At 65.8% G+C, this 131659-nt stretch overlaps 8 protein-coding genes across 19 annotated transcripts; 5 read left to right on the top strand and 3 right to left on the bottom strand.

Annotated features, from left to right (window-relative positions):
* Positions 1–258: 258 nt before the first annotated feature.
* PABPN1L (PABPN1 like, cytoplasmic) lies at positions 259–2985 on the top strand. Its single transcript, XM_042969741.1, has 7 exons — positions 259–507; positions 834–972; positions 1274–1341; positions 1763–1869; positions 2005–2092; positions 2600–2742; positions 2946–2985. The coding sequence occupies exons 1-7, from the start codon at positions 259–261 to the stop codon at positions 2983–2985; spliced, it is 834 nt and encodes a 277-aa protein (XP_042825675.1).
* A 3694-nt stretch (positions 2986–6679) lies between these two features.
* On the bottom strand, positions 6680–10887 carry TRAPPC2L (trafficking protein particle complex subunit 2L). Of its 2 annotated transcripts, none has more exons than XM_042967937.1 (5): positions 10799–10887; positions 9172–9321; positions 7901–7988; positions 7683–7762; positions 6680–6888 (listed from the first exon to the last, which is right to left on the bottom strand). In XM_042967937.1, exons 2-5 carry the CDS (start codon positions 9285–9287, stop codon positions 6843–6845), a joined length of 330 nt encoding a protein of 109 aa, XP_042823871.1. In that variant the 5' UTR covers positions 9288–9321; positions 10799–10887; the 3' UTR covers positions 6680–6842. The 2 variants fall into 2 exon arrangements, with proteins under 2 accessions (XP_042823871.1, NP_001277508.1); NM_001290579.1 differs by having other exon boundaries at positions 6682–6888; positions 9172–9344; positions 10799–10863.
* A 12-nt stretch (positions 10888–10899) lies between these two features.
* GALNS (galactosamine (N-acetyl)-6-sulfatase) lies at positions 10900–36029 on the top strand. Of its 2 annotated transcripts, none has more exons than XM_042968112.1 (14): positions 10900–11100; positions 15463–15586; positions 15901–15975; positions 16843–16945; positions 19487–19630; positions 20531–20597; positions 20682–20809; positions 21132–21271; positions 23006–23109; positions 26154–26290; positions 26961–27063; positions 31125–31246; positions 32939–33056; positions 35209–36029. In XM_042968112.1, the coding sequence occupies exons 1-14, from the start codon at positions 10981–10983 to the stop codon at positions 35293–35295; spliced, it is 1572 nt and encodes a 523-aa protein (XP_042824046.1). In that variant the 5' UTR covers positions 10900–10980; the 3' UTR covers positions 35296–36029. The 2 variants fall into 2 exon arrangements, with proteins under 2 accessions (XP_042824046.1, XP_042824045.1); XM_042968111.1 differs by lacking the exon at positions 35209–36029 and adding an exon at positions 34385–35202.
* A 509-nt stretch (positions 36030–36538) lies between these two features.
* Positions 36539–39020, top strand: APRT (adenine phosphoribosyltransferase). The gene is made up of 5 exons (XM_042968113.1): positions 36539–36625; positions 36757–36863; positions 37941–38074; positions 38305–38383; positions 38630–39020. The coding sequence occupies exons 1-5, from the start codon at positions 36546–36548 to the stop codon at positions 38770–38772; spliced, it is 543 nt and encodes a 180-aa protein (XP_042824047.1). The 5' UTR covers positions 36539–36545; the 3' UTR covers positions 38773–39020.
* A 429-nt stretch (positions 39021–39449) lies between these two features.
* CDT1 (chromatin licensing and DNA replication factor 1) lies at positions 39450–43909 on the bottom strand. The gene is made up of 10 exons (XM_042969142.1): positions 43585–43909; positions 42931–43026; positions 42698–42852; positions 41978–42175; positions 41734–41879; positions 41467–41567; positions 40847–41035; positions 40472–40600; positions 40198–40399; positions 39450–39781 (listed from the first exon to the last, which is right to left on the bottom strand). The coding sequence occupies exons 1-10, from the start codon at positions 43813–43815 to the stop codon at positions 39618–39620; spliced, it is 1611 nt and encodes a 536-aa protein (XP_042825076.1). The 5' UTR covers positions 43816–43909; the 3' UTR covers positions 39450–39617.
* A 14825-nt stretch (positions 43910–58734) lies between these two features.
* Positions 58735–112944, top strand: PIEZO1 (piezo type mechanosensitive ion channel component 1). 6 transcript variants are annotated; one of them, XM_042970588.1, is made up of 52 exons: positions 58735–59056; positions 84860–84955; positions 89529–89651; positions 90529–90571; positions 90704–90842; positions 93504–93672; positions 93784–93997; positions 94316–94487; positions 94597–94710; positions 94793–94934; positions 95272–95400; positions 95605–95705; positions 95982–96242; positions 96749–96860; positions 97001–97179; positions 97261–97409; positions 97502–97684; positions 98035–98141; positions 98243–98403; positions 98563–98739; positions 99014–99139; positions 99258–99458; positions 99915–100119; positions 102446–102550; positions 103114–103267; positions 103400–103643; positions 103745–103841; positions 103931–104102; positions 104522–104611; positions 104686–104780; positions 105053–105124; positions 105596–105696; positions 106193–106289; positions 106369–106425; positions 106515–106687; positions 106772–106878; positions 107036–107227; positions 107317–107575; positions 107647–107835; positions 107970–108246; positions 108522–108618; positions 108706–108853; positions 108932–109146; positions 109239–109397; positions 109476–109623; positions 111010–111198; positions 111336–111428; positions 111514–111686; positions 111760–111882; positions 112012–112091; positions 112183–112372; positions 112454–112944. In XM_042970588.1, the coding sequence occupies exons 1-52, from the start codon at positions 58993–58995 to the stop codon at positions 112701–112703; spliced, it is 7713 nt and encodes a 2570-aa protein (XP_042826522.1). In that variant the 5' UTR covers positions 58735–58992; the 3' UTR covers positions 112704–112944. The 6 variants fall into 6 exon arrangements, with proteins under 6 accessions (XP_042826522.1, XP_042826523.1, XP_042826520.1 ...); XM_042970589.1 differs by lacking the exon at positions 95272–95400 and having other exon boundaries at positions 94793–94886; XM_042970586.1 differs by having other exon boundaries at positions 94793–94886; positions 95272–95705.
* A 7-nt stretch (positions 112945–112951) lies between these two features.
* On the bottom strand, positions 112952–120566 carry CTU2 (cytosolic thiouridylase subunit 2). 2 transcript variants are annotated; one of them, XM_042970590.1, is made up of 15 exons: positions 120423–120566; positions 119731–119814; positions 117359–117437; positions 117124–117183; positions 116000–116060; positions 115386–115495; positions 114966–115261; positions 114762–114897; positions 114473–114604; positions 113912–114003; positions 113715–113809; positions 113502–113631; positions 113323–113389; positions 113167–113225; positions 112952–113045 (listed from the first exon to the last, which is right to left on the bottom strand). In XM_042970590.1, exons 1-15 carry the CDS (start codon positions 120485–120487, stop codon positions 112976–112978), a joined length of 1536 nt encoding a protein of 511 aa, XP_042826524.1. In that variant the 5' UTR covers positions 120488–120566; the 3' UTR covers positions 112952–112975. The 2 variants fall into 2 exon arrangements, with proteins under 2 accessions (XP_042826524.1, XP_042826526.1); XM_042970592.1 differs by lacking the exons at positions 116000–116060; positions 117124–117183; positions 117359–117437; positions 119731–119814; positions 120423–120566 and adding an exon at positions 115870–115992.
* An 88-nt stretch (positions 120567–120654) lies between these two features.
* On the top strand, positions 120655–130296 carry RNF166 (ring finger protein 166). 4 transcript variants are annotated; one of them, XM_042970593.1, is made up of 7 exons: positions 120655–120916; positions 121963–122088; positions 125909–126065; positions 127428–127540; positions 127869–127983; positions 128068–128175; positions 129264–130296. In XM_042970593.1, exons 1-7 carry the CDS (start codon positions 120762–120764, stop codon positions 129327–129329), a joined length of 840 nt encoding a protein of 279 aa, XP_042826527.1. In that variant the 5' UTR covers positions 120655–120761; the 3' UTR covers positions 129330–130296. The 4 variants fall into 4 exon arrangements, with proteins under 4 accessions (XP_042826527.1, XP_042826528.1, XP_042826530.1 ...); XM_042970594.1 differs by lacking the exon at positions 121963–122088; XM_042970596.1 differs by lacking the exons at positions 120655–120916; positions 121963–122088 and adding an exon at positions 125645–125728.
* The last annotated feature ends 1363 nt before the right edge of the window (positions 130297–131659 follow it).

The raw sequence follows: 131659 nt of genomic DNA, 5'->3' as shown, positions 1-131659 counted from the left end.
GCAGGTGCAGTGAGCGTGGCAAGCCCTTGCAGGCGGAGCCCTCTTCTCTCCCCCACGGGGGGCATCGGCCCGGGTGAGGGAGAAGGGGCTGGCCCAGAAGCGGGGGCTGCAAGTTCAGCCCTGCGGGAAGCCTTTTAAGCGCTCTAGTGGGAGCAGCTGGCCCGGTGAGGGGCTTAAAACCCTGGGCGGGTGAGGGCAGGTGCTAGCGTGGAGGTGAGCGGCCAGGGAGGCCTCGTCCGCCTGCCCCTCGACCCGCCCATGTGGCCCTTCCTCAGCCACGCTCTCTTCCCACCCCCGACCCAGGCCTGGCTGCAAAGGGCTTCCTCGGACCCTGAGGCCCAGGGCTGGGGGGCCTGGGGCAGGGCCGAGAAGCCCCCTCTGGAGCCAGAGGGTGGGGACAGGAAGGAGGGGGAGCCGGGGGAAGCGGAGAATGACCCCGAAGATGCAGGCTTCCCCCTGTCTCTCTTGGAGGGGGAGGAGCTGGCCGAGTACCCGGAACCCGACCAGGTAACACCCACGTGGAGCCCAGCGGAGCCTGGCCAGGACCTGGATTCAAGGGGACCCACGGCTGCAGCTCGGGCCTCTCCCGGGCCACTGTCCCCCTGCCTAGAAGAGGGTAGGGGGGCTGCCCACCCCTGCAAGGCTGGGTAGGATGGCAGGGCCCGAGTCCACATGGCCTTCCCGGTCCCGTTCCAGGACCCCTCCCCCCGCAGCCCGTCCCTGAGGAGCCAGGGACCCTGAGGCCGGGCACGGTCAGGCCCGCTCCCCCCTGCCCCCAAGAGGAGCCCAGGGGCCACCCTGCCTCTGGGCTCAGTGTGGGGTCCTGCTGGCAGGAGCTGGAGGCCATCAAAGTGAAGCTGTGGGCCATGGAACAGGCCCAAGGACCGGAGCCGCCTGGGGCGCAGGGCCAGGCGGGACGGGAGGAGGGCGCCGGGGCCACACCGGCCAGGCAGCTGCTGAGCCCCGAGGCAGGTAGGAGCCAGGGGGCCGGCCAGCCCCTCCCCTGGCGGTGGGCCACCAGTCGTCGGGCACACGCTCTGAGCCCCTCCTCTCTGTAGTCTGGGCGGGCTGTGCTACAGGCCTAGTGCCAGCTCACGGCGAGGGTCTGAGGGTCTCTGCGTCGGGCCGGGCAGCGGCCCTGCCGGAACAGTCCCAAGGGGTGACCCTCTTCCCACAAGCAGTGAGGAATGAGCCACAAATGTGAGGCGCCTGCCGGGAGCGCCCCCTCTTGCCGGCAGGGAGAGCCGCTGTCCTGAGGCCCCCCTCTCTGTAGGTTGCACCTGCCCCGGGCCCCCCACGGAGCAGCTGGAGTCCGACCACAGATCCGTCTATGTGGGGAATGTGAGTCAGGGAGGGGGCAACATGGGGCCTCTTGGGGTTTGCCACCTCCTCCTGGCCGTGGGGTTAAAGGAAGGGACACAGGTCCAGGAGGAGAGAAGCCAGAGGGCTGCCCCCCAGAGGGAACCTGGGCCCTGTGTCCTCACATCCTGCTTTCCCAGCATGACCTGGGAGTCAGGGTTTCCACCTGAAATCTCCGCTCGGCCAATCATTGGCAACAGATTCCACTTTTAAAAGCCACGTGCTCTCTGGACTGGCCAAATAAACCCGGGGGTTCGCCCAACACACGGGGGGCGTACGTCTCTGTCTCCGGTCCATCCCCAACAGGGGTGGGGGACAGAGACCTCCGCTACCAAGAAAACGTGCTGTGGGAGACCCCAGGAGGGTGAGGCCTCCCCACACCAGGGGCCCGTACCTGTGGCAGGTGGACTATGGGGGCACAGCTGAGGAGCTCGAAGCCTACTTCAACTCCTGCGGGGAGGTTCACCGGGTCACCATCCTATGCGACAAGTTCTCCGGACACCCCAAGGGGTCAGTGCCAGGCAGGCCATGGGGGTGGGGGAGGGGGCTCAGGGAGGAGGCCCCCGGAGGGGCCGGGCGCCCTGGGGTCCTGGGGAGCCTGGGTACCTCGGGGTGGCCCTCACCCGCCATGCCCACCCACCCCAGCTACGCCTACGTAGAGTTTGCTGCCGAGAGCTCAGCCCAGGCCGCGGTGGCGTTGGACAAGAGCATCTTCCGAGGCCGAGTCATCAAGGTGCGTCCCCTAAAACTCTGCTGTGAGCTTCTTCACTTTAACCCGTTAATCCCCGAGGAACCAGGAAAACGCAAGCACAGGGAAGCCAAGACGACCCTTCTCCAATCCCCAAGTGTCTCTGGGCCTATCGGCCTGGCCGCAGGGGCGGCGGTTGCTTCCGGACTGGATGTGGCATTGGGAGGCTCCCTTCCCCAGCTGGACCTTTGCGAGATGCTGGGCTGACGGGCACGTCACCTGACCACGTCTGTGGCTGGACAGTTCAGGTCTAAGTGGTGATTTTGAGAAGGTTGGCAGGGAACAGGTTAGCTGTGGGTTTGGAATTACCGCCGCAAGGGCTGGCGGGCGCTGGGGGCCTGTGCACACCTGCCTGTGAGCCTCCAGCAGAGAAATCCGGGGTTTCCTGGAGGCAGCGTCAGCCCCGGGCTCTGGCCTGGGCTGGATTCAGGCCGCGCGGCGGAGAAGGGTCCAAGGACAGGGGTCTCAGAGGGACTCAGACTTTGGTTTCAGGTGCTGCCCAAAAGGACCAACTTGCCGGGGATCAGCTCTACCGACCGCGGGGGCTTCCGAGGACAGCCAGGCGCCAGAGGAGGACCCTTCCCCCGCAGCAGCCTCCAGGGCGGGGCCCGCTTCAGACCTCGGGGGCGGAACCGGTGGGCGGGGGCCGCGGGCGGGGGGCGGGGCCCGGGAGGGGCCCGCGGGCGAGGCGGGGCCGGTGGGCGGGGCCCGGGGAAGGGGACCTGTGGGCCGGACCGGGATGCGGTCAGTGGGCGGGGCCGAGAGGAGCCGGCGGGCGGGGCCTGGGAGGAGAAGCCGTGGCGGGGGGCCGAGCTCACCTCCGCCTCTCTCTCTGCAGGGGCCGTGGACGGTTTTCACCTTGGTATTCACCGTATTGAAGGGAGGATCCGGTTTTGAGAGTGGGGCTGGGGTGGGTCAAGAGTAAAGGGCCGCGCTCTGGGCGGGGCCGTTTATTCAGCGCAGAGTAACTGCTCTGTCCCCTTCACGGTCCAGGGCCTCCCACCGCGGCCCAGACCCCGCAGCCGGAGCCAAAACCGTCTCTCGCACGAAGCAGGGCACGGGGGTGGGGGCTGCGGCTGGCGCGGAGGGCTACTCGGGGCTTTGGAAGGCGCTGGGCAGAGCCTCCGGCAGGCGGCGCTGAGTCAGCTCGGGGCTAAGTCGTTTTAAAGAAAAGTAGAAACGTGTCTTAATGGCAAGGAGTAAATTAAATTTGAATAATTTTTAAAAGCACACAACAGGCCTTGCCTTTATTCGCCTCCTCGGGCGCAGGTGCAGGTCTGACCGCCAAAGGCGGGGGATGGGTCCGAGGCCGGGCTCTATCCCACTTCACCGCCCCGTACCCTGCCCCGTGCCATCCGGGAGCTGGAGCCACCAGGCCCGGTGGCCTGCAGGGCGCGCCCCCCGCAGTAGGTGGCAGGCATCCGTGAGGCGCCGAGGGCGGGCGCGCACGTTGGAGGCCGGGCACAGGCCCGGCCCTGCTCAGAGGTCGGGGAAGCGGAAGGGGTTTCCCGCGCGGGGCGCTCTGACTGTGGCCCCTCTGTGCAGACACACCCGGGCCGCTCGGGAGGGCGCCGCATGTTCTCTACCCCTTGCGGGGCTGGGAGAGCAAACACACTTGGTTCTGCCGCTGCCAAAGAACCCCTCCCTGGGCTTTTCTAAAGGGACTCGGCCCCTTGCCGTGCTTGACCTATCAATCCCTTAAGCCAGGAACAGAGCTGCTCGGTGCTCGGCCCGCAGTTGGGGGCGGGACAGGCCCCCTCTCGGCTCTCCACCCACATTTGTCTCTGGCTGCCTTAGGCCAGGTTCGCACTACCCCTGTGATCTGGGGTCAAATCTGACCCTTGAGTGGGGTGAATAATGTGCCCCTAAAAAAACATGTCCACATCCTAATTTCCAGAACCTATGAACGTGACCTCATTTGGAAAAAGGGTCATTGCAGGTGTGATAAAGTGAAAGCTGCCCACGTCATTCTAGATCACCTGGGTGGGCCCTCGGTCCAAGGAGCCACACACAGACCTGGTGTGGAGACAGCCGCAGAGGTTGGAGTGTGGTGCTGTACAAGCTGAGGAACCCCAGGAATCGCTGGTGGCCGTCAGAAGCTGGAGGCATGGGCCAGACCCTCCCTCAGCACCTCCGGGAGGAATCGGCCCTGATGACACCAGATCCGACTCTGGCCTCTGGAACTGGGAGGGGGTACATTTCTCTGTTCTCTACCCCAACCCCCCCGCCCCCCCCCGGCCCCTCCCCTCCCCCATGAGAAGGTAGGTAGGAGGGGCTGAATGTCAGGCCAGGGCCACACCGGCCCAGGAGTCTGTGCGGCCTGGGCCACTTGCGGTCAGGAGGCATCCCCCCCCCCCCCCCGGTGCCCTGGGCAGAGAAGTTTACGTAGCAAGGGCAGATGACACCAGCCCCCACCTGCTGGGCACCCAGGGGCCGTCCCTCTCCTCGGCCAGGGGCATCTGCCGCCGTCCTGACGCGCTCCATCATGCACGCGGCGGTCTTCTAGCCACAGCTGATCCCTTCCGTGTGGCCACTCTGAGGAGAGAGCGGGCCTCGGAGCCCCTCGTTTCCCATGGGTTTTAGGCCCAAGCAGACCATGGTGGAAGGAGGGGGGAGAGCACTCCTGTCGTGGCTACTTAGGCAGTGAGGGCTCCAAGCAGTGAGCCACTGAGCAGACTCGCGTGGCTGTGCCCGGAAGACGCGGAGAGGCACAGGCTCCCTCTGCCCCCGTCTGGTCTGGGGCAGAACGAAGGACAGAGACAAATCACCTGAACGGTGGCTAAGGGCCGACTGGGAGCTGCACCTGATGGGGCCCAGCTCTAGGGCAGCGGGACAGGCAGGCAGGTGGCCCACAAGGAGGCTAGCCTCAAGGTACAGAGATGCAGAAAGACGGTATGAAACCACCCCAAGACCGTTCTATTGGCAGCACAAGGGCTAACACGATACTTCTGACCCTTGCTTTTCTCAGACTTCAAGTGGGGATGCTGCCTCACAACGTGCACAAAAACTCCTGAATGTAAAGTGGGTACAGGGGTTGGTCTGGCTGCACCTACGAAAAAACTCAAATAGCAGTAGCTTCAACAAGATCGTTTATTTTCCTCTACGAAATGCTGACTATAAGTAATCCAGGGCCATGTCAATAAAGACCATGTTCCTTCTAGCTTTCTGCTCTCCATCCTTAGGAGATGCATCTTTTCTTCATGCGCTCAAGATGGCTGCCTCAGCTCCAGCCATCACGTCCGAGTTCCAGGCAGGAAGAAGGGAAAGGATGAAGGAAGGGTACTCCATCTGCTAGCTGAATCCCCCTTCAAAGTATCCTTCCTGCAAGTCCCTCCCAACACCACCCACTCACATTCCACAACTACCTGTCCTGGAATGCTACAGACAGTAGGAAATCTCTTCTGTCCGGTCAACTGTACCCAGTAACACTGAGGCTTGGTTCGTAAGGAGGCAAGCCAGCTACCTGCAGGCTCTACCACAGCCGCTACGCAGGCAGGAGCAACTACCTCCAAAAGCTCAGAGCCAGCGGCTGCTTGTGGCTGCTTCTCCGGCCTCCTCCCCATCCCCTGGTTCCACCTGCAGCGGAAGGTGCTGGGCCGGCACTTGTGTTTTTAAGACATACCCGTTGACTTTTTTCCCTCTACTTCTGTAATTTGAAAAAACCAGTCCCGCGTTCCTTAGAAGGGAAGGCTCACCTCCGGGTCCCATCCCGGTGCTAATGGCCTCCACCATTCCCCAGGGGGTCCGGGTGGCCCTGCTCCTCGTCAGACCCCTTCTCCAGAGAGACTGAGGAGGGAGGGAGGGAGGGAGGGAGGGATCACGGCTGGCCCGGGGCACCCGGCTCGAAGCCAGGGCACTGACGACAGCACAGAGCAGACCGTGCGGTGGGGCTCAGACCCCGCGGGTCCTTGTTGCCAGATGACGAGGGTGCCAGGGCCGGGGCCGCCTGATCCCGGATGGCAATGTCCCCTCGGTCACAGTCAACTAGTTAGGACTGCCATCTGGACTTGACAGAGCAGGCTTCTGGGGAAGCACGTGGCAGAAATCCGATCACATCGGTTGCTCCTCAAGCATACCCCCCCTCCCCCCGGCTTGCTCAGGGGCCTGCGGAGGCAGCAGGTGACCAGGGGCTCCGCCAACCGTTAGGGACCGCCACACGCTCCCCCAGGGGGAGGCTCAGGGACTGGCTCACTCAGTGCTCAGAAAGCAGGCGGCAGTTGACGAGCTGAGAGCAGCTCCCTCCTGAGGCCAGGCACGAGTCCAGAAAGACGAAGCCAGGGGAGGACGTGTGGGCTCTCCGGGAGCCCCTCTAGAGCTGGCCCTGGGCACCGGAGGCCTGCCCCCACAGACCGCCCCACCCGGTCAGCCAGCGGAGGCCGGCCTCGAGTCGCTCCCGTCTCTGCTGCCCCACAGCTGCAGCCCCCGCAGGGCCCCAAGGTCCGTGGGCTCCCTCACCCGCTCTCCCCGCCCCTCGTCCCGGCTCCGGTCCCTGACCTCTGCGCCAGCCTCCAAAGTGCCGCGCTACACACTCTTCCGTCCGAGCCTCTGCTGACACAAGGAAAACACCAAACGTGATCTCAGAAGACCTTTAGTCTCCGCGCACCGTGCCCGAGGCCTTGCCCCTGCCCCCAGCAGCAGGGACGCTCAGGAACAGGCACGGGATAATAAACATCCATGCGGACGATGGCTTATGTACACAGCGCTTGTCTTCAAGCAACGGCCGCTGAGTTCTCGCTCAACACACTTGTATCATCATAGACGTCACCATGCTGTCAAAGGCCCTGCAAAGAAACATAGACCGATTCGGAGAAGCGGACCGGGCTCTGCACCCCCGGACCGGAGGAGTCCTCCAAAGTCCAGTGAACGCGGCCTCGAGGCCAGGCGATGAGAACCGAAGTCTCCCACCTCCTCCTGCCTCACGGCCCTGCCCTGGCTGGGGCTCCAGGAAGGGGTGCGGGGCTGCGGTGTGGGTTCACGGGGCCACGGTACAGCAAGGACGGCTAACGGCGGTCCCTGTCCCGCAGAGCCCGGGAGACACAGTGTCGGGGCTGAGGGGAGGCACCACGGGAAGGGCCCGGCTTGGGTCTCTGCAGGGTCCTCTCGCCTGACGGCTCCGAGGAGCCCCCCAGGAACCGTGTCTAGGAACGCAGGGAATTCCCAGGGGCGGATCTGGAACGTGTGCATGTGAATGCTTCTTTATAAAGCATCTTTGTGACGTGCTAATGTCCCATCTGCATCGACCTGAGACCTGTGTGGCTCATACCTGCGACCCAATCTCCTAACCGTCCCAGTTTGACATCGAAGACCAAGTCTTTGTGTGTGGGTTCCGCGGAGGTGCCCCAGGACTTACGGGGCATACGCGGGAAACCAAGAGGGCAGGGTGTGTGCCCTGGCCTGCTCCCCCATCCTCTTCTCACATGTCGGAATCCACGTGGGGATTACTGGAAAACCAGGTTCTGCTGCGTCAGAACCACTCCTCGGAGGAACGAGGCCCGTGGCTGAAATCGACCTTCCCTCCCGCACGTTCAGAATCGCAGCTTTTCGCAAGGCACGGTCCACACGGCAGTCAGCTCACCTGGACTGAATGCGGTCCCCAGGGTTGTAGAAAGGGTTGCACATCACATCTGTGTAGGAATTGTGCAGCTTCCGGAACATCTGAGAAGGAATCAGAGGGGTGTTAGTTCACGCGCACACGCCGCGGCTGCCGCAATTCTGGCTTCTCGGCGTTTGAACACAAAGCGAGACAGAGAAAACGCACGAGCCCAGGAACGTCCTGAGACGCTGCGCACTTACACTGCGGATCTCGTTGTCTCGCAGCGCCGTGTTGGAGGAGTCCACCACCATGACGAACTTCACCTTGGAGTTGGTCACGTAGCCGTATCTGCACGGCTGGTCAGGGAACACTCTTTCTTTTTTTGTATTTTTTTTAACATTTATTTATTTTTGAGACAGAGAGAGAGAGCATGAACAGGGGAGGGTCAGAGAAAGAGGGAGACGCAGGATCTGAAACAGGCTCCAGGCTCTGAGCCGTCAGCACCGAGCCCGACGCGGGGCTCGAACCCACGGACCGCGAGATCATGACCTGAGCCGAAGTCGGACGCTCAACCGACTGAGCCACCCAGGCGCCCCGGGGAACACTCTTTCAATACGGAGACTCTGTGACGGCACGAAAAACGGCACCACCGTGGACGGCGTGTGAGCAGAGGGCCAGCTGTGCGCGTCCCTCGGCTCCGAAGCCACTTTGGCAAAATAGAACAACCTTGCATCAGGAAGGACCCTGGACCGGACCTGCCCCACAACACCGGGAAAGGACCACACGGACCATGCCGGGGGGACTGCACACTTCCCTGGGGCAGCTTCTGGTGTTTACAGGAGAAGGACAGGCAGCTAAGTCTTCTCCCGATCGGAGCTCCGGGGGGGGCCCCCTGCCCACACCCTGGGGCACCTCAACTTCGTTCTCCATCACTTCCTGGCCCAGCAGCGCTAACTGCCAGTGCAGAAGCCCAAGAACCAGGCAGACCCTGCCTAAGGCACCCTCACCGCGACGGGCCACTTCCCCTGGTGGGACGGTGGCTCCCGGGCAGATGTCATCGAGGGCAAGCTACAGCACTGCTCGTGGAACGACCTCTGAACTCCACGGATGTCATGCCGTTTGTCCCCAGGGACTGGTCGAAACTTTACGGTGACTCGTGGGGCTGGGCCTGGTGACGAGTCTAGAATTGCTGTCCTTGCTCAGGAGCACTGGCCCCACTGAGACGGCACGGGAGGCAGTCCCCACAGGCGCTAAGTAAGAGGGCTCCTGGTGCTTCTGCCAACCGGACAAAGGGCAGGTGCAGACTGCCACTCAGTTCCAGGGAATCCATGCCCAGCTCTTCCCACGTGACCCTCCTCATTAACGTAAAAAAGGGTGTGAAGTCCCAATTAGCCTCAAGCTGCCCTAATTCTCTGCTGGTTGAGAGCTCTCGCTTTCTTCAGGGAGGCGGAATCTCTGGATGCGAAGCCGAAGCCGAAGCCCCGTAGGGAGACCGCCCACGGGACCAGCCCCCGCCAGGTGTGAAGGATACACCTTGTAGTCCTCTGTGGGGTACAGCAGGCCCAGGTAGAGCTCCCTCTGGTCCACCAAGGCCTTCCCCATCGCGGAGATCTTCTCATCCACCACGTCCAGGGACGTGTGTACCATGTAGTGGAACTTCAGCTCATTCTCTGTGGGGGCGCTGCGGATGTAAAGAGGGTAATTCTGCAAGAAAGGATGTCGGCAACTGAGGTGACGGGGGTCCGCCCCGTGTGCACAGACCACGAGGACACGGCCACGGAGCACACGGACGACAAGAACCAATGAGTCACGGGAACATACTCTCATTCTCTAAAACCCATCGCGCAACCCTCCGAGCTGCCGTGGGCACTGCCTTCGAGGAACCCAGGCTAATCTGAGGTTTCCCTGTTGCCTGCATGGGGCATCATCAGCGGGGGGCAGGGGCAGAAGAACTGGGTTTGAGCACAGCCCGACTACAAGCCCTGGCACCTGGAGAAGTCGCTGGCCTTCTGTGTGGGGCCCCGTCCTGGAGTGTGCCGTCCTCCCAGCCCACAATACTAGCTGTTTCCCGATTCGTCCTCACTGCTACCTCTCCACCCGGGCAGAGGCACTCAGGTGCCCTCTCGCTAAACGCTGTCGAGGCTCAGCTCAAACCTTCCTTCATCTCTGCACGACCAATTCTTACCATTCCAACCCCAGGGGTTAATCGGATCTTCCACGGGCTCCCACATGCCACAATTCACGGATTCTGTCCTGCTCTTGGTGCCGCACAGATATAATAAACACAATGCTCTCTCTACCCTAACGGGACTAACTAACATCTAGCGAGAAACAGTCAACAAACCCACCAGCAAATAACACGCTATGTACTAAGACAAGGCCGCCCTTGAAAAGCTTCCCTAAGGATCACCTCCTAAGCCTGGTCTTCTGGAAACACAGAAGAATACAATATAAAACCACGTGGACGGCCGTTCAGCCGTCTGAGGATTCAGAAACAGCCTTCTGGAGGAAAGGAGATCTAAGGTGACCAATGTACGAAGATGGCAATGGGAAAGAGGGAGGAGCGTTCCAAGCGCAAAGGCCCAGAGGTGAGAAAGCTGCAGGTAATTCCGTTGGGTCGGAGTGGTTCGGGGAGAGGGGCATGAGGCGACTAGATTATTCTGACGTTCTCCGAAGGCAACAAGCCGCCACTGGCGAGATTTCCGGCAGGGGCGTGACGCGGTCCGGTTAGCTTTAAAACAGCACCGTGGCTGCAGTGCGGAGAGAAGGCTGCTGGCGGTCGGGCGGGCGAAGATGCGGCCGAGCGCGAGCGCCCCGCGCAGCAGGATGTGCAGGATGGGCAGCTAGGCTCGGGAGCGAGAGTCAACGGAGCCCGCGGACTGACGGGCGGACGGAAGCGGGGGTCCGGGGCCGTGCCCGCCCCGGGGCTGACACTCCAGCCGCAGCGGACGCGGGTCTCGGCGGCACCTGTCCCCGCACCGCCCCCACCACACCGGGGCGCGGCGAAGCCCCCCAGGCCCGTGCTCGCGGAGCCCTCTGGGCAGGGAGGGGGCGAGGGCGGGGCCCGGACAGGGGTCCCGCAGCCGCGTCCCCGCAGGCAGCCTCTCGGCGGGCGCCCGCCCGGGGCAGGAGCGGGACAGGCCCGCCCGCATACGCACCTCCTTGGCGATCACCGCCACGCACACCGCCATCTTGGAGGCCCGGTCGGGCGTGTCACGTGACCCGGCCGCCAGTCACGCGCTCTCCCTGGCCCCGCCCCGCCGCCCGGCCGGAAAAGCTGCCCGCGCGCCGGTCGGTTCCTGCCGCTGGCCGGGACTCGACGGCGCCGGGCGCGGTTGCTATGGCGTCGGTTGCCGCGGCGACGACCTGGCGGCTGGTGCTGCTGCTGCTGAGCATCGCGGGGCTCGGGGCCGCGGACGGCCGGCGGCCCCCCAACATCCTGCTCCTGCTTATGGACGACGTGAGTGCACCCACCGATCAGGCTCCGGGGGAGGACCCGGAGTGGGAGGGGCCGTGGGGGAGTGGGGGGAGGGCCGTGGTGGCGAGAGACCGTGCGAGTGTCGTGGGGGAGGTGATGGGGGGGCCATGAGGGAGAGAAGGGCCGTGGGGGAAAGGCCCGTGGGCTGGGGAGGGCCATAGGTGGGATAGGCCGAGGGGGAGTGTGTGTGTGGGGGGGGGAGGACCGTGGGGGGAGGGCCATAGGTGGGGGAGGCCGAGGGGGAGTGTGGGGGGGGGGGAGGAGGACCGTGGGGGGAGGGCCATAGGTGGGGGAGGCCGAGGGGGAGTGTGGAGGGAAGGGCCGTCGGGGGTAAGACTGTGGCTAGGCCGAGGGAGAGTGGGGGGGGAGGGCCGTGGGGGAGGTGGGAGGGGTCTGGGGAGAGGTCGTAGAGGTGGGAAGGGCCAAGGGCCCTTGAGGGGAGGACCGTAGGTGGGGCAGACAATGGGTGGGGAAGGTGGGCGGGGGGCTGTGGGGGAGGAGGTAGCTGCCCCAGGGCAGGAGGTGGGGCTATAGGTGAGGCTGTAGGTGGGGGAGGCCCTGTGGCACCCACCGGGGTGGGATTAGAACCTGGTCCTGTCATCGGTAGTCTTACTGCAGTAAAGCCGAATTGAAGTGGCCAAGTCCAGGCCGGCCAGGGGACGACTTCTTCTCCGCCCTCCCGCTCTGGAAGGACAGAAGGGCAGCCCAGACCGGCTCTCAGCACCCCCCTCACATCCTGCTGCCATCTCCCCCTCCCCCAGCGCCTAGGGTGTCGGGGGCAGGGAAGGGGTGTAGAGCTGACCCGGGCCCCTGTCCTGAGAGTCACTTTCTCTGTGTTTGGCCTGCCGGGTGTGCCCTGCCTGGGGCCGCTCCCGGCTTGCAGACACTTGTGGCCGCAGGTCAGGCGTTTGTGGGTTTGAGAGCTTGAGAGCGGAGGATGTTAGGTGCTGGGTGTGTGTGCGGCCCCAGGGGCGTGGTCACACGGGCCACTCTGGGGGGCCGGCCCTGCAGGGGTTCGCAGGATTTTTGGCAGCAGGCTGAGCTGTCGGTGCGTCCCCTTGTGACTTTGTCACCTTGCTCTATCTGCAGAAGCTGGGAGTGGAGACTCTGAACTTAGAGTGGGTTGTCAGGGAAAAGCGGGAGCACAGAGGGCAGGCCCAGGGTGCTCGACAGCGCTCAGGCCCCGTCCCTCTTGTGACTTGCGCTCCTCAAACCCTCGGAAGGACTCCGCTTCGGTGTGAGTCGGCCGGCAGCTGTGGCCCTTGGAGAGCTTCAGGACGGCCGCGGAGAGGCCGAGGCCAGGCTGGTGTGGGGAGCGTTCAGCCTGGCCCTGACCTCCAGGGAAGGCCAGGGGGTGGAGTTTGAGTTCCATCCCTGACGACAGTGACTTAATCGGTCACGGCCTGTAGCGAACCCTCCGCGAAAACCCCGAGCAGTGGCAGCTGAGGGGTTCCAGGCCGGTACCTCCATGGAGGTGCCGGGAGCGTGGCCTGACCAGGGGGCAAGCAGGCTTCTGCCCACCCAGGCTCCCCTTGGGCTGTTCCGTCCATCCCATCTGGTGTTCCCGGGTCACACCCTTTAGGACAAACTGGTCTCGGGAAATACGACGCGTTCCTGGGCTCTGTGAGACGTGGCAGCCAGTCCTTGGGTTCCGTCAGAAGTACAGAGGCCTGGAACACGCAGCTGGTGTCTGCGGTGGGGCCAGCCTGTGGCACTGAGCCCCTGACCCGTGGGGTCTGATGCCAGCTCCTGGGAGATGGGGCAGGACTGGGTGGTTGGCACCCAGGAACTGAAGAAGCAGTTGGTGTGGAGAACTCCCAGAGTTAGTGTCAGAAGTGTTTCGAGTAGGGGCGCCCGGGGCGCTCAGTCGGTTGAGTGTCCAGCTGGTGGTTTCGGCTCAGGTCATGATCTCACAGTTCGTGAGTTGGAGCCCCGCGTCGGGCTCTGTGCTGACAGTGCAGAGCCTGCTTGGGATTCTCTCTCTCTGCCCCTCCCGTGTGCGTGTGTGCACCCTCTCTCTCACTCTCGCTCTCTCTCTCTCTCTCTCTCTCAAAGTAAATAAAATTGAAAAATAAAGTTGTTCGAGTAAAAATTGGAGTTTCCCCAAAAGGCAGACAGAGACCCTCACGGGACCTTTGGACCAGGGCCATGGGCCTCACGCAGCTGCCGGGAAACATTCAGGTTTGAGAGATTTAGCTCAAGAAAATGAGCGTAAAGTCTCTTAAAACTTTTCCCTATTAAAATCGTGATTTCTTTTTATTAAAAAAAAAATAAAATAAAATAAGAGTTCTTCAGCAGTCCTGAAGAAAGATCCCAGACGCTTCTGTGGTTCTGCCCTCCGGGGACACTGAACGTGCCGGTCTTTAGTGTGTGAACTTGCTCAGGGGACGGCTGCTCCCGAAGCAGGTTGTGGCCTCTCGGGAGACCCCGTCCCGATGGCTGTGACGGGAACTCCGCTTCCTGGGGAACAACAAGTCTTGCACACGTGCCCTCTGTGTCTGCCTGCGTGTGCCAGCCGCTCAGAGCCGGGCCCCCCGGAGGCTGGTGTGAGCAGGCCCCTTGGGCTGGCCACACTCTCCTGAAGGCTCACCCTTTCGGATTCCTGCCCTCCCCTTCTGTCCCCGGGCAGTACCCGCTCTCTTCGCCCGCGCCCGTAGCGTTTTATGTCGTAGTGTTTTGAAATGATCGTGTTTTGGGGACGCTGGGTCGAAATCCATTAACTTCTGTTTCGTTCTGCCTTTTCGAGGGGCTGCTGGAGGGCCCAGACATGCACGGGTGACTGTGTTTTGTCGAAAGCGTGGCTTCAGGCCCAAGAGGTCCCAAGTGGTGGTGCGTGACCGGCACCGCGGTGCTTTGGCTTGAGGGGACTACGTGGGGAGCCCCCCACCCCCCGGACACCCGCCGTGGGGCAACAGGAAACCGTCACAGCCGGCCGGGAGGGTCAGGGCTGGGCCTCTCTCGTGCAGGTTCCTCCTTGTGGCCTTGGGGTTGCTTGGCAGCCAGAAGTCCTCCAGACTTCTGGGCGGCCAACATTGGTTACTTGGGACCTGCTGATGATAATGACACGACACGCACTCGGAGTGACTCAGGCGAGGATAGCAGTTCTGGCTCTCCCAACCGGATAGGCCCAGCCGCTGTGGCTTCAGGCCAGCAGGATCCAGAAGCACGCCCCCACCCCGCCCCCAGCCGTGTCTCCAGGCCCGGTTGCAGGGTGCGCTGCCTTGATGGCTCAGGTGGCTTGCCTGGGTCAGCCTCGCTGGGGAGGCCCAGTGCAGGGAGCGGGATGGGGGCAGGCGTGACGGGGCCTCCTCGGCTCTCCCGGGTGGCACCCGGCAAGGGCCAGGACCACGGACGGACGTCTGTGTCGGTGTCCCTCAGCGTGTGCCTGCAAGCGGGCAGGTCCCGGGCAGGCAGGCGCGCGCCCCAGGAGTTTAGAAGATGTTGGGAACGACCGCAGGGTCGGAGAGATCGAGCCCGGCGTCGGGCTCCATGCTAACATCGTGGAGCCTGCTTGGGAGCCTCTCTCTCCCCGTTGCTGTTCCTCCCCCAGTAGTGCCCATGTTTATGTGCACGCACTTTCTCCTTCTGTCTAAGTAAGTAAATAAATAAAAAGAGTTATCTTTTCTGTCCGAGTCCTGGAGGCCAGAGGGAAATTGGGGTGGCAGCAGGACTGGCTCCCCCGAGCCTCGGGAGGAGCCTCTCCTGCCTGTCCTCCGGCTCCGGTGGCCCCTGGCCTTCCCGGCTTGTGCCCTCGGCCCTCAGCCTCTCTCCTCTCACGGTTTCCCCGTGTCCGCATCTCCTGCCTGGACAGGAGTCGTTGAGTTTGGGGCCCGTCTCCCCCCAGCGATTCCACATCTTAGCGGACGACACCCGCGTTTCCAAATAGGAGGCGTGCACGGGGTCCGAGTGGACCTGACGTTCGAGCCGGGACCGCGTGGATGGGCCGCGTTCTGTACGTGCACTTGGCACGTGACAGGCTCTGGGGCCGTCGTGAATCGCGCCGCCGTGGACGTTCGCGTCATTCGTGTGGTTGCGTGTGGCGCCAGCTGGCCGTTCCCCGGGTAGACCCGGGCGTGGGGCCACGCCGTGGCGAGCTTGGTGGGGAGCCTGGCCGCTTCTTCCTCGGCCTGGCTTTGCGCAGCAGGCTCGGGGGCTCTCGCTTCTCGTTGCGCCTACATGTGTGTTTTGAGCCGCCGGCCCCGCGAGCGGGAGGCCGCCGGGCGCTGGGGTGTGGTCGGTGAGCTCTGCGGCTGTGGGGCGCGGCGACGGCAGCTCCGGCTTTCCCGTCGCGACTCCCCCGAGAAGGAAGGAGGTGGTTCCACCTCTCCGTGCCCTCTCCTGCAGATGGGGTGGGGCGACCTGGGCGTGAACGGAGAACCTTCCAGAGAGACCCCAAATTTGGACCGGATGGCCGCAGAGGGGACGCTCTTCCCAAACTTCTACTCAGCCAACCCGCTGTGCTCGCCGTGTAAGTCGGGGCTGGGCCGCTGGCACGAGGCGGGGGCGGGCACCCGGGCGGCCCTGGCTCCGCTGCTCCCGCCTTTCTTCCGAGCGGAGCGCCACAAGGGCTGGCAGGCGGGTGCGGCCTTTCCCCCTGGGGCCCGGGCCCCGTGCCGTCACGGGGTTGGGAGGTAGAAGCCGCCCGTGGCCTCCTGGGACGGCCGCTCGGGCTGCAGAGACGGCCTAACGTGCGGCCCCGGGAGGAGCAGGAGGGCCGGAGGGGCCGGCCGTGGGGCTCGCGTGGGACTCGGGCTCGCCACGGTTTCTGTTCTCCCCGCGCAGCCAGGGCGGCTCTGCTCACCGGACGCCTGCCCATCCGCAGCGGCTTCTACACCACCAACGGGCGGGCCAGAAACGGTACGCTACCCACCGACGGCGTCTGCGGGCGCGGGGGGCCCGGGGAGGAGGGCCGGGGCTGGTCACCGTGGTCACATGTGACCTTGCGTCTGCGGAGTGGTGCCCGTCACCTGGGCTGGGAGGTGCCGTTCGGGTTGTAGCACGTCGTTTGAAACAGACCGTTGTGGTGCTTCCGCTCAGGATAGTGCGTTTTGGGGGCGCCTGGGGGACTCAGGCGGTTGAGCGTCCGACTTCGGCTAAGGTCACGGTCTCACAGTCCGTGAGTTCGAGCCCCACGTCGCGCTCTGTGCCGACAGGTCGGAGCCCGGAGCCTGCTTGGGATTGTGTGTCTCCCCCTCTCTGCCCCTGCACCGCTCGCACGTGCACGCTCTCCTTTTCTCTCTCTCTCAAAAATAAACAGTAGCAAGAGAAATTTAAGACTGCATTGTTTTTGAGTTTACCTATTCATTCTGAGAGAGAGGGGGCGCACGCACGTGCAAGCGGGGGAGGGGCAGAGAGGGAGACTCCCAAGCCGGCTCCGTGCTGTCAGCGCAGAGCCCAGCACAGGGCTTGAACCCCCAAACTGTGAGATCGTGACCTGAGCCGAAACCAAAAGTCGACACTTAGCCGACTTGAGCCCCCCAGGCGCCCCCAAAACCGTGCGTTTGAAGAGGAAGGTGGGGGGTAGTGGGCGGTCTTCTCAGGGACTCGGTGGAGGGCCCGCCCGGTCTCTTTCCGGCTGCAGCTGTGACGAGGACGGCCGGGCCCAGCACCCCTCCCTGCTCCTCGTACCCGGGCGACTTGGACGGTCGTGCTGCGGGGATCTCGGGGGGCCCTGGGGAAACGGGCATAGAGAGCCCGGGGAGCACACGCCGTATTGCCCTGCAGCCTACACGCCCCAGGAGATCGTGGGCGGCATCCCGGACGACGAGCTCCTCCTGCCCGAGCTGCTGAAGGGGGCCGGCTACGTCAGCAAGATTGTGGGCAAGTGGTGAGTGCTGACCCTGCTCTGGAGCGTGCCCCACGCCTGGGATGCTGGCGAGACGCTTCCGGGAGGCGGGTCCTCGGGTGGGAGCGGGAGTCCGCTGTCCCGCTCCCACGTCACCTTCCCGGCCGCACACCCTGCCCCCTGCTCGTCTCCCCGGGGTGCCTGTCAGTGCGGCTCGTCCGGCACGGGTGACACCGTGTCGGCAAGCACAGGTGCTCTGTGTGTGGGTGGTGTGACGAGGCAGCGGGAGGTGACGGGCAGCCCCTCGGTGTGGGACCCCGGAGGCTCGCGTTGCTGTGCGTGTTCGTGCCAGAAGCAGGTTAAACGGCTTCTTACTGCCCGGGGTCCCTGGGTGCGCAGCCCCGGAGGGTAGGTGTGGAGGCCAGGTGTTCTCTCCTTCCTTTCCCGAGTTCCGGGGCTCTTGGGAAAGAGCAAGCCCGCTTCCTACCGGGAGCCTCTCCGGTTTTCCAGTCCTCGTGGCCCCCCCGCTGCACCGGGGCCCCTCTGGCACTTGCTGGCACTGCTCTGCCCGGGACGGGCGCCTCGTCTGTGCCCCTTGGGGGGGGGGGTGCCGGGTGCAAAACACGGTGGTCACGTCGACGGGGGGTCCACGGAACCCGGAAGAGTAAGGGTCGGAAACGCAGGAGCTCCAGAAGCTGCCTAAGGAACGCGTTCTCGCTCCCGAGTCCAACCGGGAGCAGAGCTCCCAGCAGGTGGCGGTGGCGGGGCAGAACCGGTGGGGCCCCGTCGCCCGCACGGCCCCTGGTGGTGCCGGGGAGACTGGCAGAGGGCGGGAGCGAGGCCTGCGGGACCGAGTCTGGGCGGCGCCCAGCCCGGCAGCTCTACCCCGCGTCCCGCAGGCCTCCCGGGCGGGGGCCCGTCACAGGGCCACACTGGGTATTGGCGGCCGTGGCCGGACTTCCCTGACCTTCCTCCCGGCGCCCCTCGTCCAAATTCCTCGGCTTGACCAAGTGCCGGGGTGGGTGCGGCCAGGACTCGAGCGAGAGGCTGCTTGGGCCGCCCTGGGCCCAGGGGGCCGCGAGCGCTGCCACCACAGGCTGAGCGTGGTCGCCGGACGGCTCCCCGTGGGCAGGACCTCGGGCGGGTGTTGCCGTCAGGCAGAGGCCGCGCGAGCCGGCGCAGGCGGGCAGGCAGGGGTGCCGCGGGCGGCCGCTGTGGCCTGCTCCCCGCTGGGGCTGGAGGGCGCTGTTAAGTAACGGGGCGCTGTAGCGGTGCGCCCCGGGAGGACGGGAGGCGCCGGGAGGGAGCGCGGAGCCGGCGCTTAGGTTTCTGCCAACAGAGAGGTCCCGGCAGAGAGGCGTGAGGTCGGCGCCCGCTGTGTGGCGTTCCGGAGGCAGAGTGTTCTAGAGCTAGCCGTGGGAGCCGGGCCCCGAGACCCACGTTTCCTGGCATCTTCTTAGACTCCGTTGCCGGGCACCTCGGCTCTGGCCCTGTGTGGCTGCCCTCCCCCAGCGCACCGCACCCTCCTCGAGCGGGTGACCGAGCCGTGTAGCGAGCTCACGGTGCCCTGGGATCCGCACGAGCCACCGCGGCCCTTCGGGGCAGGGGGAGGGCTCCCCGGGGGCAGCAGAGGAAGGACCCTCTGTTGCAGGGACGCTGTGCGCGAGCTCGCGTGGTCACGAGAGCATATGTGACCCCCTTCCCCGGTGGGGTCGCCTTGCTCCCCAAGAGCACGTGGCCAGGGTGCACCACACGCGTCTAGCCATGCTCAGGCACTGCCGGCCCCTCCGGTGGGCACCTCCCGTTGGCAGGAGAGCCTGACATTCGGTGCCCCAAGAGGGAGGGTTGTCAGGGATGAGCGTGTGGGGCGGGGTCGCCTCCTCCTGATGCCTACAGTCCAGAGCCTGGTCCGGGGAGAAACTCGGCCGTTGTCCCCCTGTGGGCACACCCACCCGCATTTGGGGCCAGGGCGCTGGCTCAGTGAGCAGCCCCGGCGGGTCCTGGCCCTGCCCCAGTGTGTGATGAGGTCAGGTCCCGGCAGTCAGTTCACCCAGGGCCTGCCGGGCCCGGTAACCGGGAGAAGAGGCTCTCGATCGATGACCGTATCCCGAGAGGTTGGTAATTACTGGGACACTGCCTTCCTCACACGCTCGGGGAGGCTGAACCTACAGACCTGTCCCGACAAGTAGGAAAAGGCTGGAAGAAGCTGGAGTGTGGAGGCGGGGCTGCGGTTGGAGTTCTGGGTGGTTCCGGGTGGGCGTGAGGTGTCCCACCCTGCGTCTTCCCAGAGCCCTTCCTGGCATCCTGGAGCCATGCGCGGGCACGCTGCTGTGCCTGGCACCGTCTGTGGCCAGCGCCTTCTGCCGTTGCCTGTTGTGGGGGGTGGGCCTGGCGCCCTCCTGGAGGAAGAGGTCCTGGTGTGTCTGGGGCTTAGCGCAGAGCCCCCGTGGCCTCCCAGTGGGCACGGGAGCCGCACCTGTTTCCCGAAACGTTCCGTGAAGGCAAGGAGTTGTCGTCTGTGGTCAGAACTCTGGGGCACCGCTGCGCAGGGGTCCCTGAAGCGTCCTGGGTTCCTGTTTCTAGGCATCTGGGCCACAGGCCTCAGTTCCACCCCCTGAAGCACGGATTCGACGAATGGTTTGGATCCCCCAACTGTCACTTTGGACCTTATGACAACAGGGCCAGGCCCAACATCCCTGTGTACAGGGACTGGGAGATGGTCGGCAGGTAACGGGTCCCTCCCCCCCGACCCCGAGGACGGTGGCGCCCGGCCCCTGCCCGCCCCCCATGCTGCCGTGGGGGCAGGACGGAGGTTCTGGGACCACCCGCTTGCCAGCGTGCCCGGGCTCTGCTCTGTCACCTGGCGGTTCTGCCCGGGGCTGAGGGACTCGGGGCCTGGGGTTGCTGCCTGAGCCACACCTGCAGGGGCTTAACCCGGAACAGGTTAGAACCGTGACGGCGACCAGAGCGCCTCCCCCCGAGCAGGTGCGTTCGCCCCGCAGCCGCATCGGTGTCCGAGGCTTGGTTCGAGCCCGTCGGGCGCGCTGTCTGCCTGCCCCGGATTGGCCCGCGGCCGCGTGCCGGGGCACCATGGGGCTCGGCCCTTCCCTGAGAGCCTGCCGGGGGCGCTCTGCTCCAGGAACCCCTGGTCTGGCCTGTCAGGCCCTGGTCTGTCTTGGGTTTCACGTGGCTTCATTTTCCTTCCTTTTTCATTCTGTCGTGTTTTGGGTGGAAATTCTCGTTGCGTATCGTGGGCCAGAAAGCTAGGTCACGTCCTTGCCCCTTTAGTGGCCGTGTATCGAGACAGTCGCGTGGCTCAGAGCGCACAGCTCGGCGGTTTCCGGCACGTCCTTGGTGCCGTGCAGACACGGCCCCCGTGAGCTGCCAGCGGCCCCGGGTGACCATTGACCCTCCTCTGCTGTCCTCTCCCCCTCCGACTTTCTCTCAGATGGGGGCCGCCGGGAGCCTCGTCCTTGAGCCGCCGTGGCCTCAGGAGCAGTGCCAGAATCCGCTCTCGTTTGACGCATCTTTGTTTTGAATGAGGCCCGTGACCGCCTGTGCGGTCGTGGAGGAGGAGGCTTCCCTGGGCTGAAGTCTGGTTCTCGTCTGGGTCTGTGTCCTTGTCAGATACTATGAGGAGTTTCCAATTGACGTGAAGACCGGAGAAGCCAACCTCACCCAGCTGTACTTGCAGGTAATAGGAGCCCGGGCTGGGCAGGCTCCGGGGTGGGGGGCGGGCCGGCCTCCAGGGCACAGGAAGGTGGTGTGTTTTCCTCAGGAAGCCCTGGATTTCGTTAAGAGGCAGCAGGCAGCTCAGCGCCCCTTCTTTCTCTACTGGGCCATCGACGCCACTCACGCGCCTGTGTATGCTTCTAGGCCTTTCTTGGGCACCAGCCAGCGAGGGCGGTGAGTCCTTGGTCATAGAGACACAGACCCCCCCCCCGCTGGAGGGTTCGTCTGTGCTTGATTACCTCCAGGGACGGGGCACTCGGTACCGTTGCGTCTTTAATTAGCGTTCACAGAGACTGAAGCTCTGTGCTTCTTTGACGCCGTCCCTCGGCCCGGGTTTCGTGGAAGGAGGGTTGCAGTGGTCTGGTTGGCTCTGTCCTGGGGTGCCTCTGAGATCTGGAGTTCTCTTCCCCCTCTTCTCTGAATTCAGCGAGTCTGTTGTGTTGTCCGTCCCGGAAGTCAGGGCCTCGCTGCTTGCTGATGCCCTCTTTCCCCGTAGGTACGGGGATGCTGTCCGGGAGATCGACGACAGTGTCGGGAAAATCCTGGGGCTTCTCCAGAACCTGAGGATCGCGGAAAACACGTTTGTCTTCTTCACATCTGACAACGGTGCCGCCCTCGTTTCTGCTCCTAAACAAGGTCAGTGTTCTCACACCGTCTCCCGCACGGCATGTCTGAGACTCTGTCAGGGACCCCTCCTGGGGGCCCTCGTCCAGTGGGAACCGACGGGACAAGGCCCGAGAGCCACACTTGGCCTGGGCCTAGTCACACAGGAGACCGGCAGGGGCCACCCGCCACGTCTCACGGCGCCCCCTCCACCCCTGAAAGGCTGGGGCATCTCCAGGCCTCAGGGGAGGTGGTGTCTAGGAGGGCAGGGGTGAGCCCCCTGCCCCGGAGTGCTGGCTTGGCTCAGTGAGGGGGCCTCCTTGGGGCTGTGGCCCCTGGGGCTGCTCAGCGAGCTCTCGGGCTGCTCCGTCTCGTAGAGCAAGGATGTTCCACCCTGGTGTCCTGTAAGGGTCTCCGCCCCCCCCCCCATCGTGCCACGTCTCTTCGTCCCATTTTCCTTTAAAACACCGGAGCCTCAGTAGGGCCCTGAGTCACTCAGGGGGCTCTGGAAGGAAGGCTGCAGGGATCGGGAAGCCCTCCGGGGACAAGCCTGGGTGGGGAGGTGCTGAGGGACCCTGTAGCTGGTGTCCATGGGGCAGACAGGTGCAGGCTGAGAAGGAATCGTGTTTCGGTGACGGCAGTGGTTGAGGGTCCGGCCTGGCTGGTCTGGGGCCCCAGGCGGGCCACGTGGTGCCATCCATGGCCCCTGGAGGGGCTCCATCCTTGGGCAGGCTCCCCTCGTACAGCTGATGGTCCCAGAGGTGGGGGCAGGGTGCCAGCCCCCACCCGGCTCGGCATCCCGGAGAGCCTCCCTGCCGGCCGCCCTCGCTGTGACCAGCAGCCTCCCGGGCCCGTCTTTGTGCCCGAATTACAGAATGGTTCACGTGCGTATTTATACGAGCGCAAATCTTTGTACTCCTCGCACAGCTCAAGGAGCAGGACTGGGTGAGCCGTGGACCCTCGTGGGCACTCTGAGCCCCCGTGACCCCCGTGAGCCCCCCAGACACAGCACATCCCGTCTTCCTCGCCGTCCCGGGATCCACACGCCTGTGCGCGCAGTGCCTGCATTCCCTCCACAGCTGCTCTCCCCAGACCTGCCTGCACCAACGGGGTGGGGTTCGGGTCTGGCGTAGGAGCAAGCCCCAGGGGTTACTGCCCCGTTTTACTTTCCCCCATCTCAGGGGGGACCAGGGTTGAGGGAGCCCCGGGCAGCTCGTGCTGGCAGCCGCGGTCCTCCACGTGTCCTGCTGGGGACCTTCCTTTGTGCTCTGGGGCTGGCCGGCCGCTGACGCTTCCCGCAGGTGCAGTTCAGGGGCCACCTGCTCAGAGGGGGACTTCTCAGATGAACCCCCCACGGGACTCGGGGTCGTGCGTCTTAACTAGACCCCAGCCCCACACACAGGGGTGCTAAGAAGCCCCACGCCTGGCAGGTGACCGTAAACCCCAGTAACCTGCTCTCGGGGAACACGTTTCGTGGCCCTTGGTCACAACACTGCTCACGTTCCGAATCTGAGCGGTCGCTCAGCACCGGGGACACGATGTTCCGCTTTGAGGCGTTCTGACCTCGAACTTGAGCTGTGAAGTCTGCGCCGGTCCCGTGTGGAGGTGCCTGCGTGTTTCGGCAGCATCGCCCCGAGGGGCCGGGAGGATGGGGGGAGGGGGTGGGCCGTGGCAGGGAGACGCCGCCTGAAGGCGAGCGCCCAGCAGGCCGTGTGCCACCCTGGGGACCCGGGGAGGCGTCTGATGGGCGACCCCCTGTCTCCCCAGGTGGTAGCAACGGCCCTTTCCTGTGCGGGAAGCAGACCACGTTTGAAGGTGGGGTGAGGGAGCCTGCGATCGCGTGGTGGCCCGGGCGGATCCCTGCTGGCCAGGTGAGTCAGAGCGGCCACCCCCCAGGCCTCCGCGGCGGCGAGACTCCCGGCGCCTCCCAAGGCTGAGGTGGCTGGAGGAGGGCGAGCGGGGCGGGCGGCGGCGGCTGCCGTCGGCAAACGTGGCCGGCCTGAGTGACACCGAGCGAAGCAGACTTTATCAGAGCCTTAGCGTGCTAACGGGTGTCGCGCATACCTGGAGGGCTCAGGGCACGCCGAGTTTCTAAGACCCACACCTGGCCGCGGAAGCTTCTCCCCAGAGCGCGTCTCCCGGGCCACTGGTTCCGCGGGCCCTCCGAGAGACGGCAGCCGCTGGGCGGTGTGTGCGGCGTGCAAGGGCAGACCGCAGCCTGGTGGCCTGGCCCCTCGTGGCCGGGCCGGTGTGCGTCCTGCCGTCCCCGCTGGCAGCCTCTTCTCCTCGGAGCACCCGCTCCGTTCCTCCTTCAGCTGAGAACCACGCGCAGCGCCCTCTGTCCCCGGGCGTTTCAGTTCAGACTCCTGGTCCCGGGGGCGTCCAGGCTGACCTGTACACGCACGTCGCCGTGTCTTACCTGGCCTTCCTCCTCTTTTGACGAGCCCCAGCGCTGGTTTCGGGTCCGCCCTCACAGCAATACCACGAGGCCTCCCGTGACACCTGTGGCTTCTGTCACACTTGCCAGGCTTAGTGGCCTACACGACAGCCTCGTCCCTCGGGCGGGGGGTCGGGAGACCAGCACGGGCCTCGCGGGCCGGCATCGGTGTCACGGGCCCCGTTTCCTTCTGGAGGCTCCCGGGAGGACCCGTTTCCTCAACTTTCCCGGCTTCTAGAGGCATCCACGGCCCCTCCCTCCGTCGCCCAAGCCAGCAATGGCCCGGCGAGTGTCCCCTCGTCACGTTGACTCTGGCCCTCCCGCCCCCGTCCACCGTTAGGACCCTGTGGTGACACTGGCCTTCCCTGGGGGTCCAAGGTCAGCCCCTGTTTTCAGGTCGGCTGCTTGGCAGCCTTGGTTCCCCTCTGCCCCGTAAGGAAGCGTGTTCACGGGATCTGGGGATTGGGGTGTGGACGTGGTGGGGGGTGAGTGGTGTCCTGCCTGTTCACATCACCACCACTGCCACCGTCATCACCATCGCCGTCATCGTTACTGTCACCGTCCTCCTCCTCATCACCACCCCTTCCGTGCCACACGTTAGCACACTGTGGCCGAGAAGAGGAAGTCACTTGTCAGGATCTCCCAGCTAGGAGGTGGCAGAACTGGGAGCAGACCCCTGGTGTGGGGCACGAAGCCCACCCTCCGTGGCTCCCCACAGCCACTCCTCCTCGGGACAGTGTCCACGGGGATCCCTGTCCCAAGGGGAGGCTCCAGCCTTTGGGATCACCCTCCACCCCTCGCGTGCCTGGCTTCTCACCCGTCTGGGCCCTGCTCCCCGGAGGAGAGTGTACCTAACAGAGCCGTGTGGCCCTCCCTGCACTGGCCCGTGGCACGTGTTGGAATTGAAGCGGACAGCTTGCGGTGACGCCCTGTCGTTTGTGCCCGCGGTTGCAGCTACTCGGCCCCCCTTTCGCATCGGGTAGCACGACTTGACGAGTTACAGCCTTTTTTTCCGGAGTGAAGTCTCGGGAGTGCTGGGAGAAGCGTCCGTGACTTCCAGCCACGTGCCCGCAACAGACCTTCTGCGTTTTCTCAAAGACGTCCTGTGCACGTTGAGAGTTTCTGTTTTTCAAAAGAGCTTCTCTGTGTGCTCCCGGCTGTCCCGTGCTCCTAAGGACGTCAGACACCCCGTCTTTCCCATCGTGCCACCCGCACGGCACCCTCTTCCCCGTTTTCCGCAGACGGTTAAGATACCTGGGTTTCTTTCTTTTCCTTTGTTGTGTCCTAAAAGAAGCGGCCAAGGAGAGAAGCCACGGGAACGAGATAAGGCCGGCGGCCCTCTCCTCCCTTCTGCAGGGAGGCTCACAGGCCTCGCACCAAACCTTCACAGCTCGCACCCAACGCTGACCGTCCTGCTCCCCCCGCACTGGGCAGCGGCACCAGGGACGCGAGCAGCCGCGGGCTGTGTGCTCAGTTTCCACACGGAGTTGCTCGTGGCAATGTCACGTGATAGCCCTGAGGTGACAGTCCCCCGGGGCGCGGGAGGCGGTGGCTAAAGTCCCGCCAACAGCGTGTGCACGGGGGATGCCTGCCTCGCCAGACCTGCCAGCAGACCCCCCGGGTCTCCCCACGGACCCAGCCGTCACCCCCAGATTGGGCTTGAGGAGAGGGGGGCCACCGATGGGAAAGCCCCGGGAGACTCCAGAAGAGGCAGAGCCACGTCCGTGGAGACCAGCAGGCGCCCCGATTCTGAGGACGCACCTCTCCTCGGGCCCGTCCTGCTGCTTGTGTGGAGTTAGACCGTTCGTTCAGGGCCAGCGTAGTCTCTGCAAGAAAGGTTGCCGTCCCGTCCGCTCGCCCTCCCGTCAGCCCTGGCCAGGCGCCCTCCTCCCTGCTGCTCTGGGCCTCGGGGGTCTCTTTTCCACTTGTGCTCAGACCTGATCTGGGAAGTTCCCAGTGGTTCAGTGTTGAGATAACGGTGACGGCCTCGAGAGGGCAGACGGCGCCCTGCTGGACCTGCTGGCCTCTCCCCAGACCGTCTTTTCGCTTCTGTCTGGTTCTCGTTCGTAGCCGCTGCAGCTGTGAGGGCTCGGGATGGGCCTGGAACAGGGCCTCGGCCCGCTCCAGGGTCACGTGGGCCAGCTTGAGCCCCCGTTGGGGCCTAATCTCCCAAAGCCACTCTCCCAACGAGAGGGCCCCTCCCTCCTTTGCAGGGTCCCGAGGGGCGAGAGTGTGGCAGCCACGCGTGAACCCGCCCGACCCCCAAGGACGTGAGGGGTTCCGGGAGGGGCTGAAAAGGCGGGACCCGCGGCGAGGTGCTGGGCCGGGGCGTGTGGCCGTGCGAGTGCGCACCAAGCGTGGAAGGCCGCTGTCTGCGTGCGTGCTCCGTAGGGTTGTGACCGCGTGCCCCTTGCTGCCCCTGGCGCCGTCTGGTCGGGGCAGGGCATCCTGAGCACGCCTGTGCCACGTCCCTTTCAGGTGAGCCACCAGCTGGGCAGCCTCATGGACCTCTTCACCACCGGCCTGTCCCTCGCAGGCCTGGCACCGCCCAGCGACAGGGCGATCGACGGCCTGGACCTCCTCCCTGCCGTGCTACGGGGCCGGCTGACAGACAGGTGGGTTCCAGCCGGGCGCTGCCCCCCAGCTCCAGGTTCCGCACAAAGCAGGACTCCGTGCCTCGCTGGCTCTCGGCAGAGGGAGGATGTGAGGGCACCGGTGGGACTTGCTGTCTGGTGGACGGGACGCGTCCTGGCGCGGGAGCCCCGGTCCTCCTGAGACCGTTCCTAGCACCCAGGGTGCCGGGGCGTTTTCCACGTCGGCTCTCGGGGCGGAGGGCCCTCGTTCCTGCCTGTGATGGCTGGCACTTGTGCCTCAGGCCGTGGGAGGGAGGAGAGACTGTTCTCCCCAAGTCTCCGGGCACCCGGACCCCTGGAACCCGGTCCCGTCCTGCGCCCCACGTCTGTCGGGTCCTTCGTGTCCAGGCTCAGCTTCTCTGCAACTCGACACTGGCCCTAGAGCTCGCGTCTTTCTGGGGAGGGGCCGCCAGACGTCCTGGTCCCGGCAGGCTGTCTGCCCCAAGACGAGGGCCAGAGTCTCTCCCAGGGCCCGGAACCGAGGCGGCCGACCTTGGGGGCTCACCCCCAGCAGCCTTGTGGACCTGCTCCCCCGTGTGCCCGGTTTGAGCTCAGCACGGTGGTTTCTGTAAAATTTCGATATAACTGCACACCTCCAAGTTTCTCGTGTCACCCGACCTCCTGTCCCCACCCCACCCCCCTCGCCGAACAGGCCGATATTCTATTACCGTGGCGACACGCTGATGGCGGTCACCCTCGGCCAGTACAAGGCCCACTTCTGGACCTGGACCAATTCCTGGGAGGAGTTCAGACAGGTAAGGGGGTTTAGGGCGGCCGTGGGCTCCGCTTTCCACACCACCTTGTCCTGGGAGGACACCTCGGGACCAAGCGGGCCGGCTGCTGGCCAGCCCCAGAGGCCTCGCCGTGGGCCCGCCGTTAGCAGGGCTGGCGGTGACATGGCGTGGCAATAAGGACAGCTCCTCGGGAGCCCGGACTCCCCTCCTTGGCCACCCTACCCTCTCTGAGGCCTCCCAGAGCCCGGGGGAAAGAGTCCTCAGAACGGGCTAAGTAAGCCTCGGGTCGGAGGGCTCGGACCCAGGTGAACCGCGTCGCCTTCCCCTGGCACCCCCGGCACTTCCCGTCTTGTCCCCTCCCCCCGCCTGTCCAGGTGCCCGGTGGCCCCCCTGAACGGGCCGCCGTAGCGTCTGTGTCCCCGCGTCTGCCCCGACGGCGTGCGGGCGGCTGCCTGGTCCTGCCCCTCCTGGGCCTCAGCCCCCACCTCTTCCAGGCACTTGGGGTGCTGCCCCCGCCCCTCGGAGCGTCTGGATCTCAGGCACAAGAACGGCTTTCCTTTTGGAAGGAAAAGGGCACGAGTTAGCGACACACCCGAATACGAGGGCGCTGTGTGCAAGTCGGGGCGCGGTTGCGGACGTAAGGGCTCTGGTGCCCGGCTGATGAGGCAGATGGCCGTGGCTGTGGGGCCACCACGCGCAGCCAGACAGCCAGAGCCCAGGACGGCGTGTGCCTCCTCCCGGGTGGCCCGGGGCCTGGCCAAAGTCCCCGACTGGCCTTCAGAAGCGAGGATCGGCACCAGGTGAGCTCAGCTGGACTGAGCGAGCCAGGGCTTCTCTTCTGGACTCTGACCCCGGGGGTGAGCCCAGAGGAGTGTCCTCGGGCCTCCAGACTCACTGTGGTAGCAGAACGCTGTTGGCACAGGGCATAACAGAGCCCCGTCCCTTGGCTCCTGGTTTTAGCACCAGCTCCCCCAGCACGGGATCTCAGCACTGAGCCATTCAGCTCTCCCTGCTTGTGGCCGCCTCTCACCTCCTCTCCATTCGTCCAGGGTCCCTGCCCCTACTCTCCCTGCCCCCAGCCGAGCACCTGACACCCTCCCCCGCCGTCAGGCAGGGCTGTGTGTGGTTCACCCCTTAGCTGCTCAGAGTCTCAAAGGCCACAGGAGCACCCGAAGACCCAGAGCCTGGCCACGCGGGGACCTTCGGGGTTAGCTGTGTGCTCTAGCTTCTCCCTGCCCCCACCCCCGTGGCACACGTTGGCTTCCCAGGGCTTTCTAGGGCCCTGTTGCCGGTTGCTGGAGAGTCCAGGCTGTCCGGGAAACTGCCCCTCGGGCCTCCCTGTGGCTCCCTCCCTGGCCCTGCAGGCTCGGGGCACCTCTCGGGGCAGGGTCCAGTCCACTCTGGCCCAAGTGAGACACATTCCAGCTCCCGCCCAGGCCCAAACCCAGAAGGGCCGGGAGCTTCTTTCAGAAAGGGTGTTGGAAAAGTCCAGAGGTCCTACAGGCAGAGCAGCCTGTGTGGCCTGTCCTGATTTGACCCCATTTACGGCGGGGTCAAAAGTGTCAGGAGAGGCCGCTTTGGCATAACCAGGTGGGGGCCCGCCCTGCTGCTGGTGAGTCACACGCCCCTCCCCCCCGTCCACAGTGCTCTGAGGGTTTTTGTGGAAGCTCCCCGGTTGGTTTGGTTTGCACGGCTTCATGTTCTTGGGAGACCAGGCACACAAAATTCTCTTCCCCCACCCCCCGTGCTACACAGGGTAGCGGCAGTGGGTTCACCCATCGGGGCTGCCCGCACGGCTGTTCTGATGGCCCTTGTCCCCGCAGGGGTCAGTGTGGCCCAGGGAGCGTGTGAGGGTGGAAAGGGCCCAAGAGGAAGGGGCCCCCTGCCGCCACCGGCTGCCCTCCCCGCTCCCCCCAGCACCAGGGGGACTTCAGCGGCCCGCGCGGTGGGACAGCTTTGTTCAGAGGCCACGTGCCCGCCCTGATGGGGCCGCACAGCCAGGCCTGGGCTCCCGGCCAGAGGGAGAGAGAGGCCTGGGGTAGCAGCCCAGCTGGGGCCTGTGGGTCTGTGGTCCCTGGGTTTGGGGGTCACGTGCATCCACCTTACTGGCTTCCCGGCTGTACGCCCGGTCCTGGGGCTCGTGGCAGGCTTCGGGGGAGAAGGGTGGAGGTCTAGAGGCTGGGCAGGGAGGGGGTCGGGGAGGAGAGGGAGAGGTGGGGAGCATCTTCCTAGTGCCAGAGCAGGTGCCACTGTCCCTACAAGTGTGTGACCTCCCCAGCATAGAGGTTGGCTGAGGCCCTGGGAGGAGCTGTGTGCAGGGAGGGCGCGTGTGTGCACGTGACCTTCTGCACTTGCGGACTGCATCGCACACGGCTAGCCGAAGTGCACGGTTCCAAAGGGCAGGCCTGTAGAGGAGTGCGCCCTGCTCCCCGCGCTGTGCGCTGCGCTGGGCTCTCAGGAGGGAAGGGGCCCCCGGCTGCAGTGCCCCAAGGGCAAGGCCTCCCTCACACAGCAACTGTCACGAGAGAGATCCTATACTAATTAACGGGATCTTAATTAAATAGCTTCTTTGATTTGCATCCAAAGGGTAAATGGTGTTCTGTCTGGACTCGGTGCTTCCCCGACAGCTGCCCTGCATTTTCGTGCTGAGGGTGGCGGGTTCTCCCGTGGTTAAATCCGTGTCTGTTCCCCGTCACTTGTCCCAGAATCCAGAAGGCCAAGGAGCCACCCGCTCTGGAACCCACTTGGGTATCCGTGGATCTGTAATCGGCTGCCCTCGGCAACTTAGATTGCCCTTACCTTGCCAGCCACTGACTCAGGAGTCAGCTCGGTGCAGATGAGTGGAGTTTCACGGGCTCCTGGCCTCTCTGCACCGACAGCTGCCCGTTCCGGACACGGGCTCCGAGTGCGTGCCCGTCCACCGCGCTGGCGCCTGCAGAAAGCCTTCCGGCGGCTCACGGTTGAGAAGCGAGCTCACGTGTCTGTCCCCCAGCCCCTGGTTGTGGGGTTAGCGTGCACAGGTCATGGCCACGTCACGGCCACCTCTCCAGACCCTGTAAAACCGGTCCCGTGTTGGCCGAAGACCCGTGTCCAGCTACCTGCAGGACCCTGAGGTCACCAGTGCGTCGGGACGGTACAGCCGACCTTTCCCGTCCCCAAGTCCAGGAGTCCCGAGAGGCAGCCCGTAAGCCTTGGGGACAGAGCTGCAGACTGGGCCGCAGCTTCTCGGGGGGGCCCCAGGGCCATCCCAGGCCGTGGACAGACTCCCATCACCCCGCGACATCCCCTCTCAGATGCACATCAGAAGCTGCCCCTGAGAAGGAGCCGTGGGGGCAGAGGTGGCCTAGGGAGGGTGTGGGGCCGGGCCCGTCTGGGGGGCCGTGGGCCACACGCCTGAGCTTTGACATACGCTGGCCGCTTTTTCTGGTGTGCTCGCACGTGTCCGCTGTGGTCTGTTTCAGTCCCTGCCTGTCACCTGGGCATCTGGGCCGCCACGGGCCTTACGAGCGTTTCCTCCTGGCTTCTCCTGACGCTGACGAGCCAAAGGAGTCTTCAGGGTGCTGAGTGCCGGGTGCTGTGTCTGCCAGGCAGACAGGGTGGGGGAGCTTTGCCCCGGGAATCCGTGCCAGTCAAGATAAGAGCCGGGCTGAAGTATTTTGTGTGTTTTTAAGAGATAACGCTTTATTTTTTTTTAAGATCTTGTTTTTTAACTAATCTCTAGACCCAACATGGGGCTCAGACTCACAACCCCAATTTCAAGAGTCTCATGTGCTACCAGTTGAGCCAGGCAGGAGCCCCTAAAGAGATTCACCTCCCGCCAAAAACGGGCCTGATTGCTCAGCGGCCCTGAGGCCCAGCGTCGGTGGTGGAAAGGTGCCCCTACAGGACGGCCACCCTCCCGCGTGCTCGTCCCCTCGGCACCCCCTCGTGGAGCGTCCCGGGGTGCGGCACGCGGGTCACGGCTGCTGCCGGAACGGGATGGACCGGCGGGCCTTGCCGAGCTCGCGGCCACTGCCTTCCGGGCCCCCAGGGCGCGTGCAGGCACAAAAAGCAGTCCCCACCCTCCCCGCCTCTCGTTTCAGGGCGTTGATTTCTGCCCCGGACAGAACGTGTCAGGAGTCACCACCCACACGCAGGAGGAGCACACGAAGCTGCCCCTGATTTTCCACCTGGGACGAGACCCGGGGGAGAGGTACCCCCTCAGGTGAGCCAGGGGCGGAGGCCTTCGGGCTGCCGGGGCCCCGGGCCGGCAGGTGTAGGCACTGACCAGCGGGCCGCGCGCTCTGAGCTCTGCTCTCCCCCCGTGCTCCCATCCCCCTGCTGTCTGGCTCCCGCCCCCACGGTCCGCGTGGCCCCGTCACGGGACCCCCAACCCGAGCTGCCTTTGGGATGGCAACAGTGGGGGGTCGGGGGCCCGGGCACGGGCAGCGCCGGCCCGGGAAGATCCACCCCGGGGCCCCTTCACCCTCCGGGCCAGGACCGCGCTCCTCCCAGTGAGACTCCAGGATGAGACGCTTCTTGGGACCTTGGTCCGGCTTAGAGATCTGGGATCACGGGAAGGAAACAGATAGGCCGTGGGTGAAACCACGTGCCCCACGTCTACCTGCGGCAGAACCTCCTGCGTGGTCTTATTGGCAAGAGGAACTCTATAGAGGTGATCGTGGTGAGGGTCAAAATGAGACCACCCTGGATTAGGATGGCCCTAAATCCAGGGAGAGTATCCCTGGGAGACAGAACAGGGGACACGGACACGGGAGAGGCCACGTGGAGATGAAAGCAGAGGTGAGGGGATATGGCCACAGCCAAGGGACACCCGGAGCCCCCGGGAGCTGGACGAGGCAGGAAGGGCCCTCCCCTGGAGCCTCCGAGGGGACACGTCCCGCCTGTATCTCAGCCTCCAGCCCCCAGAACTGGGAGGGAAGAGATTTCTGTCGTCAAGCCCCCTTCCGCGGCCACCGGCTACTGTAGCTCCAGGACACTCACTGGTGGGAGCTGGGAGCCCCTCACGGCTGTCACACGCCAGGGAGGTCGGGAGCCCAGGGCCGTGTGCAGGTGGGGTCGAGGATCAGGCTCAACCGGGGGGAGGCTCGGAGCAAGCAGTCTGAGCCCCGCTCCTGACCCCGGAAGTGACTTCAGAGCCAAGACGCAGCAGGACCACGGGAGCAGGTGGCCCAGCGTCCGGAAGAGCCGCCCCCCCCCCCCCACCTCTGCTCCGCCTGCAGCGGCCTTGACCGGCTCCCCGTCACCCGGAAGTTTCGTGCGTCAGTGTGCACCATCCCCTCAGGCCCTTGTGCCCGTGCTCCCGACAAGGAGACCCAGACCCAGGGTGGGACACAGTTCTGGGAAGAAGAGCCTGGAGCCACCGCCCGGCCCAGAAGGGCTCACGGGCAGACTGAGGGGCCTCCCGGGCTTCCCGCGTGCGCTGGCACCACGGTGCCGAGTAACCTGACCAGTGAGCCTGCCGAACGTGGTTTAAGCCGATCCTTCTCAGTGCGTTTGGCCAGAATCGCGGAGACCTGCTTTGAAAAGCTTGCGGGTCTGCCCCCAGTACACGGATCTGGGCCAAAGGGACCAGGAAGGTGGGGAAGGTGCCAGGAGCCTGCTAGATCTGGGTCTGCTCGGAGGTGCCCGTGACCCTGGCGGTGCCCTCGGTGGTGCCGGCCAAGGCTCGGGCCCGGCGGAGTGGGGCAGGAGTCCTGGCTGCTGTACTGTCACCTGGCTGTGCCTGCAGCCTCGTTTGTAGGGAAGGTTCCCCGAGGTGCACGCCTGCCGCGGGCCAGTGGCTCCAGCAGGGACGGCTCCTTCAGTCCCCAGGCCCGTTCCTGGCCTACTTGGGCGGCCTGCCCCGGCCTGCCCGGGCCTCCCTGCTTCTGTGACCTGGCGCTCTCACCTCCAGCTTTGCCAGCACAGAGTACCTGGATGCGCTTCGCGGGATCACCCCGGTCGTCCAGCAGCACCAGAAGGCCTTGGTCCCCGGACAGCCTCAGCTCAACGTGTGCAACCAGGCGGTCATGGTAAGGGGCTGGCAGGCCACGGGCTGCCGGTGCCGGGAGTGTCCCGAGGGCCCCGTGAGGTCTGCACCCCCCAGGGCATCGCCGTCCTCCCCCCCCACCCACGGAGCCATCTGGGGCCGCCGTGAGTTCCAGCAGCCAGGGCGACCCCTGGGCGGCGTGGCAGGACTCCGGCAGACCGCATGTCTCCAGAGGCTGCCGGAGCCCCCCTGTGGCTCCCGCTCGGGCCTCACAGGTGTGACTGTTGTGCACGACAGAGACGCCAGACCCGTGTGGGGCAGGGACATGCCGGGCTGATGACCTGGAGGTCCTGTCGGGGACAGACCTTGGCTCCCGTGGGACCCGCCTGCAAGTCCTGTCCCTGTGACGGGACGTGTCTGTGCGCGCCCTGCTCCACAGAGATGGGCGATTCAAGTGTCCCGGTGTCGGCAGCACCCCGAAACCCACAGAGCACCATCGGGATGGCTTAGCCTGGCTTCCCAGGCTGTCAGCTCCTCCTCCCAAACACCCCATTCCCCAGACCTACCACGTGATTTTGAGGAAGCTGTGGCCTGGAGCCCAGCAGGGTTGGGGGAGTCAAAGTGCAGGGTGGGGCCGACAGTGACAAAGCGTGCCGACCTTTCCTGGCGGCGAGAATGATCATAGTGCGGACAAGGCTGCCTCATCAGCCGGGGTCAGTGCAGGGGTGGTTTTGTCGCTGTTGTCCCCATCTGGGGCTGTGTGTCCTGAGGCTCCCCAAGGAAAGACACTCGGGGCAGGAGCCAGCAGGGCCGCCTCCTTCCCTCGAGGGCGCCAGGGGCTGTCCGGCTTCTGAAGTCATAGCAGTGGGGCAGGAATGTCCCCGTCTCAGGACCACCACGGAGCCTTGGGTCCCAGGAGCCTGAGAGCCCCCCTCATGCCCCGCCCACGGAGGAGCCACGGTGCCCACTCCAAGCCCCAGCTTTAATCTTTCTGTGTAAGCCAGCTGCCCCCACCCGCGACATGCTGTCCACTGGGGAATGCTGTGCAGACGCACACTGGGTCTTAGGGTGGCAGCGTCCTTTCCCACCGCCTGGGGGTGGAGGGACCTGGCTGGGGCACTGTCACAGCTGGCTGCCTCTGCACTGGGGGTGAGGGCGACCCTCTCAGCCCCACACATCTCACGAGTGAACCGAAGACAGACTGGAGCAGTGTGCAGTGGCCCCCAGACTCCCAAGGGAGCACTGCCCCTGGAACACTGCACGGATCTACACGCCTGTGCAAAGCCCTCGGCCCTCGCCACACCCTGGGCGGAGGGGAGGTCCTGCCTTCTGCCCTCAACCCCCAGCTCAGCCCTGCCTCCACTCTGTCAGGCCAGTGGGGACGAAGATTCGATGTGGTGTCCTCTGACAAGATCAGTCCTGTGCAGTCTATCACAGCCCTTGAGTAGAGCCTGCTGTCCTGGTACACATGAGACACCAAGGTGCCTTTAAGAATCGTGGGTGCTGGCTCCTCCTGGCACCCCAGACTGGCAGTCTGCACCCAGATTTTCCATTCTGCACACCCTGTCGCTTTGCTCGGCCTCAAAGGTTGAGAAGAGCTGCTTTCTCCAAAGCTTGCCCTGTCCTGGTGGCTGGCCGCACCCTGCATGGGCAACCAGGGGCCATGTGATGCCATCTGGGGCAGGAGGGGACTTCCCCGGGGTTCTCCCTGCCACCGAATCTCTGATTCAGTAACACCCTCTGGGGCCCCCTCTCAGAAGAGTGCCCCCAGCATGATTCTGAGTCTCCCTACCAAGGCACAGAAGCACCCCATGGGCAGTGGGAGGACACAGGAAAACAAGGGAGCCTCCCTCTCTGGCGGGTGTCTCTTGCTGGAGAACTATGGCCATAAAGAGGAAGTCTGGACGTGAATATGCATGGCCAAGTTGCCACATTGAATCGTTGTGCTGAGACAGGCCAGCTCTTCCCCACGTGACGGCTTTCTGTAGAGAACCTTAAGGCTGTAAGGAGTCTCCTCTGTTAGCCCTTCCTGAAATGTGGCGCTACGGCGGGGACAGGTGGCAACCTGGCCCGTGGCCGCCCATACCCTGGGCCCTGAGGCCAAGGAGGAGATGGGGCAGGGCAGGAGTCTGGACACTACCGAGCCTGGAAGTGTTAAGAATAACTCAATGTTCTCTCTCAATTCTCCTTGCCAGAATTGGGCGCCCCCAGGCTGTGAAAGGTTAGGGAAGTGCCTGACACCCCCGGAGTCCATCCCGGAGAAGTGCTTCTGGCCCCACTAGCACCTGCTCGTGTTCCAGCCAGGCCTGGGCTCTCCTACCGGCCCTGCAAATGCCCGCGGGGAGGAAGGCTCTGGCCTCAGGGCTCCTGAGCTGGAAGAGCCCCAACTGTTCTCTGCCCTGCCCGCGCCAGACAGACATTGCCTGCAGGTGACAGCAGGACCTGCACGTGCCCGCAGTCTCCCAGCCCTCCTCCTGGCCCACCCCAACTTGCCACGGCAGCCCACAGCCTCGGCCCAGCCCCAAAGCCGAATGCGCTCGCTCAGGGCCCTGCCTCCATCCCGGGATCCAAAAGGCGGAGCTGTCCCCTCCCATGTGTGCGTCCCACTGTCAAAGTTGGCCATGCCCATCCTGCTTGAGCCCTTGGCACCATCCTACTAGGAGGGAGTTGTGAATGTGGAAGGGGGTTTGGCAGCAGCCAGGGAAGGCCTCCCTGGTCCGGTGAGGACAGAGGGATGCTAGCACCTTCGTTTTAACACCTACCTTAGGGATGCTGTCCTGGTGCCCTGCATGGCGAGCGGGTGCCTCCCTTCCAGCCACCCGTTACCTGGTGTGGCACGGTGCGGAGAGACAGCGAGCGGGCGTGGACGCCAAGCTTGCCCGCCCGGAAGGCGTGTGGAGCCGCCTTCTAGTGGGGTTTCCACGTCTCTGCCGTTGTATGCCAGAGCTGTACCGTTCTAAGACTTGGGAAATGATGGTGAAAAGTTCTAGAATAAAGTTAACAGGCCTTTTTCCTTTTTTTTTTTTTTTTTTTTTTTTTTTTTTTGGTTTCTAAGGATTTGACCCTTTGCGGAAGTGGGCGGGGTGGGTTTCCCTCTGCCCCGCCCCGTCGCTGATGCCGGGGCTGGACTCTCGGTGGCCCCGGCACTCCCAACTCCCGCGCGCTCCCGGAGGGTCTGGCGGAGCCGGCCCGTCCCCTCCAGGACTCGGCACCCCCGCTGCCGTCCCCGTCCACCGGCCTACTCCTGCAGGGGACGCTCGGGCTGGGCCCCGCATGTTGGTGGCCGCGCGCGTCCGCCCCTCGCACCGCGCGGTAGGAGAGCGAGCGCGGCGGCGGCGACGAGCCGGACTGGGCGCGCCTGTTCAGGGACCTAGAGCAACAACGCGGCACCCAAGATTCGGTGGAATACGGTAGTCCCTGCGGGCGATGGCGGCCCCGCCCACTGGCGCCTAGCATAGGCGCCCCGCCCGCTCGCGCAGGCGCAGAGCCGCCGGCGCACCCCTGCCGCTCGCGGACACGCGCTCACCCCGCGATGGCGGACGCCGACCTGCAGTTGGTGGCGCGGCGCATCCGCAGCTTCCCGGACTTCCCCGTGCCCGGCGTGCTGTTCAGGTGCGGGGGCGGGGTCGGGCGCGGGGCGGGGCGGGGGGGCGACCGCGCGGGGCCAGGCCAGCGAGCACTTCGTCCCCGTGCGGGGCCCGGACCCGACCCCGGGGGTCACCAGGCCTGCCCTCGCGTGCCAGGGATATCTCGCCCGTCCTGAAGGACCCCGACTCCTTCCGCGCGTCCATCCGCCTCCTGTCGAACCACCTGAAAGAGACCCACGGCGGCAAGATCGACTACATCGTGGGTAAGTGGAGGGGGCAGGGGCGGGTCCTCGAATCCCGGGTGGACCCTCCCCGGGCCTCCTGCCTGCCCCCGGCGCCGATGCTGTGCCCTGGGGTGTCTCGAGAGGCCCGGAGAGGTCGCCGGGTCTGTGCCAGGCTCCTTGAGGGTACCGTGGGCGTTCCTCCCCCCTGAGCCCTGAGCGGCGCGGACCGAGGGGCGACCCACGTTAGCTTAGGAGAGGCTTGGGGGACGTCCGTCGGGGACACGCTGAACGTCGCACCGTGCTTGGCTGCCGACCCTCGAGTAGGTTGTAAGGATGGACCTGCTGAGCGGCACTTGGCCGCCTGAGGGTGGGCGCGTCCTTGCGGTGGCCGGCTGAGGGCAAGGTCACCCCATCGCCGTGCCCCTCCTTCTCGCCGACTTCCTGGTCCTCCGTTCTGGACTGGTGGGGCTACGGGCTGAGTATCCCCAGGGGTGTCTGACCAGAGTCCACTGGGCCAAGAACACTCTTGTTGCCCGTCTGTGTGTTGAGCTGTGGGCCAGGCCCTCTGCCCAGCACGGGGCTTCAGGGAGGACCCCAGCAGGCCAGGTCTCCGTGACAAGGCCATGCCCCGGCCCGCCCACGGCTCCCCCGCTGCCCTGCGGGACCATGGCTTTTCACTTGACTGTGTTCTTCAGAGGGCTCCTTCCTCTGGAAGCCCTCCCTCGCTGCACCCCTAGAGGGTGGGGCCTGCACTTCCCCGTGAGTGACCTCGGGAGTAGCAGGAGATAGCCCGGGGCCAGCCCCTCCAGGGCAGATGCTGCCGCAAGAATGACAAGAGCCGTCTGAGTCTGCTCCTTAGTTACTAGCAGCCCAGTGACAGGCTGGCGGCGGGGCTGTGGGGAGAAGGCAGGTAACTTCCCAGAGGCCACACAGTTATTTCCGCTTCTGGGTCCCCGTCTCCTGCCCTGCAGCACCCAGCAGGCCCTGTGCACAGAGGTAGGTGCTCAGTCAAGGACTTTTAGCTGGAGCCAACAAAGCCAGGGGCTTCTTGCCCCTGGGGACCCTCGTGCTCCCGTGCCACACAGCCACCCCTGACACCCCACGTCTGACCAACAGGCCTAGACTCCCGAGGCTTTCTGTTCGGCCCCTCCCTGGCCCAGGAGCTTGGCTTGGGCTGCGTGCTCATCCGAAAGCGAGGGAAGCTGCCCGGCCCCACGGTGTCCGCCTCATACACGTTGGAATACGGGAAGGTGAGCGGGCTGGGCACCGCCACCCGTGACCCTTGGGTTTCCTGAGGATATCCCCTGGGTCGGGTGTCGCTGCCGCGGCTGATGCCAACTCTGCCCGAGACGCCAGCCTAGCTCACGCAGCCAAGCGGCAGCTGGGTGGGTTGGGCTCTCGTCGGCACCATCTCCCGGGCTCTGCACACCAGGGCCGCGTCTGGAGACGTGCAGACCGAGTGCCTGCTTCCCATCTGCAGGCTGAGCTGGAAATCCAGAGAGACGCCTTGGAGCCAGGGCAGAAGGTGGTTGTCGTGGACGATCTGCTGGCCACTGGGGGTGAGGGTCCTCCCCCCCCCCCCCCCCCCGGCAAACAGGGCCTGGTGCTAGGACTGCTGGGGGTGCAGGAAAGTGGCTCAGACCACATGTGAGACGTGGGTTGGGGCCTCAGCACTGTACAGTTTACGCGTGAGCCGCGAGACCCTGTGTGGGCAGGTGGGAGCCTGGTCCCCACACCACCTCCTCCCCCTCCCCGCCCCCCGGCTGGGTGGGGCCTCATCGTGTGCCCTCTGCCAACCCACTCAGGAACCATGCGTGCGGCCTGTGAACTGCTGGGCCAGCTGCGGGCGGAGGTGCTGGAGTGCGTGAGCCTGGTGGAGCTGACCTCGCTGAAGGGCAGGGAGAAGCTGGGGGCCGTGCCGGTCTTCTCTCTTCTGCAGTACGACTGACCCACCCTCCTCCCTCTGGTGGAGAGGCCTTCCGGCCTCGTGGCTGGCCGATGGCCGCCAGGGGGCGCCGGCCACCCGTCTGGACTTCTTTTTAACTTTTTTGCACTTGCCCTTTTCTACCACCTGGGGGCCCTTCCTGCAGGTTCTGGAGGTGCCGAGGCCTGGAGCCGGTAGCTCAGGCCGGAGCCCCGGCCACTGCAGGGCCACCTACGAACACTGAAAAGAGGTGAATAAAGGGCTTTGCTAGAGTGGCCATTCTTCATCTTTATGGCCAAGAGGTGCGGGAATCCCACTTGGCGGGTTGGGCGGACGTGTGTCTGGCATCCTGTGGCTCTCTGCTCCCAGCTGCCTCTCAGGAGGCAGGTGCTGCCCAAACGGCCTCTCAGTTGCTGTGGTCCGTCACGCCAGCAGGGTGGCCCACGACACTGTCAGCGGAGTGGAGCTGGCTCCTGAAGGTTCCAGGAAAAATCGGGCTCCGGGTCCCCCCTGCATCCCCCGGTCCTGCAGTCCGCCTCCCTCTTGTACGGGTCCAGCGGTGACACCGAGCTTACTGGGTCACCAGGGATTCCCATGTGGACATATCGGGGGCACTGTGCCAACCGCCTCACCCAAGCTTGCGCAGACTGCAAAGCCACCCCGCTCCACTACGCCCCCAAAGACACCAAGGACGACAGTCACCAACAGAAACCAGTTTAATGACAATATTCTGCAAGAGGGTGGGCCCACCACCCGCACTGGCCAGGGACCCTGGTGGGGAGTTAGGAGGGGAAGAAAAGTGCATCGTGTTCCTAAAGGGAATAAAAGAGACACGGCAGGCCAAGGACCTAAGCCCAGGCCCGCGAGGCTCACAGCGCCGCCTCGGCACGGGCAAGGTGGGCCAGCCGGGCGAGGACACCTGCCAGGTCAGCAGCCTTGTCCAGCTTGACATAGGTGTCGGCGCGGACGCGGTGGAGGCTGAGCCAGTCGGGCAGCAGCTCAGAGAGCAGCTGTACGTGCTTCTCCATCTCCCCTGCAGACAGACAGGATGTGAGCAGGGCCGTGCGCCTGGGAGGGGGTACTGACCCCTTATGGGGGGGGGTCCAGACCAGTCAGCAGGCCTGCCTTAGGACCACCCCCCCGCAGGCCTGTCCAAGCCTCCAAGCAGCAGACCCAACGGTGGGAAGGTGGAAGGGCTCGGGCCAGGGCAGTGACAGAACGGCCTTGCTGAGGAGCTGACCCTCCCACTGAGCCCAACACCGGGCCTGGAGGGGGGGTGTGGGGTCGCCCTGCAGCCTGGAGGGAACCCACAGTCCCGTGGGGCCCGGCGCTGTCTGAGGGGGTCTGGGGGCCGGGTGGGGGGCTCGAGGACACCGTGCCCAGCCTCATCCTGAGCGGGGAACACAGGGAGGGGGCACAGGGAGGGCCCGGCCCCGCCCCTGCACACACCAGGGCTCAGGGCCGCACGGTAGCTGCCTGCCATCCTGGCGCAGGCCACCTCCATGGTGAGGGCGGGCTTGCGCTCCGACACGAAGATGCCACGCAGCACGCGGGCCAGCTCGGGCAGCCGCTCCAGCCGCTGCAGCCGCCGCTCCTGCTCCGGCTGCCGCGTCATCTGCGCCAGCTGCTTCTGCGCCTGCTTGCGGCGGACCTGCGGTAGGCCCCGAGAACGGTCAGTGGGGAGCCGGTCCCACGGGCCCCTGCCAGGACCCCGGACACTCACCCGCTCCAGCAGGTCCTGGGACACCCCCTTCAGGGCGGCAGGCGGGGCGGCCGGCGGGGCAGGGCCGGGGGACCCGGGGCTGCCGGACTTGGCCGTACGCAGAGCCAGGTCGCTCAGGGCCTTTTCCATCTGAGGCAGTTCAGAGGGGAGAATCAGAAGGCCCGCCCCCCCCACCCGGCCCGGCCCCAGGGAGGTCACTGTCTGCCGGCCTAGGCTCGCCCTGAGCGTCACGGCAGGTGGCCGGTGCCCAGGGCGCAGCCTGCCAAGTAGGCAGCGCTCCGTAAGGGGGGAGGGCACGTCCCACCACCCCGGAGGCGCTGGGCCAAGCATGGAGCCTGTCAGGTGCCCGCCCCGCAAGCCCTAAGGCGACCTCACCCTGGGTGACATCAGGCTGCGGGCACGGGCCAGCACCTCCTGGGCGGTGGCCAGCTTCTCCGTGGTGGGGGGCTGGGGCAGCTCGGCCGGCTCGATGTCAGGCACTTCGTCCACATTGAAGTGGGGGTGCCAACGTGTCAGCTGGTCCTCAGGCACCACCATGGGCGGGTTCAGGGAGGCGAGGAAGGCCTGTGTGAGGAGACGCGAGTGCCAGGTGAGCCCAGGCACATCTGCATTGGGCGGGGCCGGGCAGGGCTGCTGCGTTCCTAGCCCGCCCAGTCGGGCCATCTTGGGCTCAGGTGCTCAGCTGGGCCAAAGGGCACGACACCCGGCACAGAGCAGCACTGAGCCCATCACGCGCCCCCAGGGCCTGAGGCTGCAGCCCTGAGCTCCCGGCCCTCCACCGGGGAACCAGGAGCGGGGCTCTCGCCCAGCCCCGCACCCACCCCACGAGGCAGCCACGGAGACGGGTGAAGAGAACTCGAAGAGTCAGCCTCTCACGAGGGCCCGTCTCCGGCGGGGTAAGACGGAGCTATGACAGGGACGGTCCGGGGCCCAGCCCAGGGCCTGCCGGGGAGGTGCTTCCTCCGAGGACGGAGCCGGTCGCCCCCGTCACTCACCCTGTGGTGCTCCCGGACGCGCTCCACCAGATTCTGGCCGAAGACCTGTCTGCGCCGCAGGAGGTGCGAGGCCGTGAGCTGGGGAGCCGTGCTGCCAGCCTCTGCGGGAAGACTTCAGGCCTGAGCCCCCAGCCCGGGCCCGCCCCGTCACCCAGGCCCCCAGACTGCTGGTCTCCCGACGCCTCACGCCACGCCCAAAACCACGCAGTGTCACTGGCGGGGAGACCGAGGCTCGGACACGCGTGACCTCAGTCAGAGCGCGCTCACCCTGGTCTAGCAGCGGCTCGATGGTAAGCTGGTAATCGGACCTCTTGACGCCATCCTTGAAGGTGGGGACATCGCGCTCCTGGCGGAAGCGGTAAGAAGCGGGGTACACGGTTCTGATCTGGCCCACGTTGCGCTCCTCAAAGCGCCTGCGGGACAAGGTGCTGGGTCAGACAGAGCGCGCCGGGAAGGGCACACTCAGACCGTACAGGCAGGGTGAGGCCCCCACCCTCTGCGGGCCACTCACTTGCGCATCATGTCCTGGACGCCCTGCTGAACCTTGGCAAAGGTCGCGGTCTCGGAGCGGTTGTAGAGCATGCCCACGATGGTGTCCATGCTGCGGAACATCTCGGCCAGCACCTGGTACTTGTAGGGCAGCACAAGCCCCGGGGGCCCCGGCTGGGCCAAGGCGTGGAAGCGCTGGTAGGCGGGTGCCTTCTGTCCGCTGCCAGGAGGGGAGCGAGGCCTCAGGAGAAGCACCAGACCCACACCCTCCAACACCAACGGCAGGCAGGCCAAATGGCCAGGGAGACCCCGGAGCCGGGGCCTGAAAACCGTCCCTGTTCCCGTGACACACCACACACCAGTCCCAAAGCCCCGGCGCGCCCAGTCTCCCGTCACCAGCACTAGGCCTGGAACCAGAAAAGCGTGGCCTCACATCTCGCCCGGTCACCTAGGGAAGTCCTGGCTCCTTATCTCTACGAGGCACATATGACCTCAGGAGCTGGGGAGGACAGACACGGGCGCAGGAGACAAATACCCAACAAACGGCAGCTGTAGACGGCATTCCAAAGTCACAAGGGCCACTGAGGCAAGAACGGGCACCCTCTTATGGATGGAGGCTGAGGTGCAGAGCAAGTGAGTGGCAGGGACTGGAAAGGGAGCAGCCCCCCAGCCTTGTCCCGCCTGCCATCTTCCCACCAGCCTAGCCTTTCCCTGGGTGCCTGTCTGCCCACCCAGGACTCACCGTGGCCCTGCTGGCTGCCCCTGGTCCTCCGGCACGCGTGGTTCCCCAGCATCCTTCCTCTGGGCACTTGCTTTCAGCTCCTGGGCCCGGGCCCCTAGCTCCCGTGCCCGCTGTAGGCACGACTTGAGCTCAGAAAGTGTGACTTTTGAGGAGGCCTGTGGACACAAGATGCCATCAGCTGGCCCGTCACCCCCACACCGCTCTCCCTTCCCCCCCCCCGGGGCCAGCCTCACCTTGTCCTCCTGGGCTGCCAAGCAGGGCAGCTGACCTGCTGAGAGAGTGGCCTCCTCTGGGGAGCCTGGGGCAGCCAGGGCACTGGGGCTCGAGACCTGGTGGACAGGACCGCAAAGGAGAACGAGTGAGGACACCCTGCGGTAAGAGAGGGTTTCCTACTTCCCTCAGCTGGCTACACACCGGCTGCTGGGGGCACCAATGACAGTTTCTGCTGGAGTCAAGTCAGAGGGGCCAGGCCTGACCCCTTGCCCAGCCTCGCTGGCAAGCTAGACACACAGCCGCCCACTGCGCTCGGGCCCTCCGGCCCTGCTAACCCCAGTGCCTTCCGTCCCCACCCCCACTGACGTGCTCTCCGGCAGGCCGGCCCACCTGCCGGCTCTCAAGTGACCCGGCCCCGCGCTTTCTCCACTGTCTCCCGCAGCGGCTCCAGGCCCATTCTCCGAATGGTCGAGTCCTCCCTCTCGAGGCTTCGGTTTACCGTGTGCATGCAACCCCCTGGTCTGCGCCCTCCCTCCAGGGCAAGTCTTTTTGGGGGCCACCCCGCCCTGTTTCCCGGCTCTCCCCTCCAAGTGTTTTCTCCCGTCGGTGCCCATCCACTCACCCCGCCCCCCGCCCCGGCCTCAGTTTCCCCCCTCTCCCCGCCGCGGCCTCACCGTGTCGGCCGGGAGCCGCAGCCGCCTGCGCGCGGGCGGCGCGGGGTGGTCGCGCGTGGGCTCGGCGGGCGGGCGGGCGCGCTTGCGGCTGCCTCCCGGGGTCCGGGCCGGGGTGGGGGGTGCCGGCTTGGCGGGGCTCGGGGTGCGCCAGGCCGGCTTGGCCCGCGGCGGCGCGGCGCGGGGTCCGGGGCGGCGGCGCGCGAAGAAGTCGGTGAGACGGGGCTGTGCCATGGCGGGACCCGGGGCCGGGGGCCGGGGGCCGGGGACCCGGCGGGACCGAGACCGAGCAGGGTACAGTCCGGGGCCGGAAATGGGGCCGCGCTCCGCGCCGATTTTCCCGCCGCGCGTGGCCCCGCCCCTCCGCGGGCGGAACCTTCGGCGCCAGGGCGGGATGCGGGGGAGGCCGGGAAATGGACTCGCCGGGGCGCATGCGCACTGGTGCTCTTTTTGCCGGGCCGCAGCGCGCATGCGCCGTAGAGCCGGCCGCCTCCGCGGGGCTTAGGGATTTGACGACCCTCCCCGGCCGGCGGCGGTCGTCGAGCCAGTGCGGTCCCGGAGCGGAGAGACGTGCTACGTACTTCCTGCTTGAATTGCAAGCGGTGCGCGTTGGACGACACTGGCCCTCCGCGGCGAGGCGCCCCGGGGCAGCCAGATCCCCGCACGAAGACCCCTGCGTCGGCTCTGGGTGCGAATCGTATGTCAGTCCCGCTGCCATGTTTTTAAAAGGAAGAGTGGCTTTCAGAACGGGATCAGTGGCAAGAAAGGGCGTGTTAGTCCCCAGAGCCTACGGCCGAGGTCGTCTGGAGTCCTGGAGACCCCGCTGCCCGGGAGGCGCGAGGGCGCCGCCGGCGGGGTGTCCTCCGAAGGCCCAGCGCCGGCTTGGGGGCTTTGTTCCTCCGTCTTCTCCAGGCTTTCCGTAAGGAGCCGAGCGCTGGGAAAACAGAAACGACCGTTTCCCGTATGTCCCAGGTTCATACTTTGTGGACGGCCTGTAGCAAGTTATCGGCCACCCAGGGATCCGCGGACAGGGTTGCAACCAGCATTTTTAAGGCTAAGTGCTGTTCCATTTCCGTTTTGCTATTTGTGCTCTAGGCCACCACCTAAAATATGTGTCGTGTCGTTTTGTTTTGTTTTGTTTTGTTTTGTTTTGTTTTGTTTTGTTTTTAAGACTATTTATTTTGAGAGAGAGAGAGCACCGAGCAGGGGAGAGGCAGGAGGAGAGAGAGTCCCAAGTGGATGCTAGGCTTGAATCCACAAAACCGAAACCGCGAGATCATGATCTGAGCCGAAACCATGAATTAGACGCTCAACTAACTGAGCCACCCCGGTGGCCCTGTAAGATAGTTTTCTTTTTTTTATTATTAAAAAAAAATTTTTTTAATGTTTATCTATTTTTGAGAGAGACATACAGACAGAGTGTGAGCAGGGGAGGGGCAGAGAGAGAGGGAGACACAGAATTGGAAGCAGGCTCTAGGCTCTGAGCTGTCAGCACAGAGCCGGATGTGGGGGGCTGGAACCCACGAACCACTAGATCATGACCTGAACCGAAGTTGGATGCTTAACCCACTGAGCCACCCAGGCGCCCTGGTGAAATAGATTTTGTAATCAAAACAGTGGTTGGGGGTTAGAGGCAAGAACTGACCTCAGTTGAGGGGTGCCTGGGTGGCTCAGTCAGTCAAGCATCCAACTCTTGGTATCGGCTCAGGTCACGATCTCACGGTTTTGTGAGTTTGAGCCCCACGTCAGGCCCTGTGCTGACAGTGTGGAGCCTGCTTGGGATGCTGTGTCTCTTTCTCTCTGCCCCTCCCCTCCCTGCTCACACGGTCTCTCTGAAAATAAATAAACTTAAAAAAAAAAAAGAATTGACCTCAGTCAGAAGGGAACACTCCAAATGTAAGCTTGCTATGCATTCTAGAGGGAGAGCGTAGGATTCTGGGACTGTAATGGCATCACGAATTCTAGGCACAGCCTCTTCTTCAGACCAATGGTGATAAGGGGACTTTGTAAATATTTCTGCTCATAGCTGCTCATCAGGAGGGCGGGAACTGTCTTCTCTCCCAAATACACTGTGGTTCTCTATGCTCTGTTTCACGTTTAGAAGGTAAACAATCCTGGTCTTGGAGAGGTACAGGCAGCTGAATCTAACCGCAAGTGACTCCGATATCTGGCTCCCAGCCGGTGGTTTGGCCCAGTCCCTGCCCTCCGTAGATAAGCTGAGAAGCAGGAGCCTTCCCAGAGCCTCCAAAATGCTTAGGAATTTCTGCCAGCATTTCATTTGTCTTGCACCTGCCTACCCACCCGCCTGGAACCACAGCGTGCTGGCTAGGCTCGTGCTTCCCAAGAGAGCTGTGTGGGGATGGGAGGCAGGCCCTAGGCTCGTGACAAATCCGGGAACCCCCCCATAAGAGAGAACTCCCTGCCTGCCTGGCCACCACATGGCTGCGTGACTCGGCCACGCACTCCCAGGCACATTCTCCTCAGGGGGACTCCTGGGAGGGACATGCGTGGCCTTGCTGTGCTCTGGCCGGCTCCCTGGGGCACAAGCAGAGGCAGAAGCAGGCCGTGGGAGGCCCGAATGGCTCTGGGGATAGCTGCGTCCTAAAGGACCCTTCACAGGCTCTTGTGGGATCAAGAACGTGAATCTAAAATGAGTCTGCCCGTGTGAGGGGGGAGTCTGGGGACTGAACAGTGCTGTCTGCATGCACTGCCAGCAGCAAAGGGACACATGGTCTTCAAAGGCCAGCCAGCAGCCGGAGGGACGCATGCCATACAGCAGGGGCCTGAGGACCACCTCCAGTGCTGTGGCCAGTGTCCATGCCATGGCGCTGTGTCTGGCTGTGCCTCTGTTACTTTTAATGTCATTACTGGAGATTAGGCCTTTTGCGGTGACTTAAGGCTCGGGGCAGCTCCTTCTTAAGAAATTGCCCACCCACCTACAATAATGCAGTCCACAGCCACCTCTGCAAGGTATGACCCCTACCTTTCGGTCACAGCTGATTGGACGAGAGGTGCACAGCTGAACCAATCAGATCCTCTCCTGGGACCCAAGACTCTGCAGGGAGAGCTCACCCTTCTGTCCCCTCTGGTTGTGGGAAGTGAGATGGAGTAGGACAGCCACCGCCACCATGTGTGTGGTGACAGAGTGAGCAAGGGACCGTGTGGCCCAGGGACAGGCAGCCACACACAGCTAAATCAGATGGTTTGTAATGGTTTCCAATGTGCTCTCTTGGGAGACCCACTGCCCTTCGCGATGGCCCAGGTTTTTATGAAGCAGCCTGTAGCCCTTCCCGAACATTTGCCTCTTTTGCTTAAAGTGCCTCTGCGTGGATTTCTGTTTCTTCCAACCCAAGGAGGCTTGACTAAAGCCTGGTCAAAATGTTGATCCATATGAGGCTACATTAATAAAAGCATAGAGTCTAGAATAAGGGAAGCGAAGGGCACGTGGGTGTCTCAGTCAAGTGTCTGACTCTTGATTTCAGCTCAGGTCGTGATCTCATGGTTTGTGAGATCGAGCCCCGCGTCGGGCTCTGCTGATGGTGCGGGGCCTGCTTGGGATTCTCTTTCTCCTCCTCTCTCTACCCCTCCCCTGCTGGCATTCTGTGTCTCAAAATAAACATTATTTAAAAAATAAAAGAAAAACAGAATAAGGGTCGTGAAAGCCCTTCTCTGCTGAGTTCTGTCCAGGCTCCACCTGAAATGTCACGTTGGTCTATAGGTATGGAATGCTAAGAGGTTATAGCCTGGCTAGAATGCCAAGAGACAGACCAGATAACAAGGGACTAGAACCCTTGTTTGTGGATGTTTACCCTGGAGAAACTGGGACATTGGCGCTGTGCCTTCATTCATGTGATGAGCCAGTTTTTACTGAGTGCCGTCTGGGAGCCTGGCTGCTGAAAGCCCATTACAGGCTGGGCCATGAGGGTCCACTATGTACCAGGCTGAGACCAAGACTGATGAGGCCCCTGCTCTCAAGGAGCTCACATTCTAGTGGACAGAGACTAGTAGAGAAATTAGTCTTGTTAAAATAGTTTCAGGGCCTCCTGGGTGGCTCAGTCGGTTGAGTGTCCAACTCTTGGTTTCAGCTCAGGTCATGATCTCACTGTTCGGTTCGTGAGTTCGAGCCCCACATCGGGCTCCCCGCTGACTGTGGAGCCTGCTTGGGATTCTCCCGCGCGCGTTCTCTCTCTCTCTCTCTGTCTGTGTCTCTATCTCTATCTCTCTGTCCCTCTTCTGCTTGTGCTCTCTCTCTCTCTCTCTCTCTCTCTCAAATAAAGAATAATAACTTCAGATAAAGAATTTAAGACCCAGTCATGAGATTGAGTGGGAGGCCTCTTGGAGATGACACCTGAATGGCAAGGAGTGACCACAGGAATATCTGATAAGAGAACGGAATTGAGAATAGAGTCCAGAGGGCCACCACCTTCATCATTTTAACCACACTCCAAAAAGTGATCAGAGTTGCACTAAGTTCTGAGTTTGAGTTACAGCCACGGCTGACCACCTTTAACTTCCCTAGAGCCCATCTCACCCCCTGGTCCGTCACCACATCACACCCCTGGCGTGAATGGTTTCACCTCCGCTGCTCTGCCGGAGCCATTTGCACCTTACAGCCACCACCAGGGGTGTGTGGTGCCTGACAGTTTTCAAAGCAGTGTCACCAAACAGGAAGAGCTGGAGTCTGTTGTGTGCAGCGTGCAGGCCTTGTTCCCCATACCTCGAATAACCTATCTGTCTCACCCTCACGGCGAACCTACGAGCCACACCCCATCTTTGGGTGAAGAAACAGACTTGCAGGGCATAAAGCTGGGGCACCAAGGAGCCAGCTGCCCACGTCCTCCTCCGCCTCTCAACCGCCACTCTTCCCCAGGAGACCAGACGGGGCTGGAGAGTAACGGTGGCATTCAGGCTTTCGGGGATCCCCTGGACCCTGCAGAAAACCCTGCAAGGTTTTCATGGTCTTGGCTTATAACGCATCGTCCTTTACCAAGTCTGGAGGCAACTTCACCTTCCTTGAAGGCATTTGGGTCTCAGCCAGGATCAGCCTGCACTTGGGTCACTGTCCACCAGACAGCCAGCCTTGGAATCCGTGACGTGATCGGGCAAAGGGGACTGCTGCCCACTGGTCGAGTGACCTGGGAGGTCTCGGTCTCCCCTCCTCCCTGAGCCTCGCATGCCTCATCCTTATGTGGGGGATCTTATACAGAACGTGCTCTCAGCAGAGCCCTGGGAAAGCACACGTAGCTTCAAGCCCCTGTACGATAGTGACAGATATCAGCAACAGCACACCTGCTTTCAGAGGATGTCAGGGTGGGGATAGGGCACACTGTGTCCCGTCCACATGTGAGCGTCCAGAGCAGCACAGCAAGACAGAAAGGTAGCGGGAGGGGCGCCTGGGTGGCCCTGTGGGTTGAACTTCCGACTCTTTTTTTTTTTTTTAATGTTTATTTATTTTTTTTGAGACAGAGAGAGACAGAGCATGAACAGGGGAGGGTCAGAGAGAGAGGGAGACACAGAATCTGAAACAGGCTCCAGGCTCTGAGCGGTCAGCACAGAGCCCGACGCGGGGCTCGAACTCACGGACTGCGAGATCATGACCTGAGCCGAAGTTGGCTGCTTAACCGACTGAACCACCCAGGCGCCCCGAGCTTCCGACTCTTGATTTTGGCTGGGGTGGTGGTCCCGGGGTTGCGGGATCGAGCCCCATACTGGGCTCTGTGCTGGGCAGGGAGCCTGCTTGGATTCTCTCCCCACCCTTCCTCTCTCCCTCCGCTGCCCCTCGCTGGCGCACGTGCTCGCTCTCTCCTCTCTCTAATAAAAGAAAGAAATGTAGCAGGAGCCACAGGTGTAATTTTACATTTTCTAGTAGCTACATGAAGAAAATAAAAAATCGGGTGACAGTAATTTAAAATTTTTGTAAATATATATTTTTTTGTTTTATCCATTATATCTCAAATGTTATCATTTTGACAGGTAACCAGTGTAAACTTTATCAACGGGCTGGTTCTCAGTGTTCGCCACCATCAACATCGCAGTCAGCACTAAGTCCTAGTACTAAGCATACTAAGTGCAGTCCGTGTTTTACAGCTTACAGCACATCTCAACTTGGAACGCACTCAATTTTCATGGAAATACTTGATCTTTATTTAGATTTCATGAAATTCAGAGTTGGAAATGGGTTCACGTGCCCAAGTTGTTCTAAATAGACTCCAGTTTTCCAATTAGCGCTCGGAGCGTCTGAAATTAACCAACAGCGAGTGCAGGGGGGAAGCTCAGGTCTCAGCGGCCCTGTCCCAATCCTCAGGGCAGCAGCGGCGAGCGGCGCGGGCAGGAGGCCGCAGGGCAGGGCAGAGCCGGTGCGCGGCCCTGCAGGGCAGGAGAGCGCGGAGCGGGACGCGGCGGAAGACCCCGGGCCCCCAGCCCCAGGCGGCGCGAGAACGCGCAACCGCGAGACTGGCCCGCAGGTGCAGCCCTGCGCTGTCAATCACGCGAGGGCGGGAGGCGGAGGTACGGGGCGGGGCCTCGCGCCCGAAGGGGCGGGGCCGAAGACGAGGCGGCCGGTGGCGCGTGTTTCCGGGGACCAGGTTAGGGGCGGGGCTCCGGAGCTGGGTGGGGCCGGGAGGGCAATTTGACAGCGGCGACGAGACTTCGGGACGTGGCTCACGGATGGGGCGTGGCCGGGAGGGAGTGGCGGGGCGGTGCCATCGGTGGGGCGGGGCTTGGTGGTGGGCGGGGCCGGGGCCGGGGCGCGCATAGCGATTTCCCACTCCACCGGCACCGGGGGGGGGGGGGGGGGGGGGGGGGGGGGGGCTGGCCCCGATGCGGCGCGGGCCCCTGGAGGTCGCCGGGGTCGCGTGGGTCACCTCAGCCCGAGGGTTCGGCAGGTCCCGCTCCTCCTGCCCTGAGCTCTGCTGCCCTGTCCTACGTGGGAAGGCGACCCTCGTGAATAGAAGAGCCCCGGGGAGAATGCCTGGAACCGCACGAGGACCCTGCGGGACCGTCACAGGCCGCGCCTGAACCCTGGGGGGGTGGGGGTCTCGCTCCGCGGGGAAGGCCAGGCCCGCCCCCAGCAGGTGCCCACCTGGCCGAGCTCGCCGCGCCTCCCTGCTCCGGTGCAGAGACTGCCCTCAAGGGGCCTGTGTCACCTAACGATTTTGGGGGGCCCTGCCACAAGCCACTCCCGACCCAGGTGAGTTCCGTGTGTCCTGCGGGGAGCGCACAGCCCGGCCCCGACTAGGTGACCTCGCGGGGGCCGGGGGGGGGGGGGCGGGCCACGGCCAGTGTCCACTGGGAAACCTCACAAGGGGAGTCGGGAGGTGGGCAGGGGGCACTCTCACGGCCTGCCACCTGCAGACCCAACAGGAAGAGAGGGGCTCGCCCAGCACGGGGACGCTCCTCTGCTGCCCCAGCTTGAGGAAGGACCTTTCCCCACCCCTCCGAACAGCCGCGCCAGGGAGAAGCCACACGTCCACCCCCAGCCTACCGCCACACATTTAGCTCATCACAGCCCTTCCAGCTTACCCTTTTCTCTTTGAAACCGCCTGCCTTTCCTTTGTCCCCACACCTGCCTATGGTTTGGCCGCAGCATGTTTGTCCCGGACTGAGATTCTCCTTTATTCCTTGATGTGTCCATCTTTTGCTGGTTACAGAGCTGGCACGCTCTGTTTCTAAGGTGAACATCCCACATTTCACCAGGCCTACAGACAGGTGTTGTCAACCACCTTCCCCTGCACCAGCCTCAGCTGGCAGAAGCCCCCTGGGCGGGGGCGTCGCTTCCTCTGGGACCTGAACTTGCACGGCAGCTCTCGGGGAGCCAGGGCTGGGCCGGTTCCGGCAGCCTGGCCGTGAGGGGGCGCCTGCAAGGTGGTTCTGGCCGCAGAGAGCACTTTGGGATTCTCTTAGGGCTACGGAAGTCTGCGCTCAGGAGAAGCAAGACCAGGTTTTGTATTTTGAAAGACTGTCCCAGAGGAGCCTTGGGTGGCTCAGTTGGTTAAGTGTCTGACTCTTGATTTCAGCTCAGGTCATGGGTTCAAGCCCTGAGTCCGGCTCTGCACTGATAGCACGGAGCCTGCTTGGGATTCTCTCTCTCTCCCTCTCTCTCTCTGCTCCTCCCCTGCTCTGCTCTCTCTCCCTCTCTCAAAATAAATAAGTAAAAATTATTTTTAAAACATAAAAAACAAAGACTGTTCTAGCCGAGGCCGAAGCCTGAGAGGTGGGAAGCAGCCAGAGGCTGAGGCCATTACCTAGGCAGAGCCTATGACTCTGGGGGTGCCCGGCTGGCTCATTTGGCGAAGCATGCAACTCTTGATCTCGAGGTAGTAAGTTCGAGCCCCACATTGGGTGCAGACATTACTTAAAAATAAAATCTTAAAAAAAAAAAGCCTATGACTTTGGATTGGAAGGGGTGGACTCAGGCTCAGGTCAGATGCTGGCTTGTCCCCCGACCTGTGTGTGTGTGGCTGTGGGCACGTGGCTGCACTTGGCCGCCAGGGTCAGTGGCGCCTGTGCCTGCCTGGAGGGCCGCCCTCAAGGAGCAAGAACTGAATGGTCACAAGTAACAGCCACAGAGCAGGATGGACCCAAGTACGGAAGGCCCAGACCCGGGGCTTTGGGCCTTGATCGGAGGGTGGACGGGAGCACCGTGCGGCCGGACAGGAATGGTCAGCAGACCACCAAGGGCTTGTAATACCACAGAGCGGGTTGAACTTCCTCCTGAGGCTGGCAGGAAGGGAAGCGGTGAGCAAATCTGTGTTAACGGCCGTGGAGGACAGATGTGGGACCAGAGGCCTGGAGGAGGCTGTGGTCTCTGCTGAGCGGGGAGAGAAGTGGGCAGGGAGGAAGGGCTGAGTGCAGCCCAGTGGGGCCTCCAGGTGACCACGTGGGGCCTTGAGCAGCTCTGGCCTGGGGTGAGGGGACCCGATAGGACCCGATAGGACGGGAGGTCCTGAGCATTCAGACCCAAGAGGCAGGCTCGGGGAGCCTCCCCTCAGGGGCTTGGGTCACCCACAGGGTTTTTGGCACCCTGTCCCAGTGCCCCACTGCCTGTCCACCTGTGTGAAGCACACAGGCCTGCTCGGGTCCCCCAGATGCCTTGCTCTCTGTCACATCTCTGCTGGGAAGGCCATCTCCCCCACCCTGGCAAGCCTCCCCTTGATCTTGTGGGACACCTGAGCGGCCCCCTCGCCTGCCAGCCCTTCCTGACCACCCAGGCGGCTGGCAAACTTGCTCCTGCTGCACCGGCCCCCCTGGGATGGAACTGCCTGTGACCACGAGCCTGGGGTCCCCAGGGCTCTGGCTCAGGTGACTCTGCACCCCCGAGATTGACACGTCGCCTGCACGTGGAGGGCCACAGAGCCCTCCAGAGTGGGTGCAAGGTCAGCACCTTTTTCGGGTGCCGTTTTACGGTGTTGACCACCAACTGTGGCCACTGGCAGCCGGCTCGGTGTGGCCACAGACGACAGAATCACACAGGCCCCCAATCTTGATGGTGCCCCTCCCATGCCCACTCTCCACCCAGAGCTCTGACCCCGACCCTGACCGTGTGCGCAATGCAGAAGGGGAGTGTAGCTGGCCTTTGACCCATGGGTCTGAGTCCTCAGGACCTCCCGTCTCCTTTCTCTGGTCCCGCCAGAGCCCCGGGGTGGGAGAGGACGCCATTGTGCCCGTGCTTTGGTCATGCTCTGCTCTCAAATGCTGGGGCCCTGCTGCCCACCGTCTACTTGCTGGAGGCACGCGGAAGTTTCCTCCCTTCCCTGCACCTGAGTAAGCTGGCGGGTGACTTCCACCAGCAGGACCACAGCTGGGGGCCATAGGTCAATGCCAAACCAGTGACATTAAGGAAACCCAGTCACGCGGAAGGGCCAGCAGGCACCTGCAGGAGCCTGGAAAGCACTCAGGACGGACAGAGCGGGGGCCTTCGTCAGTTAACCCTGCACTGGGGAGCTTCCTGCAAGCGAGGGAGGTGTGGCCTTGCCCCGCACCTGCTCCCCCCTCAGGCAGGCCCTGCCGTCCCAAGCCCAGAAGTGTAGGCAGGGAAAGGGCCCCGTCCAGGGCCAGCCAAGTCTGCGCACGGGCCAGGCACCCCTCCCCCACGCTCCTGGGAGAGCCAGGGGGCCCACGGGCGCAGGCGCGTGAGTCAGCAGGCCTGGAGGAGGCCGCGGAGCACCGAGGGAGGGCTGGGGAACCGTGCCTTTGACTGGGGCCAGGACCTCCCCCTGCTCACGCAGCGAAACCCACCTTGGCCCGGCTTGGAAGGCGGACTGCTGAGCCTGCCCTGTCCGGACCGCCTGGGTTTTCTGTCCCTGGATTCCTTCAGGGTGTTGCTAGGGACAAAGGTCTCAGAATCTCCCCCAGTGACCAGAGGGAAGCGGGGGCACTTAGATGTGGGCCGGCCTCTTGGCCGTGAAGAAATACTTCCTCTCCTCTGTGCCTTGGCACCTGGCCAGTGCTCCCCTCGAAGAACCAAGCCCCTGCACAGAGCCGCCCGGAGTCCTCACGGCCACCCGGCCTCCCTGCCGCAGGGGCCCCCCGGGGACCCGCCGAGGGCGCGCCCTTGGCCGCAGGGTCCGGTACCACTCTCCGGGCTCCGTTCCCTAAAGTGTTAAAAACCGTCCAGTCTTAGTGCTTTTCTTGAAAACCATTGGTGCAGCGTCGATCCCCGGCCTCAGATCCCAGCCGATCAATGTGATGACCCGTCTCACTCAGTCTTCACGGCCCCCCACGGCGCGTGCTGGGCACGGGCTCGGGCCGTGGGGTGGTCAGAGCCCGCCCGCCGTACGGACGGCCCCGTGGGGGCCTCTTGCTCTCGCCAGACAAGGGGTCTGTCCACGTTTGACCTGTTCCCTCTTCTCTCGTTCACCTGCTTTGTGCAGGTTTTGATTTTCCACAGCTCCCCCTCTCACCCCAAAAACTGTCTGGATGCTGGAAACGACCCCATTTCCCAGGGGGAACCGTGCTCCCCGAGGTCAGGCGCCCTCTGCGACGCAGCCACCGGCCTCTGCTGCTCTGTGCCAGCCTCTCTCCCTCACCCTGTCCCCGTGGCTGCCGGGCACCGTCATCCTTCCTGCCCTCGTGGGCAGAGCGGGAAGGGCAGCAGGCACCGATGTGGGGCCGGCTGTGGAGGCCTGGCCAGAGCCCTCGGCCCCTTCCCTGGAGCCTCTCACCCCTGCTTGCCCCGTGGGCCTGTCAGCCACGGGGACACCGGACACTGGTCCCACTCATTGCTGCGGGTCTGGGGAGTCCGCTGCTCGGGTCCGGGCCACCTGCTCCTCGCTCATCTCAGTCCCTCCCGCCGGCCCGTGCAGCTGCAGTCGCTTTTACTGCTGAGGTGGGGGGAGGGCGGGCAGGTGGGAAACTGCTGACAGACCGCTAAAAGCTGGGTTCATGTGGAAAATGCTGATTCCTCATCCGGTGACCTTCTTCACCAGCAGGTGTGGGTTTCGGGCCCCACTGGATTCCCGGTAGAAACGCGCGAAGGGCCCCCGGCCACAGGCACCTGTGGGCATGTTTGTGTGTCGTGTGCCCCGACTCCCACCCTTGCGACGCAGCCCGGGGGGCCAGCAGCCGGGTCCAGACCCGACTCGGTGCCACCGCTGACTCTGGGCCAGTCGCGTCCCCAGCCAGGACAAAGAGCCGCTCCTCCCCTGGATCGGCCCCTGTTCTCTGTTTCCAGGAAGCGGGAAGCTGAATGGGGATGTTCTCAGAGAAACAAAAAGAAATCATAACTCCCCCAAAGTTCATCAAGTCCTTGGCCGGGAGTCAGGAAAACAATATTCAGAAGGAGGAGGGAAGGTGGCTGGCGCTGGGGAGGCTCCCGGGCGGAGGACTTGGGGTGGGCTGTGTTTCTTCGGTTGTTGATGGTGGTCAACACCCGGGAGACGAGACTCCTCACTGCAGCCCTTTTAAGTGGACGGATCCGGGGCAGCGAGCACATTCACGGTGTTGTGCAATCGCCACAACTGTTTCCTGAACTTTCCCATCTTCCCAGACGGAAACTCTGTCCCCGTTAAATACCCACTGCCCGCTCCCTCCCTCCCTCGGCCCCCGGGAACCTCTCGTCTAGTTTCTGTGCCTACGAACTGGCCTCCTCTGGGTGTTTTACGCAAGTGGGATCGCGCAGTACGTCGCCCGTGTCTGACTTGTGTCCTGGGCACGCCGTGTGCATGGTGCGTCCGCACGGCCGGCCGCGCGCGGGGCTTCGTTCCTCCTCGCGGCTGGAAGGCGTCCGGTGTGCGGGCGGGCCGCCTGTGTTTATCCATTCATCTGTCAAGGGACACTGGGGTTGTTTCCTCTTGAAATGAAATCTTTAGAGGCGCCTGGGTGGTTCAGTCGGTTGAGCGTCTAACTCTTGATTTCTGCTCAGGTCATGATCCCAGGGCCGTGTGACTGAGCCCTGTAGGGGGCTCTGCACCGATCATGGAGACTGCTTGGGATTCTCTCCCTCTTTCTCTCTTTCTCTCTGCCCCTCTCTCCCACTCGTGCACGGTCTCAACAGTGAGGGTAGTAGGGCTCTGAGCTGTGGGGTGGTAGGACAAAAATGGCTTTGGACTTGGAATGAGAAAGCTGGAATCAAGGCCCGGCTTGTTCGGTGGCAAATGGCCCTCCCACCCACACCCACGTGTCCTCATCGGCAAAGGATGGGGACGCGTGTTCCCGAGACGCTCCCCTGCCGGCAAGCAGGCGGGCCGGGAAGCTCTTTTTCTGAGAATCTGTCCCCGCTGTGTTCAATTTAAATTTCTTTTGTGAAATGTGATACTGTATGTATACAGCAAGAAGTCTAAACGGCCCGCGAGAGTATTTCAGTGGCCATTCTGTTTCCTTCCCGCCCTGATAGCGTGGCCTCGCCCCTATGCTCTCTCTGTGTGTCTCTGCATCTCTGTCTCGGTGAGTCTCTGGGCCTGGCTCCTCCTTGCGCCTTGCGGGCTCTCCAGGGATACAGTGTAGCCTGGGCTCCCCACCGCCGCCTTCCTCGGCTGTCACATTGTATCTGAGAGACGGGCCTGCAGAGGCAGAGGGGCTACTCTCCTGCAGGATACGCTGTAACCTACAGAGGGGAGCGTCTCCCGAGGGCGGATAGTTAGGTTCGGTCCAGTCTTTTGCAACCCGCCAGTCTGGCATTCTGTTCCACGCGGGGCACACCTGTCCCGCCAGTTCTGAGGCTTCCCCTTCTCCTCGGCGCTGCTGTTTCGGGAGCCAGCCGGGAGGGTCAGCGCTGGGAGCCAGGTCCCCGAAGCTGTGCGGGGGCTGTGGCCCTGCCGGCTCTGGGACCCCCCCCCCCATCCTCGGTGTTCTCCTCACCCCACCTCACACCCTGCACTTGCGGAAGGGTCTTAAAGCCCCGTATCCTAAGCCTTAGGAGGACTTACTGTAAAGGAGTGGCTTTTAAACTTATTTCCCCTTGCGTTTAAACCCTTTATACAAACGAGGTTCCACTGACCCAACATATGAAACTGTGGGCTCCCACTGAAGCCCTGGGGTGGGGGTGGGGGCACGCTGGTCTTTCTACCCACGCACAGATTTCAAACCCACTGGTTTAAAGGGTTCCTTAGAGGGGCGCCTGGGTGACTCAGTCGGTGAAGTGTCCGACTTCAGCTCAGGTCACGATCTCGCAGTTCGTGGGTTCGAGCCCCGCGTCGGGCTCTGTGCTTAGAACCCTCTCGTGCCAGAGTAGAGAACCCTCAGATTATTGACCTCACTCCCCTTATTTTACTCTTGGGGGCAGAGCCCGGAGAAAGGCAGTGGTGGGCCAGGACTCACACGAGGCCGGGGCGCCTGCCCTCTGTGCTGCTGCTTTCTGACGTGGACACTTCACTAGAAGGTGGCGCACTGGGGCAGGAATCCTCCCTGAGAAGGTGGGGGGAGCTCGGAGGTTGGGGCTGTGGCCAGTGGACGTGGAGACCATCCCTTTCACTGGTGGAGGACATCAGTGTCCTCAGCGTGGAGCCCCGCCCCCATCTGCCCCCGTGATCGCCCCAAGCGCTGGCCAGGCTGAGGAAAGGGCGAGGGAAGGCATTACCCGCCCTTTTATTCTGCCCATTTCTCACTGCTGTCCACCTGCCCTCCCGTCCCCCGTCCACGACCCGGTGTAGGATGCCCGTGTGGGCTAGCCTTTTGGTCATCTCTATTGATCTCGATGCCTGCTCCGAGACCTTGGCCACACCCCCCATCATGGGGTGAGCCGAGGTGGCCAGATTCTGGCTGCCCTTGAAGGTGGCTCCAGCTGTCTCCACTAGAGGCTGGGACTAGCCAGCATCTGCAGGCGGGGCCTGGGACTCCCAAAGAGCTGGGCCCTATACCCCATACCTCCCCAGCCTCCTTGGGGCTCTGGCCTTGGGGAGGAACCCCAGGGCTCCAAATCTCACAGGGTTCTAGAAAAAGGCCAGGGTCAGACGCGAGGCCAGCAGGAATTAGGGCAGGAACAAGCGGGCAGAAGCGAGGCGGGGGACAAAACCAGGCAGCGATAAACAGCGGCCTTCCCGAAGTCGGGCTCCCTGGCTTTGGCAGAGTCGGATGGGGCCAGTGCTGGCCGCAGGCTGTCTGGCTCCCGACCACACGCACGGGTCCCGCTCCCGCCGCCCAGTCTGGGACTCAGGACCCGGGTCCAGCCACACTCATGTGGGCCCTTCTCCACTCTCCTTTCCGAGCTCACCTCAGCGGCGGCAAAGGCCAAACTGAGGTGGCCTGGCCGACGTGCCCCGCACGCCCTGGACTCAGACCCCGGCTTCTCCACCCGCGGGGACCGCGGGACCAGGCGGCCGTCCCTGCGCCTTAGCGCAGCGACCCGGTGGCGGCCCCGAGCCACCCCGCGGTCCCCAGGGGGCGCTGCGCTCTCCCGTCCCCGGGAGCAAAGCGAAAGTCGCTCCGGCCACGCGGGGCCCGGTGGCGCGTGGGGCGCTGCCCGGGGAGCCGCGCGCTGGGGGGCCTTTTCCCCCGCGCCCCCCCCCCCGCCCCGAGAGGCGACGCCGCGGCTCTCGGGGCGCGGGCTCTTCCCGGGGCGCCTGCCCACGGGGGTGTCCGGGCCGCAGGGCTGGCGCGGCGCGCGGGCCGTCGGGGAAGCGCGGGGGCGGGCACGCCGCGGAGGGCGGGCGGCGGGCGGGGGCCGAGCTTATAAAGGCCCGGGGCTGGGAGGGAGCGCGCCGCCAAGCCGCCGTCCGGCCCTGCTCGGCCTCCGCCCGCCGCCGCCGAGAGCCGCGCGCTGCGCTCCTCCGCGGGGCAGGGCTGGCACCGGAGCGGGCGCCTCGGGCCGCGGGCCGAGGACGCGGAGGAGGCGGAGGAGGCGGCGCTCGGGTCGCCCCCCCGGGGGTCCTGGCCGCGGCGCGCGGCACGTGCGCCCCCCCGCCCTGCGCGCCATGTCCCCCTAGCGCCGCGGCGGCGGAGCGACCACCCCCGACCGGCCCCGCGGGCCCCCCGGGCATGGGGCGGCACGTGCTCGGCCCGGTCCTCTACTGGCTGCTGCTGCCCTTCGCGCTCCTGGCCGGTGAGTGCGCGCGGGGCGCGGGGGCTCCGGGCCGGACGAGGGCGCCGCGGGCCCGCTCCCCCTTCCCGGCGCGGACGCCCAGCGAGGAGATTCCCCGGGACGCGCGGCCCGCGGCGCCCGCATTCCAGACGCATGAGAGCGCCGGGGAGGGAGGGCGGCGGCGGGGTGGGGGGGGGGGTGGCACCCGGGAGCCGGGGGGGGGGGTTTGGAGGGGAGGTGGCACCGGGGGGTCGGGGTAGGGGTGTGTGGGGAGGTGGCACCGGGCGCCCGGGGTCGGCGGGTGGGGGCGGAGGTGGCGCCCGGGGGAGCCGGCCGGCGAGCGCGCGGGGGGCGGCTGGTGCCACCGCCGCGACGTGGGGAAGTTCCGGGCACCCGGGGCGAGGGCGTGCTCACGAGGGAGGGCCGCAGCGCTGAGGAGGGGGCACCGATCTCTTTCCCTGTTTCGCGTTAAAAAAAAACCAAAAACAAAAAAAAAAAACAAAAAACGCGCAAACTTGCATCACGACTTCCTGACCAATCTGGGAGAAGGCGGGCTTCCTGCCTGGAGCTGTTTAATCTGGAGCCTCCCGGAGCCCAGCTAACCTCCCGACGGTTCCCATCGCTCAGATCGGCTCCCTTTCCCCTTGCCGGCCCCACCCCCGCGGCCTGGGGCAGGCCTCTGCTTTGGGAACCATAGTTGTAAGTTTCTCCCTGCCCTTCCCGGCTCCCTGGCTTACTCTCCGGGGTCTGTCTGGGGCCGGAGGGGGAACACCCCCCAGAAGGCTCCGGCCTTAGTATTAGAGCTGAGGGTCCCCCACCCTGGCGTCCGTGTCCCTTCCGGAAAGGTCACTGGGTTCTTGGTGCCCCTAAGGCCCCCCCTGCCTTCTCTGTGCCCAGGGCAGAGTGCCCAGGAACTCATTCCGCCCTTCACTGGCCGGAGGCCCCTCCACATGAGGCCATCTTCACGGGTGTGAGCTGGAAAGCAGTCTGATTAAATTCGTTCTCGGAAACATGGAATGATTTGCATTGTGAAAGCCTGTCTGTTGGGTGGAAATCTGTCCGACCGTGGTGGGTGGGGTGTTTTGATTCTGAAAGTCCTTCCAGGGCCTCTTAAATCGCTCCAGGTAGGCCCCTGCCAACTTTTGTTCTAGGTAGGGGCGCGGATCCCCCGGGGCCGGGAATGTGCGGGAACTACTAGAGCCCAGCCGCCTGCACTGCACTCGGGCTCCCAAACAGACCGTGTTTTGATTTGTCGCAGAGGGAGACCGTGAAACAGGGGAATTTTGAGGACAGGAATCAATGGAAACCATTGAGGTCGGAGAGGAGAGCTTGAGTCAGCCCTGTGTGGACAGGGCAGCTCGGGGTCTGCTCAGGGGAGAGTTCAGGGTCACCCGGCCTATACACCATACTGGCTGGCTTTCCTCCTCTTACCTCTGGAAAGCCAGACGCACAAACAAACAGACCAGACCTAGCTAGAAGGGGTGAGGGGTGAGGGGTGGGGGGGGGGGACAGGTAAGCTTCTCCGAGGACGGGTTTATCTCTGATCGCCCTGCAGCACACCTGTGTCGTCCTCCGTCTGGCCTTGCCAGCTGGGAAAGGAACCCGTTAGGCCGGGGGGGGGGGGCGCACTGTGGAGGTGGGGCCCCTTCCTGAAGGACACACCTCCCCCCAGCTGGCGAGCGTTCTGGTGCGCGATGGCAGACTGGTCCGGGAATGGGCCACAGAGTAAATATTTTCACATCATGAACTCTTCTGATATTTTTTCCAGCCATTGAAACCTGTAAAAACCATTCCTGGGAGCCCGATTTCGGCCCACGGGCCAGAGCCTGCTGGCCTGATAGTCAGTCGGGGCTCCTGGGTTGCCTGGCTCCTGGCTGTTCCCCGTGTGGGTGATGGATGCTGGCTCTGGCTCAGGGTTCCCACCTGGGCCGTACTGGAGTCACCTGGGGAGCTTGTCAACTACTGATGGTGAATTCACGGTGCCCTTTTCTCAGTTCCAAATAAAGTCTACTTAAGAAAAAAAACCCTGACGCCCAAGCCGTGCCCCACGCCGATTCCGTGCCTGGGTGTAGGGCTTGGGCCTCAGTATTTTTTCTTGAGCTCTGGGGGAGGGTGTTGTGGAACCGACTGAGCTGAGAGCCCTGCGGATGATACCTGAGACTCTGGAGGCTGGTCTCCTGTCCTGGGCGTGGGCAGCTCCCCGGGGACCCTCCTGCTGTCCCTCTGATGGCAAGACCGGCTGCCATTGGCTCTGCTGCTTTTCTGTGTGCCTCCTCGTCCTCTGCCAGGCTCTGGCTGGAAATGGTTGGTTCCGCGGTGTTCTGGAAGTGTGTGTGTGCGGATGCCGGGTGAGGCGTTTGGATGTTGGTCACGTGTGCCCCGTGCCGGCTCGGGCAACGGCCACGGTGAGGGCTCGAGCTGTGCTGGGGTGCCCCTCTGTTACCCCACGCCACTCCCTGGACAGCCTGACTCTGCCCCTGCACCATGGCAGACGCTCCCCGGCTCTCAGCTCCTCTGCCGGCCCTGAAGCCCTGGGTAGGGGGGGGGGGGACGTCCCAGAGTTGGAAGCTTCTAGAGAGATGTCCGGGCAGGACATTTTGTGATTCCCGTAGGATAGGCCACGCCTCCTGGCCCGGTCCTACCGGGGCAGCCAGAAACACACTTGGCCGTCTGCAGGGAAGGTGGCTACACCACGGTAACTTCACCAACTACGGGAAACCCACATGGTGAGGCAGCCTGGCCTCGCCTGTCGGCCTCCCCCTGCACCCGGCGTCACCTGTGCCACCCGGTCCCCGAGAAGCGTTGCCGTTCAGAATGGGGACACTTCCTTCTTCTCACCGTCAGTGTCCCAACACCCTCGTGACCAGGCAGGCAGGGACAGGGGTGGATTCGCAGTGAGTCATTGTGCTCAGAGCCAGTGTGGAGCCTGGGGCCGTCCCGCTCCCAGGCCCGTGCTCCCCGCGGGGCCCGCTAGGGAGGGAAGCACCCGGAGCCGAAGCCAGGTGGCCGCGGAGCTGGGGTGGCCCTGGGAAGACTGAGTGAGTCAGCAGGATGGAGGAGGCTGGGTGACAGGACCCCGGGGGTGTGTGTGCACACAGGTCTTGGGGGAGCTGACGAGGGGTCACCTGCGCTCGTCCCCCGGCTGCGGGATGCGGAGAGCCCTCCCTCCGGCCGGGAAGGGTCCTGCAGAGGAAGTGTGTGCTGGGGGTGGGAGGAGTCCCCGGCCTCAGATCCCGGCCCCAGGGCTGCTTCCTGGGCGGTGTCTGCTCTTCTGACCCAGCACTAAATTTGCTTCTGGGGCTCGGAAGATGGAGGGGAGGAAGAGTGGGCCTTGGGGACTCTGCCCTGATGGGCCCCGGGGGCTCCGAGCGCAGCTGCGGGGGACTGCCCTCCGTGGTGCGGTGCTGACACAGGGCCAGCCCACCAGAGGGCCGTAGACACCCCTGCTGCCGCCGCCATCTTCGGGCCCGGGCGTGAGCTTCCTCTTACAGGAAGCCACCCTTGACCACTCTGGGCCTCCTTTGACTTAGCAGTCAACAGAATGCGGCGTTTTTCTTTGCTGCCTGTTTTATTTATTTATTTTTTAAAATGTTTTTAATGTTTATTTATTTTTGAGACAGAGGCAGAGCATGAATGGGGGAGGGTCACAGAGAGAGGGAGACACAGAATGCAAAGCAGGCTCCAGGCTCCGAGCCGTCAGCCCAGAGCCCGACGCGGGGCCTGAACCCATGGACCATGAGATCATGGCCTGAGCTGAAGTCGGCCGCTTAACCGCCTGAGCCACCCAGGCGCCCCTCTTTGCTACCTGTTTTAGAGATGCGTAGGCATTACTTACGTAGGGTTCTTCTGTAACGGAGACCTTTTTCCTTCCGGTTCCCAGGCCACTTTCGTGCCTCCGCGGGTGAGGGGCTCGAGCACTACGGGAGCAGCCGGTAGGGCTGCACACGCCCGCTGCGCGGACCCAGGCAGAATGTCTGCCTCCTGCTCCTGGAGGGGAGCAGCCGCGTGGCTAGAGCCTCCGGGAGAGGTGGGGCGGGGCGGGACCAGCTTCTCTCCCCTGAGCTCTGTCCCTACCCTCACCTTTGCACTTCTCTGAGTTTTGGGTGGTTTCCGGATGAGGAACCTAAGGGTTGGGGAGCCTGATTTACTCACCTGAGGTCACGCAGGTAGGATGAAGCTTCTTCTGTCCTGGCCTGATGTTACCTGCCTGCAGGGGAACCAGGACGGAAAGTCTCTGGGACCGGGAGGGGAGGCCTGGCTGACTTCGCTGGGGCGGGGTGGGGCGGGGGGTGGGGGGTGTCCTGCTCTGAACTTGCCAGGCCCTCACCACTCTCTGGGCCTCAGTTTCCTCGCCTGTAAACCGGCTAATAAAAGTTGAAAGGCGGTGCCCAGGTCTCTGATCTCGGTGTGTCTAGGAGCAGGGGCGGGGCAGGCCTCCCACACGGTCCTGGTGGGCCGGGAGCCCCAGAGCGCTTTTCCAGATGTGCGGCTCGCAGGCTGAGTGCCGGCGGTCAGCGGCCAGGTCGGGTGTCCGGGGAGCTGGGTGGGAGGGGCCACCGCCACTAGGGTCCCGTGCGCTCCAGGCTGCCGGCCAGCCACAGGCGGTGCCCGGGGAGGGGGCGGTGTGGTGTTCTGGGCGGGCTGAGGGCCGGAAGGTGTCTGCAGCCTGGCCCCCGGCCACCGCGCACGACGCCCACCCGCGCAGATTCCGGAGTCTTTCCCAAATTCATTCAAACTTTCCCTCACCCAGCTCTCGTGGGACAGAGCTCTGGGCAGGAGCCTAAGTTCTGTTTTGGGGCCAGTGGTGGGTGTGTGTGTGTGGGGGGGGGGTTCGTTCTTCTCCCTTTCTGACCAGGCTTGCTTTCCTTGGCCGTGAAGGTCACCTGGGGCCCCCCCCAGCGCCTGGCACTCTGGTCCATAAGTGCCTTTGTTGGCTTTGTTCCTGTGGTGCCGGGCCGATCACAGATGGGGGGGAAACGCAGTGCAACGGAGCCCCCAAATAACACCTGTAGGACGCACCCCCCAGCAACGCGGCACAGAGCCGAGGCTGGGCTGGGGGGCTGAGCACCTGCTGGGGAGAGAAGTTGGCGGCCAGGCTGGGGAGGGGGCACCTGTCTGGAAGGAGCTGAGCCGCGGCCTGGAGGATGGGGGTGTGGGGGGGGGGGCGTCTTTTCTAGGCTCTAATCCCTTGATGGCGGCTGGTAGGAGGTGGGGGTGGAAACTGCGGAGTGCACGGTTGAGGTGGAGCCTCCCCGTTTTCACTTCCTGCTTCGTTTTCAATACACAAGTAATAGAGGAATGCTTTCCGTGAAACGGTGAAATTTCAGTCAGATGAGGTAAAGTGCCCTTGGCCTCTGAGCCTGGGAAGCCACGAGGCAGGGTGCTGCCTGCTCTCGTCCAAGCACGAGCAGATCCGCCGCGGGGGCCGCGCAGCACTGTGACTCAGTCTCCCCTTCTGTCCTTCCCCGTCAGGGAGTCCCTCAGTTACTGGGGCCCCTGCTCTGGGAGTCCGGGCTGCTCCCAGGTCTCCGGGACCACATCGGTGCTGTCCTCAGGGACGGAGGAGGGGATGGGGACCCGGGGGTTTCTGTTCGTCCCCCGGCAGATGAGGCCGAGGCCAGCCGCCCTGCGCCGCGGGGCAGCGCCCGGGCCAGCCCAGCCCGGCCCCTGGGTGACGCCAGGCCGGCCTCAGGCCGACGTGCGTGGCCTCCTGCCTCCGTGCAGCCGTCTCGCGGGGACTCTGCTGAGTGGGGTGGGTCGATTTTTCTGGTGTGTTTTAATAACATAATTATAGGGAGTATTTTTAGGTTCCCTCTAACGGGCTAGCTGTTTACCAGGCTCGACCTGCACACTGTTTTTCTCCCCGAGTATATATAGCCAGGCCACTGCTCCTTCCTCGGGCTCAGGCTAAAGAGGGACCAGGCCGCCTCAGCCGCCTCCTGTGGTTTCCTCTGCCAGCGGAGGGCGGCCGAGATGGCCCTAGAGCCAGCAGGCTCCGCAGGAGGGACAGGGGCCTAGTGGACGGCGGGGAGGGGGGGGTGCTGTGGCTGGGTGAGGGGCACGGTCCTCAGACGGCTCCCCGTGCAGCTGTGTCCCGGCAGCACCTGGGGGGTGTCAGCTGGCCGGTCCCTCCCCCAGCTTGGGAAAGAGCAGAGCTGCTGCGGGGGGTGGGAGGGACTCCTCAGATCCTGGTCACCGTGGGTACAGAGGGGCAGGGCAGGGGAGGGCCAGGCGGGGGGTCCCCAGTGGCCCCTGAGGAGGAGTCTTGATCTGTCATCCGCTGGAATCAGCAGGGCCTGTGACTGTCAGCTGAGCCCAGGGTCCAGTCCTGCCTCTGTGAGGGCGTTCCCACCTCCGCCCCGCTCATTGATTTCTGTTCATGGTTGAAACAGCGTCTGAAGCAACACCTCTCCAGGCGCCTGGGGGGCTCAATTGGTTGAGTGTCCGACTCTTGATTTCAGCTCAGGTCAGGATCTCAGAGTTTGTGGCTTTGAGCCCCATCCCTGCTTGGGATTCTCTCTCTCTCTCTCTCTCTCTCTCTCTCTCCCTCTCCCTCTCCCTCTCCCTCTCCCTCTCCCTCCCTCCCTCCCTCCCTCCCTCTGCCCCCTCCCCTGCTCTCTCTCTTTCAAAATAAATAAAGGAACGAGAAAGAATTTATCACTGTAATACTCCTAAAGGGGGTTTTAAGGGGAAACCACATGGTCCATCCCGGGGCCCCGCCGAGCTGGTCTCTCTCTCTGCTCTCCTTTCCTGCGTGCGGTGGCCGGGGGTGGGGGGTGGGGGGCACAGCTCCCACTGGCAACTCCCGAGGGCCGGGCTGTGGGCCGAGGCAGGTCTGTCTCCCTTGGATGGGGGTGGAGGGGTCTTCTCACGCTCCCCAAAGGAGCACGTTGCCCAGGCTGGCCGCGGTCACCCGTGCTGAGGTGCTGGGCTCCTCCTGGCAGGCTGGCACGTGTGTCCTTGTGACTTCCAGTCTAGGTGCAGCTGGGACGTGGCCTCCAAGCCGCCCTCACGAGTGCAGACGTCACGGCCTGCAGCCCTGCCCCCTCCTGAACTGCCCCCTGGGCTACAGACCTTGTTCCTTGGCCCCGACCCTGAGGCTGTGTGGCCGCCCCTCCCGCTGACCGGTCACTTGGGCACGGACCTCTGTGTCATCTCTCCGACTCTGGTGTTCACTCGTGACATGGGGCCCTGGGGGTGCCGCTGTGGAGGGAGAGTGGCCGTTGGCACAGGTCGGCCCGCCCCGGAGCCGCGACCCTCGGGCCCGTGCCTTCGGCCTGTTAGTGCATCACACGTGTCTCCCCCGTTCCTGGGGCGGATCTCGCCCCAGGCCCTGCCCGTCCTTTCCTTTCGCCCCCACGTGCCTGTGGCTGCCCTTCCCCAGGGAGTGGGTCGCTGCCACCATCTTTCAGCCTTTCACTCGGCAGGTATGTTTGCAGAGCCTGCTCCGTGGCCGGCTTCGCGGGTCCAGACGAGGCCCCAGCGGAGGACGGTCCTTGGTCCACGCCTGTGTTTTTCACTGAGGCGTCATGTGACCAAGGGCGCGAGCTTAAGTGTCCGTCCGGTGCGTCTGACAGTTGAATGCGGATCGTGTGAGCGCCCCCCCACCAAGCTGGTGCTTGTGCCAGAGGCACTTGGCGGTCACCCTCCACGACTGACCTCTGCCCCCCAGGTTACTTCGGTTTGCCTTTGGGGCTCACGTCGGCGGGACCGCCTGCGCTGTGCGAGTGCGGCCCGGCGCCGGCCGTTGCTCCCGCCCGCTGGTCCCCGTCGTGGACGCCCCCCACCCCACCGTCTTTCTGCTCCGGGTGGGTTACGTTCGCTCGCGCACACGGACGTGGGATGGCGGGGCACGGGGCGGTGGGTGCCTCCGGGAAGCCGCCGCCGTCCCGGCGTTTCGTGGTGCCCGCTCCCGGGCCGGGCGCCCTCGCCAGCGCGTGCTGACCTCGGGCTGTCCCCGCTTCGAGGGCGTGACGTGGGTCCCGTGGCTTTGGACCGCGCCGCCCTGACCTTCGAGGTCTCCCTCTGTGACGTGCGTCTAACAGTCGCCTGCTTGAAAACGTTGGGTTGCGGGTCTGTCTTTTACGTTCGACTTGCGGCTGTTCTTTGCGGGCCTGGGTTCTAAGGTCTTGGTCGGTTTCCCCGCCTCTGGTTGCCGACTCTAATCATGCCCCTGACGAGGTCTGTTGAAGAGCCGGCGTTTGTAATTCCAAGCCCCGGTGGCTCGCGCCGTGCCCTGTTTATGTGGTCAGCTCCCCACCTCCGTCGTGCGTGCTGTGGCCGCGGCCTGGGCGCCGGCCACGTGGCAGGCTTCTCGGCGTGTCCTGACCGGTGTCCTGACTCGTCTCCCGCTGCTCCCCGCGCACGTCCTGCTGTGCTCGCCCCTCGCGTGCCTGCCCAGGCCTCCCCCCGGGCCCCCGTGCCCCTCTCCAGGGGCCGCCTGCCGTGGCCGGGCCTCCCGCGCTGCCCTGGCCGGCCTGTTGTGAAAGTGATGGTGAACGTGACTGTCCGGGCCTCCCGGCCCGCCGGCCCGTGTTCCCAGGATGCAGCGGACGCCTGCGTGCCCTGCATGGTTTTCCTTCTCCCGACCGACTCCCCCCCAGGACCATCTCCCTGGCCTCACGGGTCGGGTCCGGGACAAGGCAGGAAGGCTCAGGGCTGTCGCACACAGCGTGCCCTGTTTGGCCCTCCGGGGGCCCCGTGAGGTCCTCGCGCGTCTTCCCCGCAGACCGGCCGCCCGGGAGTCCCTGCGGCCCCGTGTCCTGGATCGACACGGTCCTGCGGGCAGACCTCACCAGCCCAGGGTGAGACGGTCAGGATGTTTAGGGGCAGGGGCTCGGGGTGGGGGGTGGGGGGGTCCTGTGGGCCCAGGACTGGCACCAGACGGGGTCCTCGGGACCGAACAGCTTCTTTCTTCGGCTGCGGGCCCTTGTTGCTCTGACCTCGGCAAGGACCCTCCTGCTCCAGGTCCCTTCCTGGCCGTGGACAGTGTGACCTCCCGTGGACAGAATGACTCCAGCCAGCATGGGAACAACGTGCCGGAGCCTCGTCTGGCCGGGGGCTGGCTCCATGCAGAATCCTGGACATCGGGGGCGGGGGGGGGGGGGGGTGAGCCACGGATCCCGTGTCTCTGTGTCCTGTGCCTGAGGAAGCTGGGGGGACGCTAGGCCTTCCTCTTCCCTGCCCATCGGTCCTGCCCTCCGAGGCTGTGGGTGGAGACACTAAGGGGTAGGGGCTGTCCTCAGGCCTTCCAGGGTGAGGCCGCACGGGGAGGGGTCCGCACTCCGTTCACCAGACCCCTGCCACGTACTCCCCCCTCCCCGTCTCCCCCGAAATGGCCGGGCAGAGCGCTTGCCACATGGCTCCTTGCTCTCCGCTGTCAGAGGGCGTGTTATCCACTCGGTCTGTGCCCCTAGGTTCCCTGTGTGTCGAGCAAGGGACAAGGATTGGAAGCAGAGTCACGTGCATGTGCCGGAGGGGACACGCTCCTCTGAAGGCTCGCTCTGCGTGGAGACCCTGGCCCCCCAAGCGGATGGCGTGGAGATTGCTGTCTCCAGAGGAGGCCTGAGAAGCTTCTGGGCCAGGCCGGCTGCACCGTGTTCTCCAGCCTGGGGGACACCCCAGGCGTCGCGAGGGTCAGGAGCCACTGAGTCTCCCTTTGCGTCTGCAGGCGGTGTTGCCGGCACGTGGCAAGGCCCTGAGGTAGGGCTGAGTCACCCTAGTGCAGGATTTTTTACCTCGGTCCCCGGGGTTCGTTGCCACCCGCCTCGAAGCATGAAGAGGTGGGCACAAGGTCAACGAGTCGCAGGCAGAGTAGAATCAGGACGGAGGAAGAGTGAGGAAGGGTCTCTACGGAGCGGGGGGTCGAAGGTGAGAGCCGGGACTGTAGGCGGGGGCCTTGACCTACAGGGTTCTGGTCGCCCCCCTCCCCTCGTTCCTTCTCGGGTCCCACCCCCATTGGCTTGATGGCCCGGATGCTGGGTTGTCCTCTCCCGTTGGCTCGATTCCATCGGGCGAGGGGCGGTCTGTGGCCACATCGTTCCCTGTGGGTCACACGTTTTACGTCCACTCCTCATGTCCAGTCGGGTCTTTTGTCAGATTCCTGAGGGGACCTGAGGGGACTACGTGCCGTCTGTCACATTCTTAAGAGGAACCCTACCCCCGAGGGGGTTTGCTGTGGTCGGACGCTCCCAGCAGTGTCCAAGGTCCGCGTTTTTCGCCTCTCCCTCTCTGCCTGTTTTGTTTGGTCCTCTCTCTCCCTGTTACACTAGTGGCCGTGCGGGGACTGGGCCTCCCACTGGGACGACCCCGGGCGGCACCTGTTCGTACTTGCTCCTGGCACTTGGCGTGAATCTGTGTCCTGCCTCCCCCCTGCTCTGTGTGCGGATGGAGAGTGGAGGGCCCCCTGGGGCTGCCTTGGGACCTCAGCTGCCCTCTGCCGGTCCTGAACACCGTCCCTGGGGCGCCCCAGGTACAGCCGTGCTGGGGTTCAGGTCGAGTGTGTGTGTCCCGCAGCAAGAGTCCTCAGAACCACTGGTTTAGGGGCGCCCAGAGGGCTCAGTCGGTGAAGCGTCCGACTCTTGATTTCGGCTCAGGTCGGGGTCTCACGGCTCGTGGGATCGAGCCCCGCCTCGGGCTCTGTGCTGACAGCGTGGAGCCTGCTCGGGATTCTGTCTCCCTCTCTCCCCCTCTTCCTCTCTCTGCCCGTCCCCCACTCTTGTGCGCACATGCTCCCTCCTCTCTCAAAAATAAATAAATATTAAGAAAGCCCCACTGGTTCATGAGGCCACGCGTGGGTGCCTGTGGAACGGAGACCGTGGGAGGGGAAATGCCCGGCGAAGCTTCTCTGTGCTGGCTCCGTCAGACCCCAAATCTGGCCCTGCTGCTGGGCGCCCTGGGACACGTTCCACAGCGTCTCTGAGCCTCGAGCTCCTTGCCTTAGAAGCAGAGCAGACCTACCTGGTGTGTTGCAGGGAGGCCTGTGGGGCTGCCCTGCCCTCCGAGGGCCTCCCTGTGCCCCAGTCGTAAGGTCAGCACCTGCCCGGCTCGGCCGGTGGCCCTTGGGGTGACTCACCGGGCGACGTGGGCCCCGGGACCTCGTTGAGCTGGCCGCCCCTCCCGAGCCCTCGCTGCCCCGGCACGGGCGGGGCGGGGCCTCTGAACCGCGGCTCCCCGAGTGGCCCACGCCCCCCCCCACGTCCCGCGGGCCGTCCAGGGTGCAGCTGCGGGGGCCGAGCGCTCCGGCGAGGGACCTCTTCCCTGCAGCCCCGCAGGGCGCCTGTGCTCTCACCAGGGAGGAATGTGGGGCAGCTTGGGGACCTCCCGAAGCCGAGGCGGTGGCTGCTGGGGCTGCTGTCCCCTTGGGTGGGGACAGTGGAACCTGCTGGTCTGGCCGAGTCACGGGCTGGTGGGCGCTCCCCCAGGACAGCAGCGGGGACGCCTCGCGGCTGACTTCGTGGGCCGCCGGCAGGAGGGTCCTTCCCGGCTCGGGACGCGTCCCGGCCCAGGTCCGGGCAGGTGCGTCTCTGCCCCCGCGTGGAGCCCGTGCTGGGGGGCGGGGCGCCCATCCTGACAGTTCCTCCTCCGTCCCCTCAGAGCGCTGGCGGCCGGGGAGTTTTCTGGTGCCCTCCCAGAAGGAGGCTCCCCGGCCCCGGACGCTGGGAACCGGCACCAGCCTCGGCTGGAGCCCCGGGGCAGAGGGCCGGGCCCCCTGAGGCAGCTCCCTGCTCTGAGGGTGCGGTTCCAGGCTGCTGATGGACGAGCAAGACGGCGGTGCCCTGCGTGGCCGCCGTGAACCCCAAGCCCCCCGTCCTCACGGACCCTCCGAGGCGTCAGCCACAGAATCAGCTTGAAAGAGGATGAGCAGGCTCCCGGTCCCACAGCTGGAAGCGATGGGAGCGGGAGGTCGGCTCTGGGGCCCCGTGATCGGTCGCAGGGGCGCGGCGTGGGGCTGGCGTCAGGGCCCAGAGGACAGGTGTCAGGCCGGTCCCTGTGAGGGTGGAAATGTGTGCGCTTGGCTGGCGGTGGGAGCGGGGAGGGGCCCGGCCAGAGATCATGTCTGCTTGTGAGCGGGGATGTCCTCGGCCTTGGGGACCTCCTCACGTGGCCCCTCCCCTCCCCGCCTTTTCATGAGGCGGAAAGAGTAGGCTTCCGCGGGCCTGCCGGGTGCCCAGTGAGTGCGGGAGGAGCTGGCAGGCCCGCCCGGCCCCGTCTCGGGCTTCCCTGGGCCACCCGCTCGCTGGGCCTCCCAGGGGCAGTTGGGGGAGGCCCACGGGGACGCACGTCCCTTCTGTGTGTGAGTGGGAACTCTGCGGCAGCCCGGGGTCGGGGCCGGCCCGTGCCCTGTAGACATCTGCCTTCAGGCCCCCTGGAGCCAGCGTAGCCCAGAGGTTCAGCCCTGACCCTGAGGAGCCGGAGGGGCCTGGAAGGGCGGTCAGGTCGCTGTGGTGGGCAGCGGGAAGTAAGGCCCGGTTTTCGCGGCTTCGGGCAGGTGGCCGAGTCCCCCGTCAGTGTCCGGCTGGAGCCCGGGCCCCGGGTGGGCGTCAGCAGGCACACGTCGTGTGAACCCAGCAGACCGTGCTAGTGAAGGGCCGGGCGCTTTACTCCGGGTGTCACGCAGGGCAGCCTCTCGTGGGTGGGGTTGGTGTCCCCCTCGAGCAGGTGCGGACACTGAGGCTCGGGGGCCACACGGGCACAGACCTAGAGCCAGGCTCCGGCCGAGGCTGTTGGGACTCCAAAGCCTCGGGCCCGAAGCCATCGGGCTGCCAGGTCGGGAGGAGGTCCCCGAAGGCTGTGGCATCTCTGGCACTGTCTGACGTGCGTGTCGTGGGCGGGAGCCCCACGGGGACATCTGTCTGCCCCAGGCAGCCTTCCTGCGACAGAGTCCGGCTGAGAAGGGGGGGGGGGTGGCGGGAGCCGGCCTGCTTCTTTCTCACTGCCAGGAAGGACCCGCCGTCCCCGGCCTCCCCCGGGGGGGGGGGGCTCTGACCCTCGGGAGTGGCGCTGGCAGAGGGCGGCCGTGCCCACTGCGCCGGGCCACGGGAGCCCTCCCGCCTTGCGGGCGCCCCTTCGCCGCGGCCTCTCGGGACCCCCTTGGATGTCTGCTGCTTGCTGCGCCGTTAGGAATTAGATTAGTTTCCATAAAAACAGGATGCCGTGGGTGAGCCGGCAGCGTGTCCCTCTTTTTCCAGGAACTGAACATATAGCTTCAGCCAGGCCTGCCCCGTCCCCACCCGCTGTGTCCCCCAGGGCATGGGGAGCTGCGCCGTCTGCTCTGAAAGTGGCCACTTAATCGTTTCTGCTCTCGTCTGGGGAGTGTACTCCGTCACCGGGAGCCGGTGCTGACCGCCGTCCGAGGCTGGCGGGGCTGTGACACTGACCGGCCCCGGGCCCTGCCCCACGACCGCACGGAACTTCAGGCCTCGGTCTGGGGGCCTGTTGAACTGAGGGGGGTCGGGGGGAGCCGGGCCGGGGCTGAGGGCACGGCCGTCTCGCGTGCGGCGGGGGAGCCGGGCCCTGACGGGCGGTCTGCAGCTAGGCCAGGAGGGCCCGGTCCCGCCTGGTGCTGTCACTCACTGTCTGAGGGGCCTTGGCTTGTGACTTCCCTCCCCCGTGAGCAGGCCGCAGTGGGGCCTCCCTCCACCAAGGGCTTGTGCGGGGAGGCCAGCCCTGCCTTGGCCGAGCTGCTGGCACACACCGTGCTTGGCGCTTGGCGGGGATCTGGCGTACGGATGGGGGAGGGGCAGGGGGTTCCAGGGACGCCCGTTGCTTCCCCCGGGGCCTCTGGCATCTGGCCCCTCGGGAGCTCGGGCCCCCGCCCCTCGGCCAGTGTGCTTTGGTTCTCTCTGGCCCCAGACGGCTGCAGGAATGTCCCCTTGGAAATGACCCCGGTGGGATTCTGGAGCTCTGAAGTGGCTCTTTCTGGAAGGATATCCTGAATCCCAAGCGTGTTTTTGCTGGCGGAGGGAGAGGATCGCAGGGAAATGAGCCCCGGGCCCCGTCCTCGGCGCCGTCCACCCTGTGCACCCCGCGCTGGCGGGAGGCATGGAACCTGGGCGCTTCTCTGTGGACACACCTCACAGTGCAGGCGACTCAAGGGAGTGTTCGCGGCCCGGGTTCCGGCCGGGGAGAGCCCCACTGCTCGCGTCCTGTGCCTGGACGCTCGGGGCAGTGGGGGCTGGGTCCCTGCTCCGGAGGCTGGCTTCCTGGGGGTGGGGCCGGGCCGGTTGTTATGAGCGGACCGTGTTGATTTTTCCCTCGGTCATTTCACGAGCTTGTTGAATTTCCAGAGAGCTCCTGGGGCCCCGGCACCCTGTCCTCCCAAGCCTGCGGCCACCTGGGCCCGGACTGCAGAGACAGGTGCTGACCGTCAGTACCGGGTGGGTCCGTCAGAGGAACGGGACCAGTGGGACGCAGACGGATGCGACATCCCGCAGGAGCACCGATGGGCGCAGACGCGCGAGAGAGGAACACGTTTGCTCCGGGGACTGGCTGGCGTGGCCGTGGAGCACGCGGCCGGCTGGGAATTCGGGCAAGAGAGGAAGTGGCAATCCCCAGTCCGCATTCCACAGGGCAGCCCTGGAGAGCGCCTTCTTTCCCAGGGGCCTGCTCTGTGCTCTTGTGGCTTTCATCCGGTTGGCTCCGGTTGGCTCCCGGAGGGTCACCTGCTGCTCTTAGGGTTCGCGGGTTTCAACGTGAATCCTCGGAAGGCAAACCTTCCCCGCATCTTGGCCAGGCTCAGGCGGAAACCACCACACGCCGGGCCCCCAAGGCCCGGTCCCAACCCTCCCGACCAGGCACTCGACCGCGCAGGTGTGCTGCTCTGCGCACGGCACGTGTGTGTCTCGTCACATCGCCAGGCGCCCTGACAGCTGGCACAGCCCCTGACCTCCCTGCCTGATCCAGGGCGCAGATAACATATCAGGGTCGCCGCGGGCCCGGCGCTCGCTCACTAGGGTGGTGCCTTCTGGAGACGGGCCCTGAGCTGGGCGGGCGTCGGCTGGGGAGAAAGGTGGTCACAGCACACATGCCCGTCGGTGCCCCATTTCACAAAGGGGACACCGGGGGACAGAGCGGAGGGGGCGGAGCCGGGACCTGACACGGTCCCCTGCTGAAGTACACAGACGTGACGACAGCCCCCTTCCTCAGCCTCCGGTGCTGCCCCCCAAGTTCCCTCAGCCCCGGGGAGGGCCGGGCTCCTAAGGGCCTGCGTCCCCCGCCTCTCACCTGGCCAGCCACCCCGCCCCCCACCCCTGCCTGCCAACAGGAGGTGGCCAGAAGGCATTCCTCTCTCCTGCCGGGAAGGGCCCCCCCCAGCAGGGCCAACCGGACCCTGCGGCCGTGCGCGCGAGCCACGCCGGACAGGCTGAGACTCGGGGTGCCGTGGGCTGGCTGAGTCACGGGGTGGGGCTCTGAGTCAGTGCCCCAACCCTGGGTCCTGGGCCCAGAGCTGGGGAGGAGATGCGGGTACCTGGTCTGCCCGGGGTGGACCCCCACATCTGGAAAGGCTGGCGTGGCCTCCGGAAGGTGGTAAGCCGCCCAGAGACTCCTCTGAAGCCCGGGCTGTCCGTGGGCCTGGCTGCGGTGGCCGTCCGTGCAGTGGATGCCATCCTGGGATTTGTGGGGAGAAGGCACTCGCAGGAGAGCGGCCGGAGGCCAGAGGATAAGGGACCCCAGCATGCAGGGAGCAGAAGGCCATTGTCCTTGAAGGGTGGTCCCAGGTCACGCTGTGAGGTTGGGTGCTGCCTCAGAAGACAGGACGGCCTCTGGGTTGTGATGCAGTCACATTCCTGGGTTGGAGGAAGGACGCCCTGGGTCCTTCAGTTCACCAGGCAGTTTCTGGAGCGCGGGCCTTGGGTCTGTGGGGCGCGTCCCCGTCCCCAGAGACTCCGATCCAGCACCGACCGCGGGGCCCGGCCCCTCGTGACCTGGTGAGCTTGAGAACCTGCGCTGGGACCCCTACTTTAAGGACCCCCACTCTCTAGATGGGTTACGCTAAATGTTGGCCCGACGAGGACCTGATAGGAAAACACGGCCGCCTTGGTTGGGGCTGTGGGAGGACGTGGTCTCCTGGGGTGCTACGCTGCCCTCCTCTGGGTCTCCTGAGAGCGTGGTCACCTCAGGGCCTTTGCACTGGATCATCCTGTGTGGGATCTCCGGGCCCGGGTCCCCCCTGCCCCCAAGGGGAGGGCTTCCTGGAGGCCAGTCCCAGCAGCCCCTCCCTGCTGGCTCCCACAAGACTTGTTCTCATTGACTCATTCATTGTGCCTTTGTGTCCACCATCGTCCCCAGGAGACTGGGCCCCTGGAGGCAGCGCTCTGGCCCCCGTGCCCTCCGCACATCACTGGGCTCATGACAGGCTGACACACGATGGGCCGGGTCGAGTGTGTTTATTATTCGGGGTCTGTGGCGGGTGTGGACCCTTGCCGCCCTGTCTCCTGGAGCTCCATGGTCCCCTCTGGCATCCGCACGGAGGACCGGGCCTCAGCGGCTCCGGGGGGGCTGTTGTCGAGACCAGGGGAGCGGCCCCCCATCTGGCAGTCTCTGCTGGGTGGTGAGTTCGGCCCGTGTGAGGCGCCGGGTGGCCCAGGGACAGGTGCACGGCTCAGGGTCCCCTGTGTGGTGTGGCCCTGGTGACGTCGGGCACCCCTGTAGGGGCATGTCAGTCATCAACGAGCCCGGGATCCGGGGCGGTGGGGGGTGCGGCGCCCGCGGGGTCTCCGTTCGCCCGGAGCTCGCCATCAAACCCTGTCTGCTGTAGTCTGCTCAGCCCGAGAGGCCTCTGGACCCTGGGGTCAGCCAGCCAGAGGGCATCGGGACTTGTCCGAGACCCGGGGCCTCTCTGCACACTCGGACAACCGGTGCCGCGACCGGGGGGCAGGACCCCCTCGGGTGTTAGGACTCTGGTTCCTGCAGCCCCTCACCCTCAGGAGAGGCCCCCACGGCTGACCCCCTCCCCCCACGCACCTCGTCAGACCCTCAGTCACGTGGAGGGCAGGGTCACAGCTTCGGCCCCCGCCCTCTGGGTGAAGTGCCAGAGGGTCACAGAGGAACAGGTCCCGCCGGCCCGGGACCGCCCACCCCACGGGCCACATCCACTCGGCACCCTAAGCCGGAGCTCTGGATGTCACAGGTGTCACTCGCCCCGGCCTGAGCTGCTGGCCCGCTCTCTGCCCGGGGCCTGCGCCCGAGGGGCCGCCTGACCTGTGGGGTGCGAGTTGGCCGTCCAGGAAAGAACCCGCGGGGCACAGGGATCCCCCAGGGCCGGGGCTCCACGTGGGCGCCGGGCGCAGGCCCCTGGCCACCTGGTCTGCCCTGCTCCGCTCGGAGCCCCTTTCCCTGTGGCTGGAGGATGTCCTGCTGGTCCCTGGGAAGTCCCGGGGGTGGGGACTAGGGAGGGCGGTGACCTGAGGACGTGCCGAGGGCCCTGGACGGGGCTGGCCCAGGCGGAGACCCACCCGGGGGGCTCTAGCCCGCCAGCCCCCACACGTGCCAGCAGCCGGCTGGGGGACGTCGTGTTGTCAGCTCACCCCTCCCTGGGGCCCCTTCCCGGGCTGGGCCCCCGAGCTCCGAGTGGCCCTGGTGGGGGTTGTTGCCAAGCCTCGCAGAGGTGGGTGGGGGCGCCGCGTGGGGCCCGGTCCCTAAACCCCGTTCCTGGGCGCCCCGCCCCCCGGCTGTTTACCTGCGGACTGTGGCCTGTGCCTCCCGGGAGGTCCCTCCCTGTGGAATGCGGCCCCGCCCGTGCCTGGAGTCCGGCCTCCTCTCTGGAGGGTTGCTCTGGGCAGGGTGGCCGGCTGCTGACCCTTCACGGGAACAGAGCCCGCGACAAACACGACGTCTGAGGAAACGCAGGTCCTGCCCCTGGGAGGGGCCGCCTGAGTCTGACGTGAAGGGACCCTTTGCTGGTGGCACCGGGCACTCGGTGGGTGTCTGGGCAGCGTCCCGGGGAGAAGCACAGAAGAGCTGAGCCCCCTCCAGGCAGGGGAACGTGCTCCAGAGCTGGGGGCCAGGAGGTGGCCCCACTTGTGACACGTTGGGGTCAGAAGGCCTGTGAATGGTCGTAGAGGCCAGGCCACCCGCGCCGTGCACCCACCACTGGCTTCGAGGTGCCTGCCGTGCACGGCGGGGGCTCTTGTGGTGTCTGTTGGGTCCCCAGGTCCCCGGACACCATGCAGGTCATACCCCCACCCGTGCTGTCCCTCTGTGCCCTGCACCGTCACTCCACAACGCCTCGTTGAAGCCGTCCTTCTGGGACTGCGTGTGGCTGGGAGGGCAGCTGGGCCGTGAGCCGTCAGGCGCCCCCAACCCGAGGACTGCATGGGAGGACGTGGCAGGTGTCCCTCCTGTGGGGTCCCTCTGTGTTCGGCTCTCAGTGGCCGCCAGGCCCTCCTCAGGCCAGCCTCACGGAGCTGGTGGCGGAGGGGGACGGGCCTGGCCGTCAGGTGAGCCATAAAACCAGTGTCCCGGACCCCACGCTAATTAAACCTCGGCCGGCGGCACGGGGCCCTGGGCTCTTGGCTGGGCTCCAACTAGGTAACACGGCGTTCTTGGCCTTGGCCCGCGGGGACCCTCGCTGTGCCCTGTGTCTCCCCCCGTGAGGCTGTGGGAGGCCCTCTGCGGACTTCAGGCCAGCCTTTTCCTGTGAGAGGAGAGGGTCCTCGGTAGGTCCCTGAGTTTCTTAACTTCGTAAACCGTGAGGGGCTCCTGTGGCCGTTTCTCCCCCCACCCCGCCCGTGGCTGGTGCCCCTGTCCCCGGGTCGGCGTCTGGCAGGTCCCACCCCAGGACTGTGCGGCGCTCTGGGGGCCAGAGGCCCAAACGGCCGGCGTGTGGCCAGTGCTGGAGTTGCTAAGGGACAGAGTGCCAGGCCCCTCGGCAGAGCTCTCTGGGTGGGGTGCCGTGGGGCGTACTCTGCAAAGCATCTCTGGGGGGCGGTGGGCAGGTATTGGGGCGTCTGAGTGGAGCCTGGTCCCAGGAGGTCTGCGGGTGTGGCGGGCACACCCCTCACTCCCCTCCCGCCCCTGTGCTCCGAGGTTCTGACCTCTAACCCTGCCTTCCTGGCCTTTCTGTGACCACAGATCTTGTCTCTAGAGGGTACGGGGTGCTTGCTTGGGTGGGGCCAGCTCACTCCCGGGCCCTAGGCCCACCTCCCCACCTTCCTCTTCCAGAAAGATCCAAACCTTTGGTCACCTCGGGTCAGGGTCTGGTCCCAGCTTGGGGACATGCTGCAGCTGTGGAGGCCGGCGGGCCCTGCTACCCGGGCAGCTCCAGCAGAGGGCAAGGGACAGCCCCTATGCCACGTCTGTCCTCCTCCTCCTCCTCCTCCTCCTCCCCCGCCCGCCCCTGGCACAGGCCAGCAGGGTGTTACGGGCTTCTCCTCCGAGCCAAGTAAGGCAGGGTGAGCACAGCCTGGGGGACAGCAGGCAGGGGGAGGGTGGCGGGGCTGGGACCAGGACCCCCGCCCTGGGTTGGCAGCTGTCACCTGGGACTCTGACCTCCCGTCCCTGGGCTCCACCTGGCCTCCTAGGGGCTTGGCCCTGCTGGCCGCAGATGGCAGAGCTGGAGGTGTGGCCCCGGGCCAGGAGCCCCGGGTCTCGTCCCGCCCGCTGCCGCAGTGCCCTGGGGCCTCAGGTGACTCAGGCCCTTCCCAGCGGCAGCCCCTGGCGTGAAAGGAGAGCCCAGGTCACACGTCTGTCCCCTCCCACGCTGTTCCCGCCAGGCTTTTCTCTTTGGGGTCACTTCACTTGAGATCAAGTCCAGGACATGTGAGAATGTTCTCCCTAAGAGGAGGGAGACTCCCAGGGCCAAGGACCCTCCTGCACGGGCAAACGCCAACAGCAACTGGGCATAGACCTTTCCGGGACTGTTTGTACATCTACGAGCCCGAATCGGGCTTCTGTTTCTGTTCTTCTCAAGAGGAATCCTGTGCGTGGACAGCTGGCTGCCACGTCCCACGGTGCCCGGCCAGCCCCCTCCTGCCACATGCTGGGCACCGTGCCCACGGCCTCGGTCCCCGGAGGGGCTCAGCGGGATCCCTGTCACGTAGCAGCCGAGGACGCGGGCACAGGGAGGCCTGTCTCCCGTAGAGCTGGGCAGAGCCACCAGATTTCAGACCCGGCCCTTTGGGTCCCATTTTCACCAGGGGGGAGACCGAGGCCCAGAGGGGGGTGGGGACGAGTTTGCTTGTCCATGGCGCTCTTCCTCCCAGACCACTGGGCTGGCGGCCTCAGCCCTTCTTCCTGTGACCCAGCAGCCCAGCCGGGGTGCTCAGGGCCTCACCCCTGCAGGGCACAGCTCGCAGAGGAGGAAGTGCCCCTCCCTCTGCCGTCCCGGCCGCCCCTGAGCCCGCAGCTGCCTCCTCAGACCTGCTGGTCCCGCACTGGACCCCACCCCCCACCCCCGGCCCTTCCTGACCTGCACCGAGGGTCACTGGGCCTGCACCGTTTCCGAGTGGCAGGGGGTCAGCGCCGGTCCCCGGGAGCCCCTCAGCTTCCTCACCTGCAAAGTAGAGGCAGCCATCCTGCCCGTTGTAGGTGCCCGGGACAGTGCTGGCTGTGGCTCGTCCACCCTGCCCAGGCCCCTCGGCCTCCCCCTGGGACACTGTGCTTCCCGCTTGTGACACTGGTGTGGGCTGTGGCTGGAAGTCAGAGCCCCCGCCCCGTGTCAGCCGTGGTGCCCGTGAGCCCTGGTCCCCGTGCCCACGCCGGCCACCGCCTTCCCACCCTGCTCCGCTCTGCTTGTGTCGCGGCCCGTGGCTCAGCCTGGCCATGTTTGTTTCCTCCCCGCCAGTGGTGCCGGCCACGCCCCCCGCAGGGTCACTGAGGACCCTGCCGGCAGGTGAAGCGCCCGCCCGTCCCCCCGCCCCCACTTCCACGTGCAGACGTCTCGTCCACCCTGCTCTATAGATGGGGAGACGGAGGCTCGGAGCTCCGGCTCCCTCAGGAGGGAAGGGGTGGGGAAGGTCTGGGCAGTCTCCCGCCACCTGCCACCGGCCAGCCCCAGGGGACAAGGCCCAAGACCCGGGAGCCTGATCCGCAGCGTGGGCCCGGTGTGGGCCTCCGCGTGGCGTGAGCGGAGCAGTGTGTGATCGGCCCCGAACCTCCCCTCCCCTTCCTGACCTGCACCGGCCGAGACCCCACTTCCCTCATCGACAGGCCGAGCGTCCGATGGACCGCTTGCTGGATGGGACTGCGGGGCTGTGCGGGGCTGCGTGAGGGTCTGTAAAGGGTTAAGCATGCGCTGGCGCGAGGGTGAGGGGGCCTGGCAGGAGGGAGTCCTTTCCTGCCGGGCAGGGCTCTCTTCCCCCACCCCCAACCTATTGTTCCTGGCTCAGGAAAAGGCATATTTCCCCCATGAGGTCACAGGCCAGCCAGGGCTGCTCTCTTGGGGAGGTGGGAGCTGCCTGGGCAGGGGGCGGGGGGGCCTGTCCCTCCAGCCGGTTCTTCCTTCTCTGCTTCCAGCCTGGGGCTGACGGGCACCTCCTCCACCCTTCCCCGTCTTGGCCGGCCTTCAAGGCCAAGAGAAATGCCACCTCCTCCAGGCCGCCTCCTCTGCCTGCACAGGCACAGTGAGGCCACGTTCACGGCACTCAGCCCGGCGGCCTCGATGGCCGCGCGGAGGGGCCCAGAAGGCCCGGATGGGGAGCCAGGAGTCCAGAGCTAAGCCCCGGCCGCCGCCACCACGGAAGCCTTTCCTCTCTGAGGCCCGCGTCCTCCTCTGGACGGAGCGCATCGCGAGCGCTGGCCCGAGTTCCGCTGTCGAGGCCGGTTTGCCCGTGCTCCCTTGCTGGCCTCTTGCCCCGTCCCCAGTCCCTGCTCCCCGGGGAGGGTGGCCGGCCCGGCCCGGACCCAAGCCCCCTCTGCCACTCCGCCCACTGGAGGCAGCGGGCCCGGCTTTCCCCCACTCACGTCCCCTGGGCCGGCGTCACCCGCCCGCCTGGTGCCAGCTTCGGCGGACGAGTGAGGGACGGCAGCCGGGCCTCTGCGAGCTGGCACCCTGCGGTGGGTGGCCGGCCGAGACCTCCCGGCACCTGGGAGCCTCGTCGGTGTAGCTGGGAAGCCGTCTCCCACCTGGCTGTGTGCGGAGCCCAGACCGGACCTTCTGCCGGGCAGATCACGCGTGCTGAATTCGAGGGCCGCGGTGGGTCCCTCGCGGGGCCGGGCCACCCGGCAGTGCCCCGCCGGCCGCGCCTCTGGCTCTCCATCTCCAATTTCCTGCTTCGGGCAGATAAGCTTCTCAGAGATTCTTTCCCTTCTGCTCGGCCTGGTGTGGGAGAGGCCGGGGGCCGTTTCCCACACTCTCCGGCTCCGGCCCGCCTGGCCCTCAGGTTCTGGTTCCTGACATCCTTCGCTGAACTCAAATGTTTATTTTCTTATTTTGGTAAAAGACACAGAACATAGGGGCGCCTGGCTGGTTCAGTCGGTAGAACATGCAACTTTTTTTTTTTTTTATTTTTTTAAATGTTTATTTTTGAGAGAGAGAGAGAGAGAGAGAGACAGACAGACAGCTTGAGGGGGGGAGGGGCAGAGAAAAAGGGAGACACAGGATCTGAAGCAGGCTCCACGTGAATTCAGGTCCCATGTTGGGTGTAGAGATGACTTAAAAAAAATTAGGGGTCCCTGGGGGGCTCAGTTGGCTCAGGTCATGGTCTCTCGGTTCCTGGGTTCGAGCCCCACGTCAGGCTCTGCTGACAGCTGGGAGGCTGGAGCCTGTTTCGGATTCTGTGTCTCTCTCTCTCTGACCCCCCCCCCCCCCTTGTGCTCTCACTCGCGCTCTCTTTCTCTCTCAAAAATAAATATTAAAAAAAAAAAAAGACCCGGAACATGAAATTGATCATCTTAACCGTTTTTTTTTTTTTTTTAACGTTTATTTATTATTGAGAGTGAGAGAGAAACACAGAGTATGAGCAGGGGAAGGGCAGAGAGGGGGAGACACAGAATCGGAAGCAGGCTCCAGGCTCTGAGCGGTCAGCACAGAGCCCGGCGCGGGGCTCGAACTCACAGACTGCGAGATCGTGACCTGAGCTGAAGTCAGTCGCTCAACCAACTGAGCCACCGGGGCGCCCCTAACCGTTTTTAAGTGTGTGGTGCAGTGGTTCAGGTGCAGTGTCCATACTGTGCAGCCGTCCCCACCACCCAGCCTCAGAACTTTCCATCTCCCCCAAGCTCCACATCCAGGAAGCACCACCGTCCCCTCCGTCATCCTGGCCTCAGGGTCCTGCTCCCCTAGAAACTGCTTCTGCCCCCAGGAGCCTCTACCCGCGGCCCCGTGCCCGGGGCCGGAGCGGGGGAGCCTCTGGGAGGTCACGGGGTGCGTGGTGGGGGAGGGGTCGAGGACAGGGGTGCAGGCGGCCGGGGCGTCGGGAGGATGGACGTGGCTTGGCTGGGACGAGGGAGCGCCACCCTCTCTGGGGAGCCGTGGCGGGTCGCCGTGGCTCAGAGAGACGACCTGGGGGCTGGGAAGTGCGGCCCTTGGTGCACAAAGAGGAACGTGAGGAGCCTTTGCCGTAAACGCATTTCCCTCCTGCCTCCTGGGCCGGGTCGGATGGATTTTTTTTAACGAAAATGTGTGCTTGCTGTACAACGTCGTATTTCTGGTCGAGCCGGTGCCACGGCCAGTGTGTGATGGAGGGGGCGGTGCCCAGGCTTGGGGCGGCTCCTGGTGTGGGAGGTGACCTGGAGCGCCCCCCCTGGGGTTCCTGGGGCCTCCGCGAGGCTGGGGTGATAGGAGGGGCTTAGTCAGCGGTGGGTGGGACGGACTCGAACCCCGGCCCTACACCTGGTCCTCCGTTCAGTGTGGCCCTCGGATGACCCTTCAGGCAGGACGTGTGAACCCCGTCGCACAGACGTGGGAACAGAGGCCTGGAGCTGCCCACGGCTGCACGGTCAAGGGTCTGCCCCCCAGGCCGCGGCCCCTCCTGCCCTCCCCCGCAGCTTCTCTGCTTGCCCAAGGTCCCGGCCTGGGTGAGGGCCTTGGGCCCCCAGACAAGGCGAGGACAGGGGACAGGCAGAGGTGTGCACAGCCCCTGCTGGTGACCACAAGCCTGGGCGTGTCGGCAGGTTCCCCCGGGTCTCAGCGGCCTGTGTTCTCCGGGAGCTCCTCCTTCGTCGAGGCCTCCAGGGGTAGGAGGGGCTCCAGCTAAGGCCTGTCTGAACAGGAAGGGGGGCAGAACGGACCCCGGAGGAGACCTGTGACCCCCCCCCCCCCCCCACCGAGGGAAGAGGGATCTCCGTCGCCACCTGGTGACCGAAGGCGCAGACCTGGCCATGCCCCCAGGGGGTCCCCCTGCTCGAGACTCAGGTCGGGTCACTGGCCTCCTCCCTGAGGCACTGTTATTCTAGCCTATCCTTTTCCCAGAGCAGATGCCACCCCTGCGCCCCCCCCCCCCGCCCCCCCAGGAGGCGGTCTGTGCAGCCAGATGGGCAAGTTCGAGTCAGCTTGTTTGGGCTCTGGCTGTCCACACGGCTGCCACCCGGACGTCCGAGTCCTTGCGGGGTCGTGGCTCACGCTTGGGGGCCTGGGGCGGGGGGCAGAGAGTAGGTCCCGGGACAGCTTGTAAACTCTGCCTCTGGCGGAAAGTAGAGCTCCGTCGGCTTAGCCACACGCGTCTGAGCCGCGAGGCCGGGTTGCTCAGGAGGGGACGGGTTCGTGGTAGGCGCCGGTGCCCTCGGCGGGCTGCGCCGTCCTCCCGGGCCGCTTGCCGCCGGAGGTGGTGGAGGAACGGGTGGCAGGGACGGCTCCGCCCCGGGGGCCCCTCCAGTGGTGCCCACCTGCCCTGCCAGCCCGCTCTTGGGCACCCCAGGAAAGGCTGAGTGGGCCCCCGGTTCCCTGGCGACGACGCCCACATCACAGGCCTTGGTTCCCGGGGCCCGGCCCAGCTCCGGGTCCCCCGGCCCCCCGGCCGCCCTCGGTCAAGGTAGTGTCCAGCTGTGCGGGGTGGAGGGCGTGGGGTCGAGGGCAAAGGCGGGGACAGGCCGTGGGCACACGCGTGGCTCTCAGAGGCGGAGACAGGAGCCAGGCCGCCGGCTGGGAGCCCCACGATCCCGCTCACGGAGAAGTGGGGCCGAGAGGCCGCGGGGTGGCCGACGTGTCCCCATGAGCACGCGAGGTAGGGCTCTGAGCGCTGCGGAGGTCAGTTGTGCTGTGCGCACCTGAAACTATAGAATTTTACAAAGGAAGGAAAGTCAGCCACGTTGTCACTGTCCGCCCGTGGGGGGAGGTCACCCCTCGGTGCCCCTGAGACACGGGCGGACAGGACGAGGCCCAAGCTTCTGCATGAGAGGATCACAACGTGGGACGTTGGTAAAACGAACTGGTTGTAGGAGGACAGTGTGACATTGTGTGTGCTGAGTGACGGGTGACATGTGTGGGGACACGGCATGACAGCGGACATGTGCTCTGACGGGTGACACGTGTTTGGGGATACGGCGTGACAGCGGGCATGTGCTCTGAGCGACAGGTGACGTGTGTGATCTGGACACGGTGTGACAGCGTGAATCCTGAGCGATGGGTGACGTGCCACACGCTAAGTGAGGTTGCTCACACGTGGAAGGAGGCAGCCGGCCTCACAGGGTGACAAGCAGGCAGCGTCTGGGGGGGATGCTCTGTGGGGGCCGTACCGAGGCCCGGGGTTAGAGCGATGCTTAACGGGGATGTCCAGTGGACTGGGGGGGACGATGTTGGGGGCTTGATGTCAGGGGGGATTATGTCCGGGTGATATTTAGGGGGTGAGGTCTGGGGTGATATTTGGGGGGCGGCGTCTGGGGGTGTCCGGGGCACGGGCTGGGCGCCCTGCGTGGCCGAGCTGACCGCCCTCTCCTCCCCTGCAGCCTGCCTGTGCCGCTTCAACGCCCTGTCTCTGGTCTACCTGCTGTTTCTGCTGCTGTTGCCCTGGTTCCCGGGCCCCTCTCCGCACAGCGTCCCAGGTAAGGGCTGGCAAAGTGGCTTCTGCCGGGGGGGGGGGGGGGGGGGGGGGGCTCGTCCACAGGACCAGCCGGGCCTCCAGGGGCCGGGGTGCCGCCGCGTGCTCCCCGGAGGCCCCGGGCAGTTCAACGGCCGGGGTAGAGGAAGGGTGGTCCCAAGCTCCGTTGTTTTTCATTGTCGACCTTTGGCTAAGTTCAGAATCTTTTCTCTCGCCGTGTGTTCTGGGGTCTTGGACGGATCCCCCCTTGTCCCTGGTCCCTGGGGCTTTCCGGGCACTGTGAGACGGGCCGTCTTCCTGTGGGCGCCCTCTCCTGTTCCCCACGCACCCCCCCCAGAAACACTGTGCCGGTTGAGGCTGCGGCCGACCCCTTATATCCAGCCGCCCCTGCCCCCACCCCCTGAAGTCAGGCTCCTGCCGTCTGCGCGAGCTCCGTGGGGTTCGGGTTCTCGCCAGCCACCCCGTCGTGTGGGTAGCTGGGCACTCGAGGCCCCGTCTGGGGTCCTGAGCCCCTGGAGGGTGGGCACGTAGTCTCCTGTGTCCACCAGGCACACAGACGTGGGGAACCCAGCAGGGGCTGTGCCCACAGGAGGGTCTGGTCTGGAGGCGGGCTCACGGCGCGGAGCCATCCCAGAAGGCCGTCGCCCCGTCTCGGGAGCCCCGTGCGGGAGGGCAGGCAGGCCCGCTGGGAACAGGTGTGGGCCTGCAGCCAGGTGACACGGGGACAGATGGAGTCCAAACTCTCACCCTGGGCTCCTGCCGCCTCTGTCCGCCTGCATCAGCGTCCATACCTGTCCCAGCTGTTCGGGGAGGGCAGTGCTCAGGGACCTGCCCCACAGGCTGCTCTGCCTCCCGTGGGTGGGAAGGTCCCCTCGGAGCTGGAGGGGGGACGGGCCCCCGGGCTTGAGTGAGGGTCCCCGGGAGAAGCCGGCCGTCAGCAGCATGAGCGCCAGCGCCCGGCAGAGATGGGTGAAAAAGTAGCCCCGGCCGGGCCGAGGTCCGTGTTGGCCGTGACAGCTGAGGACCCGTGAAGGGAGGCAGGCCACAGGCGCCGCCTTCTGAGGCGCGGGGTGTAGCTGCTGGCTGCTTCTGGGCCTCGGAGGCGTCTGAGCCTCTTGTGGCCGCTGGAGCACAGCCTCGTCCCTCGGGCGGGGGGTCGGGAGACCAGCACGGGCCTCGCGGGCCGGCATCGGTGTCACGGGCCCCGTTTCCTTCTGGAGGCTCCCGGGAGGACCCGTTTCCTCAACTTTCCCGGCTTCTAGAGGCATCCACGGCCCCTCCCTCCGTCGCCCAAGCCAGCAATGGCCCGTCGAGTGTCCCCTCGTCACGTTGACTCTGGCCCTCCCGCCCCCGTCCACCGTTAGGACCCTGTGGTGACACTGGCCTTCCCTGGGGGTCCAAGGTCAGCCCCTGTTTTCAGGTCGGCTGCTTGGCAGCCTTGGTTCCCCTCTGCCCTGTAAGGAAGCGTGTTCACGGGGTCCGGGGATTGGGGTGTGGACATCGAGGGAGGGGGCAGGTGTCATTCTGCCCCCTACAGGCTGGCTGGTCACCCCTCCCTAGCCTGTGACATCTGGTCCAGCTCAGGCCGCAGGGTCTATACCTCCCACAGGTCCTCCCCCGCCCGGCGCCCCCTCTTCCTCCCATCCGTCCGTCCGTCCGTCAGGCCCACCATCCGTCCACCCGTGGAGCCAGTGCCTGTGTTCGCAGGCCCCCCGATGGGCAGTGGGGGGAGGGGTCCGCTGGGCAAGGGGTAGGGAGCGCTGCGGAGACTTTCCTGCCTGACCTCCGTCTGTCCATCTGTCCACCCTCAGCGGCCCTTCAGGAGCAGGGAGGCTGCCCGGATTTTCCGAGTGGGAGAGAGGAAAGCAGGGAGGTGCCCGAGCGCCTGGCATCGGGTTAGGGCTGGCTCGGAGGCTGGACATCTGGCGGAAGGTCTGACGCGCCTGGGCCCCGAGGGTGCTGACCCCTGCCCCCGTCCCCTGTCCCTGTGCCTGGGGGTCAGGGCCGGGCCATCTGCTTCACATTTAGGGACTCAACACCTGTCCCGCCTCAGGACAAAGCCCACCCCGGGGCTGGCCCCGCCCTGCGGTACTCCTGCCCTCTCCCTGGGGGTGGATGGCAGTGTGAGTCCCCAGGGACTCCTGTCACCCTCCTGCCGCCTCCTGTGAGGAGAACCTCCTTCCCAGGGCTCGGGGCTCAGGCTCGTGGGGTGCCCCCTGTCCTGTCCCCTTCCTACCCCCACGTCTCTGGAGCCTTCTGGGTGTGACGGCGGGCGCTCCTCCCCCAGCTTCTTAGCACTCTTCCTGGAATATCCCCAGGAGCCGCTCCAAGGGTCCCCCTCCCCCCAGCCCCGTGCACCCAGGGGCCGGGTCCCATCAGGAGATGGGGCATCTGCAAACAACTGGACCCAAGAGGGTGTGCGAGTGAGGCCTTTGGGGGTGGGTGGGTGGGTGAGGAAGGAAGGCCCAGAGGGCTGAAGGGCGGTGGTCGACAAGGTACCCTCCCTGCCGAAGGCAGGGACGCCCCACAGTGTGGGGGATGGAGCCGCCGCTATCAGGGCGGTTTTGGGGGCCGCAAGCCCGGGATTCCTGCTGCGGGTCAGATTCTTTGTACAGACCCCCTCTGGGAAGCCCCTCCCGCTGCCTCTGCCCCCCGGGTCCATAGCCCGCCAGCCCCACTTCCTGGAGAGCCCGACCCCCTGGTCCTTTAGGGTGGGTGGTTTCTGCGCGCCTCTCCCTGCCGCGGACACGGTGGGGGTCGTGCCCTGTGTGCGCAGGCCTCGAGTGGCCGGGCGAGTGGCGTTCGGGCCCCGGGACAGGAGCTGGCCGAACCTTCTGGGCCCCCCAGCGCCCCTTCCCCGCCCGCTCCCAGCTCTCGGGGCCCAACCTCACAATCCTCAGGGGTTGCTCCTCTGCCCACCCCGCCCCTGGCAGGTTCAGGAGCCCCTCGCCCGCCCCCCCCCCCATGCCGTCCTCCCGCCGCCCGAGCCGAGCTCAGGTGGGCAGTGTAGGAGATTGTCCAGGTTGGTTGGTGGTGTTGGCCAGATGCGCCGGGCCTCCTGCCCCTCCTTGCCCCTCCCTGCCCCTCCTGCCCCTCCTGGCCCTCCCTGCCCCTCCCTGCCCCTCCCTGCCCCTCCCTGCCCCTCCCTGCCTCTCCCTGCTTCTCCCTGCCTCTCCCTGCTTCTCCCTGCCTCTCCCACGACTGGCTTAGCCAGCCCCCACCTGGCAGGGAGCTACAGCCACACGGCCAGCGCCCTGGCCCCTTTGGCTTGGCGGTGGCCTGTGGTCTGGGACATGGCGTGCCCACCCGAGAAGTGAACTAGGTATGAGGAGGGGCAGATGACGAGGGGAGTGGTGACAGCTGGCGCTTTGCCAGAGGTCCAAGAGGGGCCAGACGGGACGACAGGCAGGGGCGGGGGCGCCCTCCCGCCCAGGGGTCTCGAGCCTTGGCCTCGCCCCTCTGACCCCCGGGTTCTTGCGTGTGCGAGGAGCCCAGCAGCCTGGCTCTTGAGGCTTCGGCTCCCGTAGCGCCCGAGGCCGGCCTGGGCATCCACGGGGGCGGCCAGGTGCTCCCCCACTGCCTCCTGGTGGGACCTCCTAGGTGTGCAGGGGAGGGGCTGCCCGGGCGAGCAGGGCCGAGGGGGGTTGGCCTGGAGGGAAGCTCAGCCTTCTCGGCCCCTCGCCCCCGCAGGCTCCTGGCAGCGGGGCACAGCGGTGGCTCCCCGCAGGCTCCCGCACAGCTGCCCACAGGTAGCCCGACCCTTCCTCCTGACGGGAGGCCCGTGGCCTCCCCCTGCTCTTGGCCCGGTGCTCTGAGCAGAGCCGGCCCGGCCAGGGCCGACGGCCAGACGTTCCGTTCATTTTCCATTTCTCCTTCCCAGTGCTCCGTGGCCCCACCCTGCCCTCCCCTTCGCTCACCCCTGCCCTACCGAGGGTCGGGGGCCGGGAGGGACCTAGAAACGAGTGTCAGCGAAGCCGTCCAAGTCCTGCCTGGGCCGCCCCCGGGAGCCCCTCGCCCCCTCTGAGTCTCAGCCAAGTGAGGTGGGGCGGTGCGTGGGCAAGGGCCGGCCCCGGCCTCCCCGGCGGGTGCGCTCACACGGCACTCCAGGGGTCTCACCCGCTGGGCCACCCCTGGGCGAGGGGACACGATTGAGCAGGGGCTCCGAGCGTGCCAGCCTTGGGCAGGAGAGAGGGACGCCTCTGTCCCCGAGCCAGGGATCCGTTGGTGGCACAGTGAGGATCTGGGGCACGCCGCGCACAGCCCGAGTCCTGAGACGGGGCTCGAGCTCAGCGTGGGGCCCTCAGGGTCTCCGTTCCTTGCACGGAGGGTGAGCTGCTCACCGCTCAGAGCAGGGTGACCCCAGGGCTCCACGAGTCCTCCCCGGGCGCAGGGTCCGGCCCCGGTTGTGGGGCCACATCTCTCCAGGGGCAAGGCACACGGGGCGCTCGTGTGGGCCTGTCCCTGCCCGAGCTTGGGGTCTCCTGGCCCGGCTCCCAGACTCCGGTGGGATGTGGGTCCCCCAGGACGGACGGAAGAAGGCCCTGTGCTAGCCTCGCCCCTGCCCTCTCTGCCCGCAGGTCACACTGGTCGCCTCCTCCGAGCCCTGCTGCTTTTCAGCCTCCTCTTCCTGGCAGCCCACCTGGCCTTCCAGATATGCCTGCACACCGTGCCCCGCCTGGACCAGCTCCTGGGGCCAAGCTGTGAGTTTCCACTGGGACCTGGGAAGGGGGTGCCCGGGACAGCTAGCTGGGGGCCAGGGGAGAGGGAGGGGCTACCGCGGCCCCAGGAAAGGCCGGCCGCCCCGCCTCAGCAGGCTTTGCCTAATATGGGCCGGCCCCCGAGCCCGTCCACGATTTCTGTTCAGCCCACGTGGGCCGTGTTAAGAGCCAGTGACACTTGGCCTGGGGCTGGGCCGAGTGAGGCACGGTGCTAATTCTGGACCCCGAAATCTGGCCCTCGGGGCAGCCTTGGCCTTCTAGGCCCTTCTCTCTGTCAGCATCTTCCTCTGGCACCTGGAAATGTGGCCGTGGGCACCAAGGGCCCTCAGTGCCCTGCCCCCCCCCGCCCCCCACTGCCCCGGGCCCCTCATCCTGCGGGCAGTTTCCAGCCGGCACCCACCCTCCCGGCTCCGGAAAGGAGTGGCCTCAGCGCCCTGGACTCCAGACATGTGAACCGCGGGCGCCCAGTCCCCACAGCTGGCGTTGCCTGGCTTGGCTCCCCCGCCCTGCCCGGGCTCCTGATTTCGGGTGACTGTGTCCACACCGCCGTCGAGAAGGGGGTGTGGAGCGGAGTCCAGGGCCAGGTGGGCGTGCCGGTCCTGCTGCGTGGGAGACGGGCCTCCCACGCGGACCCCGAGGAGCCGTGGCCTCGGCTGGGGGTTTTGAGTGCCCAGCCTGGGCTCCTGGCCGCGAATCCCCACTCTGCAGACAGACCTCCGGGCCTTCGGCCCCCTGGCTTTGGCTGGCTGAGCCTCAGTTTCCCTGCTAGTAGAGGCAGCCCAGAGGCCAGGTGTTTGGTGATTCCTGGCAGGGCTGTGGGGCACCGCCTGACCCCGTCCCCCCGTGCCTCTCTCCGCAGGCAGCCCCTGGCAGATCCTGTCCCAGCACGTAGGGGTGACGAGGTAAGCCCTCTCCCTGCCTGGGGCCTCCAGTCCCTGGGGTCCCCCCTTCCCTTCCTGTCCCCACCCTCACCCCCCCGCTGCCTGGCACCTGCCCTCCTGACCGATCGGTGGGCACTTGCTGCCCCTTCGCAGGCTGGACCTGAAGGACATCCCCAATGCCGTCCGGCTGGTGGCCCCCGACCTGGGTGTCCTGGTGGTCTCAGCCGTGTGCCTCGGCCTCTGTGGGCGCCTGGCACGGGAAGCCCGGCGGAGCCAGCCCGCCCAGGAGCAGGTGAGGGCCGTCGGTGGGCCGGGTGCCCACGTGCTGGGGGCGGGGCCTTCTTGGTCCTTGCGGCCGTTGGAGGACTCTGAGATTATTTCATTTTTAGACAAACGTGCACTTTTTAGTTTTAAGAGTCGGTTTGTGTCCATTACGGAGAGCTGAGGCCTCAGGGGTGAGAGAAGGCGTGTGTCCCGTTCCTGGGGCGAGGGGCTACCCTGTGAGCCCCTCAGCCTGTGTGTTTGCCAGACCCGGTCCTAGGAGGGTTCCATCTCGGGGGAACTTGTGGGGACCCCACGCGTGTCTGTACCTTAAGAAACCGTTCCTGGAGGCCACGGGGCAGTGGGGAGTCGGCAGTGCAGGGGGCCGACCTCCTGGCCGTCAGGGGGCACCAAGGGTGGACGCCACTCCCGAGGGAGTGTCGATGGCCTCTAGGCACGGGGTGGGGGGTGGCGGAGGTCCTGATCTAGAGACTGTCCTTGGGGTGTCCTGCTCTGGGAGCTTTCCCTCAGCATCAGGCGTGAGGGTCAGGGCCCCTGATGTCCCCCATGGCTGAAGCCTGAGTGCCCTACTGCCCCCCCACGAGGGCTGTGGTCTCGAGCCCCGCCTGGCCTCCCACACATGGCCTCAGCCTTGGAGCGGCAGGGTCCGGGCCCCGGGGCTCCGTGGGATCTGTGACTGTCCGGGACCCTGCCACAAGTGTCCCCTGCCAGGGAGGCCCCAGGGCCTGTAGGCTCCTCCCACCCACCTCTGCAGGTCAGGGGTGACCCAGGCTGCCCTGCCCCTACCCCACGGGGCCAGGCTAGGATCCCACTTTCAGAGGGTGTAACGGGAGCCTGGAGGTCAGGTCGCTTTTCCAGGCACTTGTGGCGGTCGAGCCAGGGTTGGGACCATCCTGCCGCCTGCCCTCGGGTCACCCTTTTCCTGGTGACCCCTCTCTACTCCCACAGGCACGTGGGCCCCAGTGAGCCGCGGGCGGGAGCCACTGTGTGGGCCCCAGGGACACTGTGTGTGCCCTAGGGAGCTGTGGATGGGAGCCACTGTGTGGGCCCCAGGGAGCCGTGGATGCCTCTGCTTTCCTTGTTGGCGGAGTCAGGGCTTCCTGGAACGGCTCTGCCAGGAAGGGGCCAGACTCGATCCTGAAATCTGGGGTAGGACAGGAGGGGGCCAGCCACCCATGTTGCCTACACCCTCACAGCACAGCGCTGCCCTGGTCGCTCGGGGGGCTGGACTCCGGTCTGCCCGGCGACCGGGACAGGTCACCTTCCTGTGGGTGTCCTCGGTGGCAAATGAGAGAGCCTGTGCCGTCTTGCTGGCCGGGGTGGCCGGTGTAGACAGACCTCAGAGCGAGGGGCTGGGGGTACCCTCCGCAGGCGTGTCTTAAAGCCCAGAGCCACCCACACGTACGCGGGACAGCGTACGAGTGCAGCCGTGCATCCTGACACGATGTCACGTGCCTCTGCACGCACGCTCTGAGGGGGTGGCGCAGGGGGAGGGACAGAGAGAGGAAACTTGTGCTAAGCCTCCTGTGGCCGCCTGAGGGGCCTGCCGAGTCGGGGCTGGAGCCAGGGCTGGCCGGCTGGACGCCCCGAGCACCTGCCTGTCCCCCCAGCGGCTGCCTCCGTCCCCCCCTCGCAGACGCTGACTCCTCAGAGGCTGGCGGACACTTTCCCAGGGCCTCGGCCAGCTGTGCGCGGGTGGGAACTCAGGCCTGGCTGCTGTGCCTGCCCGCGAACGCCTCCTCCACCCCTCAGGGCCCCGCGCCCCCTGCTCTGAATTCTGGGGTCCCAGCCGTCCCGCGCCCCAGGTCCCCTGGCCTGCCCCCGCCCCTGCTTCTGATCACTGCTCAGGGACTCCTCCCTATGGCCTCCCCACTCCCTTCCTGCCCTGTGAGGGCAGCACCTTTCTGGTCCCACCCCCATCTGGCAGACGGGAAACAGACTCAGAGAGGTTAGGTGACTTACCCAAGGCCGCACAGCCAGGAGGTACGAGCTGGGACACGGGCAGGTCGCCTGGCTCCTGTGTACTTAGTCTGGACGCCGAGTGCCACCCCCTGGGAGAGGCCCGGGCGTGGCATCCAACGTGTAGGTGGGACATGGGGGGGAGCGGGGCTGGGCGTCCAGGAAACGGCTCCGTTCTGGGAAACCTTTGAGTGGAACCGGGGATGGAGGCCCGGTCTCTGTGCGGCCTGGCGGGCCCGCCTGCCCCTGGCTCTCCAGGAGCCCCACAGGCAGCAGAAAGGGAGCGGGGTCAAACCGGGTGCCCCTCACGGTCTGCTCCGCGCCCCTGTTTCTCTACCCACGAGGAAAGTGCTGCTTCAGCCACGAGAACCGTGAGGCACAGACGTGAGGGTGCTCTGTAAACTGTGAAGGGCGGTGACATGGTGTATTTTCCCTAAAAATCAGCACTCGGGCCTCTCAGGACCCAGGGGCTTCGAGGGCGTATGCCGGAATCTGCGGGGCCTGCCCTGCCCTGGGGGGGTCCCCCTGATCTAGAAAGGGAGGTAAAGAGGCACTTGCGGGGTTCCGGAATAACCCGGGGCCAGCTGTCACCACGGGCCGGGGCCGGGCCCCACCTCCAGGAGGGCCTGTGAACTCGAGGGAGGCCTCCTCCCCGCTTGTGTGGCCCGAGTGCCGTGCACCTGACCTCTGCCCCTCCCCACGACCTCGGCAGGACGATGAGGACAGGGAAGCGGACGCCGGCTCCCCGGCGGGGCCTCGCGGAGCCCCCGTGCCGGCCCCCAAGCAGAGGTCTCGGCTGGCCACCCGGTTCCAGGTCACGGCCCACTGGCTGCTGGTGGCCGCCGGACGGACGCTGGCCATCCTGCTGCTGGCGCTGGCAGGTACCCGCTGGGCAAGGGGCAGGGGCCCCGGCACCAACCGGCACGCGGGGAGGGGTCTCGGCAGCCCGTCCGGCTCCCCACCGGCCGTCACGCCTCCGCCCCGTCCCGCAGGCATCGCCCAGCCCTCGGCCTTCTCCGGCGTCTATTTCCTGGTCTTCCTGGCCACCTGCACCTGGTGGGCCTGCCACTTTCCCATCGGCCCCCTGGGCTCCAGCACGCTCTGTGTCATAGTGGGCTGCTTCGGCGCCGGCCACCTCATCTGCGTCTACTGCTACCAGACGCCCTTCGCCCAGGCCGTGCTGCCCCCGGCCGGCATCTGGGCCAGGTGAGGCCTGCCTGCGCCGGCCCCCTCCCCCCTCCCCTCCCCTCCCCCCCCTCCTCCCCTGTCCGCTCCCCTCCTTTCCCCCCCCTCCCCCCCTCCCCCCTCCCCTCCTTTCCCCCCCTCCTCCCCTCCCCCCTCCCCTCCTTTCCCCCCCTCCTCCCCTCCCCCCTCCCCTCCTTTCCCCCCCTCCTCCCCTCCCCCCTCCCCTCCTTTCCCCCCCTCCTCCCCTCCCCCCTCCCCTCCTTTCCCCCCCTCCTCCCCTCCCACGGCCTGGCCCTGGCTTCCCGCGGCCCTGCTCAGCGGCTCGCCTTCTCTGGGCAGGGTGTTCGGCCTCAAGGCCTTGGTGACCTATAGCAACTGCTCCGGTCCCAACGTGCTGGTCCTCGATACCAGCCACGACTGGCCCGTGTACGTGAGCCCCGGCGTCCTGCTGCTCCTCTACTACACCGTGACCTCACTCCTCAAGCTGTGCACACACCAGCCCCTGGACCAGGTGGGTTTCCTGGGCCAGCGCCCCCCCCCCCCCGGGGCCCACCCCACCCCCCCCCCGCTCCGGGCAGCTTGCTGGGGCCGGGGGCTGAGCTCCGTGCCGGTCCCCGCAGAGGAAGGAGGCGGCCGGGCGTGACGAGGAGCAGGAGGTGGAACTGACTCACGTGGATCAGTGGCCCCAGGGCCGGGCCAGGGCTGCGGCCACCAAGGAGGAGGGCGCCACCCAGGTAAGGAGCCCGCGCCCAGCCGTGGTGCCGGAGCCTGCCCGCCCCCGGGCTCGGCTCACCGGGGCTCGGCTTGCCTCTGCAGCGCGTGCCGCCCACGACCACGGGGCCAGACTGGGAGACCGACAGCTGCACCGTGCACGACCTGACCGGCCACAGCCCCGTCCGGCAGCGCCCCCGTGAGTGCCACGCTGCCCGTGGCTGCCCGGGGACGCCACCTGCCGCAGGCACGCTGGTGCTGCCCCCTGGTGGCCGCCGGGTGGTGTTGCCCTGCTGACCTCTCCAGCAGTGCCGTCTGGGGCCAACCCTGCCCGGGGCCAGGATGTGGGGTCCGGCCGCTGCCTGAGACCTTGCCGGACCTCCTGGTGTCCCACCCCCTCCCCACTTGCCTCCCGGTTCCCAGAGGGCTGGACCGCGCCCCGTGGGCTGGCCCTGTGGTCCATGCGGTCAGCCGCCTCCTGGGTGGATGTGCCTGAGAGCCGCTGTGTCCACAGCGGCCCCGTGGGGAGGGCGGGGCGCTTTTCTCTTTCTCCTGAGGCTCGATTTCCATTTTGCGCGAAGCAGGAGGCGAAATCGCCGGCCTCCACAGCTGGCACCCTGGGGACTTGCCCCGTGGACAGAGCCGGACGGGAGTCGGGGCCATTTTGTCCGACCTGTCCTTTCACGGTCTTGGAAACCAAGATGTGGAGCGGGGTGAGGACTGCCCCGGGTCCCGCGACACGCCGGGGACAGTGTCAGTCGGGAGCCCGGTCCTTTGCCGGCGTTTTCTGCCCCCGCTGGCCACCGGCAGAATTATTGGGCAGAGTCTCCTGTGGGTGAGGGGCTCCGGCCCGTTGATGTTGGAACTGCCCCGGCTGGGGTCTGGCCCTCTGGTGACCTCTGACCCCCACCCCTCAGTGCACCCCAGGCTGTCGGAGCCTAGAGACGTGTCTCCGCTGCACGGTCTGGGCCATCTCATCATGGACCAGAGCTACGTGTGCGCCCTCATCGCCATGATGGTAAGGAGCGGCTGGCCTGGGCAGGCCCGTCCGGGGGGCCCTCGCTGCTGGTTCCGTCGTGATGTTCTGGGGGGCGGATGGCGGCCTGAGCTCCGCAGAACCTGGTGCCTCGTTGCCAGAAACGGAGCCGTGGCCTGCCGGGCCGAGAGCCACGCCGTGGGTGCGCGTGTGCGCGTGCACACGGGTAGCGGGTGGGCGCGTACGGGAACGTGTGCCCTGTGCCGTGTGCGTGCCCCCGGCCCACCGGCCCCCCGGCCCCCCGGCCCCGCCGTCCAGGTGTGGAGTATCACCTACCACAGCTGGCTGACCTTCGTGCTGCTGCTCTGGGCCTGCCTCATCTGGACGGTGCGCAGTCGTCACCAGCTGGCCATGCTCTGCTCCCCCTTCATCCTGCTCTACGGGCTGGCGCTGTGCGGGCTCCGCTACGTGTGGGCCATGGACCTGCGTCCCGAGCTGCCCACCACCCTGGGCCCCGTCAGCCTGCGTCAGCTGGGGCTGGAGCACACCCGCTACCCTTGCCTGGACCTTGGCGCCATGGTGAGTGCGTGCGGGGCCTGCGCTTCCCGCACGAGCACCCGTGACGGCGTGGAGTCCGCTGTCCGGCTGTCACCACGGGGTCCCCTCGGGCCGGTCCAGAGCGGTGACCGAACAAGTGTCGGGGGGACGAACGATGACCCTGTGTCGTCGGGGGCGCCGTCCCTGGGTCCCTGACGCGGGTTCCCCTAATGTCACACGTCCCCCCGGCGTCTGGCCCCGGGTGCCCCGTCTGCGTCCCGCACGCCAGAGCGTTGCCGGGTCCGGACGTCTGTGCCGGGTCGCGTGTCGTCCCGGGAGCTGTGCGCGCGCGCACGTACGCGTGAGGTCACGGGGGCTTGAGTACGCGCGCCCGCGTCCGCGCTCGTACGCGACAGGGTCCGACCGTGCCCCCGGGGAGGCGGGCACCGGCACCAAGGGGCTATCCCCTGGGCCCTTGGCTGTGGGAGGGGCGCCGGGCCGCCGGGCCTTGGTGACACCCCCGCCCCGCCCCGCCCCGCCCCGCCCAGCTGCTGTACAACCTGACCTTCTGGCTCCTGCTGCGCCAGTTCGTGAAGGAGAAGCTGCTAAGGAGGGCCAAGAGTGCTGCCGGCCTGCTGGGGGTCGCCGTGGCCGACCCAGGTGAGGGGCCGGCCGGGGGTCGCCGCGGGGGTCGCCGCGGCCCGCCGAGGTGAGGGGCGGGGGGCGGTCGGGGAGCGGTGCCCCCCGCCCGGCCCCGAAGCCATGCCCCGGCTGCCCCCCCCCCCCGGCCCGGCCCGCAGAGCCCACGCGGACGCGGACGCTGCTCCGGAGCCTGGGCGAGCTGGTCACGGGCCTGTACGCCAAGTGCTGGATCTACGTGTGCGCCGGCATGTTCATCGTGGTCAGCTTTGCCGGCCGCCTCGTCGTCTACAAGATCGTGTACATGCTCCTCTTCCTGCTGTGCCTCACGCTCTTCCAGGTAGTGGGCGGGCGGGGGCGGGGGCGGGGGCGGGGCGGCGGGGGGCGCCCAGGCCGGGCCTCACCGCTCGCCGCCCGGCAGGTGTACTACAGCCTGTGGAGGAAGCTGCTCAAGGCGTTCTGGTGGCTCGTGGTGGCCTACACCATGCTGGTGCTCAGCGCCGTCTACACCTTCCAGTTCCGGGACTTCCCCACGTACTGGCGCAACCTGACCGGCCTCACGGACGAGCAGTGAGCCGGCGGGCGGGCGGGCGGGCGGGCGGGGGGCGCGTCCCGGCGTGGGGCCCTCCCCGGCCCCGTCTGACCGCCGCCCCTCGCGCCAGGCTGGCGGACCTGGGTCTGGAGCAGTTCAGCGTGTCCGAGCTCTTCTCCAGCATCCTGGTCCCCGGCTTCTTCCTGCTGGCCTGCATCCTGCAGCTGCATTATTTCCACCAGCCCTTCATGCGGCTCACCGACCTGGGGCGCGCGCCCCCGCCCGGCGCCCACCCCCCGCGCTGGGCTCGAAGGTGCGCCCGCCCCCCACGGCCGGCCCCTCTCCCTCCGCTGCCCCTGGGCGTGCGGACTCGGGTGCAGGCTCCCGGGGGCCCGGGGTCCGCAGCGTGTATCGCCCTCCCCACACCCGCCCAGGGAAGGGCCTCATCCCCCCCGGGAAGGGACGGAGGCCGCTGGGTTCGGACGGGAGGGCCCGGAGCGGGGCGACGGCCTCAGCAGCCCCCTCGGACACGGCGGGCCCGCGGTGCTGGGTGTTCCTCCGGCCTTCGGGGCACGGGGGCAGCACATCGGCCGGGCCCCGGGGGAGGCCTCCGTCAGCCCCCGGGGTCTGGGGCGAGGAGTGACGCCTTGGGGCCCACCCTAGGCAGGACGCGGTCAGCGGGACCCCGCTGCTGCAGGAGGAGGAGGAGGTGGCCAGGGAGGAGGGACCGAGCGGGGCCGGCCCCCAGCGGGCCGTGCAGGGCCCCGAAGGTGAGTCAGACCGGCAGGCGTGGGGTCCCTTCACCCGGACCCCTGCGAGCGCCGGGCCCGGGGACCCTGGTCCCCGAGCCCTCACGGCCCCCCTCCCACAGCCGCCGCCAGCAAGTGGGGCCTGGTGGCCGAGCGGCTGCTGGACCTGGCTGACCGCTTCTCCGAGGTCCTCACCCGCGTGCAGGCGTTGGCGTGGCGCCTGCTGGAGCTGCACGTCCTCAAGCTGGTGGCCCTGTACACCGTGTGGGTGGCCCTGAAGGAGGTAAGGGAGGGGCGGGGCGCCTCCTTTTTCTGCAGCGGGCTCCCCTAGAGGCCGGGACCCTCGGGTGGCAGATCGCAGGGCCCCTGGGGAGGTGCCGCCCCGCCCCAGCCCCCCACCCCCCCCCCCCCCCCCCCCCCCCCCCGCCCCCCTGCCTTCCAGGTGTCGGTGATGAACCTGCTTCTGGTCGTGCTGTGGGCCTTCGCCCTGCCCTACCCCCGCTTCCGGCCCATGGCCTCCTGCCTGTCCACCGTGTGGACCTGTATCATCATCGTGTGCAAGATGCTGTATCAGCTGAAGGTCGTCAGCCCGCACGAATACTCCAGCAACTGTACCGAGGTGTGCGGGCGGCCAGGCCGCGCGGGGGAGCCCGCCAGGCCTCCTCTCTGTTCCCCTCCCCTCGCCCCTGCCCGTGGCCTCCTCGTCCCCAGACGCCCCGTCCCCGTCCCCACCGAGGTCGGTCAGAGTTGAAGGCCACACGCGTCCTGGGAGGGTGTGGTCCGGCCCCGTCTGGAGTTGTGGCTGGGGCGGGGGGGGGGGGGGGGGGGGGGTCGTCCCTGGGGTGGGTGTCAGCTCCCAGGTGGGAACAGGTGCTGATTCTCCCCTCCCCCAGCCCCTCCCCAACAGCACCAACCTGCAGAAAACGGAGATCAAGCAGTCCCTGCTGTACCGGGGACCCGTCGACCCTGCCAACTGGTTTGGGGTCCGGAAGGGCTTCCCGAACCTGGGCTACATCCAGGTGAGTGCGGTGCTGGGGGGCGGGGGGGGGGGGGGGCGGCCTGCCCGTGTCCCCCTCCCCAGGCGAGTGCGGGGCCAGGGGGCGGGGGGGGGCGGCCTGACCGTGTCCCCCTCCCCAGAACCACCTGCTGGTCCTGCTGCTGCTGGTGTTCGAGGCCATTGTGTACCGGCGCCAGGAGCACCACCGTCGGCAGCACCAGCCGGCCCCGCTGCCTGCCCAGGCCGTCTGTGCCGACGGCACCCGCCAGCGGCTGGACCAGGATCTTCTCAGCTGCTTCAAGTACTTTGTCAACTTCTTTTTCTACAAATTTGGGCTGGAGGTGAGGCCCAGCGTCAGCCCTCACCCCTTACCTGGGCAGGGCTGAGGGTCCGCGTCCCTCTCCGCGGGGCCTCTGCAACTTGCTGGCCCTTGGGGGCCACCCGGGGGGGGGGGCACAGAACACACACCTCTGAGGGCCGGACCCCCGGGGCTCAGTCGGCGTGTCCTTGGAGCGTAAGCTCGGGGGCTGGACCCTGACTGGAGACTGGGTCAGAGTCTCCACTGAGCCTTGGAACCTCCTGAGATGTGGTTCCCGCCTGCCCGCCCCCCCCCACCCGCCCCCCCCACCCCCACACGGCGGACACGTGTCCAGCTCTCCCTGCCTCCACGACAGCAGTGTGGGCCGTGGTGAACTTGGGCCGCTGTCCCCACTGTGCTCTGAGCCTTCCCGGCTGGAGGTGGGACCCAGGAGTTCCCCCCAGCAGCTCACTGTGCACCCCGTCCCCGCCGCCCCCAGATCTGCTTCCTGATGGCCGTGAACGTGATTGGGCAGCGCATGAATTTCATGGTCATCCTGCACGGCTGCTGGCTGGTGGCCATTCTTACCCGCCGGCACCGCGGAGCCATCGCCCGCCTCTGGCCCAACTACTGTCTGTTCCTGGCATTGTTCTTCCTGTACCAGTACCTGCTGTGCCTGGGCATCCCCCCGGCCCTGTGCCTCGGTGAGCCGGCGGCCGTGGGCAAGCTGCGAGGGTGCTTCCCCCCCCCCCCCCCGCCCAGGGCCTCCCCTGCCCCCTTCCTCGGACCCTGACGGCTGCAGCATCCCTGGGGGGGAGGGTGGGGCGCTGGCCACCCTCTCGACGCTTTGCATCCATTCCCTTTTTTTCCCCAACATTCTATTTTGAGAAATTTGGAACGATCAGAAAAGGTGGAGGTAGAGAGTAGGGAGCAGCCAGACCCCGCGACCCGGGGCAGGGGCCACGCTCCACAGTCCCTCCCGCACAAGCCTGGCTTTGGCCTCATCCTCCGGGGGTGGCCCTGGTGGCTTTTGGGTCCGATACAGGACCCCACGTCTGCCCTCGGCTGCGCTCTGCTCTCGTGCCCTCTGGTCTGGGCGAGGTTTCGGGAGGGGGCCGGTGGGCGAAGCCACGTTTGTCGGGCGGTTCCTGCTTTGGCGGGTGTGGCCGTGTCCTGTCCTGGGAGTGCACTTGTCGACGTGGCCCTTCCGTGTCTGCGGCCCAGGTGGTGTCGCGTCCGCCCGCTCCGGAGTGCGCCGCGGGCGGGACCCGTAGGACCGCTGTTGTCCCTTGATCCCGGCGCGCTGGTCACGTGGCTTTCTCTCACGTGTTCCTCGACCGACCGCGGGCCCCGGGACGTCTTCCACCGCCACGGCGGCTCCCAGTTGGCCCCCGGAGCCCCTGAAGCTGCTCTGAAGCTTGAGCCGTGGTTGTGTGGGTGGTGACGGTGGGGGAGGCCGTGGGCCAAGTCCTTGCCCTGCGCGGCCACCAACGACCTGACCGCTCCCGACTGTGGCTTTTCCAGAATGTCTTGGAAACCAACCACAGGGCGCGTTACCAAACGCGTTCCAGGTTCTCCCGTCCTCGTCCCCGCCTTGTCTCCTGTTTTGTGTGCTGGCTTCTGACTTTGGACGCGGACTTGCAAAAGTAGCTCCCTGACGTGAGCCTGACGCAACCCGGTGCGGGAGCTCAGGCGTGCGCGCTGGTGCGGCTCTCGCCGCGGCCCCGTGCGTGCGCCCGTGTGTCGGTGCCGGGCAGCTCCCCGCGTCTTCGCCTTTCAGCACCTTGGGACTTTTGAGGGGCGCTGGGCTGTGACCCTGGGGGTAGTCTGCTGTCCTCGTGAGACCGGGTGACAGGGCCCTCTGGCGGCTGGGACGTGTGCGTCTCTGTGCCTCACACGGGGCCAGTGTCTCCTGTCCGGTGCCGTTCTGTCACTCGGGTGCCGGGCTGGCTGTGGGGTGTCTCCCCCGAGACTCGGCACACGGCCTGTTTCTCCTGGACCTTTCCGGCTAACTGCAGCCTCCGCGGCGGGTCCCGCTGCGGGAATTTCTCTCGGTTTTCTAGCGGTGGCTTTCTGTGTCTCAGAGTTATGGGTGGGCATCTTCCGTAAAGATCTCCGTCCCGCTGATTTGTTCAGTTGCGAATTTATATCCGTATGGGCTCTGGATGCTGCTGTTTTCGGTTCCACTGGAGGCCTGGCGTCCTCTTCTCACTGGTCCATGTGGGCACCGCATTGGCCCTGGGAGTCCCCGCCCCCAGCGTCCTCTCCCTGTTCCCCCCCCATCCTCTCCCCACCCCAGCTGTTCCCGCCCCCGGAGTCCTCTCTCCACCCCCAGCCTGTCCCCACCCCACAGAGTGCTCTCCCGCCCCCCCCCCCCCAGGCTTCTCCACCCTGCGCCCCGAGTCTGCGGTCCTGCGGGCCCTTTGCAGTCCCGATGTCCGTCCCAGTGCTGAACTAGGACCGCACCCCATGTCGCCGGGGGCTGGCTTGTTTCGTTTGGCGAACGCGCTGGGTGTGGTGCTTCCTGTTCCTCTCTGCCCGCTGAGGACTGGCGGTGCCCTGCACGAGCCCATCTCCCCTCCGGCCCCTGGAAGGCCGCCGGTTTCTCACGTGGGGCTCTCTGGAGTAGCGGGGCCAGGAGCGTCGGGGTGCAGGGCTGTGTCTGGGCGTAGTTCTCACTTCGCGGAATTGACCGCACGGTGTGGTTCCCGTGTTCGTTCCCGCCGGTGATGCACGCGGGACCGCGGTCGTCGCTGAGCTTGTCTGGGCCGTTCTGATAGGTGTGTCTGGGAGCCTCGCTCTGGGCCCTCTGGGTCCGCCGCCCCTGCAGGCCCGTTACTCCCGGGCTGGGGTTCACTCCTTCCCCTGGGCCCGGGCCCGTCTGTGCCTGAGAAACGCGTAGGTAGGAACACGCTGGAATCTCGCTCCCGAGACGCCAAGAGACCGCGTGAACACGTGGGCGGGTGCGGGGATGAGGCCTGTGGGCGGGGACAGGACACCGGGGTCCTGATGTGCCCCCTGCGCCCACAGACTACCCGTGGCGGTGGAGCCAGGCCATCCCCATGAACTCTGCGCTCATCAAGTGGCTGTACCTGCCCGACTTCTTCAGAAGCCCCAAGTCCACCAACCTCATCAGTGAGTGCCTGCGGCTGGGCCCCAGAGGGCGGGGAGGTTTTGCCGGGGGGACAGGCAGCGCTCAGGCGTAGGCCCACCTCTGCCAGCGCGGGACACGGTGTCCGGGCCTCACCGGCGGCCAGTCCCGCGGCTCCCCAGAGGGACCTGTCCCCACAGGGGCGCCCACTTCCCCGGGCCCGACTCTGTGCACACGCAGCCACGCAGACCTGCCTCTGCTCGCCGTGTGCGTGCAGGCGTGGGTGCGGGGGTGCAGGCAGGTGGGACACAGGTGGACGGAGGGATAGACGCGGGCGTGCCTCCTGACGCCTACGTGGTGTGTGGCTGGGTGCACGTCGGCCACACTTCCTGACGCGCGTGCGGCACCGCAGAGGCACAGCTACACGCGGGCCTGTCTCCCGCTGCCCACGCTCGGGTGTGGCCCTCGGCCCGGTGCGGCCCCCGCAGGGGCACACTGGCGCTCCTCTGCGGCCTCGAGTACGGGACCGGTGCCGGGCGGGCCGCGCCCCGCACGGCTGGCGGCCCCCCGAGGCGCGGCGCAGCGGCCGACTCCCGTGTGCCCGCAGGTGACTTCCTCCTGCTGCTGTGCGCCTCCCAGCAGTGGCAGGTGTTCGCAGCCGAGCGCACGGAAGAGTGGCAGCACGTGGCCGGCACCAACACCGACCGCCTGGAGGTGCCGCAGGGCGAGCCCGACCCCGTGCCCAACTTCATTTACTGCAGGTGCGTCCTGGGCACGGCCGGGCCGCGGCCCGCTTGGGGCCGGGGCCGCACGGGCAGCGCGCCCGCAGGCCTGACTGGCGCTGGCGGCGGGATCCCCTCCGCCGGGCCCCGCAGTGACGCCCCGTCTGGCAGGTCCTACCTCGACATGCTGAAGGTGGCCGTCTTCCGCTACCTCTTCTGGCTGGTGCTGGTGGTGGTGTTCGTCACGGGAGCCACCCGCATCAGTATCTTCGGGCTGGGCTACCTGCTGGCCTGCTTCTACCTGCTGCTCTTTGGTACCAGCCTGTTGCAGAAGCACACGCGTGCCCGCCTCCTGCTGTGGGACTGCCTCATTCTGTACAACGTCACCGTCATCATCTCCAAGAACATGCTTTCGGTGCGCCCGGCCGGCCTGGCCCCGCCCCCCGCCCCCCCCCCCCTCCGCCCTCCCCCCCTCCCCCGGGCCCAGGCTGACCCTGACCCCCCTTCCTGCCCCAGCTCCTGTCCTGCGTTTTCGTGGAGCAAATGCAGAGCAGCTTCTGCTGGGTCATCCAGCTCTTCAGCCTCGTGTGCACCGTCAAAGGCTACTATGACCGTGAGTGACCGGGGGGCGCGCTGTGGGCGGGGCTCGGAGACGCGCACCGCTTCCGGGGTTCCGCCCCCTGACCCTGCCGCGCCCCGCAGCCAAGGAGATGCTGAGCCGGGACCGGGACTGCCTGCTGCCCGTGGAGGAGGCCGGCGTGCTCTGGGACAGCGTGTGCTTCCTGTTCCTGCTGCTCGAGCGCCGCGTGTTCCTCAGCCGCTACTTCCTGCACGTCAGTGCTGAGCTGCAGGCCACTGCCTTGCAGGCCTCCAGGTCAGGCCCCGCCTCGGGCCCCCCGGGTTGCGCGGCACCGCCCCGCCACATTAACGTGTCACTCGGGCGACTTCCGAGGGCCTGACCCACCCCAGCCCTGCCCCTGGCCGGCAGTTCGGCCCGTTTTTGCCCCCATGCTGGCCCGAGGGCGCACGGCCGCTGGGCGGCCTCCCTGCCTGGGCTGTCGAGCCGGGCATCTCCTGTCCCCCACGGACGCCTCTTTGGTGGCTTGTTTCCCGCCCCCCGCCCCCCGCTGAGAGTCAGGAGGCAGCAGGAGGGGGCCCTCTCCCTCATCCCAGCTCACGACAAGGGGACAAGGGGGGCTGTGGAGCTGGAGGGACCTGGGTGGAGGCTGGGCCCAGGCCACAGGTCGGGGAGCCGTGCCCCTGGGGTGCCAGGGTGACGCCGCCTCCCCGCAGGGGCTTCGCGCTGTACAACGCGGCCAACCTCAAGAGCATCGAGCTCCATCGCAAGGCGGAGGAGAAGTCCCTGGCCCAGCTGAAGAGACAGTAGGTGCCGTCTGGGTGGGGGGCCCCGGGCTCTCCCGCCCAGCTCGGTGCTCAGAGCCGCCCCCGCCCCCCAGGATGGAGCGCATCCGCGCCAAACAGGAGAAGCACAGGCAGAGCCGGGCCGGCCGCAGCCGCCCCCAGGAGCCCCAGGGCCCCCCCCAGGAGCCGGGTGAGTGTGAGGGGCTCGCAGGGCCCCGGGGTCCTGGCATCCGTGCTGCTGGCACCCACTCCTGTCTGGTCTGTGCCGCGTGCGCCCGTCTGTCCTGTGCCACGTGCTCACCGTGCCCCTGTGGGCCGCGGGCCAGCCTGCCACCGTCCGCCTGCACCTGTGGACTGTCCTCTCTCCCCACTGCACCGCGAGGCCCCCTCTGTCGGGGGGCGCTGCCCACGCCCTCCCCACGCCTCGCCCCACCGGCTCACGCTCGCCTCGCCCCTCCACAGGGCCTGGCAGTCCACGGGGCTCGTCCCCGCCACGGAGGCAGTGGTGGCGGCCCTGGCTGGACCATGCCACAGGTACTACCTCCTTGGGCCCACTGTGCCCGGGCCCCTCCTCTCTCAGCTGCTGTGCGCCCACCTGTGGCCGTGCACCCCGGCCTTTCCCCGTGTGCCCTGTCAGCCGGCCCTCCGGCCCCACCCCGCCACACAGTAGTAACGGGCTGGGCCTCGGTTCAGCCGGGTCCCCACGCAGGCTTTGTGCTCCCCTGTCGCTCAGACTCTCACGAGTCTGAGTGTTCGTGCTGACGCCCGCCCTCGTGTTCTTCCTGTCCCGTCTGCGTCCCGTCACTGCTCTGGCCTGGCCCCAGCCTCCAGCTCCCGTGGCTGTCCCCCGGGATGGTGGGAGGCCGAGGGAACCCATGCTGGGTGCCACGGCCCGGCGCATTCCTGGACCCGTCTGAAACTAGAGAGGACTTGAGTCTTGGGGCGGGGGGTGTGGAGCCCGAGCCCCTGTCGGGGAGGACAGTTCTCAGCCCCACCTGCCTGCAGTTATCCACTCGGGGGACTACTTCCTGTTCGAGTCTGACAGTGAGGAGGAGGAGGAGACCCCCCCCGAGGACCCCAGGCCTTCGGCACAGAGCGCTTTCCAGGTGAGGTGGGAGGGTCGCCTGCCTGCCTGCCTTCCCCTGTCCGTGGGGCGCGGGGGGAGGAGAGACCCTCTCTAGCCAGCCTGCCCAGATCCGTTCAGACCTCCAGAGCCCACAGGTCACAGGCACACGCAGGCCGTGGGGCGCACAGGTCACAGGCGGCGGCTCCGTGGGCCTCCGTCCACGGTCTCCTGACGTCGCCGCTGAGCGTCCAGGACTTGAGAAGGGTTGTGCGTGTTTGCTGGAAAACGGTGGGGTCCCTCGCCTACCCCTGGGTCCTCAGTTTGCAGGAAGTGGCCCTGGCACCGAATGCCAGCCACGTGCCCTGCCCCCACGGCACAGCCCCACGGGACCCGCTTCCCACCCACCCTGAAGCAGGGAGCTAGCCGAAGGCCCCCAGCCCGGCCTGGTCCCAAGCTCCCCGGGAGCTCCGAGGTGGGCTGAGCGGGACCCGACGTCCCGGGAGGCGGGGTGCTGACCCCGAGGGCCCGGCCCACAGCTGGCGTACCAGGCATGGGTGACCAACGCGCAGACGGTGCTGAGGAGGCAGCGGGAGGAGCAGGCGAGGCAGGAGCAGCCAGGGCAGCCGCCCGCGGGTGAGCCTGGGGCGCGCGGGGCGGGCGCCGGGGGCCACGGGGCCGCAAGGCGCTGACCAGCACACACCCCTGTGCCCAGGAGGCGGCCCGGGCGCGGAGGCGGAGCCGGCGGAGGGCCCAGACCAAGAGGCGGCTGGTGCGTGCGTGCGCCCGGAGACCGGGGGGGGGCGGGGGGCCTCCCACCGGCAGCCTCTGCAGCGCCCCTCTCCCCTGCCCCCGCCGCAGGCCACAGCCACGTGATGCAGCGGGTGCTGAGCGCCGTGCGGTTTCTGTGGCTGCTGGGGCAGGCGCTGGTGGACGGGCTGACGGACTGGCTGCACACCTTCACGCGGCACCACCGCGCCATGAGTGACGTGCTGCGCGCCGAGCGCTACCTGTACACGCAGGCGCTGCTCAGGGTGAGCGCGCGCGCCCACACCCCCGAGCCCCGGGCCGGCCCCTCGCGGGGGAACTGCCGCCCTGAGCCTCTCGCTGCCCCGCAGGGCCAAGAGGTACACCGGGGCCTGCTGGACCAGCTGTATGCCAGGGGCGCGGAGGCCGCACCCCCAGGCTCCGCGGGGGCCCGAGACGCACCCGGCGCGGCGGCAAGGTGGGTGTGGGCTGGCGGGGCTGGGGAGGCGGCCGGGACCGGGCAGAGCCGCCCCGCTGTGGGCGCACGGACCAGGAGGCGTGCGGCCTGCCGGCCCCAGAGCCCGGGCAGAGCAGAGGGCGGGCTGCCTCTCTGTGACCGCCCTCGCCTCCCGTAGTGGGCCGGGGGCCCAGGAGCCACCGAGCGCCGCCGCGGAGGCCACCGGCGGCCCCCTGAGCACGGGGTGCAACGCCCGCAGCAGCGGCGAGGACGCGCCCGCCGAGCCCGGGGCTTCCCTGCACGGCTCCCGGGAGCTTCCCGCCGGTGCTTCCACCCGGACCCGCACCGCCAGCGAGCTGCTCCTCAACAGGTCGGTGCCCAGGGCGGCCGCTGGGGGGGCGGCGGGCGTGGGGGGCGGCGGGCCTTGGTGCGAGCGGGCCTGGGCACGGCTCCCCGCAGGCACCTGCACATCCAGGAGCTGGAGGAGGCCCAGCAGTTCGAAGAGAGGCAGGGCCGGGCGCTGCGGCTGCTGCAGGCCGCCTACCAGTGCGTGGCCGCCCACTCGGAGCTGGTCTGCTATTTCGTCATCATCCTCAACCACATGGTCACCGCCTCGGCCACCTCCCTGGTGCTGCCCGTGCTCGTCTTCCTGTGGGCCATGCTGTCCATCCCGAGGCCCAGCAAGCGCTTCTGGATGACGGCCATCGTCTTCACCGAGGTGGGCCGCGGCCCGGGGGGGCGGGGGAGAGGGAGTTCTGGCCGTGCCATGCTGAGCCTCCTCCCCTGCAGGTGACCGTGGTCACCAAGTACCTGTTCCAGTTTGGCTTCTTCCCCTGGAACACCCACGCGGTGCTCCGGCGCTACGAGAACAAGCCGTACTTCCCGCCACGGATCCTGGGCCTGGAGAAGACCGACGGCTACGTCAAGTACGACCTAGTACAGCTCATGGCCCTGTTCTTCCACCGCTCCCAGCTGCTGGTGCGTCGCCGGGGACGGCAGGCGGGCACCTCCCGGCACACACCCCACCTGCCGGGAGGCAAGCTGGATGTTGCGGGTCCCGGGGTACAGCCACACCAGCCTCCTCACCTCTCTCCGCCCCCACCCCCCTGCAGTGCTACGGCCTCTGGGACCATGAAGGGGACCAACTCTCCAAGGACCACGACCGCGGCACTGGGAAGAAGGGGGTTGAGGAGGAGCCGACGTCACCAGGACCCCAGGGAGAACCAGGGGTGGCTGGGGCCCTCACCCAGTACCACATGCAGGCGGAAGCAGGGGATGGGCCCCCAGAGCCTCCCGTGGAGCCCAAGCCCCGAGACCCAAAGCCCATCAGCCTGCGTTTCAGGAAGAGGAGAAGGGAGAGCACAGAGCCTGTGGAGCCCGCAGCCGCTGGTACGACGGCCCTGTCCCTCCACGGCCACTGTGGCCCAGCGGGTTCCCACCTGGAGCCGCGGCCCCCCGCCGCGTTCCCGGCCTGCCCCACGTGGCAGGTGACGCGGCCCCGGCTGGCCCACTGCCAGCGACCTGGGGACGCCTCTGTTCATCCCAGCCTGCTGGTCCATAAAGTGGGGTGATCCAGCCCCCTGGGGGGTGGTCTCGGGGTGGTCGGGAGTCGGAGCTGGGCCCGGCGTCCCCGGGGCTCCCGTCAGCAGCGGCTGCTCCCACAGAAGGCGTGGCGGCGGCCCCGGGGAGCGAGAGGTGGAGTCGCCCCCGGGAAAGGGCGAGAGCCCTGGGGCTCCGACTGCAGAGCTGTTGCCTGGCCCTGTGAGTGACCGTGGCCGCCCCCGGGCCAGGGCGGGTGGGAGGGCGCAGCTGGGGGCGCCGGCGCACTGAGCCCACCGCCGCCTGCAGGGCCCAGAGCGTGTACCGGCCCCTGCACTGCTTTTTCCACGACATCCTGCACACCCAGTACCGCGCGGCCACCGACGTCTACGCCCTCATGTTCCTGGCCGACGTCGTTGACTTCATCATCATCATCTTTGGCTTCTGGGCCTTTGGGGTGAGCACACAGCCTGACACCCCCCGCCGCCACCCCCCTCCCCCCCGCCACCCCCTGACCTCTGCTCTCCCGGCACAGAAACACTCGGCAGCCACAGACATCACGTCCTCACTGTCAGACGACCAGGTGCCCGAGGCCTTCCTGGTCATGCTGCTCATCCAGTTCAGCACCATGGTCATCGACCGCGCCCTCTACCTCCGCAAGACCGTGCTGGGCAAGCTGGCCTTCCAGGTGGTCCTGGTGCTGGCCATCCACCTCTGGATGTTCCTCATTCTGCCCGCGGTCACCGAGAGGTGGGTGTCCGGCCGGGCCGGCGCTGGGCCCGGAGACCTTGGGGCTCCGGCCTCGGGCAGGGCGCCCTGACCTGGCCTTCCCGCCCCTGCAGGATGTTCAGCCAGAACGCGGTGGCCCAGCTGTGGTACTTCGTCAAGTGCGTCTACTTCGCCCTGTCCGCCTACCAGATCCGCTGCGGCTACCCCACCCGCATCCTGGGCAACTTCCTCACCAAGAAGTACAACCACCTCAACCTCTTCCTCTTCCAGGGGTGAGTGTGGGCGGGCGCGGGGCGCCGGGAGCGGGGCGGTCTCCCGCGGGCTGTCCTGATGGTGCCCGCCCCCGGCAGTTTCCGGCTTGTGCCGTTCCTGGTGGAGCTGCGGGCCGTGATGGACTGGGTGTGGACGGACACCACGCTGTCCCTCTCCAGCTGGATGTGTGTGGAGGACATCTACGCCAACATCTTTATCATCAAGTGCAGCCGAGAGACCGAGAAGGTGCCCGGGCCTAAGGCGGGTAGTGAGGGACACTGGTCACTCCCCGTCTGGGGCAGACGGGCCACATGACAACCAGGTGGTGCTGGTGGTCCCCCCCCACCCCTCACCTGGGGGCTGCCAACCCACGACCACATGAGGCCAGAGGTGCCTCTTATAGGGGACGGTGAAGTTGACCCTGTTGGGAACAGGCAGCTGACCGAGGTCTGAGCAAATACCCAGAAGAGGCCTGGCCTCTGGTCTTGGGCACGAGGGCTGGGAGATGGGGTGGGCACCAAGCATCAGCCGAGGTCCCGTTAGCAGCTTTACTGGGGGACGGCGGGCGCAGAACCTGCCCCATCCACCTGTACAACTCAGCGACGCATAGCACGGTCACAGAGCTGTGCCACTGTCCCTTCGGGTCTAAACCTGGCTTAGCGCTCCAGCAAGAACCCCTCGCTGCAGGGATTTGCCTGTTCCAGAAGGTTCGTGCACATGCGGTCACGTGCCCCGTAGCCCGGGTCCGGCTTCTTTCGTTCTAGGGGGTTGAAAGCGCCATCCGCGTGGCCTGTGTCAGGACTTGGGGTTTTCATGGCCGAGCAGCTTTTCATCACGTGACTGAGCCACCTTTCTTACGCCACGGTTCCAAACTGTGAAGGAGGCTGGGCTTCTGTTTTGTTGATCGCAGCGAGTGTTGCTGTGGATGCCTCAGCCCCTCGGCCGCCCCGCTCCCACCCCCTGCAGCGTGGGGGCTGCCAGTCTCCCCACGTCCTCGCCAGCACTTGTGACTGAGAGGTGACCGCCTCAGTGCAGTCTTGGTTCTGGTGGCCCTGATGGCTCGTGACGGTGACTCTCTTCTCCCGTGCCTGTCGGTCGTCTGCTTTGCCCCTTGCGTCCCTGGGTTGCCTGTCGTCTTATCGTTGACTTACAAGAACTTCTGTTCTGTACGCTATAGCCCCTCTCAGGCAGGATTTGCCCTGAAGCCTCCCGTTCTGCGGGCTCTCTCTCCACGGTCTCTCTCCCTCCCCTGAAACACAGAAGTCTTTCTCTGACGTCCAGTTTTCTGCTGGTGCTCGTGCTCGTGTGAGGTCCGAGAATCTCTCACCAGATCCTGAGGAATGAAACTTTGCCCCTGGGAGTTTTACTGACCGTCCCATCTCTCTGGCGTGTCGGTGTCCGTCTGTCCCAGCACAACCGTTGACGAGCCTATCCTTTCCTCGCTCGGCGCGAGGGTCTGTTTCTGGGTTCTTGGCTGTGCTTGGCCTGTGTCTGTGCACGCAGAGGCCACACTAACTGCCGTTCCAGGCTGTGGCCACGTGAGGACGGCCCCCGGAGCAGCAGGGGGCGGGGGTCCGGGACGGGGCGGCGGGCGGGCAGAGCTGAGGCCCTGACCCACACCCCGCCCCCCAGAAATACCCGCAGCCCAAGGGGCAGAAGAAGAAGAAGGTGGTCAAGTACGGCATGGGCGGGCTCATCATCCTGTTCCTCGTGGCCATCATCTGGTTCCCTCTGCTCTTCATGTCCCTGGTGCGCTCCGTGGTCGGCGTCGTCAACCAGCCTATCGACGTCACTGTCACCCTCAAGCTGGGTGGCTACGAGGTGAGCCACCGGTCTGTCCCAGCCGGGGAGCAGGACGGTGGGCCAGCCCCACGTCACTCGTCTTTAGAGTTCCACGCGGCGCTGGCAGCCAGGGGCCGAGGGGCTCCCTGCAGCGTCACGCCGTCCCCCCACCGCAGCCCTTGTTCACCATGAGCGCGCAACAGCCGTCCATCGTGCCCTTCACGCAACAGGCCTACGAGGAGCTGTCCAGACACTTCGACCCGAACCCGGTGAGTGGGCCCCGGGCTGCACCTGCGGGGCCGGGGGGCGGGGTGGAGGGGGCCGCCGCTCGCTCAAGTGCCGCCCCGGGCCCAGCTGGCCATGCAGTTCATCAGCCAGTACAGCCCCGAGGACATCGTCACGGCGCAGATCGAGGGCAGCTCCGGGGCGCTGTGGCGCATCAGCCCGCCCAGCCGGGCCCAGATGAAGCGGGAGCTGTACAACGGCACCGCCGACATCACCCTGCGCTTCACCTGGAACTTCCAGAGGTGCGGCCCAGGCTGGGGCAGGACCCGGGTGGGGTGTGGCCCGCGGTGGGTCACGCTGTGTCCTGGCCCGTAGGGACCTGGCCAAGGGCGGCACCGTGGAGTACACCAACGAGAAGCACACCCTGGACCTGGCTGCCAATAGCAGCGAGCGGAGGCAGCTGGCCAGCCTGCTGGAGGGCACCTCGGACCAGTCGGTGTGAGTGGGGGAGAGCGCTGGGGGGCGGGGCCTGCCGGAGGGCAGCTGGGACCAGTGGGTGTGAGTGGGGGAGGGGGCACGGGGGGGGGGGGGGCTGGGCCTGACTCCCCCCCCGCCTTCTCCCCGCAGGGTCATCCCCAATCTCTTCCCCAAGTACATCCGTGCTCCCAACGGGCCCGAGGCCAACCCCGTGAAGCAGCTGCAGCCCAGTGAGTGTGTGACAGCGAGTGCATGCGAGTGGGGGGTTGGCGCCACCCCGGGCAAGGGTGGGGGCCCTGACGGACCCCGGCTCTGCCCCAGACGAGGAGGCCGACTACCTCGGAGTGCGCATCCAGCTGCGGAGGGAGCGCGTGGGCTCGGGGGCCGCCGGCTTCCTGGAGTGGTGGGTCATCGAGCTGCAGGACTGCCAGGCCGAGTGCAACCTGCTCCCCATGGTCATCTTCAGCGACAAGGTCAGCCCGCCCAGCCTCGGCTTCCTGGCCGGCTACGGGTGAGTGTGCCGCGCGCGAAGGCGGGCGGGCCGCGGCTGCAGCCTCCGCGGCCCGGGACTCACCCCGCCCCCGCCCGGCAGGATCATGGGGCTCTACGTGTCCATCGTGCTGGTCATCGGCAAGTTCGTGCGTGGCTTCTTCAGCGAGATCTCCCACTCCATCATGTTTGAGGAGCTGCCCTGCGTGGACCGCATCCTCAAGCTCTGCCAGGACATCTTCCTGGTGCGGGAGACGCGCGAGCTGGAGCTGGAGGAGGAGCTCTACGCCAAGCTCCTCTTCCTGTACCGCTCGCCCGAGACCATGATCAGGTGGACCCGCGAGAAGGAGTAGGAGCCGGGGCCCCGCACCCAGGCGGGAAGGAGCCGCCCGGCGCACCGCCGGCCCCGATGCTGCTGCCGGAACGAAGGAACGAAGGAAGGAAGGAAGCTGTGGCCCCTCCCCCGCCCGGCTCAGGGCACCTCCTGGTCCCCGAGGGCCCCACGCGGCCGGCACGCTGGGCTGGGGCGTCCAGCCTTCCCCTCCCCACGAGTACTGTAGGGTTTTCTAATTAAAAGTATTTTTATTTATGCGATCCGCGCCCCCGGCTCTTGGTGGCCCCAGGCTCAGCTCTCGCCGGTGTGCGTCTCCTCAGCGCCGTTCTCCACCAGATACTCCTGGATCTCCTGCGAGGCCCTGGGGGAAGCCACATGCTGGGAACCTGCCACCAGGTGCAGAGGCCCAGAAGGACCCTCCCCCCCCCCCCCCCCAACACACACACAGAGGGGGCTCCCCCAGCTGTGTGGCTAGCCGGTACCTTTGGCTGCGGAGCTGGGCCTCGGCCAAGATGTAGGGTGGCAAGAGGTCCAAGGAGGGCTGCGACAGAGAGCACCGCCGTGGGTGAGGGGCCGTGAGGCACAGAGCCCCGGGGGTGGACCTCTCCTGTCACCACCCGTGGGCAGGAACCACTCACCACATCCTTCATGTTCGCACGGCAGCCGTAGCACAGCCGCTCGATGACGCGGGCTCGGGAGTCCTCCCTGCGGGAGCAGAGCTGGACGTGACCACCTAGGTTGGGCCCTGGAAGTGCCACCCCCCGCCCCGGACAGCTGCGTGGGGCCGGCCGTGGGGGCAGGACAGGGCGGGCCTTACCTCCCGCAGGGCCCAGCCCCCTGGCAGCGGTCCTGGGTGCGGCCCACCTCTGTGGGTGCTCCAGCCCGTGGGGTGGGGGGCTGCGTCTGGGAGAAACCGGAGGTCTGGGCCCCGAAAGCCGTGGCACTATCTGCAGGCGGAGAAAAGCTGAGGATCCTCTGGGGACCCGACCCCTCCTCCCACTTGCCGGGGCCCCTCCCCCTCCACACAGACCAGCAGCGTCGACGTCCAGCGTGCACATACAGAGCAGGCAGCGGGGGCCGGCGGCACAGCCGTCGCGGGGGGCCTTGACCAGCTTCTCACTCGTCCTGAGGGTGTGGCAGACAGGGCGCAAGGCACCGTCAGGCTGGGGCTCCGCTCCCACAACCCGACCCCGGCACGGGTGTTCGTGCACACGCGCGCACACACACCTGTACACGGTGCTGACGGTAGACGGGAACTGGGCTTGCAGCCGGAGCAGGAAGCCCTCCATCAGGCGGTGGACGCTGGCCTTTTCGGGGGCCTAAGGGGAATCAGATGAGGGCCGCAGGAGTGGCGCCCCAGGCCGGGCCGAGGGGCCACAGCTTCACGCTGGCGGCCCCCACGAGCGCCACGTCAGGGCTGGAGTCGGCCGGAGCACCCGCTTCTGAAGCGTCCCGGTTGCTGAACGCAGTGGCTCTCACAGATCGTGCCGTCAGATTTCTCCAAGATCCGTCCTGCCCGTCCTATACCTGGCGAGCCCTTCCCAGCGACGCAGGCACCTGGGGGCCAGCCACCCACCGCCCCCCGGCACACCCCCTCTTCCTGGAGGACAGCAGCCCACCTCTGCACTGCGGGGGAGTGCCCTGCGTCTGCTCCCAGAATGCCGGGCACGCCGCTGTTAACACTGAGGTCTGAGAGCCGGTGTGGACGCGGCTCAGGTCACCGAGGGGTGCCGGCGACCTCTGACCCCATGCCGAAGGGCGGGGGCCAGCCCAGGTCCTGCAGCTCACCTTGGTATCGATGGCGGGGGTGAAGACGGAGGGCACAGCAAACAGGCGGTTGTAGAAAGCGACCTCCTTCAGCGTGTGGTCGCGCATGGGCCGCACCACCACCACGTCACCGTGACGCTCATCTGAGAAGCCCTGCGGGGGGGCGGGGGCACGTCCCTCACCAGCCCCACCAGACGGGCTCGCGGTCCCTCCCTCCCTGCTCCGTGAGGGAGACCCCGGGGCTGACTCTCGACACTACTTCCAAGTGACAGGGGCCAACAGGGTCCCTGAAAGGCCTGCACCCGCGTACCGTGTCCCAGGCGAGAAAGGCCCCTCTGCCCAGCGCCAGGCTGGTCATGAGCTTGATGGCCAAGCGGGTACAGCTGTCTCCTGTCATCACCTTGGAGTAGCCATGGGTCCGGGCCACATGCAGGATCAGGTGCGTCCTGGAGAGCACAGGGTCTCAGGGTCCAGGTGAAGCCAGGCCAAGACCCCGGGAGGGCGGGGGGCTTACCGCAGGGTGTGCAGAAACTCTTCTTTGGCCGTCAGCGTCTTCACGGAGTCGAACAGTCGGGACAGAGCCTCGGTCTGGGCGGCTGGCGGTGGCCCCGCCGGGTCCTGGGACTCCCGGGTGCCAGGCGGGCTCAGCCGCTCCTCTTCCTGGGCGGGGCTGGGGCTGCCCCCTGACCTCTCGGTCCCTAGCGTGTGCTGCTGCTGGAGGAAACTATCCACAGCCACCTTGTAGGTCCCCACGGCCCCCACAGGCTCCTGGGCAGAGCAGCGCAGCACCGACGGCGACAGACCAAACACCTTCCGGGGCAGGGGGACAGCGTAAGGCCCAGCCCACCTCTGCGTGCCGCGACTCAACAGGCCCCTCGCGTACACCCCAGGAGCCCACCCTCCAGGGGCGTTTATCAGACACAGGCCCGCCCACCTCCTCCAAGGCGACAATGTGCCACGGGAAGCCGAGGGTCTGCAGGATCAGCTTCACTTCAGCCACAGTTTTTGCTCTGTCCTCCGGGCTCTGCCCACAAGCCGCTCCCTCTGAAAAACGGCAGGCGGGAAGGAGTCATGGCTACAGGAGAGCCGGAGACGGGACAGGGCCAATGCCGTGTGAGACATCCTACACGGCTTTTCTGCAGGAACAACAGCTAACCTGTTCTCCTGGGGGAGCATTTTCAGAGCGGGCAGTGGGTTCACGGTCATGGCACAGGGAGGTGTGGGGAGGGGAGGCATGACTGACCACAGTGCCAGAGATCCACCTGGGAGCCTATCTCAAGGGAACAAGGCGGGGGGCAGGTTAGCTACTGGGCCCTGGGGAAGCGAACTCGCCCATCCCTCTCGGGGCCCCTCCGTCTCACTTGGGGCCCTTCTGGCCTGACTCTGATAAAGCTGATGTGGTAAGACAACAACCGTGCCTTTCTTGCCGGACACGCGTGCTGTCTCCAAAAACTGCCCCCAGCAGGGCCTTGCTAAGGTCACAGCACCCGCTGTCTGAGTGGGGCTCATCCTGAGCAGCGGGGTAGGGGTGAGGGTGGCCACACGCACCATCCACGTAGATGACCCCCGGCACGAAACGCAGTCTTTTGGCAGAATCTCGACTCAGGCCCTGGAGAGAAAAGGAACAGGAGCTCAGCCCCCCAGTCAGAAAACACAGGACAGTTTCCCGGCACAGACCATTCTCTACCTCGACTGAGGGCCCCTGGGAAGCGGTGCTGACCCCCACCTGGGGTGGACAGGCCATTCAGAGGAGGTGCTGTCAGGCTCCACAGGGAGGCCACGTGGGTCAAGGTGGCCTGCCTGCGTATCTCACTGCCCCTGCACGACCTGCTCCTCATGAGTCAGTCCCTCCCTCCTGGCTACGTCCCGAGAAGTGGCCTACCCAAGCACCTCTGGCCACCAAGAGTGCGACGGAACAGCAGAAAATCCAGGCACTACCAGTCAGAGGGAAGGGGGCCACCAGGTGCCAGACAAAAGGCCAGGTTCAGTGGGCCGTGACGCGAGAGCGGAGCACCGACCAGACGCACCACGCCGGGGGCCCCAGGACAGACCGCCCCCATGGCCACAGCCCCTCTAATCTGCACCTCTCAAGGGGAACACACAGGGTCTGTGTGTCCCAGCCCCGGGTCAAGACCCCCAAGGCGGCCAGCATTCTGCGCAGGCCGCCGACTGCCTGGAGCCCAGCTCTGCACCCAGAGCACCTTCCTCACTCTGGCTCCCCACCTGACTTAGCCACCTGGGGACCCCGCTGCTCACTCGGGTCTCTCCTTAAACTTCTCAAGGAGGCTGCCCATCCCCCGCCAGGCCGGACCCCTTTTGGGTTCCCCAAGGCACCTGCTCCTATGTCACAGTCTCATCCTCCACCCAGGACCGGGGGGAAGCCCATGACCTGAGAACACCCCGAGCGATGCTCCACCGTGCCGCGACACCGTTCTGGTGATAATGACTCTACACGGTCAGCAAAGTACTAAACTGAGGCAGAGCTGGGTCACTCCAGACGCAGCCCCAGCACGTGCACCTCTTGTACACACATCGAGGAACCCTCCGGTTGTCCCGGCTGCTGGCGGGCTGCTCCCACAAGCTCCAGGCAAGAGCCCCTCGGGGCAGGGCCCCCGACCCTGGAGCTTAGCTGGGCAGCAGCAAGGCCCCTGGAAGATGCTGGAGGGATGTACCTCAAGGACCTGCCAGACCATGGAGCTGGATGAAGGCCCCCCAGACCAAGCCAGGAGCACCTAAGGGAGAAGGAACGTCGCTGGAGGGCACCGCATCTCCAACAGGAGCGTGTCCACCGTCCCCCCCACCACCCGTGCACGACGGTGGGAAGGGACACGGGGATTGACAGCCAGGGCCCAGGGGGGCTGGGCTTTCCAACTGGGGACCCCACAGAGGAGTCACCCCACACGCTACCTTCTCTCCTGGAAAGATGAGCCGATTCTTCCCCAGCACGGCTCTGAACTTGTGGACGTAAAACGCCCTGAAGCAGTCCCTGCAACACAAACAAGCAGCAGCTGTGGTGGCGCTGCCCGCGCGGCCCACCTCCTCTCCCGACGGGGAGGCGGCCCAAGACTCTGCCTGGCGTTCCCCGGCTTTGACCGGAAGCATCGTGACCAAGGCTCTGCCCAGAAACTGCCACGGGAAGCCAAGTTTACGGGGTTCTCGCCAGCTGGGTCTGCCCCGCGATCAGCCCCACACTGCAAGGGAGGCCTCCCTTGGTCCCCAGCAACCCTTACTCGTGTGAACTGATGCCTGAGGGGCTCGCAGCCCCGGTGCCACCCGCACCCCCAAACGCTCAGGAGGGCCCGGCTGGCAGAACAGACGGACACAGGAAAGTGCAGGGCAAGGCCAGCCCGACCCTCCCCTAAGCAGAGTTGAAGGTCCCTTCCGGGACCCCCACGGGGAGAAGTACTATCCCTCTGGGTGAAGGGGGAGCCCTGAACAGGCTGTGGGGTGGGGGCGTCCCAAAGCTCCACACTGGCCCAATGAGCTGATCCCATCTGGACCAGAAATGCCTGGGAAGCTCGTGCCGAACGCACAGTCCTGGCGTCTTCTTCAAACCTACAGAATCAAAGCATTCAGAACCACAGGCCTTGAGAATGTGTGTTCATGATAAACCTTCCAGCTGGTTCTCATGTTCACTAGGTCAGAAGTGCTCAGCCTTGGCCACAGGTTAGAATCACTCAGGCCAAATACAGCAGAATGTGCCAGAGTGAGGCCCAGGCACCTGCATTTGAAAGCTCCCTGGCAAGCCCAGCAGGGAGTCAGGGTCAAAGACAGCACCCTGAAAAGAGGGAGCAAGCTGGCTCCGTTACAACTGCCCCACACCTGGGGCTGCACCCCTAAATCTACTTTCTTTTTCCCATTAAGACACATCAGTGTCTACAGCAATCCCCACCCCCACCGCTGAACAGACACCACAAGGAGGGGTTGACCCCGGGCCCTTTGTAACTCAACTCAGGGTTTAATAAAATGTCGGGACCCTAGGTGACCAGCCACGGGCAGTGACTCCCAAGAAAGTCAGGCGTGGCAGACTCCTGAAACCAACAGACGCTTGACTCACTCCCCACTTCACCGGGCACAAAGAGAACCCTGTCGCTGCCCACAGGCAGGGGGCGCTCTCAGCCCAGAAGGAGCTGCTGTGACCTCTTCTCTGTTTAGAACAATCATCACTTCTTAATATTTTTTCTTTTTAAGAATTTATTTGAGAGAGAGGGACAGAACAAGCAGGGGAGGGGCAGAGAGAGAGGGGGACGGAGGGTCTGAAGCAGGCTCTGTGCTGACAGCACAGAGCCCGATGTGAGGCTCAAACTCACAAACCGTGAGATCATGACCTGAGCTGAAGTTGAATGCTTAACCGACAGCCACCCAGGTGCCCTGGAACAATCGTCACTTTTTGACGTTCTAAGTGATTAAAGCTTGCCGTCTTTGCTTAAAATGTATATTCTAGTGGCACACACCAAGTCCACTGGGTTCCCAAAAGATGGCTGGGGATGAGAAAGTTTTACGGAAAAAAAGAAACAAAAAGCTCAGTCCCTTCAGTTTCCCTTTTGGAACATTCTGGAAAGTAGAGTCTAAGACTCTTGGAGGCTAATTTTAAAAACATGAGCTGGTCACTCATTCAACAAAGGCTCATCTCCCGCCCAAAGCACGAAACGTCCACAGCAATTAACGCAGATAAACCAGGAGCCTGGTCCTGCCCTCATGGAGCTGTGAACCCAGGGGAAGCGAGGAGGAGCTCTGATTCCTCTGTTGGAGGAGCTCTGATTCACTGCTGACAAGTCAGGGGCCACAAGACGGCTTCAGAGAAAACAGAGCATGTTCATAACAAGGTCCTCTGGGAATCAGCCTCCTCTGCTCCCCTCCAAAGTCCCGCCCCCCCCCCCCCCACCTCAGAGCTTGAAGAAAGCTGCAAACCTCCCTCCATCCCACACAAGTAAAGTAAGTGTCCCTCAGAGCAGCTGGCCAAGATCCCAGGATGCTCTAATCTGCCCCGAGATGCTCATCCTGCCTATAACTCACCTCATCTTCACTGCCAACGGCCCCCTTAAGAGCCATCAGATACCTTCCTGCCACTGAATCCAGAGCTGGATAATGGGAGAATTATGGGGTGCCCATGCAGAAAACCAATACCCCCACCCCCACTCACCAGAGTCACCGGGAGCGACGTTAGAAATACAAGTGATTACATGCTCTTTAAAGCAAGAGATCAAGACACAGAGATGGGGGTAAGCCTGGCTGCCGAGTCACCCCGTGTCTGCCTCCCACCCACCTCCACGCCTCACCTGCAGAAGGCGTCTCCGGCTCGGATCACCACAACGGGTACCCCTTCCTTGCACTTCACACACTTCAGCTCACGGCTTGGGAGGCTTGGGGGAAGAAGGAGGCAAGAACACAGGTTGCAGACCTCCCTCCGGGCAGACTCTGAGGAGGCGGCGGCCCGTTTCTCACCCCAACCTGGCGTATTTGGAGTTCTTGGGGGCAGCTGTACACACACCTGCCAAGGCTTGTGCCTTACCCTAACTACCAGTACGAGAAAAGACGACGGCCGTGGGGGGTATCTTAGTCGCCAAAGCCAGCTCAGGAAAGCACATAAAGGCCCCCTGTCAATCTCGCCAAGGCAGGCATGACACACCACCACTTGCCCCGTGTGGATCTGGAGGGGAGAAGTGGAACCAGTGCGTGGAAGCGACAGGGAGGCCGACTTCCTCTTCGACTACGGAAAGTTCGGTCAGCGCTGGAGCCGTCCGCACTGGCGGCCAGAATTACAAGTGCCAGGGGCAGAGGGAGCCCCCTCCTGGGGTGTTCACCGCCGTCTACACGGGCACTCCCCGGGTGCCGCCGAACGAAGTGCAGCCCCCGCTTGGGACGCCAGGGCTTCCGGGCCCCCGGCCGTCTCCTGGCTTCCCGGAGCGCAGCTCCCCGGGCAGACGGCGCCGGGAAAAGAGAGGGGCCGGTGCGGACGCCCGGCTCTCACCCAGGCCGCGGCGGCGGCGGTCCCTCGGGCGCCGGGTCCCCGTAGTCCTCGCCAACCTGGCACATGGCGGCGCTGGGTCCCACCGTAGTAAGCGGCGGCGACGAGGAGACGCGTCCTGATGACGTCACCAGGACGCCGTCCGGACTGCGCTCGGCCGGCTGGGGGCGGTGCGCGCGCTGACGGCGCCAGCACCGCGGCGCCGCGGTCGAGACGAGCGGGCCTGGGGCGGGGAGCTGCCCTGATGACGTCAGCGCGGCGCCGTCGCGGCCGTGACGCTCCGAGCTGGCCGGGCCGGGCCGGAACAGGGGCAGCGGCGGCGGCGGCGGGCCTGGCCCCGGGATGGCGATGTTCCGCAGCCTGGTGGCTTCGGCTCAGCAGCGGCAGCCGCCGGGCGGGCCGGCGGGCGGTGACAGCGGCCTGGAGGCGCAGTACAGCTGCCCGATCTGCCTGGAGGTGTACCACCGGCCTGTGGCCATCGGCAGCTGCGGCCACACGTGAGTGCGCCGGCCTCCGGGAGGCCGCGGGGCCGGGACGCCGCTGCGGGGAGGGGATCCGCGCCCGCCCCGGAAGGGGCCCGAGGCCCGCGGCCGCCGGGCGCAGCCCGGGAGCCAGGCGCGCGGAGGGCTCGGGCGGGGGCGCGGGGCTCCCTGCGCAGCGCCGTCCGGGTTCGCCCCGGCCCAGCCTCCTGCTCTCCAGTCCCGGGCGACCCGACCACCCGGTCGGCGCACTGGGCGACCTGCAGCCCTGCCCGGTCCCGGGGCCCCTGGGGTCTGCTGACGGCTTGCGCGCACCTATCTGGGTCCTCGGAGGACGGCGGGCGACCTCTGCGCCAGTCGCCTTCGATCCGGTCCACCGGAGACCGGGGTGGGCATTTGTAAATAAATGTCTTGTGGTTTCTGTTACCAACTCCTTTTCGGACCCGCTGTCTGCTTGTCTTGACTGCAGAGGACAGGACTCCCCTAAAGTTAGGAGAGGGGCTTGTTTGGACTCCTGTGATGTCTTCTTTTGTTTTGATGGAGAACTTGAGTCTTAACCGTCATTGAGCAGCCAGGCCGTCCTGGGCGACCAGGGTTTCCGATTGCACCAGGGCCTACAGTGGGCTCCTGCAGGGTGTTTCAGCAACAGAAACCTGAGGATGTGGCTCTCCTCCCAGCTGAGAGCTGCGCTCAAGTCTTCTCGGAGCTGCCAGCCTTGTTGGAAGGGAGCCGAGATCAGGGTCTACTCTGCGACTCGCTCCTGGCTGAATAGAACAGCTCTTGAGTGAAATTAGCAGGGCGGGGAGCGGGTCCGGAGGGCTTGGTTGGCCGCACGCGGGGCTATGGAGGAGTTGGGGCTTTCACCCCGGGGGGGGGGGGGGGGGCTGGGCGGACGTGCACCCGCCTCGTAGGTTCCCCTGGAGCATTTTGTAACCAACGGTAGCCAACTTGGGAGGCTGCTGACACGAAGATGGAGCTGGAACTGCGGGGCACGTGTGTGCCTGCTCATCACCCGGGGACAGCGTCAAGATCCAGAAAGCCTTCACAATCCACCCCCTCCTCAGGCAGCATGGGCACCTGCCCACACCAGGACAGCACGGCCAACTTGCGGAGAAGGGCACCGGGCCTCACTTTCTCATGCCACTTGTGACATTTTGTCGGAGGCAGCCTCTGGACAGGACTCCTTTCTTGTAAGCACTGGTGGGTGTTTTAAGATGTGTTCTGCATTTTTTTAGTCCATGATTGAGAGAACGGTAAGGCTTCTCCTAGGACCAGCTTTAGAAAGCCTCTCCTGTTCTTTGGGTTTCATCCCCCTGGCACCAGCACTTACCCAGCCCTGGGCCACAGCATTCCAGTCTCCTGGTGGGCACAAATCTGTGTTCTCTCTTTTTGTCTAAGTAAGTCTTTTCTTAAAATGTGGTCTTTAGAATTCAGCCCTATACAGGATTGCTGCGGAAGCATCATCTCCTATAACCCCCTCCCCGACCCATGTTCTTCTTGGCAGAATCTGAGCTCTCTCTCCTATGTCTAAGGTGGTCCCGCCAGAGCCCCTGCTACAGTTTCTTTGTAAAAGACTTCCTCCCTAGCTCTCCCTGCTGGCTTGTTTTCTTGGCTGTTCTGTCTCTGACTTTTCTTCAGCTGCTTCTCTGGTGTCGTAGAGGCACGTGTGCAAATAAGCCCAGGTTCAAAGGCTCACGCTTCACCTTAAAAAAGATCTGCTGGTCTGGTTATCTCTTCCGCAAAGCTACCTAACTGTAAACAGTTTGCCTCCGCAAAACAGGTTCTGATGGTGAGAGTGGCCGTGTGTGGGCAGCACTAGACAGAAGAGGAGAGGGCACGGTGGGGGGCTCTCGGTCATGAGGCCCTCAGTGAGGCCTGTGGCAGAGCTCCCAAGAAGTCCCCAGGAGCCCCAGAGGGAGCTGGTTATTTCTCTTGCCCCGGGGACATCCTGGGCAGTAAGTCACATCTGGAACCAGAAGCCACGTGGCTGTTTATTACCCTCTGATGCTGTCCCCTGACAGCCTGTATCTGTTTGGGTAGCTCAGCCCCGGGCTCCCTCTGGCCGCCTTTCATTCTCTTACCAGCGCTGTCCGTCGGTCCTTCCACCTCAGTGTCCTCACCAGCAGCCCATGCGCACAGGTCTTAGAAAAAGCAAAACACTGGACACAGGGTGGACACAGGGAATGGACAGGGTGGACACAGGGAATGATAGAGTTGAGTACTCTGTGTGCCATGGCCTCTTGGGGTAGGTGCTGTCATTCTTTCTTTGGTACAAGAGACCGCGTTCCCAAGTGTCACGGCAAAGCCAGAGTTTGTGCCCAGGCGGTCAGGCCCGGGCTGGCCTCTTAGCCACGCCCCCTCCCCCAACCAGTGCTCTTACAGCAGTGACCTTAGAGACCCTGGGGACCGCTGGGCCTTACAGCCCCCTGCCCATCGGCACCCAGACCAGCGAGCAGGCTTCTCTGGGCAGAGTCCCAGAGTCCCTGCCTGGCTGTCAGCGAGCCTGTGCTTACCTGGGTCTGCACGTGGGGACCACGACGTGAGCCATCGACACCATCCGAAAAGGCTGTGGAAGCTGGGCTCTGCCGCTCAGGACAGCTCCGGGTGGCTGAGGGCCCGGCCTGCTTGCCTTCTTGGGCCCCTGAGACACTGGCCTATCCTGGCACAGCAGCGCGTGCGGGAGGCTGGGGCGGGAGTGACACATCGCAGGTGCCGCTGGAGCCCATGTGCCGGCCATGTGGCTTCTCCAGTTGGGCCCGCGGGTCTGGCGTGGGAGAGCAGACCCCTCGGCTGGCTCTGTCTGCGGACAAGCCCCTTGGCACCGGCCCCTTGGGCACGTACGGGCAGAACCTCCTTGGAAGAGGCGGGCACTGCCTGTCGCCGCTCAGCACACCACAGTCAGTGTGGACACCTGGCCGCGGGCCGATCACAGAGAGCGGCCGGGTTCAGGCGGGGTCCACGTGCCTTCTCAAGACACCCGAGCTTCCCCGCCTCCTCCCGCTGGCACAGAGGTGCCCTTCACGCAGCCTGTGCATCTCTCGTCGGAGTCGTGGCCCTCAGGCCTGCCCTGGACCCCGCCTTCCGCTGACGACGTGGTCATGGCTCGTCCCGAGTGCCCCCCTGGCCTTGCCTTCTGTGCGTGTTTCACAGCTGTGTTGACATTCGGTCTCATGTGCACAGTTCAGGGCTGCCTGGAGTGTGCGGTGTCGAGCAGTCCTCCCCCGTCAGCCCTCAACCCCTGCTGTCTCCCCAGGAAGAAGCCTCACCCCTGTTAGCAACCAGACCCTGGCGCCCCCGCCCCAGAAACCACCAGTCTACATTCTGCCTACGGGTGACGGGTGGGTCTGTTCTGGACTTTTCACGCAAACGGAATCATACACCACACGTCCCGAGCGTGGTGATTCCGAGGCTCACCCCGGGGCGGCGTCCTCCAGTCCTTCGCTCGTCCTGGGTTCCTTCACCTTCACACGTCTGTGTGTCCGTCACCCACGGACAACATGGCTTGTTTCCACCTCGTGGCTCTCGTGGCGATGCTGCCGTGGCCCCCACTGGGATGGGAGCTGGGCTCTCCTCCAGTGACTGGGTGAAGAGGGCGTCCTCCCTCGGCCATTAGGCTGAGCAGACCCTTGAGGCGGCAAGAGCGCCAGCTCTGGGCGGGTGGGCGCCTCGTTACACGCCTGCCAGGGGTGCCTGGGGAGCGCGCACCGGGTGAGGTAAGGGACGGGCGGGTGCTGTGGGGAAAAGGCTGCTGGGAATTTTCTTGGCCTCAGGCCGGGCCGGGCCTTCTCACGTACAGTGTGAGTGCAGATGCTGATGAGCTGGGGTGGGGGGTGAGGGGCGCCCCAGATGCCAGCGTGTGGGAGGACGGCCCAGCCCTGGGCAGCAGGAGTCCTCAGCTGCCTTTTCCTGGGAAGGAGGTGGGAGAATGCCGACCGCTTAGCTCGGCGGAGTGGTCTGTACCCAGGGGAGCCCTCTCATCCCGTGTCCCTCCCACCCCACCTGCAGGGTGCACACAGGTGAGAGGACAGCTGGCCTCACCCTGATGCCCTGCAGAGTTTCTCGTGGGTGTGGGCCTGGCCCCTTCTCGGGGCTGAGCGCTCACTCCCCTGGGGCTGTGGCGGCTCTGTGTCAGCATCTGCACATTCTGGTTCGGCATCACGGCTAAGCCGTCCCCACGGCGCTTCCTAAGAAGCTGGACCGACGTGGTCCTGCGATCGAGTTCCTTCTTGCTGCCCCCCTGGCTGTCTTCCAGCCCGGCGTTCCCACTGCCTGGCTTTCCTCCCGCCTGAGTGACAGGCGGCACTGAGGGGGTGGGGGGCGCGAGGGCTTGCTGCCGTGACTCAAGCACGTCTGTGTCCCCTGGCTGTCCTCGTGATGTGGCGTCTCCAGGACAGTGCCAGGAGCTCAGGGCTGCAAAGAGCCTCGGGTGCCTGAGTGCGTGCCCAGGGCCGTGAGGATCCCTGCTCAGCAGTCAAGAGCCTAAGCAAGGCCCCTCTGTCGCCACGCTCAGGCACCGTCCCACAGCTGGTGACACTCAACCTGGACAGCTTTGGCCCTGCCTCGTCCAATGAGTCTTGGCCCTTGGAGCCCTGCGGTTTCCTCTCCCAGAACTTTTCATGATCTCACTCTTGAGAATTCTGTGGGTGGAGTGTCTCCAGGGCCCTCTGCGCTGCCCCCGCGTCCCCAGAGCAGCCGAGGCGCTGTCACCACATGGCCGTGAGATGGGCAGGCCGAGCTCTCCCACCGCGGCTGGGGCTTTTGCTGGGCCCGGTGCTGCGGGGCCAGCACGGGTCCTGGGGAGCCACGGCCACTGCTGCACCGGCATCCTGGGTATGGCGGCGGGCCCCAGAAGCCCACAGCTGGGAGGGGACCTGGGCTCATTTTTTAGCCAGAGGGCAGCCGTCGGGTCAGTAGGATTTAGGAACAGAAGTGACCGTCGCCAGAAACGCGCTGCTGACGGCAGAGGGGAGCTGCCCTGCGCGCTGAGGCCGGTGTCCCCTGCCGCTGCAGGTTCTGCGGGGAGTGCCTCCAGCCGTGCCTGCAGGTCCCGTCCCCACTGTGCCCGCTGTGCCGCCTGCCGTTCGACCCCAAGAAGGTGGACAAGGCTGCCCACGTGGAGAAGCAGCTCTCGTCCTACAAGGCGCCCTGCAGGGGCTGCAACAAGAAGGTACCCCCCTCCCGACCCCCCAGGGCCTTCCCCGGGGCGGGGCGGGGCGGTTGCGGGCTCGGGTTCCACTCTCCCACAGAGAGGAACCGGGCTGGACTGCTCCGCCCCTCCCCCACAGCACCACTCACTTCCAGCCGGCTGGCCACATCCCCACACCTCTCTCCCCACCCCCTGCTGCCTGGCCCCGGGTCTTCTGCGGTCGTGTGGCTGATTTGGGGAAGTGCAGGCCGGGGGGCGGGCCCCAGGCCTAAAGGAAGGGAGCATCTCCAGTACTGAACGCCCCAGCCCTGGGGGGCACTCGGTGGCCTTTGTCACCCACCCTGGCCTGCCTTTCCAGCGGCCCAACCTCAGGAACGGGTTTTGACTTTAATCTCAGCTCGGCAGGTTGTACCAACTTATCACAACAAAAAGCGGCCCCAGGTTGCTTTGTTCTAAAGGTCAGGGTCTGGGCACCCTGGGTTCTGCAGTGAGGCTCCTTGGCCTCTTCCCTGGCAGGTAGGCCTTCTCCCCCCGCTACGAGAGAGAGCAGGCAGGGCCCTCCCATCGTTTCCAGTGTGCAGTGGCCCTGCCCTTCGCCCCCGTGTTCTCAAATGTGTCCACGCACGCAGGCCACGGTGGCGGCCCGAGCAGAGCTGGGAGCCAGGCTGCCGTTGGAGGCCCTTCTCCTGTTACCCTGGACAGCTGGGTGGGATGTTGGCCCAGGGGTGGGTGCTCACACCTTCCTCGCTGCTCCCTCGGTCCTGTGAGCGAGCTTTCCATTTGTGAAACCTTTCCTCCCGGCCTTTGGGCATTGACGACGGGTCACGATTGGTGGCTTTTACCGGTGCCGTGCTTATTCCTTTTCTGCGGTCATTCGCTCGATCCCCACCGAGGCCCCTTTTCCCTGCCCTGAGCCGGGTGTCCCCCATTGGCCAGAGTGTGTGACCCGGGCCTGGCTGAGGAGATTGTGCTGTGGCTGGGTTCGGTGCAGTCTGGTAAGGAGTTCTATCACGTTTGTCTATAAGAGAACGCTGTTCGTCAGTTTCCATTATGAGGGCTATTTTCCCCAAATAAATGCTCTTCTGGTTTCCTCAAGGACTGCCCCTGCCCCTCTGCAGCCCCCAAGGGATCCCAGCTGAGGTGTGTTCCTGACGGGTGGCTGGTGGCCGGATGGCTTGAAGCCGTGAGCGCCTGCTGGGGGGGGTGTCCTGAGTCTGTGTCTCTTCTCCAGCAGAGACACCAGGCCCCTAAATGAAGCCTCTCGCTGCTTACGCAGCACTGCTGGGCCACGAGCATCGGGGGCAGGGACTGGCCTGCTTGCTCACTGTCCTCCCAGCCTCTGGAGCCTGACCCCGACCCTCTCCTCTGCCTCCCTCTTCCTAGGTGACGCTGGCCAAGATGAGGGTGCACGTTTCCTCCTGCATGAAGGTCCAGGAGCAAATGGCCACCTGCCCCAAATTCGTCCCCGTGGTGCCCACATCCCAGCCCATCCCCAGGTCAGCACCCTGCTCCCAAGTGCTCAGAGCCCCTGGCCCTTGTGGGGGCAGCTCCCAGCCCGTGTTGCTGTCCCTTGAGGAGGCAGAAGAGGCTGTTGTGTCCCCTCTGTGGAGGGGCCACGCGGGCTCACAAATCACCTCCCAGCAGGTGAATGCCATCCCCAGAAAGGCCAGGGTTGGACAGATGCCCTCCCAGGGGCATAGCCACATTGAGCGAAGGGAGGGGACCCAGAGTCTGGGGGGGGGGGCCGGGTGAGGTGCCCAGGGGTGGGCAGGGCCCAGGAGGGCAGTGGGAGTGGCCCCCACTCACCTCCCCGCACCGCCCCAGCGCCGTCCCCAACAGGTCCACCTTCACTTGCCCCTACTGTGGCGCCCGAAACCTGGACCAGCAGGAGCTGCTGAAGCACTGTGTGGACAACCATCGCAGCGACCCCAACCGCGTGGTGGGTGGAACCCCGCCCCCCCCGGGACCCGGGGAGGGGGCTGCTCCCGCCCGAGCGCTGCCTCAGCAGGGCCCTCTGTTCCAGGTGTGCCCCATCTGCTCGGCCATGCCCTGGGGGGACCCCAGCTACAAGAGCGCCAACTTCCTGCAGCACCTGCTACACCGGCACAAGTTCTCCTACGACACCTTTGTGGTAGGTGCCCAGCCCCGCTCTTGGCCCCTGCCCGCGGCCCCGCCCCATTCCAACCCAGCCCCGCCCCTGGCCCCTGTCCGCGGCCCCGCCCCATTCCAACCCAGCCCCGCCCCTGGCCCCTGCCCGCGGCCCCGCCCCATTCCAACCCAGCCCCGCCCCTGGCCCCTGCCCGCGGCCCCGCCCCATTCCAACCCAGCCCCGCCCCTGGCCCCTGCCCGAGGCCCCGCCCCATTCCAACCCAGCCCCGCCCCTGGCCCCCTGCCCGCGGCCCCGCCCCATTCTCACCCATCTCCGCCCCTAGCCCGCAACCCCGCCCCATTCTTGCCCTGCCCCGCCCCTGGCCCCCTGCCTGCATTCTTGCCCAGCTCGCCGTGCCCCTGCCTGAGGCAGCAGCTTGGAGGAAGCTGGGCACGACTTCTGGGGGCGGGGGCCACCCATATGTGTTCCCTGGAGGGCCTGGGGGCTCGAGCTGCACTGAGCAGTCCCGCCACGGCCTCCTTTTGTTCTGCTTGGTCACCCCGCCCCCCACTGGGCCCATCAGCCCTCTTCTCGGGCTTTGCATGGTGGTGGCCTGGGGACTAAGTGCCTGTGGGAGGGGACAGGCTTCCCTCCTGGTGCCTGGAGAAGAGCTGCCGGGGCCTTGTCCCGCCCTCTCCCACCTGTGGCATTTCAGAAACCTTGTCCCACTCCCCCCACCCCCCCAGCCCCCCCGCCACGCGGCCTGCAGACCCTCCAGCACCCTCGCCGTTCGGGCTACTTGCTCTCAGCCCTGTCGCCCCGTCCTAATTGCCAGGGGTCCCGGACATGCCCTGCCCCTCTGCTCAGTTCAGAGCCCTGGTACCTGTGTCTGAGGAGGAGGAGCTCACACCTCCCACAGACCTGCCTGCGCCCAGCGTCCCAGCCGGGTGTCCGAGTCAGGTGTCCCTGTAAAGAACGTTGGGAAGCCAGATGTGGGTCCCATGCTGGGCAATACTTTGACATCCCTCGGGGCTGTCGGTAGAGTGACTCCGCGACTCTGGATGTGGCTGTCCCGTCTGGGGCCCCGAGAGGCCACTGCTGCACCCCCGTCTTCACTTCCTGTCTTGCAGGACTACAGCATCGATGAGGAAGCGGCCTTCCAGGCGGCCCTGGCCCTGTCTCTCTCCGAGAACTGAAGGCACAGCCCAGCCCCGGGACCTGAGCCCTCCCGCCTTGGGGGACGGGGCCGTGCGGGCTCCCTGAGGCCCAGCGCCTGCGTGGGAGTGGGAGTGCGCCTCGGGGACCAGGCGGGGCCTCCGTTGTCGCAGGAGGGGCGGCCCCCCGAGCCCGCCGGGCCGCGTCCTCACGGGCCGGCCACCAGTGCTCCTGGCCGGGCATTGCTGGTTTCTTCGGTGCTTCGAGCTGAGCAGGTGGCCCTGGTAGGGCCGGCTCGTTGGGCCTGGGAGCAGTCGACTGTCTGTCTGTCTGTCTCAAAGCCATGATGTCCTCCCCGTACGCACGGAGACCCGTCCTGCCCACGCTGCGTCCCGCAGGCCTGGCCGCTGCACGGGAAGCGCGGGAGGGGAGCCCTGGCCGGCATCTGGCAGCGCTTTCCCTTCGCGCACGGTACTGGCTTTTGTGATACCTGGAGATTCTGGCCTTTTTCTACGTCACCCAGTGTGAGAACCTTTTCACATTTTATAGAACAGCTACTCTACAAACCGCAATCCCGCGTTTGACCAGGGGCAATAGTATTTTTATGGAACATTTACAGAATTATATTTTTTAAAAAAAAGCAATCAAAAATAAACAGTGGTGGGGTCAGTGCAGGGGAGGGAAAGAGGCGGGCAGACCTCGGAGCCCTAGCGCGGCCGCGGGGCTTTGCTGGGGTGCGCGCAGGACCGCGGTGGCCAGGGTCCCTTTCGTAGTCGCCAGGAAGAAGCCCCCAGTGCCCCCCTGGCTGCTCACAGTGCAAGCCTCCTCCTCCCAGGGTCCTGGCCTCGGCCCCGCTGTCACCTTCCCAAGCGGACCACGGACCAAGGACCGTGTAGGCCACCCCGGGGGACGACAGGCGGGGCTGGAAGACGCCATCTCACTCTTTTCGGTTCACGGCATAAATTATTGCTCTTTTAAAAAAAAACGTAAATAAAACGTTTCAAAGCATCTATAGCAACCTCGATCTGTGGGTTCATCTGGGAGCATTAACGGTGGGGTGGGGGCTGGTGTGCGCCCTTGTTTAAGGTCTGCAGGGGTGTGTGTGTCCCCACACAACTCCGCTCAGGGCACCTGCTCCAGGCCCCTCCCCAGGCTTCCCTCACCCCGAGGCGCTCACTCACCAGCCCGTTTCGGCCTGTCCCAGACACATGCTCGTTCTTGAACCACGTCTGGTCCCCTGTGACAAACGTAGGCAACCCTAGGTGCGGGTGGCTCTCACCTCCTTCCTTGTTGTGAGATGCAGTCCCCTGAGGCCGGCAGGCTGGTCTCATTGAGGCTAGCTCTGAGGCCCGGACGTGGCCACAGCGGCCGGCACGGGGTCTCTGGGAGGCCCTTGATCAGCAGCCACCGTCCCCACGGCTGGCTCCTGCCATTCGGTGGCTTCCCTGGTCTTGCCTGGTGCTCTCGGCCCCAGAGCCTCATTCGGTGACTAGAGGGCAGAAGGAGCCATTTAAATGTGAACCAGGGGTGCCTGGCTGGCTCGGTCGGTGGAGCACGTGACTCTTGATCTCAGGGTCATGAGTTCGAGCCCCATGTTGGGTGTAGAGATGATTTAAAAATAAAATCTTCAAACATGAAATGTCCACCCAGAGATCGTGCTCAGGGCCACCATTGGTGCCACAGGCTCCTGCTGTCCCCCACGTCACTCGGGCCTTTGAAAGCCGACAAATATCACCTGCTGGCCAGTGTCCTGGCAGCTGGTGGTCGGTGTGGGGCCACACTCCTGCCTCCCTCTCCCTGGCTGTTTCCAGGCTGCCTCCCCAGGCAGGGCTGGGTTCTGGGTTGTTCTTCTAAGAAGGTGGGTCTCCCGAGCTTGGAGCCATAGCAGGGCCAGGCACACGAGCCTCCACAACGGTCACTCGGCAGGAGAGTGGTGACAGGCTGGCCACCCCCTAGCTCCTTTGTTAGGAGCCTCTAGCCCCACCCTTCCCTCTTTGACCCCACTGGCCAAGGATGCTGGTTCCAGGGAGCAGGTGTGGTGATGAGTCCCTGCCTCCACCCGAGGACACCTGTGGAGCTGTGCCCCCTCCGCGCAGCCGCGGGAGCCACAGGACAGCGTCCACATGTGGCCTCTCAACCCCCTCCACCCCAGGCCCAGGCCAGATGGGACCACAGAGAATATACCACCGACCAAGGGACTCATGTCCAGGATAGTCTGCCCAGGGGGGAGCATCAGAGTGAACCCTAACAGGGCACGCGGGACACAGGAACCCGTGTCAGCAGACCCCACGGTGTCGGGGAGGGGACGCTCCGGCTCAAGTCCACAGCACGATCGGCCTCCCTTGTACTTTGCGTGAATCCCACGTGCGGC

Source organism: Panthera tigris, chromosome E2 (assembly GCF_018350195.1).
Source record: "Panthera tigris isolate Pti1 chromosome E2, P.tigris_Pti1_mat1.1, whole genome shotgun sequence".
NCBI lineage: Eukaryota > Metazoa > Chordata > Mammalia > Carnivora > Felidae > Panthera > Panthera tigris.
Note: the sequence above shows the minus strand (reverse complement) of the source record. Positions and strands in the feature narration are given on the sequence as shown.

What these genes read in the sequence shown, in the direction of transcription:
- PABPN1L (XM_042969741.1), top strand. Translation starts at nt 259, where the DNA reads ATGTGGCCCTTCCTCAGCCACGCTCTCTTCCCACCCCCGACCCAGGCC. An exon ending in AGTACCCGGAACCCGACCAG is followed by an intron (nt 508 to 833) that starts GTAACACCCACG and finishes TCCTGCTGGCAG; the next exon opens with GAGCTGGAGGCCATCAAAGT. An exon ending in AGACCTCGGGGGCGGAACCG is followed by an intron (nt 2,743 to 2,945) that starts GTGGGCGGGGGC and finishes CTCTCTCTGCAG; the next exon opens with GGGCCGTGGACGGTTTTCAC.
- TRAPPC2L (NM_001290579.1), bottom strand. Translation starts at nt 10,831, where the DNA reads ATGGCGGTGTGCGTGGCGGTGATCGCCAAGGAG. An exon ending in TGGCGGTGATCGCCAAGGAG is followed by an intron (nt 9,345 to 10,798) that starts GTGCGTATGCGG and finishes CCTTTCTTGCAG; the next exon opens with AATTACCCTCTTTACATCCG. An exon ending in GGGGACCGCATTCAGTCCAG is followed by an intron (nt 6,889 to 7,682) that starts GTGAGCTGACTG and finishes GTTTCTTTGCAG; the next exon opens with GGCCTTTGACAGCATGGTGA.
- GALNS (XM_042968111.1), top strand. Translation starts at nt 10,981, where the DNA reads ATGGCGTCGGTTGCCGCGGCGACGACCTGGCGGCTGGTGCTGCTGCTG. An exon ending in TGCTCCTGCTTATGGACGAC is followed by an intron (nt 11,101 to 15,462) that starts GTGAGTGCACCC and finishes CCTCTCCTGCAG; the next exon opens with ATGGGGTGGGGCGACCTGGG. An exon ending in TGTGCAACCAGGCGGTCATG is followed by an intron (nt 33,057 to 34,384) that starts GTAAGGGGCTGG and finishes CCACTCTGTCAG; the next exon opens with GCCAGTGGGGACGAAGATTC.
- APRT (XM_042968113.1), top strand. Translation starts at nt 36,546, where the DNA reads ATGGCGGACGCCGACCTGCAGTTGGTGGCGCGGCGCATCCGCAGCTTC. An exon ending in GTGCCCGGCGTGCTGTTCAG is followed by an intron (nt 36,626 to 36,756) that starts GTGCGGGGGCGG and finishes CTCGCGTGCCAG; the next exon opens with GGATATCTCGCCCGTCCTGA. An exon ending in ACACGTTGGAATACGGGAAG is followed by an intron (nt 38,075 to 38,304) that starts GTGAGCGGGCTG and finishes TCCCATCTGCAG; the next exon opens with GCTGAGCTGGAAATCCAGAG.
- CDT1 (XM_042969142.1), bottom strand. Translation starts at nt 43,815, where the DNA reads ATGGCACAGCCCCGTCTCACCGACTTCTTCGCGCGCCGCCGCCCCGGA. An exon ending in GCGTCCGGGAGCACCACAGG is followed by an intron (nt 41,036 to 41,466) that starts GTGAGTGACGGG and finishes CTCCTCACACAG; the next exon opens with GCCTTCCTCGCCTCCCTGAA. An exon ending in GCAGCCTGATGTCACCCAGG is followed by an intron (nt 40,601 to 40,846) that starts GTGAGGTCGCCT and finishes GAACTGCCTCAG; the next exon opens with ATGGAAAAGGCCCTGAGCGA.
- PIEZO1 (XM_042970584.1), top strand. Translation starts at nt 58,993, where the DNA reads ATGGGGCGGCACGTGCTCGGCCCGGTCCTCTACTGGCTGCTGCTGCCC. An exon ending in GCACCCGGCGCGGCGGCAAG is followed by an intron (nt 106,879 to 107,035) that starts GTGGGTGTGGGC and finishes CGCCTCCCGTAG; the next exon opens with TGGGCCGGGGGCCCAGGAGC. An exon ending in TTGGCTTCTGGGCCTTTGGG is followed by an intron (nt 108,854 to 108,931) that starts GTGAGCACACAG and finishes CTCCCGGCACAG; the next exon opens with AAACACTCGGCAGCCACAGA.
- CTU2 (XM_042970590.1), bottom strand. Translation starts at nt 120,487, where the DNA reads ATGTGCCAGGTTGGCGAGGACTACGGGGACCCGGCGCCCGAGGGACCG. An exon ending in TCATCTTTCCAGGAGAGAAG is followed by an intron (nt 117,184 to 117,358) that starts GTAGCGTGTGGG and finishes CTTCTCCCTTAG; the next exon opens with GTGCTCCTGGCTTGGTCTGG. An exon ending in GGGGCTGGGCCCTGCGGGAG is followed by an intron (nt 113,390 to 113,501) that starts GTAAGGCCCGCC and finishes CTGCTCCCGCAG; the next exon opens with GGAGGACTCCCGAGCCCGCG.
- RNF166 (XM_042970593.1), top strand. Translation starts at nt 120,762, where the DNA reads ATGGCGATGTTCCGCAGCCTGGTGGCTTCGGCTCAGCAGCGGCAGCCG. An exon ending in GCAGGGGCTGCAACAAGAAG is followed by an intron (nt 126,066 to 127,427) that starts GTACCCCCCTCC and finishes CCCTCTTCCTAG; the next exon opens with GTGACGCTGGCCAAGATGAG. An exon ending in ACATCCCAGCCCATCCCCAG is followed by an intron (nt 127,541 to 127,868) that starts GTCAGCACCCTG and finishes GCACCGCCCCAG; the next exon opens with CGCCGTCCCCAACAGGTCCA.